Source organism: Setaria viridis, chromosome 7 (assembly GCF_005286985.2).
Source record: "Setaria viridis chromosome 7, Setaria_viridis_v4.0, whole genome shotgun sequence".
NCBI classification, from domain to species: domain Eukaryota; kingdom Viridiplantae; phylum Streptophyta; class Magnoliopsida; order Poales; family Poaceae; genus Setaria; species Setaria viridis.
In genome coordinates, this window is record NC_048269.2 from 33021648 (window position 1) to 33143034 (window position 121387).

The 121387-nt window shown below is 47.3% G+C and overlaps 24 protein-coding genes and 1 non-coding gene across 34 annotated transcripts; 14 read left to right on the forward strand and 11 right to left on the reverse strand.

Moving 5' to 3' along the window:
• Positions 1-764: 764 nt before the first annotated feature.
• Positions 765-1557, reverse strand: LOC117864906 (citrate-binding protein). Its single transcript, XM_034748973.2, has 2 exons — positions 1242-1557; positions 765-1157 (listed from the first exon to the last, which is right to left on the reverse strand). The coding sequence occupies exons 1-2, from the start codon at positions 1521-1523 to the stop codon at positions 765-767; spliced, it is 675 nt and encodes a 224-aa protein (XP_034604864.1). The 5' UTR covers positions 1524-1557.
• A 588-nt stretch (positions 1558-2145) lies between these two features.
• Positions 2146-9924, forward strand: LOC117864458 (uncharacterized). 2 transcript variants are annotated; one of them, XM_034748572.2, is made up of 25 exons: positions 2146-2530; positions 3140-3305; positions 3421-3540; positions 3694-3827; positions 3918-4077; positions 4160-4227; positions 4596-4694; positions 4942-5057; positions 5438-5612; positions 5688-5798; positions 5889-5967; positions 6062-6205; positions 6285-6398; positions 6490-6608; positions 6761-6843; positions 6921-7045; positions 7155-7275; positions 7374-7511; positions 7856-7952; positions 8031-8156; positions 8423-8515; positions 8606-8711; positions 8930-9075; positions 9151-9231; positions 9453-9924. In XM_034748572.2, the coding sequence occupies exons 1-25, from the start codon at positions 2222-2224 to the stop codon at positions 9576-9578; spliced, it is 3156 nt and encodes a 1051-aa protein (XP_034604463.1). In that variant the 5' UTR covers positions 2146-2221; the 3' UTR covers positions 9579-9924. The 2 variants fall into 2 exon arrangements, with proteins under 2 accessions (XP_034604463.1, XP_072151131.1); XM_072295030.1 differs by having other exon boundaries at positions 2147-2530; positions 6927-7045.
• A 354-nt stretch (positions 9925-10278) lies between these two features.
• TRNAT-AGU (transfer RNA threonine (anticodon AGU)) lies at positions 10279-10352 on the reverse strand. Its single transcript has one exon. It is a non-coding gene; the product is annotated as a tRNA-Thr (tRNA).
• A 541-nt stretch (positions 10353-10893) lies between these two features.
• Positions 10894-11852, reverse strand: LOC117862452 (abscisic stress-ripening protein 5). The gene is made up of 2 exons (XM_034745930.2): positions 11525-11852; positions 10894-11389 (listed from the first exon to the last, which is right to left on the reverse strand). Exons 1-2 carry the CDS (start codon positions 11750-11752, stop codon positions 11201-11203), a joined length of 417 nt encoding a protein of 138 aa, XP_034601821.1. The 5' UTR covers positions 11753-11852; the 3' UTR covers positions 10894-11200.
• Positions 11853-15580: 3728 nt separating this feature from the next.
• LOC117864907 (egg cell-secreted protein 1.4) lies at positions 15581-16119 on the reverse strand. Its single transcript, XM_034748974.1, has 2 exons — positions 15969-16119; positions 15581-15885 (listed from the first exon to the last, which is right to left on the reverse strand). The coding sequence occupies exons 1-2, from the start codon at positions 16117-16119 to the stop codon at positions 15581-15583; spliced, it is 456 nt and encodes a 151-aa protein (XP_034604865.1).
• A 519-nt stretch (positions 16120-16638) lies between these two features.
• On the reverse strand, positions 16639-26242 carry LOC117863458 (uncharacterized). 6 transcript variants are annotated; one of them, XR_004642226.2, is made up of 16 exons: positions 25980-26242; positions 23054-25826; positions 22123-22566; positions 21847-22044; positions 21383-21757; positions 21181-21253; positions 20987-21093; positions 20286-20795; positions 19439-20179; positions 19003-19356; positions 18806-18887; positions 18608-18714; positions 17904-18350; positions 17564-17808; positions 17369-17480; positions 17129-17270 (listed from the first exon to the last, which is right to left on the reverse strand). XR_004642226.2 is itself a non-coding variant. In XM_034747162.2 (15 exons), exons 1-15 carry the CDS (start codon positions 26091-26093, stop codon positions 16984-16986), a joined length of 7026 nt encoding a protein of 2341 aa, XP_034603053.1. In that variant the 5' UTR covers positions 26094-26242; the 3' UTR covers positions 16639-16983. The 6 variants fall into 6 exon arrangements, 4 of the variants coding, with proteins under 4 accessions (XP_034603053.1, XP_034603052.1, XP_034603051.1 ...); XR_004642225.2 differs by having other exon boundaries at positions 17132-17270; positions 17365-17480; XM_034747162.2 differs by having other exon boundaries at positions 16639-17270; positions 17365-17808; positions 21383-21727.
• Positions 26243-26247: 5 nt separating this feature from the next.
• Positions 26248-28922, forward strand: LOC117864908 (uncharacterized). Its single transcript, XM_034748976.2, has 2 exons — positions 26248-26532; positions 28350-28922. Exons 1-2 carry the CDS (start codon positions 26248-26250, stop codon positions 28788-28790), a joined length of 726 nt encoding a protein of 241 aa, XP_034604867.1. The 3' UTR covers positions 28791-28922.
• Positions 28796-30710, forward strand: LOC117865319 (pre-mRNA-splicing factor CWC22-like). The gene has a single exon (XM_034749483.2). It carries the CDS (start codon positions 28922-28924, stop codon positions 30179-30181), a length of 1260 nt encoding a protein of 419 aa, XP_034605374.2. The 5' UTR covers positions 28796-28921; the 3' UTR covers positions 30182-30710.
• LOC140223335 (uncharacterized) lies at positions 30233-30710 on the forward strand. Its single transcript, XM_072295004.1, has one exon. The coding sequence runs from the start codon at positions 30233-30235 to the stop codon at positions 30563-30565; it is 333 nt and encodes a 110-aa protein (XP_072151105.1). The 3' UTR covers positions 30566-30710.
• Positions 30711-33463: 2753 nt separating this feature from the next.
• On the reverse strand, positions 33464-37687 carry LOC117865972 (uncharacterized). Its single transcript, XM_034750256.2, has 2 exons — positions 37328-37687; positions 33464-35943 (listed from the first exon to the last, which is right to left on the reverse strand). Exons 1-2 carry the CDS (start codon positions 37463-37465, stop codon positions 33877-33879), a joined length of 2205 nt encoding a protein of 734 aa, XP_034606147.1. The 5' UTR covers positions 37466-37687; the 3' UTR covers positions 33464-33876.
• A 2223-nt stretch (positions 37688-39910) lies between these two features.
• LOC117864909 (uncharacterized) lies at positions 39911-40990 on the reverse strand. Its single transcript, XM_034748977.2, has 3 exons — positions 40986-40990; positions 40589-40883; positions 39911-40507 (listed from the first exon to the last, which is right to left on the reverse strand). Exons 1-3 carry the CDS (start codon positions 40988-40990, stop codon positions 39911-39913), a joined length of 897 nt encoding a protein of 298 aa, XP_034604868.1.
• A 2560-nt stretch (positions 40991-43550) lies between these two features.
• Positions 43551-45142, forward strand: LOC117864910 (uncharacterized). Its single transcript, XM_034748978.2, has 2 exons — positions 43551-44340; positions 44856-45142. Exons 1-2 carry the CDS (start codon positions 44070-44072, stop codon positions 45140-45142), a joined length of 558 nt encoding a protein of 185 aa, XP_034604869.2. The 5' UTR covers positions 43551-44069.
• Positions 45143-46600: 1458 nt separating this feature from the next.
• Positions 46601-49014, forward strand: LOC117864911 (uncharacterized). Its single transcript, XM_034748979.2, has 5 exons — positions 46601-47166; positions 47682-47905; positions 48500-48697; positions 48844-48894; positions 49003-49014. The coding sequence occupies exons 1-5, from the start codon at positions 46896-46898 to the stop codon at positions 49012-49014; spliced, it is 756 nt and encodes a 251-aa protein (XP_034604870.2). The 5' UTR covers positions 46601-46895.
• A 468-nt stretch (positions 49015-49482) lies between these two features.
• Positions 49483-50827, forward strand: LOC117864912 (uncharacterized). Its single transcript, XM_034748980.2, has 2 exons — positions 49483-49992; positions 50508-50827. Exons 1-2 carry the CDS (start codon positions 49722-49724, stop codon positions 50792-50794), a joined length of 558 nt encoding a protein of 185 aa, XP_034604871.2. The 5' UTR covers positions 49483-49721; the 3' UTR covers positions 50795-50827.
• Positions 50828-53036: 2209 nt separating this feature from the next.
• On the reverse strand, positions 53037-54729 carry LOC117865851 (citrate-binding protein). Its single transcript, XM_072295094.1, has one exon. The coding sequence runs from the start codon at positions 53770-53772 to the stop codon at positions 53455-53457; it is 318 nt and encodes a 105-aa protein (XP_072151195.1). The 5' UTR covers positions 53773-54729; the 3' UTR covers positions 53037-53454.
• Positions 54730-54968: 239 nt separating this feature from the next.
• Positions 54969-56535, forward strand: LOC117864913 (citrate-binding protein). Its single transcript, XM_034748981.2, has 2 exons — positions 54969-55701; positions 56134-56535. The coding sequence occupies exons 1-2, from the start codon at positions 55216-55218 to the stop codon at positions 56533-56535; spliced, it is 888 nt and encodes a 295-aa protein (XP_034604872.2). The 5' UTR covers positions 54969-55215.
• A 1486-nt stretch (positions 56536-58021) lies between these two features.
• On the forward strand, positions 58022-62236 carry LOC117864290 (V-type proton ATPase subunit C). Its single transcript, XM_034748336.2, has 11 exons — positions 58022-58248; positions 58332-58400; positions 58512-58639; positions 58737-58836; positions 59456-59523; positions 59717-59858; positions 60116-60232; positions 60330-60455; positions 61490-61573; positions 61656-61735; positions 61822-62236. Exons 1-11 carry the CDS (start codon positions 58126-58128, stop codon positions 61916-61918), a joined length of 1134 nt encoding a protein of 377 aa, XP_034604227.1. The 5' UTR covers positions 58022-58125; the 3' UTR covers positions 61919-62236.
• An 8004-nt stretch (positions 62237-70240) lies between these two features.
• Positions 70241-73362, forward strand: LOC117865833 (probable mediator of RNA polymerase II transcription subunit 26c). The gene is made up of 9 exons (XM_034750073.2): positions 70241-70930; positions 71047-71115; positions 71235-71317; positions 71433-71506; positions 71604-71656; positions 72031-72070; positions 72166-72311; positions 72679-72775; positions 73032-73362. The coding sequence occupies exons 1-9, from the start codon at positions 70553-70555 to the stop codon at positions 73148-73150; spliced, it is 1059 nt and encodes a 352-aa protein (XP_034605964.1). The 5' UTR covers positions 70241-70552; the 3' UTR covers positions 73151-73362.
• Positions 73363-75068: 1706 nt separating this feature from the next.
• LOC117863322 (exocyst complex component EXO70C1) lies at positions 75069-77593 on the forward strand. The gene has a single exon (XM_034746978.2). It carries the CDS (start codon positions 75285-75287, stop codon positions 77304-77306), a length of 2022 nt encoding a protein of 673 aa, XP_034602869.1. The 5' UTR covers positions 75069-75284; the 3' UTR covers positions 77307-77593.
• An 11-nt stretch (positions 77594-77604) lies between these two features.
• Positions 77605-78485, reverse strand: LOC117864914 (citrate-binding protein). The gene is made up of 2 exons (XM_072295367.1): positions 78207-78485; positions 77605-78078 (listed from the first exon to the last, which is right to left on the reverse strand). Exons 1-2 carry the CDS (start codon positions 78483-78485, stop codon positions 77692-77694), a joined length of 666 nt encoding a protein of 221 aa, XP_072151468.1. The 3' UTR covers positions 77605-77691.
• A 10696-nt stretch (positions 78486-89181) lies between these two features.
• LOC117863232 (uncharacterized) lies at positions 89182-91323 on the forward strand. The gene is made up of 2 exons (XM_034746851.2): positions 89182-89584; positions 89674-91323. Exons 1-2 carry the CDS (start codon positions 89467-89469, stop codon positions 91152-91154), a joined length of 1599 nt encoding a protein of 532 aa, XP_034602742.1. The 5' UTR covers positions 89182-89466; the 3' UTR covers positions 91155-91323.
• Positions 91324-93007: 1684 nt separating this feature from the next.
• Positions 93008-94274, reverse strand: LOC117864916 (uncharacterized). The gene has a single exon (XM_072295368.1). It carries the CDS (start codon positions 94272-94274, stop codon positions 93363-93365), a length of 912 nt encoding a protein of 303 aa, XP_072151469.1. The 3' UTR covers positions 93008-93362.
• Positions 94275-95563: 1289 nt separating this feature from the next.
• Positions 95564-104117, forward strand: LOC117863959 (uncharacterized). Of its 3 annotated transcripts, none has more exons than XM_034747895.2 (18): positions 95564-95831; positions 96494-96633; positions 96760-96918; positions 97613-97675; positions 97750-97839; positions 97928-98221; positions 98355-98452; positions 99473-99508; positions 99611-99731; positions 99811-100047; positions 100590-100685; positions 100776-100841; positions 101020-101058; positions 101141-101275; positions 101568-101920; positions 102382-102475; positions 102878-103063; positions 103708-104117. In XM_034747895.2, exons 2-18 carry the CDS (start codon positions 96535-96537, stop codon positions 103804-103806), a joined length of 2265 nt encoding a protein of 754 aa, XP_034603786.1. In that variant the 5' UTR covers positions 95564-95831; positions 96494-96534; the 3' UTR covers positions 103807-104117. The 3 variants fall into 3 exon arrangements, with proteins under 3 accessions (XP_034603786.1, XP_034603788.1, XP_034603787.1); XM_034747897.2 differs by having other exon boundaries at positions 96501-96633; XM_034747896.2 differs by lacking the exon at positions 95564-95831 and adding an exon at positions 96064-96081.
• A 5458-nt stretch (positions 104118-109575) lies between these two features.
• On the forward strand, positions 109576-115740 carry LOC117863631 (uncharacterized). 2 transcript variants are annotated; one of them, XM_034747429.2, is made up of 14 exons: positions 109576-110287; positions 110715-110800; positions 111636-111790; positions 111873-111937; positions 112059-112245; positions 112869-113132; positions 113225-113358; positions 113448-113637; positions 113748-113807; positions 113894-114145; positions 114228-114486; positions 114568-114773; positions 114904-114954; positions 115093-115740. In XM_034747429.2, the coding sequence occupies exons 1-14, from the start codon at positions 110052-110054 to the stop codon at positions 115381-115383; spliced, it is 2436 nt and encodes an 811-aa protein (XP_034603320.1). In that variant the 5' UTR covers positions 109576-110051; the 3' UTR covers positions 115384-115740. The 2 variants fall into 2 exon arrangements, with proteins under 2 accessions (XP_034603320.1, XP_034603321.1); XM_034747430.2 differs by having other exon boundaries at positions 110239-110287; positions 111623-111790.
• Positions 115741-117440: 1700 nt separating this feature from the next.
• Positions 117441-119171, reverse strand: LOC117863633 (protein BYPASS1-LIKE). The gene has a single exon (XM_034747431.2). The coding sequence runs from the start codon at positions 118898-118900 to the stop codon at positions 117662-117664; it is 1239 nt and encodes a 412-aa protein (XP_034603322.1). The 5' UTR covers positions 118901-119171; the 3' UTR covers positions 117441-117661.
• Between the last annotated feature and the right edge of the window lie 2216 nt (positions 119172-121387).

The following is a 121387-nucleotide window of genomic DNA, read 5'->3' on the forward strand; positions in this document are numbered from 1 at the left end:
CCGGCCATCTTCATCACAGTCGTTAATCCCCTTGCCCTTCTTCCCCTGCGCCGCCAGGCTTCAGGCCGAGGAGGCCCAGGCAGAAGCCCCCGCCGTCGAGGAAGCGCGAAGCGCCTCGACCTGAGGCTGAGCCGCTCCAGCGCCCCGCAGTAGGAGCTGTGGATTATGTGCAGCAGGCGCGATCGATCTGTGCTCGGACTGCTCCCGCGGCGACGGGTACTCGGACTTGAAGCTCGGGTTGTAGATTCGGAGATCCGGGCGGCAGTTGGGCTTGGGCACCAGCGCCATCGCCGGCGTCAAGCCAGAGAGGACTGCGGTCGCAATTAGATTGGCGTGAATTGAACGGAGCGGCGCCTGTGGGCCTGTGGCGGGGGCGCGAGCTCGACGAAGGGGATCCAAACTAGGTTGCAAGCGTGAGGCCGGAGACCGAGCGGAAGACAATCTAATTGCGACGAAGGGGGGCGAACCTGGTTTGGATCTAGCCCATCTTCAAGAGAACCCAGCCCAACTAATCAATGTCTTCCAAAATTTCAACTCCGGCCCATAAGACAACAGTGATCAAATCTCTCATCCTTCCCCAATCCACAGACACAAGCAACCATATCTTTATTCAACTCTCGTGGCAATATAGAACCTCAAAAAAAAAACCCTCGTGGCATTATATACATATACGGAGACGTAGGCATGTACACGGTATACACAATACAATACCAATTAAATACGCACACGAGTATGTAGCTATTACCCACATCAATCAAATCAATTTAGTGCTTGGTGTAGAGCGTAACGTTTGTCCATCGCGACTCCATGCAGGCGGACTGGTCGTGGTGCTGCATGTACACCCCGAACTTGAAGTAGTAGGAGTCGCTGGGGATGACGCGGGTGCGGAACCTCTCCTGGCCGTCGACGTACACGGCCACCGTCGACGCGGCGACGTCGTGCACGACGTTGAGGCGGAACCACCGGTCGTAGATGCCCGGCTCCACCGCCGCCCCGCTGTAGAAGCGCAGCACGCCGTCGTAGACGTGGAGCATGAGCACGGTGGAGTGCGGCGCGCCCTCCTGGTTGTGGATCTGCATCACCGACACCCCCGACGTCCCCGACGGCACGTACCCGTAGCCCTCGAACTGCCACACCCCCGACGAGTAGTCGTGGCCCTGCAGCAAATAATTGGGCCGGGGGATATGCATCATCACCGAGACACAGGAATTTTAACAGACTGTGCTTAGTTTAATTGTTACCCTGATCTTGACTTCGGACCGGGGGTTGGTGTGGGTGGCGGTGTTGAAGGGCTTGTCGTCCTTGTACACCCAGAACGTCCGCACGCCGTCGCGGTACCGGAACCGCTGCCTCTCCGGCACGTTGTACGGGCTCTGCACCACGAAGTCGCCGTCGGCGAGCTCCACCTTCTCGAACCCGGCGGTGGGGTCCCCACCGGCGCCGGCGGCTAGGGCATGTAGGAGCGTGGCCACGGACACGGCAAGCACCAGGGGAAGAAGCCACGGGCTTGGGAGAGAAGCCATTGCAATAATCTGCGAGCGAGCTGAGGAGGATGTAGCTGTCTTGGTTCACTTCGATTTGCTTGGAAAGACGATCGACTGGCCGGGGTTAAATAGCATGCGGTCAGTGAGTTCGAGCCAAATGATTGGCCATCGACGCGCGTGTGGATGCTTCTCGAGCTCGTGGTTTCATATATTCACACTCAGAGAACAAGAGTGGAAGAGGGACAGGCACCCTTGAACGTCACGACTGACGAGCAGTTCATGCCTCGGACAGGATACTGCGTACGTCGCCGCACGCCGTGCTGGAACGTTCCCGCATCGTGGTCTCCTACGTCCGTATGCTGTGCCTTTTCGTTGGGAATACGACGTGATTTCTTTTCTACTAAAAAAGGGCTCATGGCAAACCTTTGCGTACGAGTACCTGCTAGCTTATCTCAGATGGAGAGTTTATTTTGCACAACCCGGTTTGGCAAACACTCGATCGTCATAGGTAGAGTCACTCCCCCCCCCCCCCCCCCCCCCCCAAAAAAAAATGTTTAAACGTAATTCGTATTGTTGGGCCGTTATCTTCGTATTGCCCAGGTCCGACACATTCATGGGCCTTTTCTCTTTTCAGCCTACTAACGCAAGGAGGATGCTCTTCCTCATTCGAAGCGTGGCTAAACCCTAAACCCGCAACCGCACTCGCCTTCCCGCCGCCGGCGAGCACCGTAGCCACCATGGTCGCCGCCGAATACTCCATAGACCGCAAGCTCTCCAAGCTCGTGGAGGAGGCTCGGCCGAGTGCCGCGGCCCTCCGCGCCGCCGCTCAGGCCGCTGACGCCGTAGCGGAGCTCATCAAGAGGGTGCCGCAGCAGCAGGCGACGCCGGAGGCAGCGCGGGGTTTCATCAGGGACCTGGGGCTAGAAGCGGAGAAGCTCGCGTTCACCTTCCGGCCGCCGGAGGAGGTGCGGCTCGCCGGGAGCCACGCGGCCGGCGCGGTCGCGAGGCCCGATGTCGCTGCGGACCTTCTCGTACGCTTGCCCAAGGTAAGTGCGATTTTTCGAATTCAGCCATTTGATCACTTCAAGGACTGGTTTAGGATCGCGTTCAATAGGGGAACTGTTTAATTTTCACGAGAATCGTTGTGGTTGTTCTACCGATGTAGCTGTTGTGCGACGACGATGCACATTACCTTCAAATTGCTAGTGTTATGTTGGTACCTTGTTCAGGATATCATCTTGTAGAGATTGTAGGTTTGGTAAACATTTCACTTTATTCGATTGACAAATTCGCTGTAAAGGCTGTGCTGAGCTATGCTAATTTGTTCAATCTGTCCTGTCAACGATATTTTTTGTTGGTTGGGAAGATTATAATCACGATAAGTGCTCCTTTGATCAGAATAAACTCCTTTTATCAATCTGGTGGATAGGATCTATAAGGTTCTTGTTATTTCAAATACAATTAACATGGTTGAGTCGTGAAGAGCCTGCAATGGAATATTACATTACAAATTCATAAATCTCTTGCTATTTCAATGGAAAACTAGCTTGCCACGATAGCAGAGTTGACTCTTCTTCTGGATGTTTTTATTTTGCAAGCCGATGTGAATTAAGACCTAGATGCTACTGTGATTTATTTGTATGCGTTTGCTACAGGAATGCTTCCACGAGAAGGATTTCCTAAATCACCGGTACCATGCAAAGAGGTGTCTTTACCTCTGTGTCATTGAGAAGAACTTGAGGTCCTCTCGATTAATCCGCAAAGTTTTATGGTCTACCTTTCAAGATGAGGCTCGAAAGCCTGTGCTTCATGTATATCCAGGTTTTTCTTCTACCAAGCTTCCTTTTTTTCACATCAACGTGCACTCGAGTCTGATACTTCTGTAAGTGGCATTTTCGACGTTACGCTCCTCATTTCAAAACTTCCGTTGGTGCAGCAACTGAAATTGCAGACCTTCCTGGGTTCTATGTCAGAATAATCCCAACTGCGAATTCTTTGTTCAATGTTTCAAAGTTGAATGTATCAACAAGAAACAATGTTCGCGCATATACCAAAGGTGATATACCTTCTTTAAATATGACCAGTTCCATTGTGATGTTGATAGCATTGCTTGTTCTTTGAAACTAGCGTTGTTTTACCACAGTTTTGGCATTTAACATAGTTATATAGTTTTTCCTTTGAAAGTTTGCTGACTGGATTTGTATTTCAGATGGCATAAACCTACCCACAGCAAAGTACAATTGTAGCATATTGGAGGATATGTTTTTGGAGGAAAATGCAGAATTTATAAGCAGCACCGTTGCTGACTGGAAAGCCTTGCAAGAGGCCTTGGTGTTAGTGAAAGTACGCATTTCTTCCTAAACTCTAGTTTGTTTATGCTTATGCATGTGTTCTCTTCCCTTTGAGGCAACCTAATGTTTAGTTCAAATGCAGGTTTGGGCACGTCAAAGAACTTCAATATACACACATGATTGCCTCAACGGGTACTTAATATCTGCCATCCTTGTGTTTCTTACTGTGGACTCCGGAGGAAGCATAATTACTAGATCAATGACTACAAGACAAATTTTCCGTGTCGTGATGAATTTTTTGGGTACATCCAAGCAACAGAAATTTGATTTTCTAGGAATATTTGACCATGTTTACTCTATTGAAGCATATCTGTATTCTTGCAGCAACTTCCAAGGTGTGGGCAAAGGGTTTGGTGATTCAGTCAATGAAGAAGCGTACAATCACCAAAGAGGTTTGCCAACCTTATGCACAAAGTCCATTGCTAAATATATTAGGCATCCTACCTGTATATAACATATATAGAGTAAATAGAATAAGATTTTGCATACAAAATCATAATATCTCCATTTATGTCCTTTTGCCTTAGTTTTTGAACATGGCAATATAGTATGACAATTTGGCATTCCATTCTTAAATGCTTATCTGGTCGTACTTCACCATTGGTTCCTGGTGTTGAGTAATAAAAATACCTGAAGTCACATTGTACCTAATTCTGTTTGCAACCATTGCCCACCGTGCTATCGATTAGTGCAGTAATACTGAGTAATTCTACGTCCTTTTGATCTTCATGATATTCTGATCAAAAGTGAAATGTTTCAGGACATTGCCAATTGCCTGAAAACATTTGATGTTGCCATATGTGATATATCGGGCCACGTAAATCTGTCGTTTCGGATGACAAAGTCTGCTTTTCTAGAGGTATGTACCACGTAAACCCCTTTTCCTTTTCCTTCATTTTCCTTTTCCCTTTTATTTGTATCTCATGTATATCTACCCAAATGCACAACCTTGTGATATAATCCAACAATCCCTGGTAGATGTCTAGTTTAGTATTTTTTAAATTATTCTCATAGTAATGCTGTCTACATCTGTACTCAAGCATTCAAGTTTCTTTGAGTTGTAATCTTGTAATCTCTTCCTTACTCCAATGTCTTTTCTTGTTCAGCTTCAAGATGAGGCAGCTTGTGCGCTTAATTGCCTTGATAAATGCAGAGATGGTGGATTTGAAGAGCTATTTATGACCAAAGTTGACTTTGGTGCTAAGTTTGACTCATGCTTGAGGTATGCTGAAGTATGATGGATCACATTGGTGTATTATGACTTTTACTTGAACCACTATCTGAGTGAGCAGTGCAGCATGTTCAGTCTGAGACTATCTAATTGTTACATTGTGCGTATGTACTTGTGTGGTACACTGATAGTGTTAACTACTTTCGTATGCCCGTATCAAAACTCCATGCTACCACAAAGTTTGGAATAAACATTTCTTTCTTACTTAACATTGGCCCCAGACCCCACTTGTCAGACACACTTTGTATGCTATGTCCACTCTGCACATCTTCACAGTGCCATTGAGCCAATTTTCTGTTTCTATTATAATTTCCAGATTGGAGGCTTTCCCCTCACCTGATCAAGTTCTCACTTGCATTGCTTTCTGTCAGGATAAACTTGAAAGGGAACTCTAAGGTTACTGCATTAAGCTGTTGCGTGGATGATGAATCTTGGAGAATTCTTGAAAAAGATGTTCAGTCTTTGCTGCAACAAGGACTTACAGATAGAACAAAGATGATCCGAGTCCTATGGAGAAGCACGCCTTTCGAATGGAAAATAATGGATGTATGTAATGTCAGCACTAGTATTATTAACCACTTTTCCCTGCAATTCAGTCCACTGACAAGCACAACTTTATAGGGTTTCTCAGAATTTGGTAGCAGTCCCCTGCTCGTTGGCATAATGCTTAGCTCATTGGAAAAGAGTTTTCGTCTTGTGGATATTGGTCCAAACCCTGAGAACCGCAGTGAGGTATTTTTCCTTTTGTAGATTAAAGGACAATGATGTGCTGCCATTATTGCGATCTAACACACTGATATGCATTGTTATTATAATCTCAAGGCTATTAAATTTAGGAAATTTTGGGGAGAGAAAGCTGAACTTAGGAGATTCAAGGATGGAAATATTGCTGAAAGCACAGGTAACTGTTGCATTTTTTTATTTACTCAGTTATCTGAAAAGCATTTATATAAATTTAAGAAATACACTTCTTAATGAATCTTGCTTAACTGCAGTGTGGGAATCTGAATCTTGGGAGAGGCACACAATTATCAAAAGGATCGCTGATTATGTGCTTATGAAACATTTGTCGCTGCAGAAGGATGATTTGACTCATGTTGTTGATCAGCTGGACTTTTGCCTCTTAGTTGATGGCCAAGGTATGTTCCAGATCTTTTTATGATGTTGCTTTATACAGTTTGCATGCCCTTGGTTTTAGGCTTAATTGGAATTATGCAGATCCGGTCTCATCTTCTGGAGCTTTGCTCGAAGCTTTTGATACTTTATCTAAGCAGTTACGTCTGTTGGATGATGTCCCTCTTAAAATATCTACCGTGCAACCCCTAGACTCAGGTTTGACACAGCATCTTTTGTACAGTTTATGCATGATTTAATTTCCACAGGTATGTGACATGTCCTTTCATTTCACTTTTTCTTATGCCAGCTTTTAGGCACACCTCTGTGTTTCCTCCTGAACCTCATCCACTGGCATATGGAAAGAATTCTCAGAGGCTGCCAAATTTCGCAACAACTTGCATTAGATCTATGGAAGTTATGATTCAGGTATAAATTGACTAATATACTCTTTCTTAAATAGTTTGATATATGGTGCTCATTTGCTCAGAAGCTTGCATGTCATGATGTGTATCTGATAGAGCCAGGCTTCATTTTGGGATTTTCTTTTTCACAAATTTCTTCCCTTTTCCACTTTTTAGCTAGAGGGATCTGGTAACTGGCCATTGGATCCTGTGGCCATGGAGAAGACAAAGACTGCATTTCTTTTGAAAATTGGTGAAAGGTAAATATGGTAACATTGAAGGAAAAGAATTGATTGATTGAATTTTCTTTCTGTTCCTTTTGCTCATTCTTGTTTAGTTTCAGCTTGGAGGATCGAGGAATGTATGTTTCAGCCAGTGAAGATGAGGTGAATGTCCTTACATCTGGATACTCATTCTTACTCAAAATATTTCACGAAAGAGGCTTAGTGTTGCAAAAGCAAGGTCAGCTTTTAATTACTATGTATTCAAATAATTCCTTATATTTGCTTATTAGCTACTAGCTACTGCAGAAAGATCATGAGTTCCATAATTTCATTTCGTTACCTCACAGCTGGAGATGATAACACACAAAGTGCTCTATCACAAGATAAGGTGCTTTTTCAGCGGAGCCAGCACTCAAGTATGATTAATGGTCTGCATGGCCGTTACCAGATGTATGGACCAGTAGTCAGGTAACTGTCAAGGTTCTGAATGTTGTTAGTTGAACACCCCATACCGTAAATATGAAGCATACTTAGTAAGCTTGCATTATGTTCTTTCTGTTTCAAAGGCTAGCAAAAAGATGGATATCTGCACATCTGTTTTCTTCAATTATCTCAGAGGAGGCAGTTGAGTTGGTGGTTGCATATCTATTTTTGAAGCCATTCCCATTCCATGCCCCTTCTTCTCGGGTTGCTGGGTTTCTCAGGTAAATTTCTGCAACCTTTCATTAGCCTTCTGATTTACTATCAGTGTTGCTGCTCATTTTATCAGCTTCATTCTTTTTGTTACATCAGAATGGACAGATTCCTGCAATCCTACCAGCTATCTAGTCTGTTAGTTATTTCTTGATTGCTGGAAAAGGTTTGGTTAGTAGTTCTGGTATAGGGAGTAAGGTTTTGTTATAAATCTCATAATCATCCTTTGAAATACAAAATTTTCCCCTCTAAATCCATGTCTCTGGGTTGCATATAGTTAATTGAACATGCAGAGACACAGCAGCTAGAGCCCGAGATGTATAAGTCCTCTGACCAATTACTACAAAAATGACAGGTTTTTGCGGTTGTTATCCAGTTTTGATTGGACCTTTTCACCCATGGTTATTGACATAAATAATGACTTCAATCTGAAGGATGAGAAGGAGATCAATGTCAGTTCTCCGTCTCTTTTCTTTTCATCTTGTTAATTAACCCCCTAGTTCTTAACATATCCATTTATACAACTACAGGAAAACTTCATGATGAGCAGAAAATCTTATGAGCAAAATCCTCATGATATAGAGCCTGCAATGTTTCTCGCTACGTCATATGATAAAGCATCTGAAGCATGGACAAAACAGTCACCAAGCAAGTCGGTATGTGTTTTTTTACTGTTGATAAGATATTTACTGTTGAACGGTATCCATAACAGCTAAGCTATCGAAATATAAATGTTGAAAATGCAATCTATTTCCATTTCTTATGCATAAATGACATTTGTCCCTGTTTGTAGTATTAAATTCTTTCTTGTAATATGATATTGAGAATTTAGCCATAAACAGCATACATTAGCCTATTGTATATGTTTCAGATGGAGTTCTTATTTTTTATTTGTTCACCTTCTGTTTGTTTGTAAGCGTAGGTTCTTAAACGGATGGCTGTTTATGCTAAAAGCAGTGCAGAACTTTTAACAAATCTTATACTAAATGGCCAATCAGGGCAATATACTTGGGAGGTAATTTTATTCTTCTGCTGCTTCATTGGCTCTATCTGGTTTAGTGTCCTTTTTTTTTTTGTACTCAGTATGAATCTTTCCATGCTATAGTGCCTGTTCCAAACACCTATGGGCAATTATGATGCTGTTGTTCTCCTCCATCAAGAGAAGCTTTGCCGTCCCCATCATGTACTTTTCCCTGCCGAGATTCCTAATGGTCAGTTTCACTTATATCAATTACAGTTGCTTCCCAGTTCCATAAGTTACTTGTTGCAGATGTTTTTTTTGCACAAATGCACCACGAAATAATAAAGTATAATTAATTGGATTAGCTGAGCATTTCTTGCTGATTAGGACTCGATTATTTGTTTGATACAATACGCAACCTTCATCCTATTTGATCAAATGTAATCAATTTTTGTAACAACCTTGCAGGTAAGTTGGTGATCTGGGGCAAACCGAGTAAAGATTTCCACCCCTATATGCCACTTAATAAAGGGGTTGTGAAAAGTTTGCATGATGCAAGAGATAAACTTTTGGTAAACTTCGACCCAACTACATACTTCCTGCGAGACTTGAAGGTAAAATTGAAGCTCTTTCTTGAAAAACATGTTCATCCATTTGGTAATAAAATTCTAACATCTTCCTACTTACAGTGTGCATTTCCCAAAACCTTCAAGCTGTGGTATGGTTCAGAAGGAGGAGATGCTGTTGGTCTTACATGGGAGAACCCAAAGGTATTAGCTGTGCTAGGGTCATAGAACATAAGTATTTTTTTCCCTCTTTATCTTCTCAGAAAGAGAAGATCCCTTTTACACTCAGGCAATCACGCTAAACAGACTTGTGCTACTCTGTCTGTTTTGTCAATAAGCACCATCATTCAGAGCTTTCTTTTTTCTTTTGTGTGTCCATGACAATGCAGAAGAATTTAAGTTGTATCGATTTTTACGTGTTGCAGAAGCGTGGCAGAGAGGAGGCCGATGAAACCATGCCAGAGCTGACATCTATCCTTAAGGAGGTTGGAGATGTTGGTAAAGGTTTGGTGAGGGGTGTGTATCTCCTGAAAGCACCAAAGCTTCAGTAAACTACTTTGTGAAGAACTGAAGATCTCAACGAACTAGCTGATGCGCAAGAACGATGCCTTCTATTATTTGCGGGATAGCACAACTTCTAACTGGTTTTTTTCCCACTGGCAAGATAGAAGCATAGGTTCCAGGACAGTGTTTGTGCATGCTGGCAATAGATTAAATGTGGCAATGTTCTCATGAAATCATAATGATCTGTTGTGTTTAAAATTTATACTCGACAACTGAAAAGATAAAAGATCAAAGGTTTTGGGGTCTGTATCCAAATTTTGATTTAGTATATATCGAAATGTATTTTTTGCCACATCTATTGCAATGAGAATGCCAATCCTCAAGCTTCAAGTACCAAGTTGCTTCTATTTTGTTTCATATGAAATGAGTACGAGCAGGTTCTTTGAACGCTGCTAGTCTGCTAATGCCTGTCATGATCTGATTTCGCGATGTGGGAGCTCGAGATTCGGAAACATGATGATGCCGATGTCTCGTCATTTGCAGCTTTTATGCATTTTTGCCTTTCCAAGAGCCGGGAAGACCGTGTCCTTGTACGGTCGACAGCAACTTTGGCTTTTCGAAATTTTTATACAGGTAGTCATCAAATCATTTCTAAAAAAACTTACTAAGAAAATTCTAACAGTGTCGGCCTTATACGGTTGACAAGCACTATGAAGAAAATGAAGCGTTAACAGAACCAAAAAACGATGCTCTCGTTGAGAGTCGAACTCAAGACCTCCCGCTTACTAAACGGGTGCTCTAACCAACTGAGCTACGAGAGCTTTTATGGTCGTATTTTAAAAAAGTAAAATAAACCATCACTAACAAACACTGCGGAGTAATGCTGAGAGCGTGGTAGCAAGTTTTTCCCCATCTATGTTTGATCGGTGTATAATTTTTTCGTCAAAACCAAGAAATGATTAACTCGTCTTTTTCATTTAATCCTCGTGATTATCTGCTGTCACTGGACACGTAATTGCTGCTCCTATTTCCTGATTCCCACGCATCGTTGGTCTCTCTCTTCGCGCCACCTTATTGCAGCCGACGCGAAACAGGCGGCCATGAAGGGACGTTCAATACTGGAATTCCTTCTTTTTTTTTTGGTCATGCAACGATCAAAAGTGGATGGAGGTATACTTATAGTTGGCAAGTATGCATACCCATTTTCGTTGTTTGCGGGTGTGACCGCTCACTGGCTGGTTGCAAGTAGTTTTTATCTTTGTATTTTTTTTCTCTTTAATAAAACTTTGCGGCAACTCTCTTGCCACCCTTTAAAAAAAACAATATGTATATCCATCCCACGACGACACGACAAGCAATGTATAGCCACGCAAATTAGAGTTGCATACATTTTTTCATTCGTACGTACTGTACGACATACACACACATAGATACATGACGACGGATCACGTACGAAGCCACGTATACGGAACCCGTGGCCCCCTTATTCAACACACGCATACATGTATGTACGTACGCAGGAAAGCCAAAATACACACACCGGGCGCGCGGGCCCGCCTCTCAGTCTCACACTCTCACACACGCGCAGCATATATATACGCGGAGAAATTAAGAAGCGCATACTATGTAGACAAGAGATACACGTCGGTGCTGGTGCAGATGAGCTAGATCAGCCGAAGAGGTGGTGGTGCTTCTTCTCGCCGCCGGCCTCCTCGGCGTCCTTGTGGTCCTTCTTCTTCTCGTGGTGCTCGTGGAAGGCGAAGCCGCCGGAGCCCACGGCCGCCGCCGCCGCGACCTCCTCCTCGATCTTGTGCCGGTGCGCGTGCTCGGGGTCCTTCTTCGCCTCGTGCTTCTCGTACTGCATGCACACAAGGAATTATTTAACTCAGAGCCAAAGTTCATTCGCGTCGCGGCCGATAGATCACACAGTGAAATTAAAGATTGATCAGCACAACGAAGGAAGCACGAAAGATCGAGGAGGAGGAGGACGTACAAGAGCGAAGGCGCCGGCGGCGACGGCGCCTGCCTCGCCGAGGTGCTGCTTGTGCTTGTGCTCCTTCTCCTCCTTCTTGTACGTGTCGTACTCGTCCTCGCCGGTGGACACCACCTCCGTCACGGTCGCCTCCGTGTACTCGCCGTACCCGCCGGCGGGCTGCTCCGCCGCCTCATCGTCCTTCTTGTGGTTGAAGAGGTGGTGGTGGTGGTGCTTCTCCTCCGCCATGGATGAAACGGGACGGCCTTGTTGAAGCGCGAGAGTGACAATAGGATGGTGGTGCTTGCTTGGTAGCTGATGTGTTTGGCTTACTTGTGTTGCTGCTTGGCACCTCGGCACTTGCTCGCGTTATATAGGCGGAGAGCCGGCCGGCCAGCGGAATGGGACGGTCGTTAACTGCTGACGTGGGTTATTGCGATGTGGAAATACGTACACGTATAATAAGCTAAACACCCGACACGTGTACATACTTTGTTGCGTAGCGCATTATGAAACCGTGGACGCTGGATTCATGATCAACTTGACGGTCCTTGGCAAATGGTTCCATCTATCTCCACAAGTGCAAGGAAAAACTTCACCAGCAATTTCAACCTCTGTCATGGAGCAATTTCAACGATCCTTCCATTTTAAAATATAGATTATTTTAGTTTTTTAATATATAATTTTTGTTATGTATCTCGATATAATATTATATTTAAATACATAGCAAAATATATATATTTAGAAAAGCTTAGTGCTCCCTCCGTTCCAAATTGTAGATCGTTTTAGCTTTTTTAGTTTATAGATATTATTACGCACCTAGACATACACTGTGTCTAGATGCATAATAATATATATGAATCTAGAAAAAAACCAAAACGACCTACAATTTCGAATGGAGGGAATAATCAATAATATGAAAGTATGGTACTTTGGCCATTATGAAAAAGGTTATCTTGTACTATCAAAACTGCTGTAGGTTTATGCACAACAATAAGTTGTTCTATGCAACATGTGTCATAATTCATAAAATATATATGTTCCGATATTTCGTGGCTGCAAAATCAACAGCAAAATGAGAAATGCCGTACTCACATATGAATCTACGTGCACTGCCCACCGGCCGGCACCGGACCGGGTACCGTAGGGCAGCGGGCAGTGGGTCCCGCGATAGTAGTGGCCGGCACGGCCCCGCCGACCTCTTGAATTGGCGATTGGCTGACTCCGCTCGAAGTCGACGTACAGTGTCGGCAGATGGATAATCCGTCTTACTAGAATATTCCGAGATCGATCAGCACTCTAATCATAGATATAAATATAATGGTATGACAGATTTATTTGAAGCGGCCAATATTTTGCATATCAAATCAAATCTGTGAATAATTCGCTAAGAAAAGTCGCTCGTGTAAAAATATTCTATTTGAGCTAGTTGTATTATTGGATATCCATGAACTTCACTGCTAGTGCACTATTTGTGCAATTGTGCATGGTATCTGTGCAATCAAGGGAGCTGAAAATTAGTTCTCCACAAACTTTTAACGCAAATCAAGGAAGCTGGTTCTCAAGATCAAAATGTGATCTACAGGTATTTGTATCTCGCATGAATATGACGATATTGTTTGTGGCTTAAGCAATCTCTGGCAATCCTTTTCTCCTTTAGCATTAACTTTGAGCAAAGGCATGATCAACGATGTGATGCAATTGCATCACAAGAGGGAGAAGGTGTCGGCCGGTTAAACAAAAGGCTAGATATGGCTTCCCTCGCATATCACACGGAATGATGGCGACCCAAACCAAGATATTTATTCCTCTTTGATTTGGGGGTCCTGATTCGAATAGACTTTGTCTAGGTCTAGTAGACTGATCGAGATAGAAATTAACATTTTAACGCCCAACTTTGTCTACTCATGTCAAAGATGAATAAATTCGCCGTGAATTATAGGCATTTTCCGGATATTTTTGGCGACAGAATTCATATTTTTCTGTAGGATACACACTTCTTTTTTTTTTGCGAATCTGTAGGATACACACTTGATCAGCTACTTGTGGGTTCTTTAGGATATGAAATTATATGATTAGTGTGTTTTGTATCCTAAGTGTTGTTGCGGTTGTGCACTGTGCTGTCATTATTATGCCGCAGATGGACCGTTCCCTCCTGAAAACGAAATCCACAAGCATGTGAGCACCTAGTTGCGACAAGGAATATATGATAAATACATCTATTGTACATTTTTAAGAAACGTAATATGTTCATTGCAACTAACTAAAGGTGAGTTTGGCAAATTGGGCTAATACATCCATCCGTTGTAACCACACATTCAGAAAAAAGAAATCTCCATTCCTTTTTAGAATAAAGAAACACCAACTTGGCAATCTGTGGGGCAGAATTCCCCAACTAATTGTAATTAAATGATGACATTTCCTAATAACTCTATCTTGACAACGAGAGCGTGTTCACTATTTTCTTGTTTTCACCAAGGGGCGTTGTTCTTCGAAGCTTCTATGCATCAATCAATCAGTGCCGATTATAAAGTGACAAAAAAACAGGAAATACACATGGGACCTAGGTCCTCCACGAGAAGGAAAACCAAGATAGTGTACTATATGTGCGGTCATTTGTGCTTCTTTTAAGCCGCTGCGAGCTGCGACTATTTTGCAGCTGCAGCCAGCAAGCAGCAGCTTAGCTACTTGGATTTGCAGCTGCAGCTAAAGCCACTGCAAAGTAGCATAAACGAACAGGCTCTATCTAATTTGAAAAAAAATAAAAAATAAATTTAAAGACTATTTTCGGTACTTTGTCCTATCAATTTGGTAATCTTTAGTACTTCTCTTCAAATACTTCCTTTGTTTCCACCGTTAGATTTTTCAGGATGGACGACTCTTATTTTTTCCAACCATTCTAAAATTTCTAAAAAAACAAATTAAGGTTTCCTCGTTGGAGTGAAAAGAGGCACGTAATTTTCAGTTATGGAATACTACTCATGAGTCATGACTGGTCAGTAGGGAAGCACACACCAACTAATTAAGCTAAGCACCAGTTCAACAAGAAGAATCATCAACTTAACTTTGTAAAAGCTCGGGGAAAAGATGATTCAAGTAAAACAAGATTTGTGCTTGGTGACTGAGTGCCTTTAGCACCGATCCAAAGCAGTGATGGTACGTAGGTTGGGAACTTTGGATCCAATCGAAGGCATCAATAATGCAGGCAGCTGCTGCCGGCCTGCATCTCCATCTCCATCTCCATCTCCATTATTGCTGGCCGGTCGATGTGGCGTTGCATCGAATCGCGCCAGGGAGAGCCCTTATCAGTAGCGGTACAGATGGACAGGCACCATGCTGATGCAGAGATCGATCAGCGAACTGGAAAGATACACATGGATGATCGATGGCTGAATAGAGAATGGGTGGCTGTCCGTGGTGCGGTGGAGCCTCTTTCGGATGATGGGCAGCATCTCTCTGCACGTTGCCACTTGGTAGTGTACTCGATCGGCTCCGTGCAACCAATTCGTGTCATAAAACGAGCCAGATTTTTTTTGGTTTTTTTTGCGTTTCTTTTCTTAAAAGAAATGTGGCAAGGATTTCTCTTGTCTTAGTCTTGAGTGTAGCTATGCCGCTAGCGCTAGGGACGATGAACAAAAAGCGCAATAGTGCCCTGTCTACCTAAGAAGAAAGAGAGGCTGGACAACAAATTCACAGGGCTCAGCCCAAATCGTCCTGCGTGGTGGGCCGCTGCAAACCTCAGAACACATCGAACGATCGAGCCCACGTGCGGCTCCGGCCTCAAAACGCTGGCTTGGTTGTGCACCCTTTGACCACGCCCCCCCCCCCCCCCCCCCCCCCCCCCCCCCCCCCCCCCCAAAAAAAAAGGAAAAAGAAAGAAAGAAATGAACCATCAATCATGAGCATGCTGGTACACTCAATCCGTTTTATTAGCCTTGCACCATCATCGTTGGCACATTCTTACAAAACCAGAAACACAATGTGTATATTCAGCAGCAAACGTGCGCGTGTAGAAGCCCAAGGCCCAAGCAAATTGACACTGGCACGGAGCTTTTTTATTGGAGGATCCCGACACGATCACACGAGAGGCTTCCCGGGCGCGGGGACGGGCCCCGCGGGGGGCGGGCTGCCCTTGTGTGCGGCCTCGGCGTCACAAAACCCGCGCAGGACGTCGGCCTCCTCGGCGGTGAAGCCGGCGGCGGCGAGCATGGAGGGCCAGCAGTGCCGCGTGGCGCCGCGGATGGCGACGCAGCACTCGGGCCCGATGTACGACTCGCCGTTGACGAAGAAGAGCACGATCTCGCTCGTGCACGACCCCAGCCTCGTCAGCGCGTCCCAGCACTCCGCGAAACCGCCGGCGCCGCCGCCGTCCTCGCCGGCCTCTGCACGTGAACAGATCAGGTTTGTTAGATACAACAAGAAAAGTTAGCAGGAGAACGAGCTAGCTAGTTAATCTTAAGTTCACCGTCGAGGGAGACGGAGAAGGCGCGCAGGCGAGCCGCCAGAGGCGGGGCGGCGGAGGTGGGGGCGCCCCGGCCAGCGTCGGCCGCAGGAGCCGTCGCGGCGAGGAAGACGAGCAGCGCGACGGCGGCGGCGAGACGTAGGAGCTGCGCCATTGCTTTGCTTCGACTACTATGTGTGTTACGGCAGTGGAGTGGCTGCAGGCTGCGCGTCGTGAGCTCGTGACTATGGTGTCCAGCAGCGAGATCTCTTTATATAGCAGCGCTAGGTGGCCGGAATTAAAGTGACAGACGACGATTCAGTGGAGTTTCTATAACGTACGTGGTTGAATTGTGGGTGGGCGGCGTACGTGACTACGTGAGTGCATGCGTGCGTTCATGGAAGGGAATGTCAAAGGATCGTGGATCACTATTGATTGCTATCCATTGCAGAGCATGCATGATCACGGAACGCCAAACGACCTGCGGAACTTCTACTCCGAATAGCCTGCTACTTCATTCTCTCCTGCCTCCTCGACCGCGCAAACCAAGCTTCAGCTTCGACACAGAGGACGGTGACAATGCGGCTAGTGGGCACATACACTTTCCAAACTAGCAGCACCGTACTAATAAAACAGATCGATTAGGCAAAAACGACAGATGCTCAAGTCAGCAGAACAGATGAAACTGAGGAGATCAGCAACACGCATCTCGTAAGCCATCGCAAGAGATTAGTTCAAGCAAGCATACAGGTATCAATAACACCATGGACCATAACAAATCTGTCCACGATAACTGGAATGGTACAAACCAAAGCAACACTTGCATAACCATCTGCACGACTACCAGCTTCTTAAACACTGCTACCATGGCCACACTACGTTAATTAAATACTAACAAATGCACAGAGCAGCTTCTTCACTACATGCTGCACGAACACACCCAATAATCTTCAACCAAAGGTTGAACACCACCACCACCAAATGTTGAACACAAACGCGAAATGTCAACAACAAACTACGGTGTACGACCAACTACCTATCAGTGATCCCTTGGTCTTCCACTGATCGGCTGCAGCGCTAGTCTTGACGACTCCTTCGCGACCGAGCGATCAGGGTTCGGCATAGCATGATGGCCTGCTTTAGCAGGAGGTGCGTTCTCCCTGTTCCGGAGCAAGGCGATCGCAGATTGGCCCAGGTTGTCACCTGGCTTCGGGCGAGGGGCGCTCATAGCAATGTAGCTTCCTTTTACGGTGCTGGAAACTTTGAAACTCTGCAGCTTAGCACGGAGTTCATCTATACCTCTTCGCCTGCTGCTTTGACAGATTCCTAATTGAAAAACGGAAGGAAGGGTAGAGTCAGAGGTGCTGCAAATACTACAGTAAGAAATTGAACAGGACATTCTGATCGAGCAACATGATACCTACTGATCCTGGAACAGACTGGTTCTGAAAAACTGTAGATACTTCGGGGGACCTCAGAGTAGATAGATCACTTGGAGGATCCTTGTGAGTGTCTTTGTCCAAACTGGATGCTTTGCTGCACAGCGATTCAGTGTCAAATAAGCTCGAAGTGTCCTCATCATAGCAACAGCTGTATTCATCAACTTCGTGGCTCTCAACCTTCATGTTAAGCTGCTCATCTGGCAATGCTGATGTTCCTCCAGGAGGAGCCAGACCTATTTCCGTTTCCGATCTTTCAATATCTACAGCTTCAGACACACCGCTGGCAGGGATACCAGGAGTAATTTTGCCGTCATTATTTTCATAGCTTTCCTCATGACCTTGATGGAACACTTCAATATTAGAAGTCACCTGCATACCGCTGACTTCATTTATACATTGTTGCCCACTAGTCTGACAAGGTCCTGATGTAAAAGAGTCATGAGATAATCTTTTACAGATGACTTGTTAGAGTTTAGGTGAGTCAAGAAGATATAAGCAAGTCATCATAAGTACTGACCTGATCCTGTAACACTCTCTTCAAGACAATTTGCAGATTCTTCAGGAGATTGAAGTAAAGAAAGGACATCGGGGACATCCTGTTTCTGGAAAGAGTCCACATGGTAGTCCTTGGGCAACGGGAACAGATCCTTCTTCGCTGACCCAGTACAGAAGATTTCAATCATATCTTGACCACAGCTAAAGCTGTGTTCCTCACCTTCATCACCCAGGTTGGTCTTAAGCTGCTCAACAGGCATTTTCAACGTTCCAGCAACTGAGGGCAGCATAATTGCACTTTCTATTCCTTTAACTGGGGCATCTTCATACATACCGTTTTCAAGGATTTTGTCTTCATTAGGTTCATAGTTTTCTTCTTTATGATCTTGATGGATCATCTCAGAATCACAACTCGATTGCTTGGAGTTAATTTCAACAATATGCTTCTGGCCATGAGATCGACAAATTCCTAACATAAGAGAGATGAATGATGAGGTAATATGCAAATAATCTATTGCCAAATAAGTGCTGCAAATTTGAGTTTCACTAGTACAACAAGCCTGTTCAGATGCAATGTTAGATGTATGAAATAGTCTAAGGACAGATCAAAACAGAAACATGCTACAGCAGTATAAAAAGTTAAAAGACAGAAATTACATCTGAACCAAACAATGCAGACATCAACAAAACATATTTCCCTGAGTGAGCAAACAAGTTCAGGCTTACCATGTTCATTGGAGCGTGATTTTTCATGGAGAACATCACTATCTGAAGTAGGCATAGACTTTCTTTTCTCTTTTTCCTCACAAAGCACTTCCTCAACACCAGTATTCCTGTGGTATGGTGATTGCATGATCAGATGACTGAAGGAGTGTCCACATGGTTCATTACGTATGCAATTCTAGTAATCCAAAACAAAATTACCTTTCAATAAGACGAGCATCATCTGACAAATCAATCTGGGCTGACATTGCCCAATCTTTCATGTGGCTCGACCTCAAGAACCCTAAGTAAAACAGTATCGTCAGTTTTTTCTATGTGAGGATTAGACAACATGACATTGCACAGCAGAATACTTTCAAACAAAATGAGAAGTTGATTGTATATAAATAAAACTATACCTCCACTTTCATAGTGTTGCACGGAAATAGACATGCAACTCTCTTTTTCTTCAGCTCTGCTGAGATCTTTGCAAATGCCTTGGTTTGTATCAGGCTCTGAACAAACAAGTGTGTCAACAGGTTCATTTCTTCCTCTTTCAGCACTTGGAAATGCAAGATCATCATGCGGATCAATTTTTTCAATGCTTCCCTCCGAGAAAAGGGACTGCAGCTCCATGAGTAAATGTCTGGGATCTGCCGAGCATGTTCCAGTATAATTTTTCATTTTGCACACTGCTTCCTCAGACAAAGCACCTTCATGTTTATAATTAGGAGTTGCTAGACTAAATGAAGGATTCCCAATAGTACCTGGCACTTCATTTGAACAAACACCATTAATTAATAAGCAATAATTTTAAGAAGACAACTTTAGGGTTTATAAATCACACCAAGTTACCTGCTACACCAGAAACAATTTTCTTCGAAGATATGGTGGACCCTTGAAGTGATGATTCCACTGAGCAGCCATCTAAAAACTCTTGTTGCAGGTTATGATCCGTACGATAATCTTCTGGTAAACCCGAACCAGATGGAGTCCTTTGACCAACGATGTCCACAACAGACCCATTGTCTGAAGTATTAGTAACATCTTTACTACAGTTAAGGCCAGATTCCATAACTATTGTGCTTTCCTTCTTGGGGTTAAGCTGCCCATCTTTCAAATTTGATCTTTCTTCGGATGGAAGCAGCACCACTCCACTTTCTATGTATCTGGCAGCGGCAGCCTCCACAATATCATTTGCGCAGGGTCCAGAAGCAACTTGCTCTTCCCTATCCTCACTGCATCCATCTTTATGACCCTGATGCAGCACTTCAGTCTTGGAACACCCAATCAGTCCATCCAAGAGATGAGTTGATTCAAACTGAGACAGATTAGAACCAAGATGTACCTCAACCCGTTGTTTAACATCAATCGATTCATCTCCGGGACTTTCAGCGAATGCAAGGCCATCCTGCGAATCAGATTCTTCAATGTTTTCCTTTGAGAACAGGGCCTGCAGGTCCATGAGTAATTCTCTGGGATTTGATGAGCATGTTCCAGCATATTTCTTCATTGTGCGTACTGCTTCCTCAGACAAAGCACCTTCATGCTTATAACCAGGAGTTGCTAAATTAAATGAAGGATTTTCAATAGTATCTGGCACATCATTTGAACAAATACACATTAGGGAGTTTTTTTTAGCGATTGAAAAGCAATAGTACTAGTAGGAAATTTAAGTGTTTATAAAAAGTGATTTACTGACCTACTCTAGAAACATTTTTTCCCCCACAAATATTGGACCCATCAAGAAATGTTTCCGCTGAGGAGCCATCTAAAACCTCCTGTCGTAGATTATATTCTATGGACGAATCTTTTGGTAAACCGGAACTAGATAGAGTTCTTTCACCAATACTGCCCACAACAGATCCATTATCCAAAATGCTACTAATATCCTTACTGAAATTAAGGCCAGAGTCTAAAACTTTTGTGCCTTCCAACTTGGAGTTAAGTTGGCCATCTTGTACATGTGATCTTTCTTCAGCCGGGAGCAGTACAACTCCAGTTCCACTGTATTTGCCAATTGCATCCTCAATAATATCATTTGTCCAGGGTTTGGAAGCAAATCGTTCTTCCGTGTCCTCACTGCATCGGTCTTTATGACCCTGCTGCACTAGTTCAGTATTGGAATCTAAACATGCATCATAGTTGTCATTGGCAGGAGCATGCAGGGCGCTGTTGAATACAGTGTCAGTAACACTATATGGATTATCACCTGCAGTAGGTTATGGGGAAAAAATACTGTCAAAACTTAAAATATATGTGATCATGCTTTTAGTATGATGAGATGCCACTAAATTTGTGTTGAATGAACAAAGACCTTAGATATATGTTTTCTAAATTAAGAGTAATTGAATTGTAGAATCAATAAAGGAAGTACCCAATCAAAAAAAATATAGGATGTACCTGGCCCCTTGACATCTGTTTTTCCAGATGAAGCTTTAAGGTCATCAGAATGGGCAGGCTTCTTACTTCCTTCGCCCTTGCAGGCCGCTTCCTCAGAATTAGTTACACTACAAAATTGAATTTCCCATCTTAAAATGATCAAACACGTACCATTTCCATAACATATGAACTTTTAGTGAAAAGACTATACTTACTCCTTTATGTGATTTGCATCCAACAAAAAGCCTGATGAAACCCATTCTTCATCAAGACTAGCCTTCGATAAACCTAAGAAAATGAACAGCTTATGGGTATCATTTAAATGACAGAACATACCTCATAGCTATAGGTTGCAGGAACTGAAGGAAATTATGAAGAAAAAAACAATAAAAGAAGAAAAGGAATGTGGTATTATACCTTCTATTCCATTATCTTGCTGGGATGTGCACATACAAACATCACTTTTGGAAACCGAACGACTACCTTCATCAGTATCATGGTGTGAAAAAGGTTCTGACGCATGAGTTTTTTGGAGTATACACTTCACATGGCAATCTTTTAATTCATCAAATCCATTTTCCATATGAACTGTTGCAGAAGCAAGGGCACCATACTCCACAGATTTTTCTATGCTTTCCTTCGAGAACAGGAATTGTAGGCCAAATGGTGATTGTTCTGCAATTGATAACCGTCCCTTGTTCTCCTTTGAGTGCAATACTGTTTCCTCAGGCAAACCACATTCATGTTTACACTCTGGTGTTGCTGAAAATTGCGAAGGCTTCTCAGAATCACCTGACACACATGTATGCATTACTCTCAAACAACACCTAATGGTACAACTCAAAGACTAACTATCCACATATCACACAGTGGGTGCTTACCTTCTTGTACATAACCCTGCAGGACCTGAATTGTAGCTTCTTCTTCATCAGGATTATCTGCAACAAGCCTCACGTTCTTTTCAGCAATGCCACAATCCGATTCCATATCAAGACCAGTAAGTTCACCATTTAACTTTGTGTTTAGGTCAGTTTTGGAAGCAACATGTTCATCATAACTTTTCTCCTCAGCAACAACTTCTGGGAAGGGGGGAAAGGATACATTAAAAAAATATAGGTGACCAATTAATATCAGAAAGTCTAATGAAAGATTCATACCTTCTTCTGCAACATCCTGATCCACATCAAGTTTCTTATCAGCATCAAATCCAGTAGGTTGCACATCCTCATCTTCCAGACCACAATCTGAGCCCACACAGAAACCAGGAGATACACTAGTGCTAGATTTGTTTCCACCATCAACTTCTACAGCAGTATTTTCGACATTTCTGGAACAGCTTTCTTTGCACACTTCTGTAAACAGAAACTCGAGACCTAATGACGAATGTCTTCCATCTGATGAACATCCCTTACCATCATTCAGTACTGGAAGAATCCTATCGTCAGCAGCACTATCTGAGTGCAGATTTGTCAAAACAGGGTTCCCTTTTCCACCATTGCTGGGACATCTCCCCAGATCAGCAGTTTGAACGCTTTGTTCAGAAACCACATCACAGCAAATTTCTGGATTACTGTCTGACGTTGGTAGGGCAGATTCAGAAGCTGTTCAACAGTACGATAGTATTAGAAAAAGACAAAGGTTAATGAGCAAATTTCGTCATGGTCAGCAGGGCAAATGTATTGGTGATGATTTACATAAGAACCAGAGACTGTTTGGAATGGAAAAATAAATATGTCAGCACAATTATCAGAGAACAAACAGTAATGGACTATAGGCAGCCAAATCACAAAAAGCTGGCATATAGATAACAACGTCTGGAGAACAAATGATAGTAGACTATAGGCGTAGCAGTTGCAAATCTCCAGATGTTTTTCAAAGACCAAGGCTGCCTATAGTCCATTACAACTTCACAAAATCAATGCAAGTTACTTATATGCCAGCTTTTGGGCATCCAAAGAAGATAAATAAATTATATTTTGATGATGCTTGGCTACAACAGATAAAATTAACATAGTAAAAGCCTATAAATTTGGCAATGCAGGTAATAAACTAACAACTAGATGCCCTTAGCACCCATGTTCACCTCACCTTCACCCATCAATGGTTTGTCCTCTGAGACAAAACAATTGTGTGGGAGTAGTTCACCAATGCTTGATGATTGATCCACTTCCCCATTTCTTGTTTCAGATAAATGGCTATCATCAGCTTGAATGTCAGAGTGTTCCTGAGGCTGTTTACTCTTATCTGAACTTTCCTTTGCAGCGTCACCAGATCCTGACCCAGGTATCACCCTATGTATACTCTGCGCTGAGCAAATCTCATCAGGGAGTGTTACTGTTCCAAGCAATGGACTTGAAGAGATCTCTTCTCTTGTGGCATTAACCTGACAGATTTCTTGAATTCTGCTACTAGACTCCTTACTATATTCATTAGACACTTTATGTGTGTCCTTTGTTGCTTCCCTTATAACCATGTCATCTTTTGCCTCCTCGGCAAACATAACTTCTTCCGGAGCAGTTGTCCGTCTCCTCTTTGAAGACCTTCCCTTTGAAGATGTGGAATTTGATGCCTGCTGTGTTCTCAGTGGCTTATCATAGTTAGCCCCTGTATAATCTTTTTCACTTGGGGTTTGTGCGCTCTGTTGCTTCCTGAATTTCGGTCCACTAAAATCCTCTGCATTCCAGGAATCATTGGCTGAAGATGATATTTCCATTGAAGACCTCTGTTTTCTCGATTTCAAGCCCTCTTCACCAACTCTCTCACATGACGCATACTTGTCTGAACCAGGATGTCTCTCGTTACCATCAGATAAATTATGATCTGAAGATTTGCCTGTTGACTGCTGCAGGCCTTGATTGTTCTGCACAGCTACTTCTACCTGCAATTCGTTTCCAGAAGCAACAACAGCCACAGCACCATCTGTAAGTTGATCTGTTACCTTCAGCTTCGTTGCTCCAACTCCTAGTTGTTCGCTTCCAACCTCTTCAGTGTGATCCGTTCTCTCCTTTTCAACTACATTAAGAGCAACGGATTTACGTGTTGATCTCCTCATAGGAATTGTTGTCATTTTTCCCTCATGAAGACTCTTATTTTGTTCCTCAAGCATCACTGTGGCAACAGATCGCCTTGATCGTCTAACAGGCTCCTTTACTTTTTGTTGCTTCTCATCTTCACACTTACCAATTTCAAAATTCTCATTTCTGGCCATTTTGCTGTGATCTGGGTTCTCCTTATTAAGCATATTAGGAAGAACAGACTTCCGTGTTGATCCCCTAACATGTGCCTCAGCATTCGTTTCTGCAACCAGAAATCCACTCTCATTCTCAAGCATATCCGGCAGAACAGATTTACGTGATGAACGCCTAACAGGTTGCTTCACAACTAATTGCTTCTGCACATCTGCACCCTTAGAATTTTGAATGTCTTCACCAACACCTTCAATATCTTTAGCTGGCACAACAGATTTCCTCTTTGATCTCCTAACATGTGCTTCCAGGTTCTTTTCTGCAATGAGATCCTTCTCCTCTTTCTCATGCATGACTGAGACAACAGATTTACGTGTTGATCGCCTAACAGGTTCTTTAACTGCTGGCTGCTTCGCGGCATCTTCACCCTTAGCATTCTGACTCTCTTCACCAGCACCTTTGATATCTTTAACCGGCACAATAGATTTCCGCATTGATCTCCTAACATGTGCTTCAGGGTTCTTTTCTTCAAATAGGTCCTTCTCATTATCAAGCATAGCTGAGACAACAGATCTACGTGTTGATCGCCTAACAGGTTCTTTGACTATTGGTTGCTTCTCCACATCTTCATCCTTAGCATTATGGCGTGTCAACAGTTGAGCAGTTTTTGAGTCTTTGGCCTCCACTAGAGTACTACTCAATTTGTTGCTTTCTGAATTTGCATTACTGACCTCAGAATTGTTTTTCCCTGGTCGCCTCAATGGGGGTGCCTTACTAGTAGCAGCAAGTTGTTCTTGTTTTTCTTCCTCCACAGAAGATGCAACCTGTTGATGCCTGCGAGTAGCTGGTCTACTAGGCTGCATCTTGTTTTCCAGCAGCTGGCTAGTGTGAGTTTCCTCCACCACACTGTTGTTAACCTGGACAACTCTGTTCCTCAAAGACCTGGTGACAGGAGCATCATTTCTAGGCACCTCTGGAACTGTAGGAAGCTCTGCATCAGGTTGTGCATCGCCTGTCTTCCTCCTCCTCTTGTTCTCAACCACAGTGGGGGACATCACAACAGCTTCTACTGAGCGAGATCTTGTGGTCCTAGTGGATACTTCCACCTTAGCAGACTTATTCACATCAGGCTCACAGTTTTCTCCCTTCCTCCTGCTTCTCTTACTCTCCACAACTGCAGGTGACGCTGCCACAGACGAATCTTGAGCATCAGCGACAAGTTTATCCTTACTATCTGCTGCCTTCCCCCTCCCTCTCTTCTTCTCAACAGCAGGAGGCAACAGAACGGTGGTCCCGGACAAGCTCGACCTTCTTGTGACTCTGCTAGAAACTACAACCTGAGCACAGACAGCAACGTCCTCAGCAATCTCCTGGCTCCTCAGCTTCCGCTTCCTACCAACAGTGACCGCTGCTTCTACTTCCTCAGCCTCGGCAGCAGTCAAAGAATTCCTCCTGGACCGCCTTACCGTGACATTTGCACCTGCCTCTGCAGAAAAACCGTCATCTGCAGCAGAATCAGTACTACCAGCATCGTGACACTTTCCCCTTCCCCTGGATTCCTCCACCGCAAAAGTGACCTTCTTCGCCTCGCCAGCATCTCCGACCGAGCGCTTCAGACACCCCTTCTTCGCTGCTACTCCGACCACATCCTCCTCCTCTTCCGCACCAGCGGCCCCCTGCAGAGCAAACCCAACAGCATTAGAAGGAGCAGTACCCCCAACCACTTACCAAGAAGCCAAAACAAATCGAACTCGCGGAGCATTCCTGCGAGCACTTGGCGGCTACCGAGCAGCGAGGGTTACTGTGTGAGGCGAGCGTTGCGTCCTTACCGAGAGGGCGGCGTCGAGGCGGGCGACGAGGGCGGCGTTGGTGCCGCCGGCGGGGAGGCCGTGACGCTTGCAGAGCGCCTGCAGCTCCCGCCGCTTCATCCCCGCGAAATCCATCCCCGCACGCCGCACCGCTACCCCCCAACCGCCGGAGATCACCACGGCCCAGCCATGTCGTCGGCGGCGTGGCTCGGGTTTCGGCTTCCGTTCCAGCCTCGTCCGTTCGAAATTTGGAGGGGCCTTTCGGGAGCGATGGGGAATTGAAGTGGGAATGCGGTTCGGGGGACTGGTCGGCGGGCGCTTGGCGCCGCCTCGGTTTGGGCGTGGTCCCAGAGCGGTGATTCTGAGGCTGAGCGGTGGGGCCTGGGAGCGTGCGCGGGGTGCGGCCGCCGTGGCAGTGGGAGCGGACGGGAAGCTTGCAGCGGAAGGAGGCGGACAGTTTTTTGAAATTTTGCCGTTTTGGGGCTTCCCGCCCAGTGTGGCGCTGGCGGGCAGGGAGAGCGGGCCGCGCGTGGGACGGTGGGAGGGTACTGGAAGGCTGCGGAGTGTTCCACTGGTATGTGGGGCCTTAAATCGGGGAGGGGAAGTCGGGCCCACGTGTCATTCGCTCAATTTGGTGTGGAGCTTCCCGTACCGGCGTATGCTCTCCAGTGTGATACGTGCAGATTGCTTACTGACAGGCGGGCCCGCTCCAGGCTTACTCGAAATTGCTGGTCTACAGAACATTGCTTATCAGGATTAGATTATACTATTTCTGACCGAAGAAAAAATTCAATTACCAAAATTGCTGGTCAACGCCTCAACGGTACATCTGCCTGCATCGACTCGATGTGATGATCACCGACGCCCTGTTTAGTTGCTCAATTTTGAAGTGTCAAAATTACTGTGCCAGTACTGTAGCACACTGTAGCGTTCCGTTCGTATTTGTGAATTATTGTTCAAACATTGACTAATTAGGCTCAAAAGATTCGTCTCGCAAAGTACAACAAAACTGTGCAATTAGTTTTTAATTTCATCTACATTTAGTACTCCATGCATGTACCGCAAGTTTGATGTGTTGGGGAATCTTTTTTTTGCATAGTGCCAAAGTTGGGAATTTGGGGTGAACTAAACAAGGCCCGAGCTGGCCTCTCTAGTGATGATCACTGAGCTGGCTGGTCTTCCTTGTGATGTCACCACCATGCTCGGTCGGTGGAGCATGTACAAATGAATAATGCTTGAATAACCGAAATCAGACTTTATTTGAGACATTTCAATGCCATGCTGAGGGGACTAAATACTCTGTAAGAATCTTGAACTTTAGTTCTTCAGCAACGTAGGAGGCACTGAGCTTTCAACACCACATTAAAAGTAATGGACTGCAACTAGCTTGACTTTGCCATCTAAACCTGAAAAGGTTTGCTTCACTCCACGTTTTTCAACTCCACTCTCAAATCTTCAAGCTAAACACCTCTATCTTCAACTCCATAAAAAAAAATCTAAGAGCCAACTTCAAAAATTTTGTGTAGCTCCTCAAGGGATCTCCAGAAAATGGCTCTGTTCGGCTGTGCTTCTTCCAGCTGTGCAGCCAGCAAGCAAAGCAGCCAGCAAGCAAGCCTGCTTTGCTGCAGCTACTACAGTAGATAAAACACGAGCGGCAGCAGCTGCACCCTCAGCGTTGTACAACCGAACAGTATTTTATAGGCCTGTTCGCTTGCTCATATCTGGCTTATCAGCCAATGAACAATATTTTTCTTTCATACCAAACCAGCCAACAATACTTTCAGCCATGGCTTAATCCAAATCAACCCAAACAAACAGGGCGCCATTAGTCACGGGTGAGGATCAATAAATACAAACCACAATGGTTTGTGGCCACACCCGTTATCTCTCACCCCTCGCCTTCTCTGTTCTTTCAATCTCGTCGCCACACGTGTACCTACTTCATTGACATTTAGACATATGGTACAATGCTCTTCGTTTTAATTTTGCGTGTATATCATGATTCAAATGTATTTTGTCATGAGAAAATACTACCTCTTTTTCCAAAAAAAATGTTTTTCTATGTTGTGTAGTAGTCACGCTATTTTCATGCATTCATAGGTTTTGTTTACTCATTAGACATCTCCAGAACAGACAATACGAGGTACTAAAGTAGGGTCACATCGGATGTTCGGACGCTAAATAGGAGGGCTAAACATGAGCTAATTATAAAACTAACTGCAGAACCCCTATACTAATTCGCGAGACAAATCTATTAAGTCTAATTAGTCCATGATTTAACAATATGTTAGACTATATTTAATACTCCTAATTAGTATCAAACATCCGATATGACAGGTACCCTAATCAAAACGTTAGGCATATGTTCTGTCCGTCTAAGCACCACCGCAGCAGTCCCCCACCGATTCCAACCTCACGGCTGCAGCCCCCCGCTCGTCGTTTGTCTCCTCCTCCCTCCCGGCCACTACCACCAGCACCGCTTACGACGAGCTCCGCCTCCGGGGCTTCCCGCGGGGCCTGCTCCCGGCCAACGTGCGGGGGTACACGCTCGACACCGGGTCCGGGGACTTCGCCGTCGACCTCCACTCCAGCTGCCGCATCGTGCTGCCCGCCGGGAGCTACCTCGCCGCCTTTAACAACCGCCTCACGGGGCGGCTCGACGACCGCCGCATCTCGGGCCTCAGCGGCATCCGCGTCAGGGCCTTCTTCCGCTGGTGGTCCATCACGGGGATCCGTGCCGACGGGGACCAGCTCGTCTTCGAGGTTGGGTCGGTCTCCGCCAAGTTCCCCGCGCGGGACTTCAACGCCAGCCTCGAGTGTCCTACTCGGTGACCGTGACCGAGTAGGACACCCCTCTCACAAACACGGCAGATTTCCCTTCCTATTCCTATCTATATCGGATGGAGGCTTGGAGCAAGTCGTAGCAATCTCATCTTGGTAAACACCAACAGGAGGAGGGGTACATGGAGCGCAGAGGCGACGTGAGCCGCAAGCGTCCGAGCACGGGCGATGAGGAACAGATCGCGCGCCCGTCAAGCAAGCGCCGCGGCGGCATCTACGTCCCTCCGTACCGGGCCATCGCTGAAGACGACGACGCCGGCGAGTTTGCCAGCGCCGAATACCAGCGCCGCAGCTGGAATGCGCTGAGGAAGAGCATCACCGGCCTCGTCAACAAGGCCACCGCTGCCAACGTCCGGCACGTGGCGCCGGAGCTGCTTGCCGAGAACCTGGTGCGCGGGCGCGGCCTCCTCTGCCGCGCCCTCCTCAGGTCCCAGGCGGCCTGCCCGGACTTCACGGACGTCTTCGCCGCGCTCGCGGCGGTCGTGAACGCCAGGCTCCCCTGCGTCGGCCGGCTGCTCCTCGTCCGCCTCGTGCTCCGCGTCAGGCGGGCCCACGCCAGCGGCAACAGGCACCAGCTGGCGGCCGCGGCCGCGTTCGTGGCGCACCTGGTGAACCAGGGCGTGGCGCACGACCTGCTGGCGCTCGAGGTCCTTGCGCTGCTTCTCGACCGGCCGACGGACGGCACCGTGGAGGTCGCCGTGGGCTTCGCCAGGGAGTGCGGCGCCGCGCTCGGCGAGTCGTGCCCGCGAGGGCTCGACGCCGTGTTCGACAACCTGCGCGGCATCCTACACGACGGCGACATCGACAAACGCGTCCAGTTCATGATCGAGGATCTCTTTGCCATCCGGAAAGCGCGGTTCCGGGGTCACCCTCCCGTCCGGGCAGAGCTGGATCTCATCGAGGCAGACGACCAGGTGACTCATCAGGTGGAGCTCTCCTCGTCGCTCGAGCATGGTGATGAGCTCGATCCGGAGGTCCATCTTGACGTGTTTGAGCCCAGCCCTTCCTTCGCGCAAGACGAGGCAGCGTACGAGGACCTCAAGAGAACCATAATCGGATCAGCCGGAGACGAAAATCTGGATCAGGATCAGGATCAGTGCAGCGACGACGACGACGAAGCATCAGGTGACGAGTCCGCCGAAACCGAGCTGACCATCCGCGATGACACCGACACCGATCTAATCAACCTCCGGCGGACCATATACCTCACACTCATGTCGAGCGTCGGGTCCGAGGAAGCCGGGCACAAGCTCCTGTCCGTCGTGCGACCCGGCCAGGAGCTGGAGCTCTGCACCGTGCTCGTCGAGTGCTGCAAGAAGGAGAAGTCGTACACGAGCTACTACGGCCTCGCCCAGCGGCTGTGCGCCATCGACCGCGCGTAGCAGGCCGGCTTCGAGGCCTGCTTCGCCGGGCAATACTCGGCAGCGCACCGCATGGCGACCGACGAGCTGCGCGCCTCCGCCAGGCTCTACGCGCACCTGCTGGCGGCCGACGCGCTCCCGTGGCACGCCATCCTTGGGCGCGTCAGGGTCACGGAGGACGACACCACGTCGTCGTCACGCATCTTCATCAAGATGCTGTTCCAGGACCTCGTGGAGCAGCTCGGGATACGGGCGCTTAGCAACAAGATGAACGGCGAGGACACCGCGGTGCGAGACGCCCTCTTCCCCAGAGACTGCACCAAGAACACGCGCTTTGCCATTAATTTCTTCACCGCAATCGGCCTGGGAGGGGTCACCGAAGCCGCCAGGAAGCTCATTGTGTAGTGGTCTAGTGGAGCACCTTTTTACTACTTGTGGTCACTGTCTAATTCCAAAATCGTTGTGTAGAATATTCTGGTGGATCAAAGATTACGCCAAGAATTGACACGCTTTTCCAAATTGATGAATAAGATTAAGCCTTTGCATGCACTATCGAATTGCATCCAGTAGTGAGTCTCTTGAGTAATTTTCATATCTCGATCATTTGCAAGTGATATCATTTGTTTTGTCATGCTGTAGTAAGATTTCTTTTAGGTCCCGTTTGCATCATTCATTTGGAGCAGAAACCATAGAACTGGAATTGATTCCACAATCATGTTTGGCTTGCCACCCTCTAGAACTGAAATAGGAGATTCCATCCTGAATCTAGGTGTGAGCTAGTCTCTCTCAGCCTATATTCATCTTTGTATTATGTCATTTTTCTGGAAGTGGAGCCCACTCCAACGCTATCGACCCTTGTCAAGTCTTGGTAGGGATATAGATTTTCATAAAAAACATTTTGGATCTAGATTCTGGCAGGAAACGTTTATAACGGTGAACCAAAATCATTTCATAGAATCGTTTGGCTAGTAGGTTGGAATTTGATTAACGAAAAACTGTTTTTTCAAAAAAAATTAAGAACTTTTTGTGGGCAAAGACCAACTTAAATACAATCCCTTTAAGCTTCTTGCACTAAAAATGAATTGCCTAAAAAATATACAATTGCTAGTATACAGGAGAAGTAAGAAACAGAATCATGCAAAACCACTCCCTGGCCATTTCCCATGTGTAGGTAATTTCAATTGTTTATGGACAGAAACCGTTTTGCTCTTTTTACCGTTTGGAAGTGATTCTAGTATTTCTAGATAGAATTTGAGACGTTTCGACCTTCCAAACGGCCCATGTTGCTCTCCTTGAGCTATGAGGTCTTCCATCTTTCCTCTTCTGTCCCTTACCGACCGTTGCGCTGTAGTCGGCAACCATCCTGTAATTGTGAATCCATATAGAAAATGAGAATCCAATTTCTCCTATTTTTATTACTCCGTGATATAGAAATGGAAAAAAAATCTAGTCCTCCAAATTCTTAGCATCCAAATAGGGCGTAAGAGCATCTCCAAAAGTACTCAATATTTTCTTCCTAAAAACATAAAGTTTTACAACTCTTAAAAAAGTATCGGAAGGCATAAAGAAGGCCATCTCCAAGAGTTTGTAATAATCCACTCCTAAAATATAGAAGATAATTTTACATAAAGATCATATACTATTTCTAAATTATCCTAACCACTTTTATATATTTTTTCTCTCTTGTACATTTGTATCAGGAACCCTTTCCTACTCTTTATTCTTTCCATGACCTTCCACCTCTAGATTGGCCGACAAACACGCGCTTGACCTTCCACCGGAAGCGCGTAACTTTACACGGAACATGTTGACTTTTCCTAAGTTCTAGAGATTAGGAGGATAGACTATGAGTTATTGGAGAGGGGGTTTTCTCATCTTGCTAAAAACCAAGGATTATGAGATCCAAGAGTTTCCTAAATCCTTTCCTAATCCTTGATTTTAAGAAAGATAAGAAAAAAAATCCCTCTCCAACAACTCCTAATACTTCCTCCTAAAATTTACGCACTTGAAAAATCCACCCCCGTTCCGCATAACTTTGCGCGGCTCCTCTGTCATGCAGATACTGCTTTCCGTGCGTATCGATAGGTCAATCTAAAGGTGGAAGGATGTGAGAAAGAATAAGGAGTAGAAAAGAGTTCCTGATGTAAATGTACGAGAGACAAAGAATATATAAAAGTGGTTACAATAATTTAGAAATATTATAGGATTCCCGATGTAAAATTGTCTTTTATATTTTAGAAGTGGATTATTAGAAACTCTTGAGACGACCTTCTCTTTTTATTCCAATATCATTTTAGAAGTTGCAAAACTACTTGTTTTTAGGAGTAAAAAATAGGATACTCTTGGAGATGCTCTCAGGGTCTCCCGAAGCAATAATGTACAGTAGGAGTACGGTTGTAATTCGTTCGCTCACACTCCAAAATTTTTAGATTTTGTTGGGATGTGATTGGGAAACACACATAAAAGAAATGTTTTTCTAAGTTTTAAAAGTTTCTATCAACAATTAGCTAAATATTGTAACCTTTTGTTGAAGAGAATAATTATTTTATACTTCCTCCATTCTAAATTATTCGTTGGTTTGGCTTTCTAGATACGTAACTTTTATTATGTATCTAGACATATTGTATATCTAGGTGTGTAACAAAAGTTAAGTATTAAAAAAGCTAAAATGATCTATAATTCAGGACAAAGTGTGGTAGATTAAGGGCCTATTTGATCCCCTCCTCTAAACTTCATAGCTAAAATCTCCAAATAGGTTCCTATTCTCCAAATAAATTTCAGGGATAAGTTCAGTATGTCCTCCTAAAAATAAAACAATATACATATAACAACGATGGGCAAGAAAGACTATTCTCACCGATTCCTACAATTTCTAGAGTTGGAGTCACGTTGTTAGCCAAACAGGTGCAGCAGCTTCATGTCTTTCTGGAGTTGGTAGAGTGGAGCTACGGAAAGGTCGAATTGGTGGAGTGGAGCTGTTTTTTTTTTCTGAAGTGGAGCAGTTCCAAACATGCCCTAGCAAAGAGAACTTAACTGAGCTTCTAATGAAAGATTGATTGACAATATCACAATACCTGGGCAGTCTGATATCTTGGTTGGCCGAGCTTGGTGAAAACTAAAAAAAAAAATACCAACCAATAGCTTGGAAGGCACAAATTCAGGTAGAAGCTCTAGTTCACAAGAATGCACCATCAGTTAATGGAATTGAGCATAGTATGAGACAAAGGCTGACAAGAAATCAGAGCATTTGAGTCAGAGACATGCAGAATCTAGCATTGCGCAGCCAAGTGCCCACGCCAGTCATGGATGCAATGCAAGTTGAGATACATATGACGATTTAATGGAGTTCGTACAAGTGAGGCTCAAATCAAATAGGTAACTACATGGTCAATATAATTTGTGAGCACATAAAATACACTTGATTACATGATAGCACTATGTTATAATTCCACCACTAAGCAAAATAATTTTCTTTCTCCAGCGGCTAAGGAGAAATTGCAATATACTATTTCAACCTCACTCTCAGATACTCTTTCCGAGAGCAGGCACCAAAAGAATTGACGAGGAAGCCGGCGCATCGATGGTGTTCAAGATTAGATTGACCTTATAATCTTGCTCCCACAAGACCCTGGGCATGCTAACAAAAAGCCACCTGGCTCCATGAGCTCCAGGTGGTGGAGCATATGGACACAATCCAAGAGAGGGCTGCCTCAGATTCAACCCGCCACCACACATCTACGTGTTGATCGCCTAACAGGCCCCCTTACTGCTGGCTGCTTACCCACATCTCCACCCTTGGCACTTTGAAACTCCTCACCGCTAACACTTTCATGCATACCTGTGGTTGTTTTAACAAGCACTCCTAACTCCGTTTTTGCCGCTGAAGCCTTAGTACCATCGTCAACAGAGACTGAAACTCCACCAGTAATTTTTATCTTATCCTCCCTGCTGCTTTTTGTGAAACCCATCTCTTTTCCTGCCTTCGTCACAACATCTTCCACACTAGTATTAGCAGCCTTAAGTGTCAATGGGTGAACTATCTTCAAGTCATTGGCCACTGGTAATCTACAAAACTTGTTGGTTTCTAAATTTGCATTACTTATCAATTCATCAGCCTCAGGATGGTTTCTCATTGATTGCTTTAGTCGAGGGAGCTCACATGAAGCAGCAACTTGCTCTTCTTCCTTTACAGATGATGCAAGCTGTTGACGCCTGCAACTGTGAGTAGATGGTCTATCGGGCTTCCTCTTGTCTTCAATCTTCTCGCCGACATGTGTTTCTTCCACCACACTGTTGTAAACTTGAACATTTCTGCTCCTTGATGACCTGGTAATGGGAGCACCAATTCGAGGAACCTCCAAATCTGCAGGTAGCTCTCCATCTGGGTGTACATCTTCTGCCTTCCTCGCCTTGTTTTCAGTGACAATGGCCAACATCGCAGCAGCTGCTACTGAGTCTGTTCTTCTGGTCCTGCCAGATTTCTGCACAGCAGGAACACAATCTTCAACAGGCTGCTCCTCAACTTGAACTTGAGTAGGCTGCTCCTCAACACCAAGTTCATCATTATGATCTCCTACCTTCTTCATCCCTCTCCTATTGTCAACAACAGCAGACAAGTTTGATTTCCTCGTGCTTCCATGAGAAACTCCAGCCAGAGCATTGGCAGCAGTACCCTCAGCATTCCCCTGGGCCTTCCGCTTCCGCTTCTGCTTCCTACTATCAAAAGCTGCTCCTACCACCTGCCCTTCTTCTTCAGCTTCAACAGGATTATTTTGACCTTCAACTCCATTTTCAGCACACAAATTCACAGCTTTTTTCCTGGACTGTGTCAGTGGAGCATCTGCACCCACCTCTCCAAAAGTACCATGATCAACAGAATCGTCACCAACATCACACTTCTGCCGACTACCCCTTCCGCTCACTACTGTTGCACCCTCCTTGGACTTGGGCCTACCCCTTGTCTTCCTCCACTTGCATCCACTGTCAGTGGGCAATGTCACAGCAGCTGCTAGTGAGCTTGATGTGGTCCGGCAAGATACCAGCATCTTAGGAGACTTTTGAGCAGATAGAGGGTAATACTCTCCATTCCTGCTACTTCTACTCTTGATAATAACCGGTACTGCTGCAGTAGTCAAATCTTGAACTTCAGCAGCCTGCTCCACAGCACTTAGTTCATCCTTACCATCTCTTGCCTTCCTCCTCCCTCTCTTCTTTTCAACAAAAGGATACACCAGGGCTGCTGCCGATGATGAGCTTGAACTCAGTGTGATCCTACAAGAAATTCCTTCATGAGAATTGGCAGCAATAACCACGGCATTCTCCCGGGTCTTCCACCTCTGCTTCCTATCAGTAGCTGCTTCTACCATCCCTTCTTTCTCAGCCACAGCAGGATTATTCCAACTTTCAGCCCCACTATGAGCACATAAACACATCGCTTTCATTGTGGACCGCGTCACTGGGGCATCTGTACCCACCTTTCCTGTGACATCTTTATCAGCAGAATCACAACCAACATCATTGCACTTCTGCTGCTGACCCCTTCCACTCACTGCTGCAGCAGCAAGTGCCTTCTTGGCTTTGCGCCTCCCCCTTGTCTTGGTAACAACCGGCTGCAAGACCACAAGGGACCTCCGTCTTCTTGCCCTCTCTTCCGACTCTTCATCCAATGCAAATCGCACCTTCTTGGCAGCACCGGAAGTGCCACAGCTAGCACTACCTCCTAGCCGCTTCAGACACCCCTTCCCCACCACCACCTCAACCGCATTCTCTGCAGCAGCAGCCCCCTGAAAAAAAGAAGCAATCAAACCCAAAATCAACAGAGATCAGAATAGAAAGCACTCCACTATTTGTTAGAAACGTTGTAGTTTGTCATAAGGGTGACATGTCATATGTGAATGGATAAGCAAACTTGGCAACTTGATCGCATCATGCATGGACTATTGTTCATGTTGCCATGGTTTGGTGATTCTCTGATGGTTCTTCATAAGGTATCCAGAATCGCAGACCACACGTCGATGAAATGGGAAACAAAAGGAAAATGCACACTTCAGGTTACTAAGCTACTACCTGCAATATATTTTAGTTGTTTTCTAGTAGGATTGTGCATATAAACAGAGACTATAATACGCACACCATTGCTCCTTACTTCATGTAAAAAGAAGTGGAAATGGCTTGGGTTCTCTGCTATTTCTTTTCTGAAAGAGTAAAACGCACGAGGGGTACCAAACTTATGCCGTTAGTGCAATCTCGTCCTAGAACTTAGAGGTGCAGTCAGGTCATAATTCTGTCAAACAAAGCAATCAAACCCATACCCATGTGGACACCACTAAGCACTAAACCTCCAATGTGGCATGCAAAGGAGCAATCTGACTTAGCAGTCTGATAATTTTTATTTGTTCATTTTTCTTGTTGCATGGGAGCAATCTGACTTCAGCAGTCCCTGCATCGAAGGATTATTAGCATGTTTTTCAGTACATATGTGAACTGAAAAGCTACCGATTGAGTCACTCTAAACACAGAATTTAAGAAATCATGTCTGACTAATGATATTACAGAGGTACAAGTGTGCAGCAACAGGATAGAAGTGCAGAACCTATCAGCAGAACCTATCATTCTTCTTGCTGCCTTCTAATTAGGTAATTCCTCTTCCAAAATCATTGGAGCAAACAAAACCAGCGAGCGTGATCTGTTCTGTGACAAGTCTTCTCCTCGTTAAACCATGCGTGCCATAGAGTGGTTCTTCCATTAAGTGATGCAAATGAAGGAACTGATGCAAATGAGAAGAAACAAAAGTTCAGCTGCTCCCTCCCAACGCACAGGGAAGTTTTTTTTTGGCAGCCTGCAAACCTACCACTGCCATGGTGGCAGTCCAGTCATTGCCATGATGACATGCTAATGACCGAATATAGTACCCATAAAACAAGATCATACCAGGTTCGCTCACTTTTCAATTTCAAGTTATGCGATGAGATTGCATCCACTCCTCTCCACAAGTTTTGATACACACGTTGCATTTTACTCTTTCTAAAATATTCTTTTTGACAGGATTTTTTTTTTCGGAAGGGCCTCTTTCTGACAATATAGTTTTTCCCCAAATAGACAGGCAATCTGAAGTTTTCTGCAATGGGCAGGACCAAGAGGCAAGAGCGAGGGTTTTGGAGGCCGTACCGAGATTGCACCCGCGAGGCTAGCAGCAAGGTCGGCTTTGGAGCCGCGGGTGGCGAGGCCGTGCTGCCGGCAGAGCTCCAACAGTTCCCTCCGCTTCATCGCCGCGAACTCCATCCCCCCGCTCCGTGCCGCAACCATCCACCCGCCGGAGAGGCTCGGGTCCAGCTCTCTCTTGAATCGCCGCCCTTAGATCGACGGATTTTGGTAGGGGAGTGACGAGCGAGCGTTGGTGGAATACGGAATAGACGCCGCCGGGGAGGGACGCAGTGGTTCGATGGACATGGCGCGGCGAGGCGCCTCGGGTCGCGTGCGGTGCGGCACTGGCTGACTGATGGGACCAGATACCCGTGGTCGTGGTGGGACCCAAGCGGAGGCTTGCTTTAGAAGGAGGATTAAATTGAAGAAAAAATGGGAGAGTTTGAAATTCGAATTTTATAACTTTGATTTGAAATTGAGGATCTCCGTCAGTCGCGTTTGACGCAACGGGATGGGGCCGGAGCCTTTTCCACTGGCTGGTGGGATCGCCCAAGGGAACGGTTCATACTGTCCTATAGTTGGAACGTTATTTGGAAAAAAGTGGCATGTACTAACCTATTTTCTATAAGGGCCTGTTTGGTAGGGCTGTGGCTGTGGCTGAAATGGCTGCGGCTGTGGCTGCTCTGGTGAAACAGCTTTTCTGGTGAAGCTGAAGCCATTCTGAAAAGTGTTTGGCAAAACGGCTTCTCATGTATTTTTAGGAATGGCTTTGATAAATCAAATGTCATAGATGCCCTTAACTATATGGATTTTTTTAATAGATGAAAATAGATACTCACGGTTCATAAATAGATTACTAGCGAATGCTAAGCTGATGTCGCATCCAGGTTAGAAATATTTGAATTCAGCTAATATTTGCATATTTGACCGTGAATTGCTACTCCTGTATTTTAATTGCTACTCCTGTATTTCTCTCAAAAAAAATTCAGCTGATTTTTTTTAATATTTGAATTCATCACGGTTCATAAATAATAGCTACGATCCTTACATAGCATGCAACCATATAAGCTAACTGACATACTCAAGATGATCTAGAAAGGAAGATTGCTCTAGCAAGATCATCTCGGAATTTATCCATGGTCCGATCATCTGTTTCCATGTTGGATGTATCTCCAGCATCTTGAGAGACATAGTGCTTCCTATATCTTGAAGGTATAGTGGGCATATAATCGGGATTCCGATCGCATTTGCGGAAATCCTTATCTTGTGTGTGGTTTTCACGAATGAAGTTATGGAGACACATGGTTGCGGCAACTATCATCATTTGCTTCTCCATTGGGTAACTCGGCATCTTGAGAAGGATTCTCCACTTCATTTTCCACACACCAAAAGAGCGCTCTACCACATTGCGAATACTTGAATGCAAATGGTTAAAATGTTCTTGCTCACCATTTGGAGCAGGACCTCTCCTCCAATCTGGCACATGATACCTTTCACCCTTGTATGGTGCCAAGTATCCAGGTCTATTTGGGTACCCGGCATCAACCATATAATACTTTCCTAAATACACATGTAAAAAAATGAAGGTTGTGAGCCACGTGCATTCATGTATAGACATGAGAAAAGATAAGGTACGTGATCCGACATACCTAGAGGGGGGTGTGGAAAGGTAGAGTGATCATGTCGAAGTGCATGGAAGAGAACATTAGTATCATGCATAGACCCGGGCTGACCAATAGACGCATAAGTGAACCTCATGTCGAAATCAACAATACCAAGAACATTTTGTGTCGCTTTGCCACTCCGACCAATGTACCTAATCTGGTCCTCAGGACGTGGTGTCGCTGAAATGTGAGTGCCATCCAAAGCTCCAATGCAATCTTTAAAGTGTGGCATCATCCTACGATCATTACTAATCCTAGGATGTGTAGTAGAGAAATTAGGGTCAATTGGCTTTATGTAGTCTGCACTCATAGCCACCATACATATCAATACCTCCTCAAATTTTCTACTAATTGTTTCTGCAGAGTGCTTGAATATACCATGTACACCACTGGTAGAAGTACCATGCCCACACACAAGTAGGAAAATAGCCAATGATTCCATAGAACTCATATGAAGAGATGATTTTAGTCCATAGTTACCCACTAACAGATCATGCAACTTGTAAAATAGAGATGCATTCATTCGGAATTGCTTATGACTTTCACCTGGAGTGTTCAGCTTCTCCATTGTCCAACCGAATCCACTTTGAGCCGGAATTCTAACATCATTCTTGTCATGGTAAGTCATGAAGTACTTGCAAGAAATAAGAGCAGTGGCAAATTGACAATTTTGAGCAGACCGCAACAATCCTAGAGTGTTTTTAACCCATTCATCATGATCAGATATCTCATCATCAGAAGATTCAAATCTGTTCATGATATAAATAACACTCATGAATTGCAAAGTAGAATATAGATTCAAAGTAGCATACATAAGATTCAAAGTAACAACACTCAAACTACTTAGGCATATATAGAATATAGATTCAAAGTAGCATACATAAGCATACATATTTCTGAGTAGCATAGAAATAGAAATAGAATCCAATCCAAAGGATACAAACTACTTAGGCACATCATTTCTAGTCATCCATTCATACTTCCTCTTCAGCCAATCAAACCTCTCCTCAGGTGTATCCAAAGTCATAAACATCTCTCGTTCAGCCCTCTTGGTAAAAACTAGAGATGCAATAAAATGTTCATTCGTCGAGGGAAGAGCCCCACAATTCTTGACCAAAGCCATGACATCCTGGATGGAACAACCAGATGTATCCTCCCTCCTTGCAATAGATTCACAAGATGCAGTTGTCCTCTCATTCATCTCCACAATCTTGCCCATTTGTTCCTGAAACCAATGCCCTGTACTTGTCTTGGGTTTCTTTCCCTTGATGTTACTAGCCCCTCGACCTCTCTTTGAACCATGCACACTCCTAGGTGTCACCTCCTCCGGCTCACTGTCCGAATCCACTTTGTCTGCTTCATCTTCATCATCAATAGGAATTGGAGAGCTTTCACGAGACAAGTTTGCTGAAGAAGGTGCTATACCACTAGAAGCGGACCAATGTTCATCACCAGTATTTCTGAGGTCTTCAAACATAATGCTTAGTTGTTCTTCATTTTGTAGTCCTTTCAGCTTGAATCTGGTAGAGCCCTTTATATCCTGAAATGCAATAGTTAGATATTAATATTTTTACATATTGTAAAATGAAAAATTTGAAACAACTGCAACTTGTCTACTTACTTTTGCTGTTTTCTTCCACCATGCCTCTGACATTACAATATTCTTCCCAGTTTCATCCCATCCAATCCCAGTCTCCTTATTTTTCAACTGCTTCCAAATACCATAATCTTGCTTCGACTTATCCCATTTATTCTTGAATTGCTTTCTAGTGTACTCAATCCCAGTCCTCTCTTTAAACCTTGCTATCACATTCTTGTACCCGGTCTTACTCAAATGAGTACTTGATCTATTTCCTTTTAAAACTTCATCAGCAAAAATCTCACAAACTATCCTATTGTTCTCATCACAAACGATCCTTGTTTTTTTATGTATTTTTTAAAGTGATATATAGTTGAATTGGTGGTTAAAGCAACGAAGAGATATGAAAAGGCCAGGTAAATTTTAAACGATGGCATACTGCATTGAGCGCCTACAGTCACAGTTGGTGCCATTGCAGGTATCTATAGTGGCTGACCGTACATTCTTTATCTCCTTCTATAGAGAGGTTTTGTAAAAGAAAAATCCTCGGCATTTGGTGTTACAAAATTCTTTGTGTCTAGCATGGCTATTTTCTTACTGGTGAGCATGTTATTGTACAGTCACATAAAAGATCAATGGCTTACAACATCTCAACATTGCAAGTAGCTAATATTAATTGGGGGGAAAATACAGCCCTTCACGGAAAAATATAAATGTCAACTAACAACGACAACAAGAAAATACCTCATCAACACAGACCATATCTAAGCAATCTAACTGTTGAAAAGGGCATGCACTTAGATGATTGTGAAGGATGCTGACGAAATGTTACCTCAAGATATATGGAACCCTATCTGATCTGTTTGTAATTCCAATCGTACCTGAAAGGCAATCAAAGTCCAATGACCAAGTAATAACAGCAAAAGGTGGTGGAACCGTGGAACGTGAAGGCAACCATTTCTACACTCGTAAGGTTTTTCTAACTCTTTTTTATACAAAAACCTGTTTGGTACATAGGAATTTTTTTTTGACCAAATTGGTTTTTGTGCTGTCTACCCAACACTATATGATTTTCCTCTCGTAGCACCTTTCTCTGACCAAGAAATTCTTGCAGCAGTCAAAGATGTTCCAAAAGACAAAAGACCAGATGGTTTTGGTTTGGGCTGCTACCATTTTTCTTTGCAACTTACTAAGCACCACATACATCAAACTTTCCGGGATTTTCATAACTGCACTCTAGATCGTGTGAGAATCAGCAGATCTTTCATGGTCCTGCTTAAGAAAAATAAAGATTATTGCACTCCAGATTCATATCAACCAATCTCTTTGTTAAATTGCCCAGTAAAATTGGTAACAACAGTTCTCTCTGCAAGATTCCAAATGGAAATTTAGCGAATCAAGAGCAAACTGGTTTTGTTAAGAGAAGATGTATAGCAGGCAACTTCATGGTTGCTGCAGACTTAGTTAAATACTTCAATGTTGCGAAAAAAGGAAAAAGAGAGCTGACATCCTTAAACTTGATGAAAGCTTTTGACACAGTTTTCTTGGGAATGCCTGTTCGGGCTTTTGCAAGTGAGAGGCATCCCAAAAGAATTGTATCAACTGGATGTCAGCTTTAAAAACAGCAGCAAAGACGGCGGTTTTATCAAATGGCACACCGGGACCCTGGATTCAAATGAGAAAAGGGCTTCGTCAAGGGGATCATCTTTCACCTGTGCGTTTCATAATAGTTGCAGAAATCCTTCAACAAAGAATCAACCGTTTTGCACCGGAAGGGGTTCTAAGACACCCATTCTACCCAACAGCCCTTGCCTAGTTCTACAATATGCAGATGAAACTTTGATCCTTATCGAAGGAGATACTGTACAAGTGAAATGGTTACATGAGATCCTCACTGATTTGGCAAAGAAACACTGGTCTTAATGTCAATTTTTTTTAAAGTCCACCTTTATCTCTATATGTTGGAATGATTAGGAAATTCAAAGCATCTCAAACATCTTAAGCTGTCCAATTTCATCCTTCCCTCAAATCTATCTTGGCCTGCCACTATCCCACGTGAAATCCAGTCCAAGATCCTGTGATCCTGTCTAAAATCGATACTAGTATTGACACTTTCTCCAGGAGAGGTATAACCAGTGGTGGGAGGCTCATTTTAACTAACTCAGTCGTGACGACTAGATTAGCCTACTTGATGTCGTGTTTAAGGGTCCCTGAATGGCTGATATAAGAGATTGACAAAAGAAGAGATTTATTCTGGAAAGGGGAAAACATGTGACTGGATCCGGTTTCCCTCATAAACTGGATCTAACTCTCTTCTTCTTATTAATATACGTCGGACATCTTCCGGATCTTTTGAAAAAAATTCTGGAAAGGGGAAAACATGTGACTGGTGCTAACTGCATCTGCATGGTAGCATGGGAAACTGCTTGGCCTATTCGCTTCAGCTTATAAGCCGGCTGAAAAGCTGAAACGGCTGATTTGTTGTGAGAGGAAAATACTGTTTGGTGGCTGATAAGCCGGCTGAATAAGCTGAAGCGAACAGGAGGCTTGTCGCCCTCAATATGAAGTGGTTTAGGGACAAAAAAAAAGGAAAGAACAACAAAGCATCAGTTTACTTTTTAAGTTTTTGCACAAAATTCACACAGAGCCAAACTCCCCTTGGGAAAGATGGATTAATACAACAGTGTTTGCCAATGGTAAAACGACTTGGGGATAAAGTGAATAAATCGACAACAGCTTGGTGGTGACAATTATTATCTCTAATTCACCTTTACAGTGACAATTGTGATAATTGGCATTGACAGTTGGATATCTAGAAAGCCTGTCGCCACTCAATATCCTCACCTATACTCATATGTGACAAGCACCAAGACCTGCTACAATGGCTAGCTCGACCAAGTAAACCTAAGCCCGATTGAAGATTGAAGAGCAATGAGATTTGGTCCGACAAAAGAATTCACGGTCAAGACAAAGCTCTTACATACTAGCTTTTGGTCTTTGGAGGCACAGCTTGTCCGGTGGCCCCATCTATTTGGACGTCTTTGGCACCAGATAAATGCAAAATATTTGCATGCCTAAGAACCAGACAGGTGCAGTACTAGCCAATAGAAACATTGTCACAAGCACATGTTGCACACCCCCTACGCTGGCATCCTTTTTTGTCACCGCTTGCCTTATCCGCTCCAGCACGCGCCGCCGGCCACCTCCGCCCCGCGCCCGCCGTCGCCGGCCGTCCTCCGGCCTCCCTGCGCCCGCGCCCGTGCCATCCTCCGACCCCGTGCGCCCATGGCCAAGATGGGGATTTTGGCCCCACGAAGGGACGAAGCCGCGGGGAGCCCCTTTTTGGGCTTCTCCTCCCTCTCCTGGCTCCTCTCAGCGAGATTTCCGGAGCTTCAGGTATGAAGCCGGTTGAGAAGCCCTACCAAAGGGGGCCTAAGTTTAGTCCGGGGTACCCCCTAGAGGCATCTCGTTAACCTTCTCTTCGGTGGCGGGGCAAAAACCCTAACCTTCTCGGCGGCGGAATATGGAGGCGATGGATCTGGAGGCGAAGCTGGGTGAGAACGGCCACGGCCACAAGGGGTCTGATCTGGATCCGGAGAAGGCCGCGGGTCAAGTGCTTCAGGGCGGCGATGCTAAAAGGCCCCGCGAGGCCGACAACGGCGACCACCGCAGCGCCATGGAGACGGATGAGGAGGAGGACGAGGAGCTGGGGCCGGAAAGTTGCTTTGAATTGCACCGCAAGAGTTGGCTCTCGATGTTCGGCAGAAACGGCGCCATCCCCTTCGAGGCCGAGAGTACGTATTCACATGCACATCTCTCATGCTTTTCCTCGTCTTGATCAAGCATTCGTTTCTTCTCTTATATCAAGGAGGCATATATAATTAGACGCGTGAACTTGCTGGGGACTGGTGCTTGAGATCAATGGTAGGAGGTCGATCTGTCTAGCCAGACGGGGTGTAGGTCTACATTCTTTAATTTAGAAGAACGCCATGATGTGGGTCATCCGTTTTAGATCCTGTTGTTTACAAAACCTACTGATTTTATTTTAGAAAGAATAAAAGATAATATTAAATGTTAATATGAACCCCGTTTCAATCCGATATTGGCTTGAGATCTATGTGAGTTACCCATATGTTTGCTCCTAATTACATTGTTTGTCAAATAAATCCCCTTTCCAAGCCATTTTATCATATACAGCTACGAGTAACAGTTTTTCCTTATGCACGGCATTTGTTTGCTTCATCATCAATCAATTGTGATGTCTAGGTATAGATGACTGGACTAACAAATAACCCCCTTCCTTTTTCAGCTCAGTACCCTCCCATGTGCTACACGGACATACCGATGCTGCCAGCAACTGCTGGACCTGGTGATACCATGGAGGTCTTCTTCGTCAAGGTGAATCAGATCACCAGCGACCTCCAATGGCCACTAGATGTCTATGGCATCGTCGCTGTGCGCGATTCCCTAGACTGGAAGCGCAACTACCTCTTCAGTCGAGGCAGAGATAATTGCCAGACCCTCACCTCTCAGGCATGTTCAAACATCTGTGTTTCAACTTCTGTCCTATTCCATCGCCCATTTAATCTACTATAAGCATCGCAATGCATGTATATGGTGTAATCTGCTTGGTAGTACTGGTAATATCAGCTGATTTTTATGGCGTTTAACTCAAAGCTAGCATTCGGAAGAAATATTTATACAGGTTGATACTGTGAATTAGGATCAGAACCTTTCCATCAGAGATACTTTATGCATGTTGCTGCTGGCTCTTAAAACGTAAATAGTAAAACTTGGTTGTATTTTTAAAAGTATATCAAATGTAGTTTTTATAGTTGGTATCCACTTCACTTCTTGGTTGGCTGGCCCTGACATGCAAGATTTCAGTAGGTGGGCACATTCCTGATCCTTAAATCTTCATTTTAGAGAATGCTATTAAGTGGTTTTGTATGTGCATCACTGGTGAAATAAATTGCTGGCTGCTGATTCACCTTTAGTGATGGTGTTCCCAAAGGCAATTGAAATTTGCTGGCCTTTAATTTGTCTGGCTGCTGATGCACCTTTAGTGATGGTGTTCCTAAAGGCAATTGAAATTTGCTGGCCTTGAATTTGTGTCACTGTATGCAGGATTCTCTTTTGGAACTTACAGGTCCTAGCCGAGCTATCCTGCTGTGGGATGAGCCTATTTTTGAGATTGACCTGAAAGTGAAGGACAAAGGGAGTTCATCGTCTGAAGATGACAAGATTTTATGCTTGGATTTCTTTGGATACAACAACATCTCTTACAAAGGCAGTCTCAGTTACACCACTACAGAGGAAAATACTGTTTGGTGGCTGATAAGCCGGCTGAATAAGCTGAAGCGAACAGGAGGCTTGTCGCCCTCAAAATGAAGTGGTTTAGGGACAAAAAAAAAGTATAGACCAACAAAGCATCAGTTTACTTTTTAAATTTTTGCACAAAATTCACACAGAGCCAAACTCCCCTTGGGAAAGATGGATTGATACAACAGTGTTTGCCAATGGTAAAACGACTTGGGGATAAAGTGAATAAATCGACAGCAGCTTGGTGGTGACAATTATTATCTCTAATTCACCTTTACAGTGACAATTGTGATAATTGGCATTGACAGTTGGATATCTAGAAAGCCTGTCGCCACTCAATATCCTCACCTATACTCATATGTGACAAGCACCAAGACCTGCTACAATGGCTAGCTCGACCAAGTAAACCTAAGCCCGATTGAAGATTGAAGAGCAATGAGATTTGGTCCGACAAAAGAATTCACGGTCAAGACAAAGCTATTACATACTAGCTTTTGGTCTTTGGAGGCACAGCTTGTCCGGTGGCCCCATCTATTTGGACGTCTTTGGCACCAGATAAATGCAAAATATTTGCATGCCTAAGAACCAGACAGGTGCAGTACTAGCCAATAGAAACATTGTCACAAGCACATGTTGCACACCCCCTACGCTGGCATCCTTTTTTGTCACCGCTTGCCTTATCCGCTCCAGCACGCGCCGCCGGCCACCTCCGCCCCGCGCCCGCCGTCGCCGGCCGTCCTCCGGCCTCCCTGCGCCCGCGCCCGTGCCATCCTCCGACCCCGTGCGCCCATGGCCAAGATGGGGATTTTGGCCCCACGAAGGGACGAAGCCGCGGGGAGCCCCTTTTTGGGCTTCTCCTCCCTCTCCTGGCTCCTCTCAGCGAGATTTCCGGAGCTTCAGGTATGAAGCCGGTTGAGAAGCCCTACCAAAGGGGGCCTAAGTTTAGTCCGGGGTACCCCCTAGAGGCATCTCGTTAACCTTCTCTTCGGTGGCGGGGCAAAAACCCTAACCTTCTCGGCGGCGGAATATGGAGGCGATGGATCTGGAGGCGAAGCTGGGTGAGAACGGCCACGGCCACAAGGGGTCTGATCTGGATCCGGAGAAGGCCGCGGGTCAAGTGCTTCAGGGCGGCGATGCTAAAAGGCCCCGCGAGGCCGACAACGGCGACCACCGCAGCGCCATGGAGACGGATGAGGAGGAGGACGAGGAGCTGGGGCCGGAAAGTTGCTTTGAATTGCACCGCAAGAGTTGGCTCTCGATGTTCGGCAGAAACGGCGCCATCCCCTTCGAGGCCGAGAGTACGTATTCACCTGCACATCTCTCATGCTTTTCCTCGTCTTGATCAAGCATTCGTTTCTTCTCTTATATCAAGGAGGCATATATAATTAGACGCGTGAACTTGCTGGGGACTGGTGCTTGAGATCAATGGTAGGAGGTCGATCTGTCTAGCCAGACGGGGTGTAGGTCTACATTCTTTAATTTAGAAGAACGCCATGATGTGGGTCATCCGTTTTAGATCCTGTTGTTTACAAAACCTACTGATTTTATTTTAGAAAGAATAAAAGATAATATTAAATGTTAATATGAACCCCGTTTCAATCCGATATTGGCTTGAGATCTATGTGAGTTACCCATATGTTTGCTCCTAATTACATTGTTTGTCAAATAAATCCCCTTTCCAAGCCATTTTATCATATACAGCTACGAGTAACAGTTTTTCCTTATGCACGGCATTTGTTTGCTTCATCATCAATCAATTGTGATGTCTAGGTATAGATGACTGGACTAACAAATAACCCCCTTCCTTTTTCAGCTCAGTACCCTCCCATGTGCTACACGGACATACCGATGCTGCCAGCAACTGCTGGACCTGGTGATACCATGGAGGTCTTCTTCGTCAAGGTGAATCAGATCACCAGCGACCTCCAATGGCCACTAGATGTCTATGGCATCGTCGCTGTGCGCGATTCCCTAGACTGGAAGCTCAACTACCTCTTCAGTCGAGGCAGAGATAATTGCCAGACCCTCACCTCTCAGGCATGTTCAAACATCTGTGTTTCAACTTCTGTCCTATTCCATCGCCCATTTAATCTACTATAAGCATCGCAATGCATGTATATGGTGTAATCTGCTTGGTAGTACTGGTAATATCAGCTGATTTTTATGGCGTTTAACTCAAAGCTAGCATTCGGAAGAAATATTTATACAGGTTGATACTGTGAATTAGGATCAGAACCTTTCCATCAGAGATACTTTATGCATGTTGCTGCTGGCTCTTAAAACGTAAATAGTAAAACTTGGTTGTATTTTTAAAAGTATATCAAATGTAGTTTTTATAGTTGGTATCCACTTCACTTCTTGGTTGGCTGGCCCTGACATGCAAGATTTCAGTAGGTGGGCACATTCCTGATCCTTAAATCTTCATTTTAGAGAATGCTATTAAGTGGTTTTGTATGTGCATCACTGGTGAAATAAATTGCTGGCTGCTGATTCACCTTTAGTGATGGTGTTCCCAAAGGCAATTGAAATTTGCTGGCCTTTAATTTGTCTGGCTGCTGATGCACCTTTAGTGATGGTGTTCCTAAAGGCAATTGAAATTTGCTGGCCTTGAATTTGTGTCACTGTATGCAGGATTCTCTTTTGGAACTTACAGGTCCTAGCCGAGCTATCCTGCTGTGGGATGAGCCTATTTTTGAGATTGACCTGAAAGTGAAGGACAAAGGGAGTTCATCGTCTGAAGATGACAAGATTTTATGCTTGGATTTCTTTGGATACAACAACATCTCTTACAAAGGCAGTCTCAGTTACACCACTACAGAGGAAAATACTGTTTGGTGGCTGATAAGCCGGCTGAATAAGCTGAAGCGAACAGGAGGCTTGTCGCCCTCAAAATGAAGTGGTTTAGGGACAAAAAAAAAGTATAGACCAACAAAGCATCAGTTTACTTTTTAAATTTTTGCACAAAATTCACACAGAGCCAAACTCCCCTTGGGAAAGATGGATTGATACAACAGTGTTTGCCAATGGTAAAACGACTTGGGGATAAAGTGAATAAATCGACAGCAGCTTGGTGGTGACAATTATTATCTCTAATTCACCTTTACAGTGACAATTGTGATAATTGGCATTGACAGTTGGATATCTAGAAAGCCTGTCGCCACTCAATATCCTCACCTATACTCATATGTGACAAGCACCAAGACCTGCTACAATGGCTAGCTCGACCAAGTAAACCTAAGCCCGATTGAAGATTGAAGAGCAATGAGATTTGGTCCGACAAAAGAATTCACGGTCAAGACAAAGCTATTACATACTAGCTTTTGGTCTTTGGAGGCACAGCTTGTCCGGTGGCCCCATCTATTTGGACGTCTTTGGCACCAGATAAATGCAAAATATTTGCATGCCTAAGAACCAGACAGGTGCAGTACTAGCCAATAGAAACATTGTCACAAGCACATGTTGCACACCCCCTACGCTGGCATCCTTTTTTGTCACCGCTTGCCTTATCCGCTCCAGCACGCGCCGCCGGCCACCTCCGCCCCGCGCCCGCTGTCGCCGGCCGTCCTCCGGCCTCCCTGCGCCCGCGCCCGTGCCATCCTCCGACCCCGTGCGCCCATGGCCAAGATGGGGATTTTGGCCCCACGAAGGGACGAAGCCGCGGGGAGCCCCTTTTTGGGCTTCTCCTCCCTCTCCTGGCTCCTCTCAGCGAGATTTCCGGAGCTTCAGGTATGAAGCCGGTTGAGAAGCCCTACCAAAGGGGGCCTAAGTTTAGTCCGGGGTACCCCCTAGAGGCATCTCGTTAACCTTCTCTTCGGTGGCGGGGCAAAAACCCTAACCTTCTCGGCGGCGGAATATGGAGGCGATGGATCTGGAGGCGAAGCTGGGTGAGAACGGCCACGGCCACAAGGGGTCTGATCTGGATCCGGAGAAGGCCGCGGGTCAAGTGCTTCAGGGCGGCGATGCTAAAAGGCCCCGCGAGGCCGACAACGGCGACCACCGCAGCGCCATGGAGACGGATGAGGAGGAGGACGAGGAGCTGGGGCCGGAAAGTTGCTTTGAATTGCACCGCAAGAGTTGGCTCTCGATGTTCGGCAGAAACGGCGCCATCCCCTTCGAGGCCGAGAGTACGTATTCACATGCACATCTCTCATGCTTTTCCTCGTCTTGATCAAGCATTCGTTTCTTCTCTTATATCAAGGAGGCATATATAATTAGACGCGTGAACTTGCTGGGGACTGGTGCTTGAGATCAATGGTAGGAGGTCGATCTGTCTAGCCAGACGGGGTGTAGGTCTACATTCTTTAATTTAGAAGAACGCCATGATGTGGGTCATCCGTTTTAGATCCTGTTGTTTACAAAACCTACTGATTTTATTTTAGAAAGAATAAAAGATAATATTAAATGTTAATATGAACCCCGTTTCAATCCGATATTGGCTTGAGATCTATGTGAGTTACCCATATGTTTGCTCCTAATTACATTGTTTGTCAAATAAATCCCCTTTCCAAGCCATTTTATCATATACAGCTACGAGTAACAGTTTTTCCTTATGCACGGCATTTGTTTGCTTCATCATCAATCAATTGTGATGTCTAGGTATAGATGACTGGACTAACAAATAACCCCCTTCCTTTTTCAGCTCAGTACCCTCCCATGTGCTACACGGACATACCGATGCTGCCAGCAACTGCTGGACCTGGTGATACCATGGAGGTCTTCTTCGTCAAGGTGAATCAGATCACCAGCGACCTCCAATGGCCACTAGATGTCTATGGCATCGTCGCTGTGCGCGATTCCCTAGACTGGAAGCGCAACTACCTCTTCAGTCGAGGCAGAGATAATTGCCAGACCCTCACCTCTCAGGCATGTTCAAACATCTGTGTTTCAACTTCTGTCCTATTCCATCGCCCATTTAATCTACTATAAGCATCTCAATGCATGTATATGGTGTAATCTGCTTGGTAGTACTGGTAATATCAGCTGATTTTTATGGCGTTTAACTCAAAGCTAGCATTCGGAAGAAATATTTATACAGGTTGATACTGTGAATTAGGATCAGAACCTTTCCATCAGAGATACTTTATGCATGTTGCTGCTGGCTCTTAAAACGTAAATAGTAAAACTTGGTTGTATTTTTAAAAGTATATCAAATGTAGTTTTTATAGTTGGTATCCACTTCACTTCTTGGTTGGCTGGCCCTGACATGCAAGATTTCAGTAGGTGGGCACATTCCTGATCCTTAAATCTTCATTTTAGAGAATGCTATTAAGTGGTTTTGTATGTGCATCACTGGTGAAATAAATTGCTGGCTGCTGATTCACCTTTAGTGATGGTGTTCCCAAAGGCAATTGAAATTTGCTGGCCTTTAATTTGTCTGGCTGCTGATGCACCTTTAGTGATGGTGTTCCTAAAGGCAATTGAAATTTGCTGGCCTTGAATTTGTGTCACTGTATGCAGGATTCTCTTTTGGAACTTACAGGTCCTAGCCGAGCTATCCTGCTGTGGGATGAGCCTATTTTTGAGATTGACCTGAAAGTGAAGGACAAAGGGAGTTCATCGTCTGAAGATGACAAGATTTTATGCTTGGATTTCTTTGGATACAACAACATCTCTTACAAAGGCAGTCTCAGTTACACCACTACAGAGGAAAATACTATTTGGTGGCTGATAAGCCGGCTGAATAAGCTGAAGCGAACAGGAGGCTTGTCGCCCTCAAAATGAAGTGGTTTAGGGACAAAAAAAAAGTATAGAACAACAAAGCATCAGTTTACTTTTTAAATTTTTGCACAAAATTCACACAGAGCCAAACTCCCCTTGGGAAAGATGGATTGATACAACAGTGTTTGCCAATGGTAAAACGACTTGGGGATAAAGTGAATAAATCGACAGCAGCTTGGTGGTGACAATTATTATCTCTAATTCACCTTTACAGTGACAATTGTGATAATTGGCATTGACAGTTGGATATCTAGAAAGCCTGTCGCCACTCAATATCCTCACCTATACTCATATGTGACAAGCACCAAGACCTGCTACAATGGCTAGCTCGACCAAGTAAACCTAAGCCCGATTGAAGATTGAAGAGCAATGAGATTTGGTCCGACAAAAGAATTCACGGTCAAGACAAAGCTATTACATACTAGCTTTTGGTCTTTGGAGGCACAGCTTGTCCGGTGGCCCCATCTATTTGGACGTCTTTGGCACCAGATAAATGCAAAATATTTGCATGCCTAAGAACCAGACAGGTGCAGTACTAGCCAATAGAAACATTGTCACAAGCACATGTTGCACACCCCCTACGCTGGCATCCTTTTTTGTCACCGCTTGCCTTATCCGCTCCAGCACGCGCCGCCGGCCACCTCCGCCCCGCGCCCGCCGCCGCCGGCCGTCCTCCGGCCTCCCTGCGCCCGCGCCCGTGCCATCCTCCGACCCCGTGCGCCCATGGCCAAGATGGGGATTTTGGCCCCACGAAGGGACGAAGCCGCGGGGAGCCCCTTTTTGGGCTTCTCCTCCCTCTCCTGGCTCCTCTCAGCGAGATTTCCGGAGCTTCAGGTATGAAGCCGGTTGAGAAGCCCTACCAAAGGGGGCCTAAGTTTAGTCCGGGGTACCCCCTAGAGGCATCTCGTTAACCTTCTCTTCGGTGGCGGGGCAAAAACCCTAACCTTCTCGGCGGCGGAATATGGAGGCGATGGATCTGGAGGCGAAGCTGGGTGAGAACGGCCACGGCCACAAGGGGTCTGATCTGGATCCGGAGAAGGCCGCGGGTCAAGTGCTTCAGGGCGGCGATGCTAAAAGGCCCCGCGAGGCCGACAACGGCGACGCATTGCCCGACACCCTGTGCCTTGGCGCTCTCCACCTTGTCGAAGCGGAGCGGGGTGCCATTCTGCTCCACCGCCCAAACTTGCCGAGGTTCTGAATGAACGGGTCGTCGACGTGAGCTACCGTTCTCCATGTACAGAGGTAGGGCCCCGCTGCCGCCGGCGAGACGACAACGCAAACGACGACAGCGGCGACGAGGAGGCTGCAGGTCGTCATGGCTTCACGATAGGTTTGTGCGGTAGTTGCGTTTTTGGATTCGACCGGTAGTTATGTACAGTATTAATGACGCAAAAGATTAGGATATGGAAACTTAAATGTCAGCATATTGAGTACCTTCCAGATAATTTATGAGAAAACAATTAAGGCAGTGCTTGCATCTGCTAGCAGGTGGCAAGATGTTTATATCCTGCTAATTGTATGGTGTAGGAGTACAATCGTGTAGCTTTCCCGGAGTAAAATCTTTTCAGCACGATTGATCGCTTAGTGAGAATTGACTTAATTTTTTTCCACTATTCAATTTGCGATGAAACAGCGGATACGATTTGCACAGATCAGTAAAAACTTCATCTCCGGCGTGTGGTAGAAGCCAAGTAAATTTCACGGAACTATACTGAGATTACAAAAACTTCATCAGTGCTCAGAAGCTCATTCCGGATTAAAAATAGAAACATGTCTCCTCAAATACGATGACAAAAACATACTTGATTTTTAATCTTTTAGAGGTTTTTTAGGGACTATAAAGAGCAGTGCTTGGTACGTGTAGCAAACTAGTAGGGCTTGGTATAGACGGTCACGTTCCTCCAGCGCGACTCCACGCGCGGCGACACGTCGTGGTGCTGCACGTACACGCCGAACTTGAAGTAGTACAACGCGCTCGGCGTCACGTCGACGGCGAGCCTCGGCGCGCCGTCGACGTACACGGCCACCGTCGACGCGCCGACGTCGTGCACGACGTTGAGCCGGAACCACCGGTCGTAGATGCAGTCCTCCACGGCCTCCCCGCTGTAGTACTGCAGCGTGCCGTTGTACACGTGGAGCATCAGCGTGGTGGCGTGCGCCGCGCCGTCCTCGTTGTGGATCTGCATCACCGACGCGCCCGACGTCCCCGACGGCACGTACCCGTAGCCCTCGAACTGCCACACCCCCGACGAGTAGTCATGGCCCTGGGATTAAATTCAGACGTACAGCACTGAAGAATTCAAGCATGTGATGAATTTGAATAGAGTTTTAGAGAGGTTTGCATGTGTGACGGCAGGTGCTTACGGCGAGGCGGACTTCGGTGCGAGGATTGGTGGCGGTGACGGTGTTGAAGGGCTCGTCGTCGGCGTACACCCAGAACGTGCGCACGCCGGTGGCGAGGTCGTAGCTGTAGCGCTGGTTCTCCGCCACGTCGTAGGGGCTCTGCACCACGAAGTTGCCCTCCGGGAGCTCCACCTGGACGAACCCGGCGGTCAGGTTGCAGCTGCCGTCGACGGCCACTACGACAGCAGGCGCAGGAAGGGCGACGCATAGGATTACTAGTCCTAGCGCTGCCGTGGGCACAGCACCGCCGCCGGCGGCGAGGCTGCGGAGGGAGGAAGAGGCCATGGTCGATGAGATCGAGGATTGACAATGAGATTCGACCGGTCCTAGCCGCCACAGTAGTCGAGTTTGTGCATGGTTATATGTGTGATTAACAGGGACTTGGGTGGTGATGTCCAAGAATGGATTGTCACCTTGTGTTGGCACTTGCACGCCTTTGGGCGTGATGTTGGCATCCAGCCAACCGAGTGTCATGCCTGGCTCAATATTGAATGGCTTGATGGCGCGTATTGTCACTTGTCAGTTTGTAGTGCGACGGCCGGGGACAGGGACGGACGGCAAGCGATTCAACCATTTGCAGTTACGTCCTTCGAAAATGCTGTACAACGAGCATTCTTTCTGACTGCTCTTTTCAAATACTTTGGCGTCTGTGTGTCTGTTTGGTTCCCTACGAACATGAACAACACAAAATATATGCCGGTAATGCCAACATAGAAAACTACTATTGTTGGTGACACCTGCAAAAGTTTGGCAATGCCATCGAAATCGAGTGTCACATATCTTGGCAATCACCAAGTTACAAAACTGCTCACCTTTCGACGCCACAAGGTCCAGCCGGCCGGGTGAATCCTGTATGAAGAAATTGTTGATGCCGGCGTTGCTTCCTTGCTCGCTGAACCTTTTTCTACCTCCAAGTGTTACCGTGTCACTAATGGATGTGATGTGAGAAGACAGAGGAGCCATGCAGCTGCAAATAAGACGCTAGTTTTTTTTGGGGGGCACTCTAAGTAAAAGATGGTGCACCACTTTTTTGCTCCGGAGAAACAAGGGACAGTGTAGCATAGTACTGTATTATAGCAACAAAGAAGATTCAAGTTTATTCGACCATCAGTTCCAAAAAAATATATTTGACCATCAGTGAAACAGTTGGTGTCCCTTCCTTTTGCCGGCCGGCGCCGCTTTTACTACACACAGCCTGCTGAGTGCTGACAACACATGCATCATCAATGCATTCGTTATTCAACCGAACAGCCGGCTTGCCTTGGCAGGGCAGCAGGTCCAAAAGGCAAGTGCAAAACGACATGACCACACGCACTGATCTGACCGGGACCGATCCATCGATCAAACCAACCTTCCTCTCATCCTCCAGGGCATCGTCGCTCTGCTCCACCAGCCCCAGCGGCCGTTACTCCCCACTTGCCGGCGCCACCATGGGGACATTACTAGCTATAGTGCTGGTACTGGTAGTTCTGTGCCTGGCCGTCCCCGCGTCCACCGTGGCCACCGGCAGCTGCAACGATCTCACCGCCGGGTTCGTGAAGGTGCAGCTCCCGGAGAGCGACTTCGTCGTGCAGAGCCCCTACGACTTGCCAGTGGAGCAGCGCTACCGCTACGACGCCTGCACCGGCGTGCGCACCTTCTGGGTTTACGCCGGCGACAAGCCCTTCAACAACGCCACCACCACCAACCCCCGAACCGAAGTCAGGCTCCGAGTAAGCACAACACGAGCAAATGCCATGGCTTCTTTAGTTGTCTCTCTCCTTTGGCTTTTGGGTTAATTAAAGGGTGTTTGGGAACATCCTATTAAAGTTTAACACCTATCACATCGGATGTTCGGATGCTAATTAGGAGTACTAAATATAAGTTAATTACAAAACTAATTGCACAGATGGAGTATAATTCGCGAGACGAATCTATTAAGCCTAATTAGTTCATGATTTGACAATGTGATGCTAAGTAACCATTTGCTAATGATGGATTAATTAGGCTTAATAGATTCATCTCGCAAATTAGCACAAGGTTCTACAATTATTTTTATAATTAGCTCATGTTGAGTCCTCCTAATTAGCATCCGAACATTCGATGTGACACTGTTAAAGTTTAGCACCTCGTATCCAAACAGCCCCTTAGTCGTTTCATCGCAGGGCCATGACTACTCTTCCGGGGTGTGGCAGTTCGAGGGCTACTGCTACGTGCCGTCGGGTACCTCGGGCGCGTCGGTGATGCAGATCCACAACGAGAACGCCGGCGCGGCGCACGCCACGACGCTGATGCTGCACGTGTACAACGGCACGCTGCGGCACTACAGCGGGGCGGCGGTGGAGCCGGGCATCTACGACCGGTGGTTCCGGCTCAACGTCGTGCACGACGTCGGCGCGTCGACGGTGGCCGTGTACGTCGACGGCGGCGCGCCGAGGCTGGCCGTGGCCGTGGCGCCGAGCGCGTCGCACTACTTCAAGTTCGGGGTGTACGTGCAGCACCACGACGTGTCGCCGCGCGTGGAGTCGCGCTGGAGGAACGTCACCGTCTACACCAAGCCCTACTGATAACACGCCAGAGTACCTCTTCTGAAGGGAAAATATGGTTACTCGTGGATCTTCTTCCACACTCGATGGCTTTCATGTTTGCCGGCTTCGTCTTTTGGCAAACTTGGAAGGATGCTGAAGCTGTAAAATGCATGCTTCCCTTCCCTCGACCTCAAGCACCTACTTGGGGTCAACGAAAGCCCACCGGATCAAAACACAGAGAGAGGAAAGTGCCCGTGCATGCCCAAGAGAAAGTAGATGATGCAGGCGTATGTGTTTGTGTTAAATTGTGTGTGATGCTAAAAAAAAGTTAAACTGTGTGTGCATGCCGTAGTGGATGGCACGAATGAACTTATATATTTGGAATATTCAGAAAACTAATATAGCTTCCTCTGCTGCCCTTATCTTCTTTGCTGCACCCACAAATTCCTTTGTTTTTTCTTGTTTTCTTTGTTTTTTTTTTACACAATTGTCGGCGCTTCCGTCCTTATCTCCTAGCTACAGTGCATCAGGGCGAAAAGGAGGCGATACGCGTTTCCGGCGGCGATTCCGCCGGTCCCTTTCTTCTCCGGTGATGGCCTGTCCGGTGCCGGAGAGGGAGGAGAGCCGGGGAATCGACACGCGGCTGTATATAGACTAGATGGGTTAGTATCTAGGTCTCTGGTTTCCTCGCCGTTGATGCTGAGGGCGGAGGTACGGTCTCCGGGGGGTGGCGGTGCTGCCACTACGCCGGCAAATAAGTCTCCTTGCTGCTACTGATGGTGCGGCGAGGCTTTTGCTCTTTCGAGACGGTTCCGGTGAGGCTCTGCTTCCCGACCACCTTGGAAGGTATGTTTTTCTCCTTCGATGCGAAAGAGGGGGAGAAGGGATTCCTCTACAGGGGGGCTTTCTTCCGGGTTGTCGATGAACTCGACAGCTGCGGATTTGCTCCGGGTCGTCGATTTCGTCGACGTCGCCGGTTTCTGCTTGACCAAGCAGGCGACGGTGACAGCCGATGTGCGCCAGAGGGGAGATGTCTTGCGGCTTCAAAAAGCTGGAGGTCACGTCGGTTGGCTTGGCCGGGTTTTTGTCCTGGGCGGCAAGCTTCTTCTCCATCTCCGGCGGATCAGGAAGAGGTGCAACGACTGGGACTGCCTTTGTAGGATCTGAGGAGCTTCAGTTCAAATTCGTTTTTCTTTAGGGTCCTTTGTGTATTTGTGCATCTCTGGAGCTTGTGGCTGTGGTGTGCGTTGTATTTTTTTCTTCGCCAGGGTGTTTTATGTAAAGGCCACGTTTCAATGAATATGGGATCCAGCCCCTTCGCAATTTTTTTTTTTTTTGAGAGAGCAACAAGTTCCTTTGCTGATGGTTGCTGTTATGAAAGCCGCAAGGCCCAGCAAGCGTTGGGGGTCCAGGGAGTTCAAATCGTTCGTTTTCGTACAAACACGTTGCTAAAGACCCGGCCCGGCCCGGCCCGGCCCGTCATCGTTTCCTTCCTTTTCCTGTTTCCTTCCTTGCCCGGCGCGGGTCCTCATCATCTTCTCCGATCCCCTTCCCTGACCGAGACGAGATCCCGACAGATCAGATCAAGGCGCCCACACACTCGCGACCTGCTCGACGGCGGTGTCGGCGATGGCAACCCGTTACTGGATCGTCTCCCTCCCCGTGCAGTCCCCCGGCGCCACCGCGAGCTCGATCTGGTCGCGCCTGCAGGACAATATCTCCCGCCACTCCTTCGACACCCCGCTATACCGGGTAAGCCACCTCTCCTGTCCGTCCCCCTCGCCGGAATCATCTAGAGAGCTCGCCTCGCCTGACCTCCTCCCGCCCCCGCGCAGTTCAACGTCCCGGATCTCCGCGTCGGCACCCTCGACTCCCTTCTCGCCCTCAGCGACGACCTTGTCAAGGTGTGCTGCCCTGCCCCTTCGATTCCGTCCCCATCTCGTTCGCTTCTGCTCCGAGCATTGGTCTAGGGTTCGATTCGATGTGACTCTGTCTTGCCTCTCACCCCTCCGCAGTCCAACATCTTCGTCGAGGGCGTGTCGCACAAGATCCGGAGGCAGATCGAGGACCTCGAGCGCGCCGGAGGTGTCGAGAGTGGGGCCCTCACCGTCGATGGCGTCCCCGTCGACACCTACCTCACCAGGTCTGCCGCTAACTATGCTGTTCGCCCCGCCGATCGGGATCGGATGGATGTTTTGTGCGACATGTAGCTCAGAAGCTTGTCTGGGTTGCGCGTGCAGGTTCGTGTGGGATGAGGGCAGGTACCCCACAATGTCGCCGCTCAAGGAGATCGTCGGCAGCATCCAGTCGCAGGTCGCCAAGATTGAGGACGACATGAAGGTTTGTTTCTCATACACAACTGCGCTCATCTGTTTTGAATGGTCCAATCTGATGCCGGGTCAGAATGTTCAATAAAGATTCACCAACTTCAACATCACATATATCGGTGAGACTTGTGGGTATTGCATTTATCTAGCACACAATTGGATACAGTCTGAGGTTGCTTTTTATAATTCGCAACTGACTTGCTCGGTGCTGTTACCGGAACATTATCAGGGTTTTCATGCGTTTCTTGTTCCCCATATAGGTGCCTAGTTACTTGACAATTAGCTCTACTTCTCCTTTTACTAGCATTAAGTTTCCACATTCCTTTTATACAAGTTTACAGATCACAGCTAGGGTGTAAAGTTATGAGAAATTGATGCCATATTTTCTCAGGATAAAGCAAACCCATATATTTCACAGCTAACATGCCATTGAACTCTGCCTGTGATTATTCCTTCCAACTCTTTCTACAAGCTCTTAGCTACACTTCTTTTTCTTCTGCGGTGTATCCCCATATGGGGTTTGGTCTCAAATTTATGAGCTTCAGTTCATTGTAGTATTACGCAATAATGGTCTCTGTAATGTTGTTGGCTGGAAGCTGAGTTTTCAGTGACTGAAATGTTTTATTTTCCAGGTTCGAGCAGCGGAATATAACAATGTAAGGAGCCAGCTTAGTGCAATCAACAGGAAGCAAAGTGGGAGGTAAACTGTGTTGCCATACTTTTGTGACTAGAGTTTTATAGGAAATGCTTGATGCTTACTCCTATGTTATGTCGCTGTGATCCCAACCATCATTCAATTCCTTTGTTGTTTAAAGTAAAGTAAATAGGAAAGAAGAATGATGTCGTCTGTTGCTTGTTATGCACTGATTAATTTGGCTTTTCTTGTGCGACAGCTTGGCAGTTCGTGATCTTTCCAATCTGGTAAAACCGGAGGATATGATCACCTCAGAACATCTAGTAACACTTCTTGCTATTGTTCCCAAGTACTCCCAAAAAGACTGGATGTCAAGCTACGAGTCACTCGACACATTTGTGGTAATGTTAATTTTTCGTTGCACACTTCATTTATATTCCTTTTTAGCCTGTTTTAGAACATCCTAAATGGCTACATTTTTCTTCTAACTTTCATCTAAAAGAGAAATTGAATGCTGTTTTAATCTGCCCATAGAAAGATCTTACTTTTTTTTAAAAAGCTGTCAAGTTGCTCTAAATTGTATCCCTTATTTCATTCATTATATTCATATTTAGCATTTAGCAGCCCTTTCGTTTTGAGCTAACTGATGGTTTTATAGGTACCAAGGTCATCTAAAAAGCTCTATGAAGATAATGAGTATGCACTCTACTCTGTAACACTTTTTGCTAAGGTTGTTGACAACTTTAAGGTCCGTGCTCGTGAGAAGGGTTTCCAGGTAAGATTTCCTTGGATGTCTTATGTTTTACATTAACCTGGCAACCCATCTTTTCAATCTTCTTTCATTCACCAAGTTTTGTTCCATTTAATTCCAGGTTCGTGATTTTGAGTATAGCCCTGAAGCACAAGAAAGTCGGAAGCAGGAGATGGAGAAGCTACTGCAAGACCAGGAAGCTATGAGGTCCTCTCTTCTGCAATGGTGCTATGCCAGCTACAGTGAGGTACTTGTTTTTCCAACATAGTCCAGTACTCCAGTGGTCCTATCTATAACAATATTTCTTTCTTTAAAAATGCAACTGGTTATGTTTCACTGTGAGTGTCAGAAACGTTGAATGAAAATTTTAGTCCATGTTTATATGGAAAGCCATTATGTTGTTAATGATTGGTGTCATTATTTTCTTGATTTGCATTAGAATCAATAAGTTGCTCTTATTCAAGCTTTAAATAAGGACATTAGTTGTGAGTTCTGACTTCGATGCTGGAATTGCTTTTGATTGATGTTATTACTATCTCAGTGGCACAGCTTTGTTCTTTAGGGAGGAAATTCCTATGGTGGCAACTGGTAACTCATTGAGCATAAGTTATTGTCAGATTCGGATTAATTAAAGCTATAAATGATGGGAGTTTTTTTTTTCATTCTTATGGTGCACAGAATATGGAACTCTAATTCTCAGAAAGTTGTAATAAAGTAGAAAAAATCGGTGTTCTCTATCCATGAAAAACTGCTGTCCTGGTTTCAATTGGTTTAGGGCTATGAAACTCCTAAATTTTCATAAGAAAAGATTTATTTGCTGAGGGCTAGATTTAGATATTGCTTGTGCACTTGATTGTTTATGGTTGGCTTCCAGGGCCAGCCTTGATTTTTCGAGGGCTGGGGCAAGACAAAATCAGAGGCTGTTTATATTTAGGAAACAACATTTAATAATGCTGATTATTTCAATTGTAATACTGACCATGTATCTTGTTTCAAAAACACCAGCTTCTAGTAAGGCGTTGGGGCGTAGCATAACATCTAAGTGCCAATTAGTTGGGTGCATAGGTCACAATACTCAAAATCACGAACCTGGAATGAGCATCTTCTATATTATTCCTTTACAGTTCTTTTAGTTGCATGTGTTGGTTGTAAAAAAAAAAGATCACTGGCTCGCTTAGAATTCTATCAACTGATTTACTCTTTTTTCCAATTTTTTTCATCTTCTCTATTCCAAAAAAAAATCATCGTCTTGCTTGCTCAATTGAATCTATTTTTGTGCAGGTATTCAGTTCCTGGATGCACTTCTGTGCTGTGCGTATCTTTGTAGAGAGCATTCTTAGATATGGTCTGCCACCATCATTCCTGGTAATTTGCTCTGCTGTCTTTGACTCTTTGTGATGGTCAACTCTATCTTTCATGTCGTATCTGATCTTATCTCTTGCATTAGTCTGCTGTTCTTGCACCATCTACAAAGAGCGAGAAGAAAGTAAGAAGCATCTTAGAAGAGCTTTGTGGCAATGCCCATAGGTAATTCATTGTTTTGAGTTGCAGTCATTGTGTTGTTAAGTCACATCTTGGTCTTGTTTTTCACTAATGCAACATTTGAATTGCAGTACTTATTGGAAATCTGAAGACGATGTGAGTGTTGCTGGTCTGGGAGGTGAATCAGAGCTCCATCCTTACGTCTCCTTCACCATAAACATTGTCTGAGCCCAGTGTATCGCCTATTTTCTGTGGCCTGCCAATATTTTGAAGCAGCTATTACCTTGAGTAATCGAAAGTTCGAAACAAACGAATGGTTCATGTATATTACTTGTGACACGCCAATTCTTTCTTGATTTGTCACTTTTCTCTGGTACTGTAATTTATATTGGAGAGAGCAGCCGATCAATAATGTAGCTTTTGAGGAAACTGAAATATGTTGTAGCTGAAGAAGAGATCCATCACCTTGTAAAGCTTTTGTGGATACTTGTTTTGTAACATTGGGCTACTGGATTTACTGTAATAAAGCCATGTCAAATAAATTCAGATCGGCGTCATCAAGATTTGGAGTTTAGCCATTGAGGCCCTCTCCTGGCAGATTGATTCCCTAAGTTCCCGCTCGTGCTTATCATTCATTTCTATATCAGGAATTTCAAAATTGAAATTGAATGCAAAGGGAATCCCGAGAATTCTCCAAGTAGTTTAGTCAAACCCAAGAACGTCAACATAACCAAAAGCACCTATGAGGTATATACCAATCAAAAAGTTTGAAGAAGCAGAGTGTAAAAGCACAAAATGGGCACAAAGGAATTTCAAATAATCTTTGAAATTTAGTAAGATTTAAGAATTTCAGATCCTCTAAAATAAGTAATTTAACATATTTTTTTAACTGAGATTAAAATTTGCTGAACAAATTTATGGACCTGGTTGAGCCTAAGTCATACTTCAGGGATAGAATTGGCTATTCTCTCTTAGAAAAGAAACTAAAGAGAAGCAGCTGAGCTGACACCAAAACCAGCAAAGTTGCGTAGAATTTTTCAGATTAAAAAATGTGTACAGTTTGTGGCCAGCCTACGTGTAAAAGTCTGAGAGGCGTAGTCAGCTAGCTCGTGAGCTCGTCAAATATTGTTCCTCCAGCTGATGCATGGATGGATGCTGGAAAATGTTGCTGTGCGCCGGTGCCTAACGCTAGATGCCTGGTCTGCACTCCACCTTCAAGGCACGGTGATTCTGCCATGGATTCAACATGCTTTCCTTCGCCGCACAGCAAGCAACGTCCGGTACGTCTTATAAGTGAAGCAGGCTGCAGTCTCGTCGTCGAGATGCTGGCCGCGGGCCGCCGCCGGTGTCACGTCGTGGCTGGGCTTGACATTTCTCCTCGCCGTTTCATTGTCCTCCAGGACGGATGCGGATGGGTCTTGGAACTGGGAACGGCGGCGCCTCTACGAGCTGGGGCGACCATGTCCGTGGAGCACCGCGCCGCGCCGGCGGCGGCGTCGGGCGGCAGGCACTATACTGCGTCAACATCTACGTGAACAACAACGTGCAGGGGGTCACCAACTCCGTGCTGCTCGGGAGCAAGTTGCTGATGAGAGACCCCAGGGCACGCGTCACGAGCCACTGCCGGCCGCGGCGAGGTGGCCGCCGCCGCGTGGTGAAGACGAACGAAATAGGGATCGGCTCCGTCGTGCTTCTTTGCGTAGCAGCTGCTGCCGCTGCTACGTGCTGTTGTACATCGGAGCAGAGCAGACTACTGAGCAGCGGCATGCTTCTGATGATGATGATGATGATGATGATACCGTCGCCGTCTCCTCTGATCTTGAGCAATAGCGCGTGACCAGCGTAGCTCGACGAGCCGCCGCCGAAACAACACACAGTGACACAGCAACAAGGGCGCCGTGCCTCCCTCGCCGCTCGCCGCACCTGCGCACCAACTGAACGAATGCGTTTGGCTTTTTAGCTGCGACGATTGCTGGCCAGGAAGACGAGTCGCTTTGGCCGCAGGCGGCAACAGCACCATCGATGTCGGCCGCCGGGAGCAAGGATATATGGAGGCGAGTAGCGTCGGAAACGCGGCGGCGGCGTGGCGAGTGGAGGCACGAAGCTTAAGGCGGCGGTCGTGGTCCCGTGGAGGTTGGGGGTGGACGGTATTTCATTTACCGTCCACCCCATGGGTCCTGGAGGCCCTTCGATCAGACATGTTTGCGGCCCGGATTCGACACGGGTGCAGTCTGACTTGGTCGTTTCCGGTCTCGGGAGCCGTGCGTCGGGCGAGGACGGCGAGCGGCGGATCTCGACGGCAGCCACACTGCTCGATGACGCCCGCCGGCAGTTCCGCCGCCGCGTTCTTCGACAGACGCCTGGGCGGGGCATCGACGCCGACCCTGACGCAATCTGCAAGGACCTCGCAGTCCATAGTGCGGCCTCTGGCCTGTACCAGTGTACCATCACTGTGGCATAGTCAGGAATTAGGATATCTTCAGACTTCAGGACAGCAGCTAATTTGGCACTGATGAGTTCTCAGTTGCAACCATTTTTTCCCCCAGCAGGCAGCAGACTACTGAGCAAATAAAGGCATACGCTTCTGAATTCCGATGATGAAGCCATCGTCGTCTTCTCTGATGTCGACTCATCAAGAGTGAACAGCGCCGACATATACTCCCGGCCGGGTCCCCGGGCCCGATCGAGCTGTAGCCACCGGAGCAATACACCTTGCGTCAGCTCATCGGCGCCGTCGCATCGTCGGGATCGGAGTCGTGCACAAGCGCGTGGTACAGGACGGCGTCGTCGAGCCCGCATCGTCGTAGGTGGTGTCGGAGAGGCCGGTGCCTGCGCCTCTACCTACTCGATGCAACCGGGCACGCCATGGACGTCGCCAGCCACGGGGAGCAAGTATGCGGTGGGAACGCGGCGGCGCTCTGGCGAGCCAAGGCACTAACCCGGGTCAGGGGTGGACGGTATTCCATTTACCGTCCACCCCTTGGGTACCTGTAGGCCGTTCGATCGGATACGTGCGGTCCAGATTCGGCATGGTCGCAGTCTGACTTGGTCGTTTCCGGTCTCCGGAGTCGGATGGCGGAGCTCGGCGGCGACCGCGCTGCTCGAGGACGCCGGCAATCGATAGCCGCGGGGAAAGGAGACGGCGTCGATCGGCCGTCAGCGACGCCCGTCGGCGCAATCTGGATTGACGTACGCAGAGGGCGATTGGACATGTTGATCCTCTGTGCGTCATCTTGCCCTGTGCCATGGATTCCGCCGCGTCCGGGGCCGCCGGCCGTGACCGCTTGTGGCCGTAGGCCGTAGCTACCACCCCAAAGTTGCTGTTGCTCCGGCGTCAGGGAAACCCCACCTCTTCTTCATGCGGCACGGGCGGCGTCTCGCTCGCGTCCCATTACTTCCTCACGGCGGCGTCGCGGCTTTCATGTCCCGCCGGTGTCCACGTGCGTAGAGTTTACCGATGCAAAGGGAATCCCAACAATTCTCCAAGTAGTTTACCAATCAAAAGTTTGAAGAAGCAGAGTGTAAAAGCACAAAATGGGAACAAAGGAATTTCAAATAATCTTTGTAATTTAATAATATTTAAGATATTCAGATCCTGTAAAATAAGGAATTTAACATATTTTAAACTGAGATTAAAATTTGCAGACCAATTTTATGGACCTGGTTCAGCCTAAGTCAAACTTTAAGGATAGAATTGGCTACTTTCTCTTAAAAAAACTAAAGAGAAGCAGCTGAGCTGACACCAAAAGTCCAAAACCAGCAAAGTTGTGTAGATTTTTTCAAAAAGCGTACAGTTTGTGGCCAGCCTACATGTTCAAGTCCGAGAGGCTTCGTATAAAAAAAAAAAACTTCTGAGAGGCTTAGTCAGATAGCTCGTCCTTACATTGACAGCCCAAATATTGTTCTGTTCCTGTTGATGCATGGATGGAAGCTGGAAAATGTTGCCCTGCGCCGGTGCCTAACGCCTGATGCCTTGCCTGCACTCCAGCTTCAAGGCACGGTGATTCTGGCCACGGAGCACGGATTCTATATGCTTTCCTTCGCCTCACAGCAAGCAACGTTCACGTACAACGCAACGCTCTCCGGCCGGCCGGCAGGTCTTATAAGTGAAACAGGCTGCAGCGTCGTCGTCGAGATGCTGGCCACGGCCGGTGTCACGTTGTGGTTGGGCTTGCCATTTCTCTTCGCCGTTCCATTCTCCTCCAGGCCGGATGGGTCTTGGAGCTGTGGACGGCGGCGCCTCTCCGAGCTGGGGAGGACGCCTCGCTGCCGAGGGCTGCACCAGCACGGGGGCGACCATGTCCGTGGCGCACCGCGCCGCGCCGGCGGCGGCGGCGGGCGGCGGGCACCGTTGCTGCGGCTGCGGCGGCGGGCACTGCGTCAACATCTACGTGAACAACAACGTGCAAGGGGTCACCAACTCCGTGCTGCTCGGGAGCAAGGTGGTGATGAGAGACCCCGGGGCGCGCGTCACGAGCCGCCGCCGGCCGCGGCGAGGTCGCCGCTGCAAGGTGAAGACGAACGGAATAGGGATCGTCTCCGTCGTGCTTCTTTGCGTAGCAGCTGCCGCCGCTGCTACGTTGTTCCTCAATCTTTTTGTACGCCAAGAACAGGGGATGTAATATGAAAGGATTTGTTCGCCTGGATGTCATACAATTCAAAGTTTCAAACTAATGCGAACGCGTGTCCTTGTGAGGAAACGACCTTCTTTCTCTGCACCAGAAAGCCTCCCTTGCAGCCAACGCGTCGAGCATTTGGCGTGCAGTCGCCGGCGTCACCAACCAGCGTGCAACGCAGCCAAGCACTTGCGTGGGCCGTGGCTGAGCGCGTGTTCGTCTTCGTCTCCGACCCAACTGCGGTAGCTAATGAGGCAACGGCCGCGATCGTGGTTGAGCGGTGGTCGGTGGACACCATGAAGCAGAGAATGGTAGTGAAGCCAACTCCAATCTGTAACCGTTCCCGTGCCGCTACGCTGAGCTACAGGCTGTATCTGCGGCGAACACGCTCCCCACATCATCTCTGGGCACCAAGCTCTCTTGACAGCGCCGCCGGCGGAACTCTGCCGCGGCAGCTAGGGTCGTAGAGCGGTGGCGCGCGGGAGGGGGCCGCCGGCTCCAGATGTTCATGTGGGTGGACGGAGGCTCTCCTGGGATGCCTGGCTAGCGGAGGGCGACGGCACGCCGGGGGCTAAGCGAAGGTCAGCGGCGGCGAGGGCGGCATCGCCGGCTGCCGTGTGGCCGGACCAGTAATTTGCAAAATGCCCCCTAGATTGGATCGCGATTATTAATCGCGGTCCAAACTTTTACAAATACCCCCTAAATTGGATCTCAATTACTGATCGCGATCCAAACTTTTACATACAGACCCCTAAATTGGATCGCAACTATTGATCGCGGTCCAATTATTTGAAAAAAAAACCTTAAGTTTGTCAGAAAGCACCCTGAATTTGATTGGCTCCTGTCCTCGCCCGTCCGCCGCCGGCGTCCTCCCCGCCGTCCGCACCTGCTGGAAGCGCAAAGCCCCAGCCGCCCCCCCGAAACCCCCCTATGAAGCCCTAGCACCAGCAACCTCTCGCTCATCTGCTCCCGAAGCTACGAGCGTTGCGCCGGAACCGCGCGACCGCTGTGCGGATGGTACTGGCCCGTTGAGGCGCTGCTGGCCATGCTTCTTCCTCCTGCATGCGCTTCAGTTTCAGATTCCGTCGTCAGTTCCCATCCATCGAAATCCCCCGGCTTTCATCACCTCAGGCCTCACCCCTAAAGAATCAGCTACCAAATGGCATGCTAATTTAATTTCATCTGTCAAAGTGCCATCAACGCGATTCAGTTTCACCCAAGCAAGAAGAGATGGTCCAAATCATTCAGGTATCATAGAGGAATGCTGCAGAGCATTCAGGTGCCATACATAAACTCACAAGCTACTGATACATAAAGTTGTCGTTGCAGGATTCATGAAAGCTGAAAGACCATGATTCCAAGTGCAGAGCTATACAACGACAACCCCTCGGCTGCTAATTGCTAATCTGTCAATCAGATGTAGTACAGGTTTCCTTGGCCATCGACATGGCATTGCCTTAGCTTTGAGGCTTTGACTGCGACTTGCGTGACGTTCTCTACACTCTACAGTTACTGAGTGACTCGGTCAGTGATGCGTGGGCCCACGTGTCGGTAGGTGCGAGTCGCACACTGTGCAGAGAAGACTACTCAAGTATAACCATTAGCCAGGCAAGGGAACCATACGAGTTGGCTGTGGACGGTCATGCTAGCAATATGGGTGCTTGACTCGTGATGATTCTCTACTTGCTCGGCGGAGCCACCCTGTAGGCGACGTGGGGCGGCTGTCCCAGCTATTGGCGAGATCGTCCAAGACCCCACCTCCCTCCGTCGATCCTGCGCTTCAGTCTGCGAGGCGTGTGGAGCGTCCTCGCCTGGAGACGAACCGATGAAGACAACGACTTTAACAACCGAAGAAGGGAGATTGTAGATTGGCGAAGGGTTATGGCCATTGGGCCTCTCGATTGGACTAAAGGAGCAAAACAATAGCCCAAAATGATGACTTTTCTATTATATATAGATGGCAGTGGGATCGATTCGATTTCAATCTAATTCAGCCTTACAGAGCCCAGTTAGCTTCCAAAATTTGCCCGGTCAAAATTGGGGCAAGCCTATAAATTTTAGCACTTGTTTGGTTGGAAGCCAAAAAAATTATCATGCTTAAGATTTGGCATGGTAAATTTTGAAGCCAGGCTCACGGTCTACAGGTTGCTCACTCCGCACCCCGAGCAGCGAGCGGCTCTGAACCCTCCTAGCTGCTGGTGGTGTAGGTGCACGACGCGGCCCAACACACCCCAACCAGAGCCAGAAGCCGACGCTAGCGGTGCCGGGAATTATAGTGCGTGGAGGCAGAGCAGCTAAGGCCGCAATAGGTTAGAGTGAGGTTGCTCCAGGCGCTAGCAGCCAGCACTGCAGCAACACGTCGGATATGCTGCATTAAAAACAGAAACTTATTTGTTTGCTTGTAAACTTTAGCAGTTTAATCATTAATAGAGCACGACTATAGGTGAATATAGTGTGAATTCGTACGATTATGGTGTGTTTGTACTTTTAATTTGGTTTAGTTTCTTGTTGGAATTCGTCCCACCTAAAAAAATCTGGCTCTGCCACTGATTGCTCCAACGCATCAGATGCGCATCGGCAGATGATATGATATGGTGCGTGTTGTCACCTTGCGTTGGCCCTTGCATTGGTCTCGCCGTTTCCGTTCGTTGTTCCGTTGGCTCAGGATGGGACTTGAGGCTACGGAAATCGGCGCCGCTCCGAGCTGGGGTCGCCTCGCCGCCGAGGGCTGCATTTTCACCTAAAATGTAACATACGAATCTGGCATTTCTTTTTTTATTAGGTGCAGTTTTTTAGCAGCTTTAAGAGACGTGTGGACCTGATCCAACTCTCTTGGATTGTTGCACCTGCATCGTGAGGATCTGATTGAAGGTATTACAGGCTTTCAAACACGTTCTAAATGTTAGGTCTTCCATATTTCCACCAAACTTCTCAAATTTTAAGGAGAAATACCGGTACAAATTTAAACGAAGCCGAACCCCGACTGTCACAGCAAAACGAGCCAAATCTATCCGCGGGAACGAGGAATGTACCCTCGGGAATTTTTTATCCCTATCTCAGCACCGTGCATCCTGTTCTTCTTCTTCCTCTCGACAGTTCTTTCCAAAGCTATAGTAGATCGTGAGCGACTCCTAGGCGATTTCCAATTTCTGACATCGATTCCGTCGATTCCTTCTCGTCTCTGGAGGCCACTTTGTCGCCGGAGGTGGGGAGGGGTCGCGGAATTGATGCATTGTATATACCCTTGCCTTTTAGCTTATGTTTGTGTAGGTTAGGGTTAGGGTTGGAAACTTTCCTGAGATTCTCCGGTGGCGGCTTTGTCAATGGTGAGCGGGTTCTGGTGGTGGTCCGTTGGTGGGAGGAGCACAACGACAGTATCATCTGCGAGAGGTTTGGCATTGGCGATTTTTTCTTCGTTTTCTTCTTTTGCGTCGATGTTCGAATCTTCTGTGTGTTTCTTTGGGTTGTCTATGACCTTCATGTCAATAGCAACACCGAATCCCGTAACCTACAACATGGCCGTTGTTCGAAGGAGACTCGGTGCTCTTACCGGTGGCGTGTTCATCGGGATTTTGCCCCTCCAAGGAGGTTTTCTTTGGAGGTTAAGGCTTCACTTGCTTGCGCGCTTGTGTTCTCGGGTCGTCTTTGTGGGATTGTTGCTTGTTGGTCGAAACTTGCCGGTGATACGACTGGCGTCGGTTTCCAGTGAAAATGGGGTTTGCCCAGGGTGTTCAACGGTTGAATAGTACTGTTGATGGGCTCAAAATTTGAAGACTCTTCATCAAATCGGGAATCAGCCGGAAGCTTTATTCTGGATCATCTTCTTCATCGCGGGAGATAGAGGAGAACCAGGCTGCGGCAGCGACGGTTAGCAACGGCGACGGGCACTGGATGCTCAGCAATGAACTTATGTGTAATTTTATCTTCTCCCGGTCAGGGGTCTGGTTGTCTAAAAAAATCTCAGCACCGCGCTAACTAACATGGACCCACCACCACCACCGCGCCATTAACGGATCCGGAAGCTCGCTTATCGGATCCACCCGGCCCTTCCGTCCGATTCCCCATCCGCGGCCTCGCCCTCCTCCTGCAGTCCGGATCGCCGCCTACCCCACCGATCCGTTCCGGCATGGCTGCGCCCCCGCCGAAGGCGATGGCGCCGAGGGGTTTGGCAGTCTAGCGTTTGGTTCTGAGGATTCCGCCGGTCGCGTTACCGGATCTTGTGGGGGCCGTCGAGGATCCGATCCCCATGACCGCCGCCGGTATGGGCTCCGACGGGCGCCTCCGCCGTGCACTGGCCGCGTTCGGGGGCGGCGGCGACGTGTGGGACCTCGTAGACGCAGCGCTTACCGCGGCGGCGCGGGACAACCCCGACGAGCTGCGCGCGCGCCGCGACGGCATCGTCGAGCGGCTCTATGCCGGGGCTCGCTGCCACAACTGCGACGCCGGCGCCCCGTCACCGCCTCAGCCGAGGAAGGCACCTGAGGCTGCTGCTGCTGCAGAGGCGGTGTCTCCAGTCTCGCCGGACGAGGAGGTTGACGCGGACGGCCTCGGCGAGGACGACGACGACGCCGGCGTGGAGAGCAAGATCCTGGCGATCAGGGACTTCCTGGAGGACCCCGACCAGGTCCTCAAAGATCCCATTTTTACGGCTTTGACAGTACAATTTTGCTGACAAAAGGAGGGGGGAAAGTCTCACTGCTTCTTTGCAATCTGTACCTCTGTTTTGTGGTCTCGTCACAGTCGGAGGACGAGATGGTGAGCCTGCTGCAGAACCTGGCAGACATGGACATCACCTACAAGGCTCTCCAGGTCAAACTTACTTTTAGCTTCCCTTTTGTTCGACTTGCGAAAGAAAGGAATAGTTTGGATGGATGCTTTTTGAGGCAGCAGTTCAAGGACTGAAGGTTGGTTAATTCTGTTTTCTGCAGGAGACGGACATCGGCCGGCATGTGAATGGGCTACGCAAGCACCCATCTGGTGAAGTGCGGCAGCTGGTGAAGCTGCTCGTCAGGTGAAGAACAAGCTGACTGCTGATAAGTTTGTGCCCTACTGGATCGAGAAGTGCCTTCTGATAGTCTGATTGTTGTTTGGTTGCTGTGGATTTGTCTATTGTCTTGGTCTTGAAGGAAATGGAAGGAGATAGTGGATGACTGGGTGAGGCTGCACAACTCAGCCGGTGATGGCGGTAGCTCGATCATAAGTACCGTGCCATTCATACAATTGCATTGTGTATAGCTCCAAAGTTTTTGGATTCATTTGCATTTGGTGGTAATTTTGTCTTTGATTCATGGTGGCAGGTGATGGTGACTCACCTGATAAAGTCCAACCCAAGAACCATCAAAGTACTAAGGTAACTATTATTTCAGCGTCCAATGTATCTGATCTTTGTTTCTTGTGTATAATAATTGCAAATTAACTGTGTCACATAAGCTTTTAGTGAATTCACTTTTCCAGGAGGTTTCATGTAGACAGAATCGTGCTAAAGTGTTTGTAGCTCAGTTCCCATTGCTAGTAAATTGGTATACCTTTGTGAAAAAAAAAGTATACCAAACAAACAGCAAATCTACTGCCTAGGTATACTTTGCACATGTCTTAGTAGCAACTAAAATGGCGAACAGAAATAAGAAATGGTCCATATGAATAGGCCTCTTATACTTTTTATTCTTTGCTCGTCTATGCAGTTTGTAACACGAATTTTACTTTGTTGCTATTGTGCAATTGCAGGCTTCAGACTTCAAGTATTCCCCTAGCCCACAGAGTCATAGTGAGTTCCCATATCCAGCCCATAAGAGGTTTAAGTAGAGCTCGTGTTTTTCGATGACCAAGGCATGTACTGATGGACCTTATTTTGGACCATAGATGGTTTCAGCTCAGAGAGGTCTATCTATCAAAATTCGGTGGAGTCAACAATGGAGAAGCGAAGAACAAGCCCTGCACCTGCTTACCATAACACCAAGCCGAACAACAATAGCAACTATTCTACTACTTCATCATCAGTTCTAGCTGTATGTCTTTGACTATAAGTTCCTCTATGTTTCTTAAATTGAGAATTGGTGCCCCTAAGGCCAACCACCGAACCTTCTTAGTTTACCAAAATATGCCACATTTTGAAAAAACTAGTTTAATTAATTGAGCTAAAGAGGGTCGGTCTAGTGCCTTGAAAATAAGGTCAATCCTACTCAAAAACTAAAAAGGAAAAGGAAATAAGGCCATACTCTATCAGCATGGAGTTATCATCTTTAGACTTCTCACTGTCACTATCACGCAAAATAGTGAAAAAGATGTTAATCATGAAGAAACTTTAGCTTCTCTGTTACACTTGGCAAAGCAGTGCCTACACTTTCATGTGATGTTCATAAATACTCTCTGCAGAGGACAATGAGGGAGCAAAAGTATACTCTTATGGATCCTGGGAAGCTAGATTCAGCCCGGAAGAGGCTTCAGGAAAATTACCAGGAAGCGCAAAATGGTAATATTTCAATGCCATACTTAGCATTCTTACCGTTGATTTAGAGGCTTAGAACTTAAATTATATTTAATTATGTTTAATCCTTAGTCTGATTTGTCATTTGATACTTCGAAATATCATATTGTACTGTCAGAGTAACACTAGAATTCTTTTATTGGCATAACACTTTGATATTGAGTAACAAAAGAAGTGCTATTTATTTCCATTCTCTTGACATCTTTTCTTCTGCGCTCTTTGTTTTTCTTCACATTTTCAGCGAAAAAGCAGAGGACCATTCAAGTGATGGATATCCACGACATACCGAAACCAAAGAACAGGAACACCTTCATCCGCAAGAGCAGTGGTGGAGGCGGACTCCCGGCAAGGCACCGGTGATCTGCCCACGGAAAGGTCTTCCTACATATAGGATAGGGGACTCGCAAATTTGTATTCTGTACTAGTCAAAAATGAAATTTTAAAGGATTCTTTTTCCTATTTGATTTGTAACCTTGCAGTCCAGTCCAGTCCAGTGTGATATTTTCTGGTACGTGAGGCTACGCTTGTGCTTCTCTTAAAACTGGTGAAGGAAATCAAAATGTTATTATTCATTTTCTTCTGCTGCCCCAAAGTGTTGTTTTTTTTTCCATGGGACAGCCGGCTAAGCACAAGTTCGTGCAATGCAGAATAGGTGCGTGGACCTGTAGGCGAAATCAATCGTGCACGTTTATTGAATTTCTTTTATCAAAGGAAAATGAATATACAGATAAATAAACAAACGTGGATCAAGGCGTCGTGCCTTCTATCATGTACACGAAATGATTGGCAAGAGGATGGCTCCAGTGGCAAGAGCTCGAGCTCTATTAGTCAAATCAGCTTTGGAGCATCACCCGTGGCCGTGGGTTGGGGAGACGAGAGGCATTTCGTGTGTGTTGTCTTTCCCCGTCGTGGGCAAGTGGGAGCCATGTCCTGGGCACTTTCAGTCGGAGTATTCGTTCTGCGGCACAACCTTTGTTGTCAGTAGATTCATCTGTCAGAAACTACGACCTTCGTTTTTTTTTAAAGAACGAAAACCTTTGTTGTTTCCATGCGCCATCTTCTTCGACTAAACCATTTTGCAGTTTTCGGTCAAGGGTTCTACGGTCCATGCTAGCATTGTCATTGAGGAAGCGAAAACAAACGCTACTGCAGTAGCACTTACGGGCAAGGGCAAGACATGCAAAGAAAAGGGAAAAGAAACAAAATCTTACACAAGGGCCACGTGATAATGGACAGCAACAGCTACACCTCCATACCATCAATAGATGGTGCATTGCTATAGGAACATTCATGACTCATTAGTTTAGCGCGCCTTCTGGATTTCACATGATTAAAAGCGTGGTGACGATAGCTATGGTTCTGGACAGTGTTAGTTTAGGGAAAGGATGAATTTGCCCGAGTTAGAGAAAGCTATGATTTTTTATGGCAGTATTGGCCACTTGGGGTGATGGGGGAAGATACCGAGGGCCGTTGGATGGGCAGTGCGCTGATGAAGTAAGAAAATGGAAGAAACATGCATATTGGGCGATCAAAAATCATAAACTAAATTGTTGTATACTACGAACCTTAGAGGATGACATCCAGCCCAATGGTGATAAGTGGCGTAGCCAGGGGGCATAGGGGGCCACCCCCCATCCACACACATAAAAAAAAAAGAAGCAAAGTCGCACTAAAAAAATTAACACCGTTGGTCTCCTAATAAGGTAAAATTTGAGTTTCCAGCTCCGCCACCAGGTACGATGATAGCCACGAGGGAGGAGCACGATCCATGCAAACTGCACGCATACGGTGGACGGACCGTCATATGGGACGTATTACAGTGATCCTAATAAATATTAGATTTTGTTAGCATTTGGAGGTAGAAGATGAATGCATGGCATCAAATTTTATCCACATTTTCTATTTGGTTGAATGAAATCATTATCGGTTTCGAGCGATTGACTATTAGGCTAATTCCATGGAAAGTTCCATTTCGATTATTCCAAGCATGCAACGGCAACAAAATAGAAATGTGAGCAGCTACCTCAAATTTCACCTAAATCTATCTAATTGACTTTATAAATTCTACTTTCTCCGTTCTAAATTATAGGTCGTTTTGACTTTTTTAGATTAAGTTCATAGATGTTATTATGAACTTGGACATACACAAGGTATATGCATAATAATATCTATGAAACAAAAAAGCTAAAACGATCTGGAATTTAGAATTTGGAATGGATGGAGGAAGTATTTAGATTTATATCTACTCGAGGAAACTCCCCACATTCTGATGGAGCACGGATACCTCGGCACCTCTCGTTGCCGCCCACCTAAAACGGGGTAGCATAGAGGCCCTTCCAAGCGTGGCGCGCCTCAACTCCCGCGCCGCTCGGCTTTCTCTCTCCTGCCACCACCTCACCGCCTCCTCTCCTCAGCCATCCGTGCGAACAAACCACCACTGACCTCGCCATTGCCCATTCCCCTCCCCTTCCACCTGGCCGGCCACCCACCGGAGATGGACAGCCGGAGCCAGGCGCCCTACAAGTGCAGCAGCTTCTCGCAGGCCACCACCCGCGACGACGGCGGCCGGACCCGGGAGGTCGACCGCAACTTCTCCCTCGGCGCCCTCCGCGACAAGAGGGACGTGCACCACGGCGGCACCAGGGAGCAGGCCATCAAGGAGGAGGACGAGCAAGAGGACGGCGAAGGCACCGCCGGCCATGGGGAAAACGGCGGCGACGGTGCGGGTTCCGCGGGTGGGGAACCGGATCTTGCCGCGCTGTCGGCGGAGATTGACGCGTTCATCTCGGGGCAGGACGGGGACGCGCCGGTGACCGTCTCGGAGGCGACGCTGGAGAAGTTCGCGTCCGCCGTCGAGCTGGTTATCGCGCGGTCGGAGGGCGCCGAGGACAAGTGGGCGGCGGAGGCCAGCGGCGAGCCGTCGCCGCTGCTCGCCCCGATCACGCGCATCGCGGCGCTCGCGTCCGCGCTCGGCAAGAGCCCGGAGGGCGGCGGCAGCAAGCACACCGCCGCCGTGCACCGGGTCACCGGCGTGCTCCACCGGGCCATGGCGTTCCTCGAGGACGAGTTCCACGCGCTGCTCGAAGACCCGCGCGTCCCCAAGGCAGCGAACGAGCAGGGCGCCCACGAGCCCGACCGGTGCGTCCTCCGGCCGCCGCCGTCGGACGCCAGCGCCGGCCCCGGGAAGGAGGCCGCGCCCCCTTACCCACCGGAGACCGTTGAGCGACTCCGGGCCATGGCCGACGCCATGATCACCGCCGGGTACTCGACGGAGTGCATGCAGATGTTCCTGGTGGCGCGGCGGAACGCGTTCGACGCGGCGCTGCAGGGGCTCGGGTACGAGAAGTCCAACATCGACGACGTTGTAAAGATGACGTGGGAGGCGCTGGAGGCGGAGATCGTGACGTGGACCAAGGCGTTCCGGCACGCCATCAACGTCGGCCTCTCGACGGAGCACGACCTGTGCACCCGCGTGTTCGCCGGCCGGCACGCCGCCGCAGGGCGCGGCATCTTCGCCGACCTGGCGCGCTGCGTGATGCTGCACATGCTGAGCTTCACGGAGGCCGTGGCCATGACCAAGCGCGCCGCCGAGAAGCTATCCAAGGTGCTGGACATGTACGAGGCCGTCCGCGACGCGTCCCCGGTCGTCGAGGCCTTCCTCGCCGCCGACGAGCCCACCAACAACTCCGCCCTGACGGAGCTCAAGTCCGAGATCGCCTCCGTGCGGTCCCGCCTGAGCGAGTCGGCCGCCGCCATCTTCCGCGAGCTGCAGGGCTCGATCCGCGCCGACGCCGGCAAGCAGCCGGTCCCGGGCGGCGCCGTGCACCCGCTGACCCGGTACGTGATGAACTACCTCAAGTACGCGTGCGACTACAACAGCACGCTGGAGCAGGTGTTCCGGGACGGCGGCGGCGGCGGCGGCGACAACCCGTTCGCGTCGCAGCTGATGGAGGTGATGGAGCTGCTGCACGGCAACCTGGAGGCCAAGTCGCGGCTGTACAAGGACCCGTCGCTGAGCAACATCTTCCTGATGAACAACGGGCGGTACATGCTGCAGAAGATCCGAGGCTCGTCGGAGATCAACGCCATGCTTGGCGAGGCGTGGGCGCGGAAGCAGTCGACGAACCTGCGGCAGTACCACAAGAACTACCAGCGGGAGACGTGGAGCCGCGTACTGGGCCTGCTCCGCGACGACGGCGTGCTCACCGTCAAGGGCCACGTGCAGAAGCCGGTGCTCAAGGAGAGGTTCAAGCAGTTCAACGCCGCCATGGACGAGATCCAGCGGACGCAGGGGGCGTGGGTGGTCAGCGACGAGCAGCTGCAGTCGGAGCTGCGCGTCTCCATCGCCGCCGTCGTCGTGCCGGCGTACCGCTCATTCCTCGGACGCTTCTCGCAGCACTTCAGCGCCGGCAGGCAGACGGAGAAGTACGTCAAACTCAGCGCCGAGGACGTGGAGACCATCATCGACGAGCTCTTCGACGGCAACGCCACGTCCATGGTCAGGAGGAGGACATGACAATAATAATCCTATAGCTTTGATTGACAGCATCTATCCATGGCGCTCGCTCGTTCCAGCTAATCAATTCTCTCTCTATTTTGAGCAATGTATTGTTTTTTTTGTTTGGTCTTCTTTTCTTTTCTTGGTTAAAAATGTTAATTTGATCCAACAGGCGGTGATGTACTACTAAGTAATGTACTTATTGCATTTCAAAGGAGTCAGGGCAGCTAGATTACTTCTGTAATGTGTATCCATGTATTATTGCCTCATGACATTCAAAACTTGCTCTTCCTCCATTGGTTTAATCACTTGACAACCAAATGTAGTATTGCAGTTTCAATCAGATAAATCCATGCAAAACTACACACAAAACCCCAAAATTCCTTCAGCTTCACTGATCTCTTCAAAATTTGGCGTATACCTTGACATCCCTCCACCGCGACTCCATGTAGTGCGAGGGGTCCGTCTGCGTGTACACCCCGAACTTGAAGTAGTGCCGGTACCCACCGTGTCCCTCGACGGCGAGCCTCTCCTCGCCATCGACGAACACGGTGAGCATCCCGGCGTCCACGTCATGGACGACGTTTAGCCGGAACCACCGGTCGTAGATGTCGCCGTCGACGACCCGCGTCTCGTCGTTGTAATACATGAGCCGGCCGCCGTAGACGTGCAGCATCAGCGTCGTGTTGCGCCCCGACGCGCCGAACACCTGCATCACCGACACCCCCGACGTGCCCGCTGGCACGTAGCCGTAGCCCTCGAACTGCCACACCCCGGTTGTGTACGTCGCCTGCACGTACGAGGAAAAAAAGATGATTAACAGCTCACGCGATTGGTTATCAAACAGGTTTAGAAGCAAATCACAATGTAATTAGCGTTGATTGATGGGCAAGATTAGTTGATAATCTTGGTGGCTACGTTTAGGAGAATCTCGGAGCGCGGCTTGGTGGGGCTGCCGGGGCTGAAGGGCTTGTCGGTGCAGTACACCCACATCCGCCGCACGCCGTTGCCGAACTCGTACCGCTGCTCCGGCGGCAGGTCGTACGGCTTGTGCAGCTTGAACTTGTCCTCCGTGAGCTCGACGGCGGTGAAACCAAGGGTCGGGTCAGCGGCGGCACCGGCGGAGCTAAGGCCGCAGCACGACGAGGTGAAGACGATGAACGCCAGCAAAAGCCATGGCAAGAAGCAACTGGCCATTTGCTCCTGTCAATTGCTTCTTTGGGTGTGCAGCATGTGCTGCATATATAAGATGCTCTGTTGGTTAGCCTGAATAGGTGTCTTCTGATATTTCCTATATGTAGCCGGCTTGGGAGCTTAGTATTAAGTTAACATGATGCATATATAACTGCATATGCATGACGTCTCTTCTGATTAAACTAACAGTTAACAAACTAATGATAATATCCTTTTTTATGAATCCTTTACCTAATACTCCTCCGTTCTTAAATATATAACATTTAGGACAAACAAATTAGTTTATTTTTGAACTAACAAGCTCATACTAGCTTGAGCTTGTCCTTCTACATGCTCCCACCCCCTCCCCCCACCACGAGAGGAGACTCCCATGGCGACCACCCACCAGAAACCCAATCCCTGCCCAGATCCGTCACCCCAGCGAACAGCCTCACCAAATCTATCACAGATCCGGACGCGCCTGACGACGATCTACAAATCCATCCAACCCATGAAGCGGAAGAACCGAGGAGGGATGAGATCGAGCCACGCCAAGAGAAGCAAGGTAACAGGGATCAGTCAATGGTAACGTCGTACAAGAGCTGGCACCAGCGGCGGACCACCATCAAGACGACGATGCTCCTTCCCAAGATCATCAAGCACGGCCAGAGGACAGCATCCTTCCGGATCTTGCCCAAGATCTGCGTCTACAGGCTGACTTCATTTTGATGTGGCTAGGGGCGGGACTCGATGGCCTGGATGCAGACCCCCTGGTGGCGGATCTTTTCCAACGGCTCAATAGCATCCCCTGAAACAAAGTGAGCCTACGGGAGGGTGTCAAAGAATCCACCGGTGGATGTCACCACGGCGCATGCCCCCCGAGGTACACGAGTTATGGGGAGAGAGATGAGGCAGCCCATCAGCTCAGAGAAGGGAAAAGAGCAGGTAGCTGAATCAAGGCCGCGACAGCATCTAACAGCGAGAGAGAGGAGTACTCCCACAAGAAATTGGAAGTTCCAGCGTGGTGAATGCTCAAGAGTGTCAGATTAACATTGCAGGCAATCTCTCGCTTACCAAGAACGATCCAAGCAACCTTGGCATCAGGAGCCGCCTAGGAGGACAGAGCAGCGCTGGCAGTCGATACACAGATGGATGAGCATGGCTTCCAGATAGTCAAACCACCTTACTGTTGGCAAAAGATTGGAATGCATTCAAGAGAAGATTCAACGCTCCACCAACCGGACCACGAAGAACAAAGGAAGAAGAAGTACAGGGAGCACGTCAGGGGCAAGTGCCTTAATTGCTATTCCACACAACACAGAGTAGCAAGATGCAACCACCAAACTAAATGCTAGAGATGTTTGAAGCCAGGGCACAAGGCCCTCTCCAGTCCATCCCGGCGAGATCAATATAAGCAATCTCCACCTGAGCAACAGCAGCACAGCCACACACCTCCTCGCTCAACCTAAGCCGGCCAGGCCACTCGCACGGCTGACCGCTCCTACCTCCAAGAAGCAAAGGGGGAGGCCACTCCCATGGCGACGTACCCGGGAGACCCATGTGCCCACCCAAACCACGCCTTCTGCGCGGTCACGGCGATCGGACCAATCAAGCGCAAGAGGGAGTTGCTGGTGGGCAGGTTGGCGGTCTGTTGGCTCAACGGCAACAACCACGACACAGGACCACACCACGTCATCGAGGCCCTTGAAGAGCAACTCCACATCAACTGCCATGAGGTGCGCGTCGTCAAGCACTTCCCCGAACAGTACCTGGTGTTCTTCTCCGACTGCAGAGCCTACAACCGCGTCCTTCATCACTACAACATCCGCAACAGAGGAAGGGTGTTCAACTTCGAGCCATGGTCCGAGAGCCAGAACGTCGGTCCATGCCTGGTCTGAGGCAGTGGCGGCCCAAGTCATCGACCAACACTGCGCCATCCACTTCGTTGAGGAACAATCGTGCCGCCAAGAACGCACATGGACTTATGACCTGTGGGCATGGTCATCCAACCCAAGTAAGATACCCAAGAAGGTTTTGCTGACCGTTACTGATCCTAACAAGGAGCAGTAACCCATTGACAGCCCCTGCAACCTCGTCGAGATGCACCTTGATCCACCAAGAAGCTTCAAGGAGGCCTACGACTACAAGCTGCACATCCATCTGGATGTGGTGGAGGACCTCTCCTTCCTTCACGGGATGGGTGGAGGCGGCGGACACTATAGGAAGCCACACCAAGAGTTCCTCTGGAACTACGAGGCACCTGACTCCCTCAGCGAGCGGCGCAATGGCCAGGGCCATGACGACTGCACCGGCCGAGACTACCGGCCACGCCGCGACAAAGACGACTACGACGACAACTTCCAGCGTGGTGTGTGTCGCCAATGATGCCTTCATCTCCCGGGACAGATTAGAGGAAAGGATGGAAAGGATTGACCCAATGAGAGAAGAAATGCTCATCACCCACTACTATGCAGGGTTCCCATCCAAGGAGCGGCGCATCCCGGACATGCTGGAGGCGCCAGGTTGGACGCCGGTCTCCTCCCCATTGGGCTGCGACAACACTGACAGCAGCACACGTCTCCGCCCCAACAAGCTGTTTGAGGTGAACAACAATCCCAGACTTAAGCCAGCACAAACACTAGAGCCTCCTACACAACTGCCTCCTACAATCCAAGAACCTACCGAAGCATCAAATCTAAACACGATGAACTCAGTTTTAAACACAAATCAAACACCCAACACTGCCATTGCACGTGATCCACCTGAAGCTACTACTGTTGAAACTCTTGAAACGGCTGCTGCTAACACATTAGAAGTGGATGTTGCTGAAATGGTGCAAACCCAGGAACCTAGCAGAGAAGATGCCTCCACCTCCACAAATAGACTAATTAACTCTGAAACTGTGCTAGCTGATGGGGATAGAGGTCATGTTGATGACATGACTAGCTTTCTCAACTTCATTTCACATGTACCGGTTGCTCTCATTTTAAACACACCACCGAGAGTTAACCTCATCCAGCAAGAAAGCCAAGGAAATAACCCGACTCCTAGCCACAAAAAAAGCTCACATCTAGCTGATAAAGCTAAGTTACACCCCGGAAAAGATAGCATTCAGCTCGCACAAAGCATCCTTATTAGCAAACTGGGGGAATTATCACCAAAAACGTCTGATCATGATAAACCTGACTTTGATAAACTTGTGCAGCATCTCCAGAAGCCTTTGACAAGCATGAAGATGGTTGCGATTCAAACTCTGGTGGAGCAAGGAAACAAGCCCAGGAGCAAGAGGAAAGGCAAGGTTACGCCGGCGCCTGTGGAGGCAATGGAGGCATGAATACTTGACGGCCTCTCAGATGGACGGTCAGGTACATCCTTAGTCGTCATCTTTTGTCAAAATGTTTAAGTTGAAACTTCAGAACTTTCCTTGGTCTGTAATATTAATCGGGCCAGCAATTAGGCCCCACGGCTTCAGCGGTGGTTGGGCCACGATCGACCCAGCATCAACGTCCACGAAGCTCGCCAAGTTCCCCGCGTCGGCGATTTGTTGGTGCTTGGCTTTGTATCTAGCCTTTGCGCCCAGCCCCATCGGCCCAAACCCTTCAGCGGGTCAAGTTGTGCTAGTTGGTAACCATTGTTCCTATGTCACAAAAAGATTGTAATGTGTTATGCTGGAATATCAGAGGGTTAAACGCGGCCGCACGGAGAGCGAGCGTGTGAAATATGATCATCTCATCAGGGGCAACAATCGTTTGTATTCAAGAAACTAAAATAGCACACTGGACAACACGCCTTATCACTGAGTCGTTGGGATAGGATTTTGCCAAAAATTTGTTCGCTCTACCAACCAACGACACAAGGGGCGGTATCATCCTAGCAGCAGCCGATAGGCACTTCTGTCTCCATGACACCCTCACTACGACATACACGCTATCCGCGACCATTACCATGAGAGCAGACAATACGTCCTGGAAGGTCACGGGGGTCTACGGACTATAGAGTGACCAGGAAAAATTGAGCTTCCTAGATGAATTAAAGAATCTAAAAGATCAAGTCCTTGAACGTTGGCTAATAGTAGAAGATTTCAACCTGATATACAAGGTCGAAGAAAAAAACAATGGTAATACTAAATAGAGGACTAATGAGTAGATTCAAGCAAGTGCTCGATATAAATCAGCTCATGGAATTAGACCTACGGGGCAGAAGATTCACGTGGAGCAACAAACAAGATTCTCCGACATTTACAAGAATCGACCGATTCTTCGAAACACCAGAATGGCATACCCTCTTCCCAAACTTCGACTTGCAAGCTCTACTGACCATGGGCTCGGATCATTGCCCATTATTCCTAACAGGGGATGTGGCACGGCAACACTACACTGGTTTCGGATTTGAATCATATTGGGTGTCTATGCCAGGATTCATGGAAATAATTCAGGAGGTTTGGAATCAACTGGTCAACATGCAGGATGCCATTCTGTGAATGCATGTTAAGCTCATCAGGACATCAAAAGCACTCAAACTATGGAAAAGGCAAAACCTGGGAAGTCTCGCATTATGACTAGCTATAGCAAAGGAAGCCCTCCTTCTCCTCAACGCCGCGCAGGAAAAAAGACAATTGACACCAGCGGAGCTTGAATTCCGTAGATATCTAAAGGCCAAATTAGATGGACTGGCGGCCATCCAAAGAGCCAGGGCACGGCAACACTCTAAACTGACATGGATAAGAAAAGGAGATGCATGCACTAGATTGTTCATGTTACACGCAAATAACAGGAAGAGAAAATTACACATCCCCATCCTAAATACCAATATGGGCCTAACTACTAATCATCAGCAAAAGGAAGAAGCAGTGTATGAACACTTCACGAGTCTACTTGGGGAAGTACAAGAACGAACGTTGAGTCTAAACTGGACCAATTTGGAGTACCAACCACATAATCTAAGCGAACTTGAAGATCCTTTTGAAGAGGACGAGATCAAAAATGTGATCAAGCACTTGCTGACAGAGAAATCGCTAGGGCCAAATAGATTTATCAGCCTTTTCTATAAGAAATGCTAGCCCATCATAGGCGCGGACCTAGTTGTAGCACTCCAGGCCTTCCACTCCCTGAGAACAAGATGCTTAGACCTCATCAATGAAGCCAACATTGTGCTATTGCCTAAAAAAGAGGATGCCACCAACCTATCTGATTTTTGGCCAATTAGCCTTATCAACAGCCTCGCCAAAATCATAACTAAACTGCTAGCGGACTAACTGGCTCCGAGGCTCAATGAGCTTGTCTCCGATTCTAGAATGCCTTCACCAAAAAAAGATGCATACACAATAATTTCACCTACATATAAAGTGTGATCAAAGCCTTGCACAAGGCTAAAAGGCCGGCATTTTTTCATAAAATTGGATATCTTAAAAGCTTTTGATTCATTGAGTTGGGTCTTTCTCCTTCAAGTAATGGAGGCACTGGGTTTTGGACAAACATGGTGAGATTAGGTCTCGATACTACTTGCCACCTCAACCTCTAGAGTGCTCCTCAATGGTATTCCAGGGAAAAAATTCCGACATGCACGGGGAGTGCGACAAGGAGACCCACTTTCCCCGATGATGTTCATCCTGGCCATAGATCCACTCCATAGGATAATAGAACTCGCAGAAAATACAAACATCATACATCCAGTCCTTCCAAGGGTAGCCAAGCTTAGATGCTCCCTCTACGCAGACGACGCGGCACTTTTTGCCAACCCGGACCAAGAAGAAGTGTATCACATCCACCACCTGTTATAAAAACCTTTGGAAATTGTTCGTGCCTAAAAGTTAACTTGAGCAAAACTGAAATCTTCCCCATTCATTGCACTGACGAATTAATCTCAGAGGCTTTGGTGGATTTCTTGGGCAAAGTAGCGGCTTTCCCTGGGAAATATTTAGGTCTCCCGTTGCACACATGTAAACTCAGGAAAATGGATATCCAGCCCCTCATTGTCAAGGTCGAAGCTAGACTGTCAGGATGGAAAGGAAAGCTGCTACATCAGCAAGCTGTGAAACATTAGTTAAAAGTATCTTCACATCTCAACCAATTTACCACCTGACAGTTTTTCCTACCCACAAGTGGCTCATCAAGCAAATAGATCGACTAAGAAGAAGCTTCCGATGGAAAGGAGAGGAACCAAAGAAAGTGAACGGAGGACATTGTCTAATCAATTGGCCGACAGTATGTACACCTAAAGACCTTGGAGGGCTCGGGATACTAGACCTAGAAAGACTGGCGAGGGCACTCAGAATGAGATGGTATTGGTTCCAGTGGAGAAACAACGATAAACTATGGGCGGGACTAGAGACCCTGCGACAAGATGGATAAAGATCTATTCCATGCGTCAACGATACTCAAGGTGGGCAAAGGAGCTAGGATGAATTTCTGGCATTCTAGCTGGCTCGATGGGAGAGCACCAAAAAATTTGGCTCCATCGTTTTTCATTAAATCAAGAAGAAAAAATTTCACCGTAGAACAAGCATTACGAAACAATTTCTGGATCGTGTAGGTTTGCCCGCTAGCAATCGAAGAATTCGTGAATATGTTAATTTATGGGAGGAAATCTAGTTACTGGAACGTGACCCGGAGGCTGATGACCAAATCACATGGAGATGGACACAAACAGGAGAATACACAACAAAGAGTGATTTCAAGGCAGGACAAAGACACGAAACATATGCCCAATATGGAAGGTAAAGACCGAACCCAGGCGTCAATTCTTCGCATGGATCCTGCTACGCAAGAAGATTCTCACAGCTAACAATCCGGCAAAAAGAGGCTGGCCGCATAACCCCCAATGCAAGTTATGTAACTCCGAAGCCAAAACACCAATACACCTTTGCAAAAATTGCCCGTACACTAAGACAGTTTGGTCCCAGCTCACAACGTGGTACAGCCTGCAAGGCCTACCAGCGAGTGAGTCAACCCCCTCGGAAAATGGATGGTGGAAGAAATGCAGAGCAAAAGTGGATAAGCAATCGTGACCGGCCTTTGATGGTCTCATCATTTATTTTTGGTGCAACATATGGAAGGAAAGAAATAGGAGAACTTTTAATCATGAATTCAAATCAACTGAAGAGGTAGCATACTTAATTAGAGAAGATGCCCAGCAATTCGGCATTGCTACACAAGGATCAACAAATTGGTAGTCGAGCATCTCGCTGGTTCGATCTCCGGAGGCTGCTGTCCAATACCTCGTCAAACTCAATATACAGCTGATGGAAGAAGGCCGGTGTCAAGTTGAGAAGGGCAAAAAATCATTCTTTGATGGTCTCATTCTATACTTTTGGTGGAACATTTGGAAAGAGCACAACCGACGAACATTCCAATAAGTTGCCAAACAACCTCTAGAAGTGGCATTTCTAATCAAGGAAGATGTCCAACTTTTCCAAGTTGTAGAGAGATCGGTGGCACCGCCAAAGTTGTAGCGTAGTTTTTTGCTTTCTTTCCAAGGTTTTCAGTTGTATAGTTTGCTTGTTTGTTTTTCTCCGTAGCCAGTTGTTCGGAGGGTAGTAGATGGAGTAGTGGCTGTTGTACAGGCCTAATAAAAATTACAGCAAAACTTTTGCCGTCCCATTAAAAAAGCTAACTAATTTGTACTAAACGTCATATATTTAACGACGGAGGTAGCAGTATATAGTGCGGTTACGCCTGCATGATGTCTCTTCTGATCTGCCTATTGAGATGTCTCGGTACTCTGTTTGCTATGGCAGTTTCTGAATATTCAGAGTAGCCTGCAAAGATGTTTGCTAGTTCCTTTTGTCCGTTCAACTGCCGCCTGCAAAAGATTTGTTGTTTTGCTGCCAAGCCGTGACAAATGAGAAAGTCCCCAAGTCGCGGCATAAAACTTCATATGATATATTCTATTCCTCAAACATATTTGACTATTTTCTCGTGACCTGTCATGTTCATCTATTTGGTTAATTATGTCCGTCAGATATATCACAATCATACCGGATAAATGTAACAGGTTGAGTAGAAGAAGTTTGAGGATTTTTTACATATTTGTTTTCAAGAACACACATTGCATGTTTACATAGGTTGATGTCTCACTAAAACACTATGTGACCTAGAAACCGATCTATTTTCCTAGCAGGCAAGCAAAACCTGCCTTCTGTTACGGTCTTTGTAAATGTTCAAAAATTATAAGTTGAGTTTACTTTAGGCACCAAAATTAGATACACGAGGCATCAATTATAAATAGCTTTCATGCTAACCTCTTGGTACCTTTCCATTCATTTTTGTTTCTTAAGTTTTCTATTGTTTTCCTCTTGGTAATTGTGTGTCTTTAGAGTTTCATGTTATGTTTTCCATTGCAATTTGAAATGACACACGTGCCAGTGTTTACAAATTTTACTGATATACATCTTTACATGTTATGGACTTATGGTTTTATCGGTTGCCCACATTAAAGATGCATATCAGTAAAAATAATTGTTCAGTCAAAATTCCCCTTTTTTGGAAAACTTGATTTGGTTTTTTTGTCTGATTTTCAGCATGCCGGTTCTACTGTCCCCCTCCGATTTTTTAAATTAAAAAGCGTTAGGCTAAACCTTGTATACTAGTTGGTTCGGATAAACTTAGTAGCGAAATTTGAACTAGAAGGATACATGTAGTTGAACTGCAAAACTTTGAGCAGTATACACGAATCCGAACTTATATTATCTAAAGGAAGCATTACACAATTTTTCTTGGGTGCCATGTAATGTATATGTAACGAGCCCCACTGTCTATGATACTTATTCATAGAATCATAGGAGCATCTCTTGCAAACCCACCGCGGAGACAAATGCACATCCGTGCAGACAAAGGCAAGCAGCTAGCTACCTATATAGTGAACACAAGACATGATGTCGACAGCGATTCTCTGTGTGTGCGACATGGAGTTGGTGCCCCAGCGCCATGACCCGCCGGTCGAGGCGGCTCCGGCGGCCATCACGCAAGAACACGAAGAGCCGAACCCGCCGGTGATTGATCACGTGCAAGAGCCGCCACAGGTTGATCCACCAGCTGACGAACCTGTGCAAGAACTACCCGCCGAAGAACGAGTGCAAGAGACGCCACCGGTTGAGCCGCCAGCTGAAGAACCACCCAGCCAAGAACCGGTGCAAGAGACGCCACCGGTTGAGCCATCAGTTCCAGAACCAGCGCCCCCGCAGGTCGCTCCGCCGGCACCGCCGCCGCCGCCTGCTCCGACACCGACAGTCGCACTCGCACTCGCACAAGAGGATCCTCCACACTACGAATCTGACGGTGGGTCATCGGGTGGCACCGGAGACGACTGGAACACGGGCGACGGTGCCAGGAGGAGGCGTGACCGGAGAGCGCGGCGGCGGCCACCTCGGCGAGGGAGGCGCCACGGCTTCCCGCTGGGCATGGTGGCTGTCCCTGTGGTGATCCTGCTCGTGGCCGCCGCCAGGAGCCGGCGGCAGGCGCAGTGAGGCAGGCGGCTCGTCCAGCATGCGCTGTGTGCGTTACGTGCTCTGTCAGTCGTTGCTGGCGTCTTGGCGTGCTGTGTGTTCATGTAAATATACTCAACCTGATTCCTTGTGACATGTCACAAAACGTAGCATTTGCATTAGGACCAGAAAGTTAAGGCGGATTACTCCCACCCACCGAAAATCATCTCCACTCTCCATCGAGTGCTGCCGCGCAAACTCGACCTCGCACAACTGCCGGCTGGAGCCCCTGACCTGTGGCATATTCCTGTCGACTGGCAACGCGTCCTCTGCCGAGGCTCTGCTCTGCATCGGCTATGATTTGTTGAACATTGCTTGATCGGTGCGTCGCTGCTATGCGAAAGCACGCAGAGGGGAGTGCGCATTTGCTTTTTTAAGTATGTAACTTTCAACCTTTTTTGTTCATGCAAAGGATGCTACAAAATTTCCTTCCATGACCAATTATGGTGTGCGTTTTCAGATTTTTTTTTGGATTTTTAGAAAATGAGATGCATAAATTAAAAGCCAAGTCGTAATAATGAAAGAAAGAAAGAAAGAAAGAAATGCATGAATAGAGAAAAGTTGTGGCCCGTGGGCCGACTAGCACTACCAACGCAACAAAAGATAAAAAAGGCCCTTTGTGTGGCCGTGGAGCGAGCTGAAATCAGACCGGCGACGATCAGGAGAAACGAGAAAGTCCAGCTAGCTTACTGAAGATAAGCAAATTGGAATCCTTGGACGTCTCAGCTTAGCCATCCAGCTTGCTCCTCTGATCTCCAGATTCTCCATGAACCACAGCACCAGTCAGAGATATTCTCTCCGGTCTTGCTCTGTCATTCTTGAAGCTTCTGCGCTTATGCATCTTCGCAGAGAAGAAACGCGTCTACCAAACCCCAAGATTCTATATCAGCTCTTGATTAACTGAGACGTAAAACAATTTGCACGAGCTGGATTACACACACTTGCATAGTAGAGCTCGTCATTTTGCAGCAGGAGGGGCCATTTGTCAACCTCTCTTCTGGAGGAAGACTATATGATTGCGAACATAGTACTATAGTAGTACTTACCATTACACAACATCATAGGTAACATTATTTGAGCATCCAATACCATAATCGAATGGAATTTAATTTTGAACCCTCATATTTTGTATAAGTTGTTATGTTGATTTTTGCCTCCATGCATGTTCGCTATGACCAATTTGAAGCATGGAACTGAACCTGATCAAAATCAAGAAATGAGCAGATGTATTTTGTTATGACTCAATTCAAATATGAACCCTTTCCATGTGCGTGCGGATGAAGTCTGCCTTCTCCTGATCTCCTCAATCTCCTTTCCGCCGCCGGCCGAAGCATCTCTTCCAAACCCACCCCGGAGAGGAATGCATCCGTGCTACCAAAGGCAACCCCGCCCGCCGCCCACATCCACGCTCAAGACGCGGCGCTCACATCTTGGTCCCCGGACACGACACGAGAGGTTTAACCCACAAGAATCCACCCACACGCATGGCAGATCGTTCGTGCCGCTGCAGGCCAGGCGGGCGCCATGGACATGGACCTCGACCTCGGTGTGCAAGTCACCTGCCCGCCCGCACCCGGCGAGGACTTCGCCTTCGCCACCTCCGAGACCGACGCCGCCTTCCTCGTCCTCGCCCACCTCCCTGGTACGCACGGATCGATCTCTCCACCCGTTTCCATCGGCGTGCGCTAGCAGTGAAGAGAGTGAACGGGCGGTTGTTGCGTGCGAGTGCAGGCTACGCCAAGGATGAGGTCGAGGTCCGCGTCGGAACGGGCGGCACGGAGGTCGCCGTCGCGTGCGCGAGGAAGGATGCGTTCTCGGTGGAGGCGGCGGCGGCGAGGGTGCGGGTGGCGCACCGGCAGGTGGTCGACGGGTTCCGCCGCGCGTTCGACGTGCCGCCGGGCGTGGACGTGGGCCGGATCACCGTCGGCTTCGAGGAGGACGACGGGCTGCTCGTCATCATCATGCCCAAGCTGTGGCCGGATCCGACGGATGGCGGCGGGGACGAGGACGAGGAGGCGCGGCTCCACGTGGAGAGCGACGGCTGCGAGTGCGAGTCGTCGTCGCCCAGCGCGGAAAGCGACAGTGATGTCGACGTCGAGATGGAGCTGGAGCTCGGCGATGAGGCGTCCAGCCTCGATTTGGAGCATGAGGATTGGGTCGACGTCGAGTCGGAGGAGGAAGAGCCGGAGCCGCCGCGCGACGTGCCGGTGGTTACGGAGGTGCCGGTGGTGACTGATGTGGCGGTGGAGACTCCGGTGCCGGTGGTCACGGACGTGGCGGTGGAGACGTCCGTGGAGGTAGAGGAGGACCGCAACGTTCCGGTGGAGACTCCTGTTGAGGTGGAGGAGGATCGCGACGTTCCAGTGGAGACGCCGGTGGAGGTGGAGGAGGATCGCGACGTGCCCGTGGAGACGCCGGTCGAGGTCGAGGCCGAGCCGCGCGTGGTGGACATCGAGTGCGACGTCGTGTTCGAGCAGGCGGAGCCGGAGCCGCTGGTGGAGACGCCGATCGAAGTGCTCGGGCCGCCGCACCGCGAGCCGGAGCCGCCGGCCGACGTGCCGAACCCGCCGGTGGACATCCAGTGCGACGTGGAGACCAAGCCCGAGCCGCCCGCTGAGCTGGAACCCGAGGAGCCAAAGCCACCCGCCGAGGAACCTGTGCAAGAGCCGCCGGCCGAAGAGCCGGCGCAGGTTGAGCCGCCTGCCGAAGAACCGGTGCCGAAGCCGCCTGCCGAAGAACCCGCAGTGGAAGAGACGCCGGTCCAAGAGCCAGTGGAAGAACCCGCAGAGGACGAGACGCCGGTCCAAGAGCCAGTGGAAGAACCCGCAGACGAGACGCCGGTCCAAGAGCCAGTGGAAGAACCCGCAGTGGAAGAGACGCCGGTCCAAGAGCCAGTGGAAGAACCCGCAGTGGAAGAGACGCCGGTCCAAGAGCCAGTGGAAGAACCGGCGCCAGAGCCGCCGGTCGAGCCACCAAAACCAGCGACCCCACCAGAATCTCCTTCAGGCAGCGAGGATGGCAATTCTGACAAGGACGACCCTGGAGGTGCTGAGGACGGCAGGAGGAGGCGTGGCAGGAGAGGAGGGCGGCGACCGCGGCGAGGGAGGCGCCGAGGCCTCGGGCTGGGAATGGTGGTCGCCCCCGCGCTGATCCTGCTCGCGCTCGCGGTGGCCGCGGCGAGGAGGCGGCGGCAGCAGCAGCAACGCGGGTGAGCCGCCGGCCGGCTCCTCGACGTGGTGTTGTGTGGAGTAGTGTAGCCGTGTGGTGTGTGCCCCTTCAGTCAGTAACTGACGCCTGGTGTCTAGTATGAAACGGAATTTTCGTGTGATTGCTACTAGTTTGCTGCATATATAGCACGTACAGCTGATTTTCAGACTGCAAGCATCTGTTCAGATCTCCACGCTCCAGCTCAACTCGTGTGTTCCTGGTGAGCACCATCCACGCTGTTTTCCATGGTTCCCTTCGCTTCATCGCTGCCATTTCTTTGCCGGGCCTTGAACCTTCGCCTCTCTAATCTTCCGAAACAAGTCAAGAAATTCAGCAGCTTGTGTTCCGTTTTCTGAACATGAAAGAAAGCCTCCTCTGGCACTTGCAGGTTTTGCGGATTCGCCTGCACGAACACCATACAAATCATCCGTGAAGTTGTCACCGGCCTAATTGCCAATTCATTTACAATGCGGCATGCCACTTCCTTTCGTGGTTGCAGTGCTGCCACAGACAACGCGCTGGTCTGATTTGCTCTTAGCAGTTACTGCCAAGTAGCTATTGCATACATGAACAAGGAGGTACGATCGTCACCATGCTCATCTAGTCTGTAACTCTGTAGCACATTGGGCATCGATTGCCAGTGTCAAATTCAGTTCCCCTTTTTTTCCTAAAGATTCGGAACATTCCAGCATACTCACTGGGAGGTTGCTGCCTGGTAGGCACCAAGCAAAGGTTAAAACTTATGTTCGGACAACTCGATTCTGTACTTTGGTCTTGTTTTTCTTTTGAAACTTGAAAATAATAAAAAAAAAGACGCGCCAAAGCTCAGTTTCAAAGTCAATACCAGACACCACCCACGGCAATCCACATCCTGCATGATGTACTCATCTCGCACATCGTTAACGTAATAACAAACCCCAGTAATAAAACACAATGAAGCCGAGAATAATAATCTTTCTGTGACGATAGTTATGTTCTTTCTCAGGTGAAAGAAGCACCATAGGCGAGTAAGAACCGATGACAGAAAGTCAGGAAACAGAAGTTAATTTTTTGGAAGAACAAAAGTTTATTCAAGAAACCGAGACACAAACATAGGTATATCACAGTAGCATAATACTGCACAAGATGACAGCAAGATAAAGTTCAGTACATAAATGAAGACATCGTAGTTGAATTCTGTTCATTCTGGTGAAAGATGCAGAGGAAATCCACATCCACAGTCCTTCAGCGTTCAGCCCTAGTGAAGGAATAAGTAGAACGATAGTTCAGAAGAAAGCTGTAGAACAATAATTTAGAAGAAAGCTGGCTATACAAGCAGCAATGCAATGGCAGGCAACATACTAAGGAAGAATGTGATAGCAATTAGCGAGTAGTAGCGTCTAAATAGAAAGGGCCAATTATCTTTTCAATCTGCAATAATTTTCACTCAAGATAACAAGAAAAATCGCATAAGCGAGTATCTTTTTTTTAAAAAAAAATAAGGAGAGAAAACAAAGAGCCTCTCTCTACTGTTTAAAATCAATTGCTACAAAGCTATGATCATCGATTTGGAAATCAAGAACATGAGAGAGTAATATGTTAGGCTGAGCCCAAGGCATACAAGAAGATAAACGAGATATTGTAAGACTCACACCGAAACGCCACCTGGACTTGCCCCCCCACTTGGGATTCGATCCTGGGCAGTACATTTGGCCTTTGTTCCTATGATGAAGCCATAAACCAAGTCATTTACCACTAAGTTACCAAAATGTTACCAGGGAACATATAATTAAACCACACTACATACAGTAGGAAAACACAGTGTTAGGACACTCACCAGTAGTAACGATCGCGACAGGTGTAGATATGGTGGATGAGGGTGAATGGAGACGGTACGGGCCCACGCAAGAAAGGGCCATCGGTAGCTACCGACCATGTCCCACTTCTGAGATGGTACTGACCAAGATACTTGAACGAGCGATGCAGGCAAACAACAGAGTCGGGGGCAATGGTTGGATGCGCCTCCTATGGATTTCACCGGGACGAACCTCCCCTGGATAATGTCAGCGAGCCGGTACATCAGAATATGCTTCCTTGTTTTACCAGTGCGGCCAACCAACAGGATCTCCGAGTCACATTCTGCCAGAAACACTGGGGGTCGGATCTTGTCCAGTGGGCAGGCGGCAATCAACTTCGGCGGCGGCGGAGACGACGACGGCGTCGGAGAAGATGGCTCAGATGAGGGCTTCCCTTTCTTCCCCACATGCTGGGGTGGTTCGACCACCAGAAAATGCAACCGAGTTGTGAGGAAGTATAGCTTGCCTTGCAGTGACAAGATTCCCACTCTCCGTTGCCGTGCTGCCCAGCTTGCGAGAGTCCACTGCTGGTCCTCGGAGGTAGCGAAAGGCCACGCGCGGCGCCATGGGGTTAGTAAGAGCGAGCATGACGGTGACCACTCCGTCGTCGTCGGGGCTCAAACTGATGGCGGCGCAGACTTTCCTGAGGATGCATAACAAGCATTCTTTCTCTTTCATGAGGGCCACCTCGACGGGGTGGAAGAGCGCTCTCAGCTGCGCCAGGAGCGTGGCGAGCGACGGGAGCTCGACGACGTCGCCGGTGAAGGGGTGGAGGAGGCGGACGGCCATGTCGTGGTCCCGCTGCAGCAGGAGGAGCCCGTCGACCGAGTCCATGGCGTAGTGGTCCTTGAAGATCGGGACGGCGACGCTGGCGAAGGCGCCCGTGCGGAGGTTGAAGAAGCGGACCCGCCCGCGCAGCCTCGTGTGGCCCGGGTACAGGCGGAAGCCCTCCGGCAGCAGCATCCAGTGCCCCGGGTGGAAGCGCCGGTCGAGCACGCCGCGGCCGCGAGGGCACGCCGTGCTGGACCGCCAGTGCTGGCACGCCGCGCGGAGGCGGACGTAGTCCACGAAGTCGCCGGCCAGCACGCGCCACTCCACGAGGCGGACGAGGTCCTCGTGCAACGAAGCCCAGGGGGACGACGACGACGCGGCGGCATCGACCTCGGAGGCGGATGCGGCGGCGGCGGCAGAAGGCGCGATCACGGGGCTGTCGTGCTTGCTCCTCTTGCTCGGGACATTCAAGACCCGCCGCGCCAGCGTGCGTTTCCCGCCGATGTTTGCCGGCGACATCACGGGTGTCGAGATTGATAGACGATCCAAACCTCGCGAAAACAACGGGGAAGGAAATTAAAAAAAAAGGGAAAGGCCTCGGTTCCGTTCCCCTGATGATCCACCATCGTGTTGCCCTCGGTGTCGGACTAACATGAACTGTTCCAAACTGTTCAAGCACTGCTGCAGCCTGTAGCTACCATATACAGCGGACCATTGACGTCACTGATCAAACTAGGAGTTTGGGGACCTGGATAATCAGGTGAACCAATTAGCAAGTATAGGAATTTCAATGTGCATTTTAGGAGTTTGGGGACCTGTATAATACTAGCTGTCCAGTTCATGTACCGCCGGTACATTTTACTCGTGACAACATCATCTTCTTAGCATTCTCTACCACACGAGCAAGTATAATAATAGGGTGGGGTGGGGGGACGTGCATGTAAACTGTGCACGGACCTTTATGACGTTGAGCAAGTTTGTCGACATTAAAGTTTAGCACTCTGAGCTGTTTGGATACTGTGCTAAAGTTTAACACTTTTAGTGGGAACTGATAACATTGTCCCTCCTTTACTCCTCTTAAATTGCAGCTTGCAGCGGAGGAGAGAGAGAGGGGAGCAATGGTAGGAAAAAGTAGAGAGGGGAATCACACGATACAATACCGGACGCAAATGCTTACATACACGCACCACACTCACACCTACAAATACACGCACACAATCATACCCTTCCATGAGCACTATTCGTTTTGATTTTTCTAGTTATATGACTTTTACTACGTATCTAGATATAATATATATCTAGGTGCATAGCAAAAACTATGAATATAGAAAAGTCAAAACGAATAGTATTTTGAAATAGAGGGAGTAACTGGAAACAGATCGGCTTGAGGCAATTGCTGCTGACGTGTTAATTCAGTCAACAGATACGATCATATCACTGGAAAATAATTTTTCATGTGATTGCTTTCAGTTGATACGTCTATTTGTATTTTTTTGTTTTGACCCCCCAGTACATGTGTATTTGTTAACTTGAGTGTTCATAGTGGGATCAGTGGAGTGGAGATGAGCGAAAAAAGCAAATCGCCACTCGATTCTGCGATTTCCTGCGCGAATTGCAGGCTGCAATTTGCAGCCCATGCCGTAAGCGCAAGCGTCCAATCCATTCAGCTCAGCCCAGCCCAGATAAGCTCAATTTCAGCCAGGACCGTGAAGTGACGTCACTCAACGTCCTGAGACCCGGTTCGGCCCGGCCCACCCCGTCATAGCCAACTACACGACACCCACCTGCCTTCCTCGGCTCCTCCTCCTCCCCGGTCATCCTCTGCCCCGTCGCGTCCGCCCCTCGCCGCGGCAACTCCCACCGCGTCTGCCGCCGCTGCAGCCGCCTCACTTCACCAACCTCACGCGCCCGCCGGCTTTGCTGCCGTCCACTACGCCTCTCCCGCTGCTTTCCTCCGGGCGCCACGGCCGCGCCGCGGCGCCTTAAACCCTAGATCTGCGCCCCCCGCTCCACACTGGCCGCGGACGCATCCCGACGCCGGCGCGCCGCCGATCGCCGCCCGTCGCCCGATCCCAGGTGACGATCGATTGCTTGCTGCGTAGTGCATGCCGTGGTCACGCTACTTAGTCCAACCTTGCCCCCGTCTCGCAGTAGCCTCAGCGGACCTAACAGCTGATCGGGTCTATCTCCACTGTTTTGAACCGCTGCAGTACTGATTAATGAGTTGATTGGTGCCGAGGTTGATTCGATAGTGTTGGGCTCGCTAATTGGGCGGAAGTGGGAGCTAGCGGTGCAGCCATCGTTCTATTTTGCCCTGATTCTTGTTGTAAGTGGCAGTATTTGGGCGCAGACTTAGATTTTGACCTTTTGCATTGAACCGTTTATTGAACAGATTGTGCCCTTTCCATAGGTTTTTCTGGTTTGTTTGGCTACATGCGTCATATTTTAAGTTTTCAGTTGATCGACTTTAGGAAACATTCCATTTCTGCATCAAGTGTCTTTATTGATATTGGAGGTCTGGAGTGGTTCGCATCCGTTATTTTGATTTCCGAATTGCCCTTGTTCCACGGGAGGGGCGGTTTAACAGGTGTGATCCTACTAGATGTCGGACCTTTTCCAGGCACAATTTTGCCAAACAGATACTTGAAAAAAGTTATTTCTGCTTGTGCTGGTTTGAACGTTACTAGCATACTGTCTATTTTGTGATCTCAGTGCCCTTATGAAATGTTTATCTCTAGTTTGTAGGTTTAGTTGCCCCTAGTTTGGATAGCTTCCTTCAATGCATCGTGTTGGGAGTGCTGGTAACACGGCCGGCTCGACTCGACCGAGAAAGGAGAAGCGCTTCACGTATGTGCTAAATGATGCTGATGCTAAAAAGGTATGCTGTACATAAAAATAGCCATTGATGGCAGATATTTTGATTTTGTTTCTTCAGATCCATAGACTTGGAACAATCCATGTTCCACTACTAGGTCCTGCTGATACATTTCATTCTGCTTTTCAGCATTGTGCAGGGATTAACTGCTTGGCTTATCTAAATGGTTCTGCAAATAGTACAAGTGATTATCTTTTTAGTGGGAGTCGAGATGGTACCTTGAAACGATGGGAATTAAATAATGGGGATGCAAGTTTCTCAGCAACTTTTGAGTCACATGTCGATTGGGTATGCCTTTTTACTTTTTTTATTCAAGCTGTTTTTCCTTTTAGAAATTACCATTATGTTTATAGTTCTTAGTTATGTTGCTTAAAAAAAATTCAAATGATCCCTGTGAATTAGATGTATTACATCAATTCTTATGCCTATACATTTTAAGGCTAGTACATTCGTTCTAGTATCCATAAATTTTAACATGAATCGATTCTTACTATTTGGACCATTATGATTTGCATTTCAAGTACGTTTTATTAAGAAACAGTTAAATTGATACATTCAAGTTGGTTTCCGTCATTTTCTGTCACTTCTTCTGCCTTTTTTCTTTTTTGTGAACTGTAGTGTTTAAATTGGAACATTCTTGTGCGGTTTGTAAACATTGGGCGGTTATATTGGAGAAAAGCTGACACAGAGTCTAATGTCAAAGGATGACCTAAATTCTGTTATATTTGGCATATTTGCTAGGTCCTTTGTTGCTTTTTTTGGGGAAAAAAACAACATTAGCTGGAAAGAAGAGTGGTTATATGTTTTAGAATTATTAATTCTCTATGTCGACATATGCCTAGAAGTTTGGGAATGGTGGCAGTGGATGTAGATATATGTGCTTGAGAAGTTTAAAACTATAACACTTAATTTCTGTTTGTAAAGCGGAATGGTAGTACTGTTCAGTGTTTTATGTTGTTTTAAGCCATTCATTATTGTGCAGGTTAATGATGCTATCATAGTTGGTGAGAAGCTTGTTTCCTGTTCCTCAGACACCACCCTGAAGGTTTGTTGTGTAATACTTTTCTTCTTAAATTCTGTATGCTGGGTGTGCATGTCTTCTAATTTCCATCTTCACAGGTGTGGAATTGCTTCTCTGATGGTGCCTGTACCAGGACTCTCCGCCAGCATTCTGATTATGTGATTTGTCTTGCTGCTGCTGAGAAGAATGTAATCCATGCTTATTCTTTTCTATGGGACTTTTAGCTTCTTGTTGTTTTTGTTTTTACAGTTTTTTTTGTGCGCCTCTGTATTGTAGAGTAACATTGTTGCCTCTGGTGGTCTTGGTGGTGAGGTCTTCATTTGGGACCTTGATGCTGCTCTTGCTCCTGTAGCCAAATCTGCGGATGCAAAAGAGGATGAAGTTCCTAATGGAAACTCCGGACCTGCTTTGACAACTCTGTGCAATGTAAATTCTAGTAGTAACATTGCTTCCTCTAATGGACAATCACATGGGTACAGTCCAATTGCCGCCAAAGGTCACAAAGATTCAGTTTATGCACTGGCTATGAATGATACAGGAACCCTTCTTGTCTCTGGTGGCACTGAAAAGGTATTGCACTCCTCATCTTTGGGAACAAGTATGTAATTTTTCTTTGTGATTAGGAGACCAGTCAACTTTCAGTATCTGTAGACTATTTTCTAAAAGACCTCATCTAAAATCCTTATATTTTTAATTTATGCAGGTTGTTCGAGTGTGGGATCCCAGGACAGGTTCAAAAAAGATGAAATTGAGGGGGCACACAGACAATATCAGGACCTTGCTTCTTGATTCTACAGGAAGGTTTGTGCCTAGCATTATCAAATGAGCTCTTCTAAATTCATCTAGGCTATGCTGTTGACATCATCACTTAAAAATTGAACTTCACATTTCTTTACGCACCCTCTTTCATCTTAATTCCATCTCCATCCTAAATGTTATGCATGATAATGCATCAGTGACGTTTGAGTTCCCGCGATAAGTGCGTATGAGTTTGCATCTGTTGTAATGCCAAGACATTTGTGTTTCCTGGTTGTTTGCTATGCTAATACTTGGATTGCTTTGTTAACTGTTCACTGGTTCTATTACATTATGTGCATGAAAGAGCAGATTATTGATGATGGCATGGCATGGTGCTATTATTCTTTTTTTTTAAAAAATGTGTGCCTGGTCAGCAATTTTATTGTGGAATGCATATAGTGCAAATGAGCTTCTATTGTGGTGTTAGATATGCTGAAACTGAATTATACATACCTTTCCCTACAATGGTTTAGATTTATACGTCAATGTATCATTTACCCCTTTCACATTTGACATTGATTTCATATAGTTACTATGAGCAATGGTGTTGTCTGAATCAGATAATGTTTACTCCAGAAACATTCTTTTGTGTCAGTCAGCACTCAAGCACCAACTATATAATTTCATTAATCAGTTCAAATGAGGAACTTAAATGTTTAGATCAACAAACTAATGCCAATAGTGACATTAGTTTGCAGAGTCAATGCATCAGTTAACCATCCAAGTGGAGTAATGTGCCATGTAATCTATTTTCATGTTATCGTAAATGGCTTGATGTGGGAATGACTTATGTGACACATTATGGCCGTGATGGCGATGGTTGACCGGGAGACAGCTGCCTAAACATTTAACCTGAATGTGTTTTTTTTTCGATGGTCAAATTGCTGATTTCGGCTATGACTACCAAAAAAGGTCGTAATATGGATTTGTCTCTCATTTTGGCCTGGGGATTTTGAGAGCTGTTACGTCATGTCTGCTTTCATTAAATGACCAATTAATCTTTTTTTCTAACAATTTTTTCAGGTATTGTCTATCAGGATCATCTGATTCGATGATAAGGTAAATACACAGCTCCAACACCCCATCCATCCCCCCTGTCATGTGCTTGACATAAATTCTGTGTTTAGTTTTGACATCTTAGGTATTCTATATGCTTTGCAGACTATGGGATCTAGGACAGCAGCGTTGTGTCCATTCTTATGCTGTGCATACTGATTCAGTTTGGGCACTTGCAAGCACTCCTTCATTTGGTCATGTCTACAGTGGTGGAAGAGACCAATCTGTGAGTTAATTATCTTGCATGTATTGAATAGCCACTTTGCTTCTTTGATCTGAACTTTCATGTATTCATTGTATTGCAGGTATACCTGACAGATTTGTCAACAAGAGAGAGTGTCTTACTCTGCACAAATGAATACCCTATTCTACAGCTGTCTCTGCAAGATGACACGATATGGGTTGCAACAACCGATTCTTCTGTTTATGGATGGCCAGCTGAAGGACACACACCCCAAAAGGTCTTCGAAAAGGGTGGCTCATTCTTAGCTGGGAATTTGTCATTCTCAAGGGCAAGAGCTTCTTTAGAGGGATCAGCACCTGTAAGCATGAGAGTTGTCTTCTTTTGTCAAATTATATTTCTTATTTGAAGACACCGCATCACAAGCATTTTGTGTTTCTGCTGGGACATTGTAAAGTAGCTTTGTTTAATAGTTAGGGAATATTCAGAATTTTGGTTTCTTTTGCGCATAGTTGACACCATAATTACAAACATAGAAGTTAACTTGTTTTTTAAGCTAAATTTTGGAAGTCTTAATTGAGTATGATCTAATAAGTTCTGTAGGAGAAACGTAATAAGCTTAAGCTTAAGATCTTTCCCAAGTGGCCCACTAAGTCTCCTTTTTTTTGGGTGTAGTATTCTGGTGATTTAACAGTTTTATTTTTAGTCTTCTTTCCCTACATGGATACTGTCCATACATTCTGCCAGATGCTGCCAAAACTATTTCAATCCCTTCATTCTGCTATCCCTTTATTTAATATTTTACTGCCTGATGAACAGCTGTTTTACCCATTCAATTCTTTCCTGCCAGCAAATTGTTAACTGATGGTAATTACTAAATACTCGTGGTCTGTTCTACTTCAGGTGCCTGTATACAAAGAACCATCTTTGGTTATCCCAGGAGTTCCAGCAATAATTCAGCATGAGATAATGAATAATAGGAGGCATGTACTGACAAAGGTGATTTCAAAATTTCTTTTACGTGTCCTGTTGTTAATTCAACTGCAAGGAGTGGCATCATGGTGTATGCACCCATTTCCTTTTCTGCAGGATACTGCTGGTTCTGTCAAGCTGTGGGAGATTACCCGGGGAGCTGTTATTGAAGACTTTGGCAAGGTTTTTGTTTCTTCTTAATTTCTTGGATGATTGTTCCCTCAAAGATCTATACATGCATGTTAGTTATTAGCATTGCCTATTTGTATCCCGTTTTGTAAGCGCACCATTTCTTACTTGATGCCTTCTGAACTGATGGGATTTTATTAGAATATTTAACTCCTTCATTTTGATTATGCAGGTTTCTTTTGAAGATAAGAAAAAAGAGTTGTTTGAGATGGTATTACTGGAATGCCATGATTTCTATATTATGCTAAAATTAGCCACCTATTACTGTGTAATTTTTGCTAAATGATTATTAGGTAAGCATACCTGCCTGGTTCACCATGGATGCTCGATTGGGATGCTTGTCTGTACACCTGGATACTCCACAATGCTTTTCTGCAGAAATATATGCGGTTGACCTAAATGTTTCTGGAGCGCAAGAAGACCTTAAGGTTTGTACAGCAACATATATTATGTGTACTGGTTACATTTGTTTTCACACTTCAATCTTTAGAATATTGCTGAGCTAATAGTGCAGTTTCTGTTGTTAAATGTGTTGGAAAGATCCTTACCTATAGTGATGAATTTTTCATTCTTGTTGCTGAAAAGTATCCTGGACACATCCATAGAGTGCATTTTTTTGCAAAATCTGATTGCTGCTACCTGCTGTCGAGTGAAGTGAGATACTGACTAGACCAAAGTCACCAAACTCATCTTCTGAATTCTTCCCCCTAAATTGTGCAGATTAATTTGGCTCAGGAGACCCTTCGTGGTTTGCTAGTTCATTGGAGTAAAAGAAAACAGAAGTCTGGTTCACATAGCTTGTCGAATGGTGATAGTTCATCAGGGAAGGATCTTCCTTCAAAAGACTCACCGCGGTCAAGATCCGAGGTGGATGATGGGACCGAAAACCATGCAACTCATGTGCTTCCGTCATTTGAGTTTTCCACGGTTTCGCCTCCGTCAATTATCACGGAAGGTTCTAGTGGAGGGCCCTGGAGAAAGAGAATTACTGATTTGGATGGAACTGAGGGTGATCTCCCATGGTGGTGTGTTGACTGTGTCACGCACAATCGTTATCCAAAGGAGAATACAAAGTAAGTGCTCATTTCAATTCCCTCTTATCCTCAGATGATACACCCCCTGATATATCTGAAACCTTGTTTTCCGCTGGAGATAGATTAACTTGGAATATAATAGCACCTTCCCTTTCTAAATTTAAGTTGCCGTGATTCTAAAGTCCTTTATGGTACGATGTCTTTGGAACAATTCCACTTGTGGGGTGCTTTCATAGTATTTCCATGCTGTGACTATGTGTTATTTACGGGGAGCTACTGAGATGTTTGCACACACACATGCATTAGCATCCATGGGTCTTATTTATTTCTTACTGGAAAGGAGGAAGATATGCTTTAAAAAAAGGAGGAAGATATGAGCAAATGAAGATTTTTGGATGATGCTCTCTGCTATGTTAATGTGATAGAGGGTGCACCCTAGGTTACTATGGCTTTCATGGTGTTATTTTGTTCCTGATGTTTCTTTCCTTTGTTCAATGCAGATGCGGCTTTTATTTGCATCCTGCTGAGGGATCACCAGCACCGAACATAACTCAAGGCAAGCTGAGTGCTCCACGGATATTGCGGATTCACAAAGTAAGATGTTCTCAACATCATTGATCCACAGCAAATGCAAGATGTTGTAAAATGGTGAATCCCCCAATACACGATGAACAATAGAGGCTGTTGTTGGCGGTGAATGGAAGAATCAGCTCTGTGTGTGGAGAGTCCATTGTGTGTCAATAGTCCAATATGTTTTGCATGCATGCATTTGCGATGTCAAAATAGCTTACTACCATGTTTGCATGTTTCTGTTAAAACAGCTAACTGTATACATTTGCATGCAACCTTGAAATAGCAATATTTGAATCATTCAAATACTTCAGGACCCTGTATTTATGGAGTAATTTATTATTATCATTATGAAATATTTTTCACCATTTTATAAGCTACCTTGTTACTCTCAAAGTTTACAGTATATTCCCTTTCGTGGTACAGGTAGCTAATTATGTGGTCGAGAAACTCGTTCTTGAAAAACCATTGGACGGAGGCTCTGACAGCACATTTGCTATGGGATTGAGTTCTGGTCAATCGCAGCTCTCAGCGCTAGATAGTTCTTCGCGGATTGGACTAAAGGCATGGCAAAAACTAAAGCCATGTGTAGAGATATTGTGCAATAACCAGGCAAGTTTTTTCTAAATATAGTCATTGCATTCTATATTTAGATGTCCGTTTTACCTACATTAAGAACAAATGGGAGACCTGTTTCTGCAGAAAGATATTGCACAAAATATTTAACAAGATTGTTTTGTCACCTGTAGAGGATTTCCATGAATGTTTTGGACAATAGCCCAAGATATTTTCCAGTTTTCTTCACTCTCCCCATTAATAGATTCCTATGATTATGGTATTACTTTTAGGCTTTTAGCTTCCCATGTTTTTAACCCTGTATACAGATGCACCTTTGAGCAGAATCCACATCACGCACTTGTCAAAATCCTTAGTTTTTCAGTAAATTCTGCTACATACTCATAAAAAACATCTTTCCAGTTTGACCTCATAAATCATAGAGATCTTCCTGGAATTTTCTTCTTGCATATCATATATGATAGGCAATGTAAAAATTTATTTGCAGCCAATTTTACCTTATCTTCAAAAATTCATGTTCTCCCTTCCTGTTCTACCTACATAAAGGTGTTGTAATGATAGGTTCTCTGCAACTGATGGGGTAGAGTGATGTTTTGATTTATATTTGTGGCTTTGTTCCAAAGAAATTTGCTGCACAGTCTGTTTTGTGCTGTTGCGCTAAAGTGTACTGTATGAAGCAGGTTCTATCGCCAGAGATGAGTTTGGCTACAGTGAGAACATATATTTGGAAGAAGCCGGAAGACTTAATTCTTCATTATAGAGTGGTGCAGTCGAGATGATCGCAGCTCCAGATGTACATGCTCACTTTGTTCTCCAGAAGCGTTCAGCATGTTTGCACAGTGGGTGGTGTTATTTTGGTGGTGTTGAAGATGCCCATGGCTTAGAGAGGAAACTATCATCTTACGGAAATATTATGCCTTAGCTGTTCCTGAAAACGTGACTTCTTTGTAAAGTTCCTGATCTTGCCCTGCTAGTAAGATGTATCATAGCACAGGTATAAGGTTCTCTGCTGGCCACCGAGCTTGTAAATGTAGAGACTGGGTGCTTAATAAAGATTAAATGGATATGGTTTTTTAGGGTTTTTTTTTTACATATATGGTTTGTAAGAAATGCGGATGCTCATCTCAGATGGTGTGGCGTTTTGCCATCGATTATTGATTTCACCCTGTTCATTCCTCTTGGACCTATTTGGATCGAACCAGAGAAAGAGGTGAACAAAGTTCGGTAACAATAAAATTGTTTTTTTCCCCAATATTGATGTAGAGTGATACGCCTGTGCCCGTGGTGGTTTCATATGTGCTGTTCTTGTTATGCCAGCTTGAAGTGACTTATTTAAAATGCTGCTGTCTCGGAGATCTTGTGGCGATCTGCTGTTTAGATGTGCAACTTGAAACCGTTCAAGAATAGGAGGCATGCATATGGCACGATTGTGGGTTTTTCGTTTTTGCATTATCTGTAATTTTGAGTCTGCATTGTCCCTATCTAGATAGTTGCAAAATTTTTTTTGAAGGAATTGTAATATTGTACCCTAATTGTAAAGGAAAAAGTCCATTTTACTTCCTTCACCTATTCATTTTGTTTATCCCACCCCCTAACTCCACCTATTAATACTAGGTTAAATTAACCCCCAAGTGGTTTTGTACCCTGTTTTGCTGATGTGGACACAAGTTTGACTGGAGTAAAATTATTTTGACGGATGACGTGGAACCAGAGAGAGTCCATGCCGAGCCGCAGCGCCTCATGCCACCAGAGGTCCAGAGCGGACCCGCTCCACTCGAGCCGAGCGGCGTCCATAAGAAGCTGGCGCGAAACGTAAGTTTGGCATAATCGTTCGTCCCCACCCTGCAACTCTTTTTCGCGTCACAAATGCAAGTAATTTAGCCCTTATTTACTTCCCTCCAAACTTCCAACTTTGACACTATGCAAAAAGAAGATTCCTCATCACATCAAACTTGCGGTACATGCATGGAGTACTAAATGTAGACGAAATCAAAAACTAATTGCACAGTTTTGTTGTACTTTGCGAGACGAATCTTTTGAGCCTAATTAGTCAATATTTGGACAATAATTCACAAATACAAACGAAACGCTACAGTGTCGTATTTATGGCAAAATGCCAATTTAGCACCTCACAACTTGCGAAGTAAACAAGGGCTTAGTAAATTAAAGCTCTGGTGTACACCGCATGTCAGTAAGCGTCAGGAATTCTTTATACGCCAAGGGCCAAGGCATAATTAGTAGCTGATGATTTGGAAGATAGATCTCCTGTGACCATGAACCTGTCTAGAGATGCTTACGACAGTATTATTCTTGTGATAAGTGATGGATGTAAAATGGCTTGCAAAATTGACACTTCTAGAGTATTCCTCTTGGATCGGCTGGGCATCAAACTCTTGTGTTTGGTGATATTTTTCGATGGCCTATTCGATTTGAAGTTTCAATAATGTTCAAAAAACATTGGGATGTCGTTCATTTCATTAAGGCAGAGGGGCCTCACATGCCACCGAATGTTTGTTCGCCAAAGATAGGTCAAGGCGCCACAGCATGTTTTAACTTTGTATACAAATTGAAGCAGATCAAGGAGTACGTGCTGATCATAAAAATATATAGAACTGAGGTTGCTGCTGCTCATTCCGATGGTCCCTCCTTGCTATCTGTGCTACTAGCCTTTAGTCATCATCTTCCCTGTTGCAACATCCTGCTCGTCCTGTGGCTTGGTTCATTTGTCTTCTATCGTGGAAGACTGGAAGTCGAATAAACCAAAAACACATGCATGAGGAGCGGTCATAAGCGATCAGGCTCAGATCGTGGGTAGGTGACAAAATTCATGCCTTGAGCGTGCCCAACTGTGCGCAGCAGTGGATGGATGGGCGCCGACGCATGCGGCGTTTAGAGACAGGAGGCTCGGCTCACTTTGGTAGCTTGCCTCCTGCAGTCCACGCAAGCTCGATTAATTAAGGGCATGTTTGGAACTATTCCGCTTCAGAAAAAACAGCTTCATTTCATCAACTCCACCTTCCTTCAGCTCCACTCCACTAAATTTACCGAAACATGGAGCCGTGGCACTTGTTTGGCAAATGAGAGGACTCCAGCTCTAGGAACATGATATTTTTACGTGCATTGTCTATTATACCCCTGTATTATGGGACCCACGCGTCAGTGTACATTGGAGGAGTTCTTCGATCGGAGCCCACGAGAAGGGAGAGGGAGTGCCGGGTTTCTCCACCACTAGTGCGCCGCTCCCGTGGCCAGCATTGCGGCCCCACAGGCAACATCGCGGCGGCGCCTAGCCTGGCCTGCGGTGGCGTGGCCCCACAAGTGGCAATGGTGTGCGTGGCCTCCGCAGGACGCGTTGGCGGTGGTGCTCGAGGGGGTGGAGGAGCAGCCTCGACGCCGCGGCGGAGCGGCCTGGCGAGCGCCAGAGACCGCGGGTCCTCGACGGCCGGCGGAGGAGCGACTCCGCGGGCTCCGATGGAGCGCCCCGGCAAGCTTCGGCAGCGGTGCCCCGACAGCCAGCGGAGGAGGTGATGGCAGCGCGACCCGTTCGGTGACGACGACCCGACCGCGGATGGCAGGGTGGCGCGGCCGCGGTGAACAGGGGAGAAAGGAAGGGGGCGACGGGAGGAGCGGAAGTAATTGTTTTGTTTTGCGAACCGGTATCTTATGTAATCAGTGGTATGGTGGGTAAATACACTACAGCTCTATGAGGACATCTGAAACCACTATTTTTGGAGCACCCCTTGAGCACCACTTCCTGCCAAACCACGTTTTTTCTGGAGCTGGAGTTTGTGGAGCTGGACGTGTTTGGCGGGAAGTTTTGTGGAGTTGGTGGAGTGGAGCTATTTTTTCTGGAGCGGAACAGTCCCAAACACGCCCTAAGTTAGCGTCCACGTAAACCGGCCGCTTAAGTTAGCTTCCACGTCAGATTGACTCCGATCAAAACAGGATACAAACCTGCTTAGGGTTAATTTAACCCAGTATTGATAGGTAGAGGGATTAAATTGGACCAACATTTAGGTTAGAGGGTGAGATGGAAACAGTGAATAGGTGAGGTATCATAAATCATGTAGCTTTCTCCTGTTGTCATCCTGATTGCCGTTAGGCCAGCACCTCTCTCCACAGAGGAAGCACACCCAACTTTACATCCATCTCCTTGTCGTTTCTCGCCATTCTCGTCGTCCGAAGTTGTTCAGAACGTCGCGCAGGGTACTCGAGAGCAAATAAGGACCCTCGCGCGCTTCTCTTTAGAGCATCTCAAAAATTACTTCCAATAACTTGATTTTGGACTTGGCTACGAAAATCGGACTCCAACAGTTTCCAAAACCAACTCCTAATATTTACTCCTACCCAAAACGCGCGGCATCTGGAGCCAAATTTGCGCCCGTCCTCGGCACTCCCAATCGCCGATTTCACGGCGATCCAGTTCCTAAATCGAGTCCTCCACTGCGCCGAACCCGCGGCCGCATCGCTCCTGCCGCCGGCGCCGTGCTGGTGCACTGCTGCGCTCCCATCGGCTACACGGCCTATGCTCCCATCGGCACCCCTGCCTCTGGTCCTGTCTCCATCGTCGGTCATCGCCTGGTTTCTGTCGCGGTGTCGCCTGCCTACATGGGTCCTACAGTTGCCGGTGCTCGCCGCCCATCCTTTCAGTTTCTTTGTGCTCCTTTCTTTATTGCAGTAGACAAATGGATTTGATCGATGTAGCTCCTTTCGTTATTAACTTTGCAAATGGCAATAACAATAGGCTTTCAACGTATTTCTGTTCTTTTTCATGAACATGGCAGGATTTCTTGTTTAGCATTTGCCATGACAAAGAAGAAAAAGGTCGATGTGGGCTTCGTCTCAAGGGTAAGAGGCCCCACCTAGAATGACATGGCATATTTTGAAGATTTTGGGAGTTAAAAATAGAAACAATGTTGGAGAATGGGCTGTTTTCTGTGCCCAAATTCTTTTTGGAAGTGCCCGATCTAGAACTATTGGGAGTAAATATATTGGGTACTCTTGCAGATATGCTCTTATCAACTCGCCACGGTCGGAGACTTGACTTGCCGTGCCGGGCGCTGCAGCTACCGGCAGCGGATCACTCGCTATTCCCACCGGCTGGCATCTTCCCCGTCAGATCAATCAGGCACAGTACGGCGGCACGCCGGCATCCCGCACCCTCCGCTATCCGTCGCGAATTCCCATCGGATCCGCCCGTCCCGTCCCGTTCGCTCCCGCTCCCGCTCCCGCCCCGCGACACGGAGCATGTTCTCGTCATGTGCCGCACGCGGCGCCGGGCCCCGAGGCGGTGTCCGGTAAAGCGCCAGCCACCACTAACCGGCCGCGATCATCACCGCGCCCCACCTCCGGAATCTGGATCCCTCCCTCTCCCTCCGACGTCCGACCGGCCGCGTCCGGATCTCGCCGCGGCAGCCTGGGCTGGCTCGATCGGCGCGGCCCCCGACCAAGCGTGTCGCGCCCTTTCCATGCGTCTCGCTGGCACGTGGGGCCAGCGACGGCGCACGGCGGTCATGAGACACCGTACCTGCAGGGGTTTTTTCTAGACCACCGTACGTGTAGCTGGTGTACGTTTGCGTGCTATACTATGTGAATTAAAAATCGTGACACATGTTTGATACTATTTAGAAGTATTAAATATAGACTAATTATTGTACAGATGAAGGCTATTTCACGAGACGAATCTATTAAACTTAATTAATCTATGATTTGACAATGTGGTGTTACAGTAACTATTTATTAGATTCGTCTCGCGAATTAGCTCAGGATTTCTGCGATTAGTTTTATAATTAACTCATATTTAATTCTTCTGATTAGCATTCGATGTAACAAGTGCTAAACTTTAGACTAAGATCAAACACGCCCTCAAATTCCATGAGATAGCAAGACAGTGACATGTCGAGGGTTATCCTCCCAAATTCCAACAAAGAAAGAAATCCCTTTCTCTGCTTTGTTTTTATCTGCTCTTTTTCCTCTCTCTGACTTCTGTCCTCGCATCGTAGAGCTACTAGGGTGCCATCACCTCGGGACCAGCCACGTCAGGCCCGCTCGTCTCTCTGCGGCCGCGGGGGCGCCCACGGCGGAGACTCCGGCAACGCTGCCAGCCGGGGACCTTGGACCAGTGACCGCCGTGCCGGGGCCCACCCCCGGGCTCGGAAAGCGAAAGCGTTTTCCTACGAGAACCCGCTTTCAGGTGGAGGATACTGGATACCGTTCCGCCGCCGCGCACCCGCCCGTGAGGCCGTGAAGAGGAAGCTTTCCAGGAAGGAGGAGCTCGGCTGCCATTTTACGGTCGCTTACAGGTGGGCCCGCGTACCCGTCCTAATCCACCTACCTGAACCTGTACAGCTACGGCCATCATCGCGGCCCTATTAATTCCCGTCCACTCCCTCGGCTGCACGTGCTGCCCGATGAGCTCGACCCACTGACGAGTGGGCCCCGGCCATGCCTCGAGCTGCTGCTGCTGGGCCTCAGCGCCTGTGGGGAGCCACTTGTCAGTGGAAGGATCCGGCCATTAAAATCACCGCACCCACCTGTCTCCTTCCTCCTCTTCTCGCCTGCTCCACCACCACACCGCTTTCCCGCTCCGCCTCCGATCTCCGCACGCGCCGGCGAGCGGGGCCCACCGCCCAGCCAGCCAGCCAGTCAGGCTCCGCCGCCGCCTCCAAGGTTGCACGCCCCGCTGTCATTAGGTGCCCCCGTCCTTCCATCGCCGCCGGCTTCGCCTCCCGATCTGCAAACTAGCAATTCCCCGCTCAGGAGTGGGGCCTGTCCTGCCGCAGCAGAACCCCAGCGCTGCCGCCGCCGCCGCCGCCGCGCAGGCCCCACGTCTCATCGTCACGCCGTCGCAGTTCAAGTGGTTAACTCTGCCGTGCTCCTCCGCCGCCGCCGCCGCGCTCTGCTACTGCCAGTCTCCGGAAGCTCTGTACCCTAGGGTTGGGCAGTGAAAGGAGGGATCCTTGCGCTCGCCGTCCGCGGGGATCGAGGGAGGGATGCGCGGATCGGGGCGGCGGGCGCGGCGCGGATGTTCGGCCGCATGAGGTGCCTAGTCGGCGGCGGCGTCCAGGACAGCCCGCGCTCTGCGGCCAAGAGGGTCTCGCCGGCGTCGTGGCGGTCGGACACCGCCGCAGCCGAAGCAGCCGCGGTAGCTGGGGGCAAGGGGCCGGTGATCTGCTTCAGGCCGCCGGACGTGATGGAGACGGTGCACGAGGTGGCCATTTACATCCACCGCTTCCACAACCTCGATCTGTTCCAGCAAGGGTGAGAATTATGGCTTTTCGTCTTTATTTTTCTCGTCAAAGTTTTCTCGGGTTTAGGTTCTTTATTTCCTTTTAGGGAGAGCACGAAAAGTTCCTTGTGCTTTGAGGTAAAGGGTACGACCATTACGTATTTCTAGGCTACATGTTTGGATTTTCGCGAGCATTTCTGCATTTCTTTTGTTAGCTTTCTCATTTGGTCGGTTGTTTCGGACACTTCTTCTCGCAACTGACGAATTCTGATTTTGCCCACAATTTTGTTCCCCTCACTGCAAACTTTGTCCTTGAGTAATGTGCAGACAATTCTCACTTGATACCTCATGTGAAGCACTTGTCACTTGTCTGTATAGTGTAAACCTTTAGCATTGATTTTTCTTTCTCATGAGATTTTTTAGATAATGTTCTCATGAGATGAACTTTGGATTATGCAGATGGTATCAGATGAAAATTAGTGCAATGTGGGAGGAAGGTGGCAACAAAACACCAGCTTCACCTGCCAGGGTCGTACAATATGAAGGTGTGCATCTCTCTATGGGCACTGAATGGTGTGATTTGATTGTCTGGTCTGATATCTTTCACATTCAAGATGCTTGCAGTAGAATTGAATGCTTAAACTGGTACTATGCTAGCATGCAGTTGGTAACTGTTTGGTTGTTGTCGGTAGTAGTGCCTGATACTATCCCTAGTGTATGATGCTGAGAATAGAAACTTGCTATTTACAAGGGAGTATTAATTGTGATTTTTCAGAGCTACCCTATGTTAAGAAACTACCAAACCATCTTTATTTCCATCTAATTCTACTCTGATAACGTAAATTTTTTTGTCATGTAGCTGGATATGGAACATAACTGTACTATTGTGTCATAAATAATATCCGTTTGCTTCTATAGTTGCCACGTGCCACTCAGAGCATATCTAACAATTGACATGTAAATGCTTATGCTCATTTCTGTATTAACTTATAGTCAAATTGTGCTAGCTCAGGAATGCACTTCCTTGTGTTAAAATTTTCTCGTACACTTTTGGTGTTAAAATGATGATGAACTACTGAAAACACAGCCAAAGGATGACCATGATTGTGCTCCTGTCAAACCTTTTGCTAGAGTGCTTATCAAGAATGTGAACACATTTGTCCTGGATCATCTCTTCAACTTGTATGATCTTGTATGATAATTTTGTAGTGTTTATCTTTTTGCTATCTCCTGATGTGTTTCTATATCTTGCTTTGTTGTAAACTAAAGCAGTATCTCACGGGATTTTGGTTGCTGTTGATCGTAAGATTCTTTTGTAAGTTCTCTGCAGTTGTCAATCTTTTAGCTAATAGATAATGACATGGTAGGTGGATTGTGCAGCTTCTGATGTTGGTGCGGATGATGCATTAGGCATTTGGAAAATAGATGATGTCGATAATAGCTTCTACACACAGCCGTTTCGGATCAAGTATGCTAGACAGGATATCTATCTCTCGGTTATGGTGTCTTTCAACATATTCAACAGCGAAGAGGAGGTTGGCATTTTCACTAATCTCTATTGTACCTGAATCACATTCATGTACTGTAGCCTTATTAGGGTGTTTGCTTTATTTTTAGGGTCCAGCAGCTTCGGCTGTGATGTTGAAGTTTGAGCTGATATATGCCCCAACACTTGACAATGGGTGAGTAGACATTTTACCACCTGGGATGTCTCTTCCAAGATTTTGCGTATACTTAAAGTGCACTTGTATTTACAATTTTTTTTAGCAATACTGATTATGCTTTTGCCTTTCTGAGCACTAGGTCTGAGCTTCAAGCTTCTAGTGTCACATCTTCAGCAGCTGTGCATGAATTTCGGATCCCACGCAGAGCACTCCTGGGTCTACACTCCTACTGTCCAGTTCACTTTGATGCATTCCACTCTGTGCTTGTTGATCTGACATTACATATAGTGTACCTGAAAGCTGGTGCAACTAAACCATCATTGAAGGTACACAGGTTTGTGAAGCTTTAGCTTTAATGTTTTTTGAAAATGGCGGTCCAATGCCATACTTATTTGACGTTCTAACTACCTAACAACCTGGGTACTGTGAATTACTTCTGTAATGACTGTATAAAACTGCACATTATGATGCTTAGCTCAAATATAGTGGTATTCCGGATCTAAGCACTTGGAGTTTGAATCCACAAATAAAGAAATAATTATTGCACACTCCCATCATGACTCTTGTGGGATGGGGTTGAAACCTATACCGACTGCAGAGATGAAAATGGGGAACCTGCAGAAGTTCGGATGGGAAGAGGATTTCTTGAAAATTTTGCGATCCCCAGGTGTTGGGTTTGAAACAAATGTCTCAGATCAAACTCTGCAGGTCCAATTAACTTCCTAATTTAGGGGTCCAGGGAGGATCATCAGTCAGAACCTTTATTCTCTGCTAGAGTAGATATTTTATGATGCATCAATAATCATTTAAGTGCTATCATTTTTATATGCTGAAATGTTCCGCATTATTTCCCAATAATTGGATCCAGCAGCCTTAATTAATATGATTGATTATTATGTTTTTATTCTCTTTGGTTGAACGTTTAAGTAAAGTTGCATTTTATTTGCAGGTGCCAGACGAAGGTTTAGGTCCTGTGTCGTATCACATTGTAAAGGCATTATTAACATCTAGGAAAATGTTGCTTGAAGAACTGAAGAAAATCAGTGATGCTATTGGGAAGAGAATAGATGATTTAGATGGTGCTGACTTGAATCTTGGCAAATATGAGCCAGTTAATCCGTCAAATTCCGGGCTACCTAATTCTAGTAAAGTGTTCCCTGCAACTGGCAAGGGTGTTGGACAGTTGGCTGGAATTTTACATGACTTTTTGGAGGTATGCTTCATTTTCTGCTTATGATGATCTAGGATTATCTTAAACAATAAGAAAGTTGTGGATTTAAAATGTGTTACTCTCGGCTTCTGCAGAGACCCAATGATGTGGTTAATGGGACAGAAGATTCTATGCTGTATGCTCTTCCCAAGGAAGAGCTGTTAGAGCTGTTTCTAACTGTGAGCGGTCAACTTTCACTTCTATGGAATGCATTCTTGAAATTTCATAGGCAAGTGTTCAATTGAGTTTATCCTGTATTTGCAGTGTTTTAGTGGCTGTGTATTGCCATGTCCGACAACGCTTTCTTGATCTATTCAGGGCAAACAAAACAAAGATATTGGACTACTTGCATGATGTTTGGGCTATTGACAGGAAGGCAGAATGGTCAATATGGACTGTTCACTCAAAAATTGAGATCCCTCATCGCTATTTGCGGAGTATGAATGATGACTCATCTCACCGTCATTCGCTTCTTAGAGTTTCTGGTTCAAGGAAGTTCCATGATGATGTAATTTCTCTCTCTTGAATGTCTACAGTAGACTTTCAGACATTTTAGTTCTATCCATAACTAGTATTTATCACTCTTATCTCTACTGAACAGTCTATACATATGTGCAGCCTGTACAAAACTCTGCTTCACGGGCTGAACTACACAGGAAAAGCATAGCACAAATGAAGGTTTGGCACTGCCCTGTTCTTTAGAGAATAGTTACAAGCACAAAACTTGCCTTTGAACCATGTTACTGATTTGAAGCATTTTGCAGATCAATACACAGTCTGTTCAAGATATGCATATATATGCTGATCCATCACGTGTTCCTGTTGTTCTTATAGAACAACATGTCATGGTTGTTCCACAACATGGTTCCGGCAAGGATCTGGCTCTGAATGCTTCTGAACAAAAGGATACCATTGTGCTACCTAAACTACAAGGAGACTCTTTGGCAGCCAAAAGTAGTGCTGGTAAAAAAAGTGGACGCATCTTGCGAGCTGTCATTTTTGTGCATGGTTTTCAGGCAAGCTCCATTCATCTGTTTTAAGTTTGATCCGAGTTAAAAGTAGTAGTTATCTGAACCTTACTCTGATTTAAATAAACAGGGTCACCATTTGGATTTACGTCTCGTTAGAAATCAATGGCTTCTATTGGATCCTGGAGCTGATTGCCTAATGTCTGAGGCTAATGAAGATAAAACATCTGGGGATTTCAAAGAAATGGGTAGCAGGTTGGCTGGGGAAGTAGTTGCCTTCCTGAAAAAGAAAGTGGATAAGCTTTCAAGATATGGAGGCTGCAAAGAGCTGAAGTTAAGCTTTGTCGGTCATTCCATTGGGAACATAATCATTAGAAGTGCCCTGGCAGGTCTTTTCCAACTTTCCTAAGAAATCCTTTGAAACAACTGATATATATGTTGCTGATTATTTCTTTTGTCCATTTTAACAGAACCTGCATTACAACCATACTTGAAAAACCTCCACACTTACATGTCGATATCCGGACCTCACTTGGGTTACTGGTACAGTTCAAATTCTTTGTTCAATTCTGGACTCTGGCTGCTGAAAAAGCTCAAGGGAGCGCAATGCATCCATCAACTGACTTTTAGCGATGATCAAGACCCCCAGAATACGTACTTTTATAAGCTTTGCAAGGTATGGTGTCAGCCTACTTCGCTTTTGAGTAACTTTGGCCATTCAATCTGTTACAACGTATGTCAGATTTTATTTACATCAAGATGAATTTTACCTCTAACTATTATTGTTGCCATTGTCCTTGATACAGTTAAAAACTTTGGAGAACTTCAAAAATATCATATTGCTGTCCTCACCACAGGTGATTCCTTTTTCTTGTGTCCAATAGTGTTTCAATTAACTTGCGGGGTGGAGTGATAAATTGCTGCACTAATTCATTTAGCATCTGTTGTACTTATCGCATGTTGTGTGAGTAATGACTCATATATCTTTCTTCCAGGATGGTTATGTACCATATCATTCTGCGAGAATCGAGCTCTGCCCAGCTGCATCATCTGACACCTCAAGGAAGGGCCAAGTCTTCACAGAAATGCTCAACAACTGCTTAGATCAGATCCGTGCGCCGTCATCCGACACCCGGATATTCATGCGCTGTGATGTGAATTTCGACCAGTCCAACCAAGGTCGAAGCCTAAACACCATGATTGGCAGAGCAGCCCACATCGAGTTCCTGGAGACTGACCTCTACGCCAAGTTCATCATGTGGTCCTTCCCTGATCTGTTCCGATGATGACTGCTGCTCATCTCTGTGATACTGCCACATACCAAACCAATAGTGCACACTACTGAGTACTGACCAAGCAAGGAAAATTAAGCTTGCATAGCATAAATGCTCCACCAGAATCCAACACCGAGACGGGTACCGCTGTAAAGATCCTAGCAGCAATTGTTTTCCAGCTTGCTAGATTCGATTTGTATAAATAGCTTATTCTTTTTCAGTTCCATTCATAGTGCTGTAGATGGTCACCTTTGCTGTGAATTCATAATCCTTGTTGCCTGGTGTATTTAACACTGCAGTTTAGGATGTGCTAACAATCAGTGAGCTTATTATGCCCAAATAAGCGTTTTACGTTTTGATTTTTCGTCACTGAGACCTGTAACATGCCGACGAGTATCATGCAATCCTGATGGATCTGGATGGTCCAGCCGCCCAGGGTGCTGTTTCTCTCTGGAGAAGCTACTGTATTTGTTCTGGCATGTTGCCATGACTGGATCTGCTTCTACAAAACTGCTTGTCGTGCCGTCCTTTTCCCGTGCGGTGCTCGGGTCAGTGTTGCGTATGTCCGTGACATGCTGGCTTTCCCGGTGGCAGCGGAGACCACCATGATCTGGTCACTGGTTGTGATGTTGCCTGCACGTCTGAACCCTTGTCCAGAACAGGCAGAATATCAATTGCGGTAAGCCGGTAAGCAGTTTGACTGTTGAAAAGCAGAGGTGGTTGGTCCTTTCAGCACCGGGTCAAGGGGACGAACGCTGCGACTGCGAGGGTCCGCCGCAGCCGAGCCCGGTCGTCGTGCCGACCTCCGGTGATGTGAGAGGAGCGCGCGCCGGGCGGAAGGGGCCCATTTGTCGCCGCCGACGCGAACGTGACGCCAGGGACGGCGACCGACGGTAGGGGGGGACCACGGGGGGAGAGGGACGGCCTGTTGCTGTTGCTGCGGCACCAGCTGCGCGAGCCTACCACTGCTGAAACAGCTCTGACCAAGAACAATTCGGCAAGGGCCCCGACAGCTCACGGCACTGACGGGTATCACAGGTTTACATTACAGCGCTACCAACACATCTGGACGCTGAATTGGCTGGTGCCCAAACAAAACAGAACCTTCTCCCATGCCATTCTCTCCATGACTCCATCCTCGTCCTGATCATCCATTCTGCATGACCACACTGCCGGGTGAAGTATCCGAAATGTGGCAGACAAGTAATCAGTAGATGATGGTGGAATTCAGCTGCATTTCAAGAAGGAAGACTGCCTTTCCTCACAGTTTCGGTTACCTATTGATCAGATCCAATCTAGCAGAGACCAGCAGGACATAAACGATTACAATTAGCAATCGCAATTGAGCATTCCCACATTCCCAAAGAAAATGGTAATTGCTTTTAAGTAGCGAGAAACGGATTGTGCTGGTAGAACACACAGAACAAAACAAGATTGATTCATTGTGAATCCAAACAAAGATAGTTCGTTCGACCAGATGAAGCCTCCATGAACAATAGAATGAACCAACTGGATTATATCACCAAAGCAATTGAAAGACATGGTAAGTATGCTAGAGGGAAAACCGAAAACATGGCATATTTTCTAAATGTTCTTATCACAACTTTCCAATTTAATGGCATCAGACGTGTGTAAAATATCCGAATAATACCAAATTGTAACCGGCAAGTTAAGTTATAGAAGAAAGTTCCGTTTCCTCATTTCCTTAACCCTATCAAAGCTTCTATTTCTCCTAATGTGCAGACCATGGAAGATGGCGATGAACAAGACAATAACCGAATTTGTTTTGCAACAAAAGCAAAAGAAAAGCAATGTTCTCTCTTGTGTTTCAGCTACTTATCATAATCAAACGTAGCAGAAACAAGATTGTACAGAACTGATCATGATATAAGGTACGCACAGACAATTGCAAACTCAAGAAAATCTCATTTCCACATTTTCTTAAGAAAGATCATCTCTGAAATGAATCTTGGAGAACTCTGGAGCATAAGAAGATCACATTCCTTAAGTGATCGTGGAGAACTCTGGAAAAGTTAATGTGAATTTAGTCACCGCTGACAACACACGGATCAAACAAAATTTGACGAAATATATACCAAATGCAGCATCAAAAACATGGGAAATAAGCAGCCATCTGTACATCATGATGGCCGCATTCAAATCCCTTCTTTACAAGAAGATACACATTTATACTTAATACGACCAGAACATAAACAAGCAAACCAAGAGCAAGAAAAGCTACCTACGATCGCCACATTGCCCAATTGAAGGCAGAATTTTGATTGGCGAATCAATCGGCATTGTGCATGGACGAATCGAGACCATCGACACGGCTGCGGACAATGCGGTGGAACACCTCGCGCACCTGCCTTTCCAGTGGCTCCAGACCATCCCTCATGGCTTCACACACAGCGGCGAGCTCTGCGGCAGCCTCCCGCACATCTGTCTCCCTGTCACCGAAGAGCGGGATGGGGGCTGCGTCGATTGCTTCGGCGAGCTTCTGCGTGGACTTCTCGAGCGAATGGATCTCCTTGAGCAGACCGCAAGAATGGCGCCTGTCCTTGCGCTTCCCCTCCTCTGCTAGGCGTTCTTGCAGCGTGAGGAGAGGCGGCGCCCAGGGGAACGCGGCGCGCGGCGGCGCGGCGGGCAGGTGGTGCGCCTGGAGCGCTGTGGCACGGTCCGGGCACGGGACGGCGGCGACGAGCGCCCACGCGGCGAGGTGGAGCACGCAGCCCATGGAGTAGACCGGCGCCGCGAGGCCCGCCTCGTGCGCGCGCGGCGCGGCCAGGCCGGCGCCGATGGCCTGCAGCTGCCGCGCGGCGGACCAAGTGCGGGACACGCTCCACGAGAGGGAGCGGAAGTGGGAGGATGAGGCCGACGATGTGGCGCTGGAGACCGCGGAGCGGGACGGGGACGCGCGCGCGCGGCCGAAGGAGCGGTTGCGGTGGGAGGCCAGGAAGGACGCGACGCCGCCGCTGCCGGACGCCGCGGTGTCGTCGACGAGGAGCACGGAGAGGTCGGAGAGCGCCTTGCGCGCGCGGCGGAGCTGGCCCTCGTGGATCTCCCCTGGCGCCCGGAGGACGGAGGCGGCGATGTCGGCGAGGCGCTCCCAGCGGCGCACCTGGTCGACGCCGTCACGCGCCGCGTTGCAGACGTCGAGCGCCTTGACGGCGCGCTCGTGGAACTCGGCCACCATCTTCTCGGCCGCGGCGGGCAGCGCCCCGCGGCGGCGCGCCTGGGCCACCACGACCCGGAACTCCTCCTGGCAGATGACGAAGCCCTCGAGCAGGCGCCGGATCCACGCGACGGAGAGGAACTCCTCGCCCCCGGCGGTTGCTGCTGCGGCGTCCCCTCCCGCCTCTCCCCCGGGAACCAGCTCCGCGAGGGTGACAGCGACGTGGCGCTGGAACGCCTCGAGGTCGGCCTCCTCGCCCGACGGCATGGCGGTGGTGTCCCTGCGGAGTGAGAGCAGCGAGCGGCCGAAGGAGAAGGGCGAGGAGGATGAGCCCTGGTAGTCCGTCACCGGCATGGCCTGGCCTCCGGCGATCCCTCTCGCCGCCGGGCCCGAGCGGATCTCGTCTGGGCGGGCGGGCTTAGCGGGTTGGCGGGTGCGCGCCCGGTGGTGGTGGTGGTGGTGGTGGCGTGGCGAGGCTCGCGGGGAACGGGAGCTCCGCGATGGGGATGGGTGACCTCGAGGAGGAGCGGGGGGTGTGGGCCGGATTTATACGAGGCCGCGAGATTAGGGGGCGATTAGTTAAATTAAGGCAATTAAATCGTAGTTAATTATAGGAGAGATGGGCATGATGCAAATGGATGCAAATGGAAGGGGAGGAGACTTGGTTTATTTATAGCCTGCGAAATTCTTCCGTGCCTGGAATGTTTCCCTGGGGATGCATTTGGCTACTCTTCACGTTTTTGGGTGGTTGTTTTGCACTTCAGTCCTTATGAAAGGTCATTGTACAATGCGGTACTGTATTATTGCTAGTCACTTATTTTGCATTATCTTTGGTGTCAGCCATCAGACATGTTTCCCCCTAAAGGACTGTCATGTGGGTTGTGTTGTGTCCAACTATTAGTTGGTCCCATGTCGTTGACAACATGGGCGTTGTGCTTGATTCCAATCCCCCATTGGTCAAAAGAGATCCTATATCTCCACCCATAGTAATAATAACGAATTATTTGCTCCCAAGAACTCCAAGCCTCGTATCCCTTAAAATCAATGATAATTCACATAGCGTGCTTAAACTAAATTATACAAATACAGACAAGTACCACGAAGCATGCATTTTTTTTTCTTTGAGAAAAAAGTCATGAAAATGCCGCACATGTAAACACACGCATCCTTTCCGTTCAAATTTCTTGTGGCGTTTGAAAATCTCTCCATGCACATTTCACATTTCAGTTTCAGCTACCGCGAGTCCGACTCACTAAAAAAAGGATTAGTACTAGAAAGCGCAATTAACGAGACTAAAAGCGCGGTTATGATTAGTACTAGAAACCGAGTTCCTTTTGCGAGGGCAGGCTGCAGGCAGTACAAAACCGAGTTTAACGCGACGCGGGCACACCGCACGCACGCGCCCGCGACGCGCCGTGGACGCGCTGCCGCCTGACGCGTGGGCCCGCGGACCAGGTCCTCCGCAAGGGCGTGGTCCCACCGCTCACGGGAACGCTTCCACCTTTCCCTTCCAGAAGACCCGAAGAAGCAAGCCTACGCTTGGGACCGGAAGGTTTACGGATCTACCCCTGACCCGCGCGCCGGCAGGTGCGCCGCACGCCAGGGGCAGTTCCGGGAGAGGACGCGGTCGCGGCGCAGGTCCACGGCGATCGGCGGGCGGGCTTGACCGCTGCGGGACCCACGCGAGGGGAGGGGAAGGTGGGGCAGTTATGTCAGTTGAAACTGTCGCGGCCGGTGGGTGGGGGCACGTGGCGGTTGCGTGCGAGTACGGACGGTGGTTGGCTGGTAGGTCCCACATGCTAGTGGCTGTCAGGGCATGATATTTGTTTTTTATTACTATTATGCTGGGCTGGCAGACAAGTCGTATTCTAATCCATCGTTTTCGTATCTGTCAGCAGCAAGTGGCAGAGCAGCGGAAAGGAACAAGCAGTTGATCGTTTTCTCTGATAGTTACCTCTGGTCATCAGAAGGTTGATTACGCGACTGACACGATAATTTCTGACATCATCTGAACGGTATTGTGGTAAGCTGAGAATTCAGGTGTGCTTGCGTTTGCAAGTAAAACCTCTTTTGAATTCATGTGGCAGTTTCTTGGTAGCAGCTTGTGATCAATTTAATGCATCTTTTCGGATCACGAGGAAATGAAATACGCGAATGAGCTTATTGCCTTGCACCATCATGCACCTACCGTAAAGTAGATTCCACACAAGCAAAAGTCATGGTGAATAGGGCCTTGCATAGCCATATGATGATGATAGCTGAAAGCAAGAATTAACACGCTAACATCTCGTAATAGTTCATGCATGACAGCATCTAGGCAATTGTTTTTTATTAGGGAGCATGACACCAAACAAACGTTGGACCGTAGAACTTTTGACACATGCTTAGATGGCCGCTCGTCTTGTGGGCTTGGCAATCGTTATTACCCAACTCAAATTCATTGCGTGTGGATGTATCCGTTGATCGATGCCATAAGCAATCAGGTAGGTGTGCTGATGACGCTGATTCGCTGATCAACGGCCTCGCTTTCCTTTCGTTTTCCCGGTCAAATGGAGCAGCAGCACTGCCCTGCACAGCTGCACTAGCACTACAGCCACCACCACCACCGCAACAAATCCTGGAAGTGGACCCTGGTGACGTAGGCTGCCAGGTTAATCGAATTGAACCAGAGGAGCGCCGGCTAGGCTCCACGCGGAAGACGCCCATTGGCCACCCTGCCCGTGCTGACGCATCACCTATGACTTTGACGGGTTGAGCGACGCCGATGCATGCATGCATCCTTTGGATGATCCAAATCCAATTGCCAACGCTACTCGCATGCATGCATCCTGGATCCGACGA

Bases quoted from the DNA above. Each gene is read 5' to 3' on its own strand.
- LOC117864916 (XM_072295368.1), bottom strand. From the start codon at position 94,274: ATGTCGCCGGCAAACATCGGCGGGAAACGCACGCTGGCGCGGCGGGTC.
- LOC117863959 (XM_034747895.2), top strand. From the start codon at position 96,535: ATGCATCGTGTTGGGAGTGCTGGTAACACGGCCGGCTCGACTCGACCG. The intron at 97,676-97,749 runs GTTTGTTGTGTA...CCATCTTCACAG, and splicing joins CCTCAGACACCACCCTGAAG to GTGTGGAATTGCTTCTCTGA. The intron at 101,059-101,140 runs GTATTACTGGAA...AATGATTATTAG, and splicing joins AAAAAGAGTTGTTTGAGATG to GTAAGCATACCTGCCTGGTT.
- LOC117865972 (XM_034750256.2), bottom strand. From the start codon at position 37,465: ATGGTTGCGGCACGGAGCGGGGGGATGGAGTTCGCGGCGATGAAGCGG. The intron at 35,944-37,327 runs GTACGGCCTCCA...TCTTTTTTTCAG, and splicing joins GCCTCGCGGGTGCAATCTCG to GGGGCTGCTGCTGCAGAGAA.
- LOC117863458 (XM_034747160.2), bottom strand. From the start codon at position 26,093: ATGGATTTCGCGGGGATGAAGCGGCGGGAGCTGCAGGCGCTCTGCAAG. The intron at 19,357-19,438 runs GTAACTTGGTGT...GTTCAAATGAAG, and splicing joins AATTGTTTCTGGTGTAGCAG to TGCCAGGTACTATTGGGAAT. The intron at 17,271-17,364 runs GTATCATGTTGC...TTTTTCAATTAG, and splicing joins GTCTGTTCCAGGATCAGTAG to GAATCTGTCAAAGCAGCAGG.
- LOC117864911 (XM_034748979.2), top strand. From the start codon at position 46,896: ATGGAGGCGATGGATCTGGAGGCGAAGCTGGGTGAGAACGGCCACGGC. The intron at 47,167-47,681 runs GTACGTATTCAC...TTCCTTTTTCAG, and splicing joins CATCCCCTTCGAGGCCGAGA to CTCAGTACCCTCCCATGTGC. The intron at 48,698-48,843 runs GTTTGGTGGCTG...AAATTCACACAG, and splicing joins CCACTACAGAGGAAAATACT to AGCCAAACTCCCCTTGGGAA.
- LOC117863633 (XM_034747431.2), bottom strand. From the start codon at position 118,900: ATGCCGGTGACGGACTACCAGGGCTCATCCTCCTCGCCCTTCTCCTTC.
- LOC117864913 (XM_034748981.2), top strand. From the start codon at position 55,216: ATGCATTCGTTATTCAACCGAACAGCCGGCTTGCCTTGGCAGGGCAGC. The intron at 55,702-56,133 runs GTAAGCACAACA...GTTTCATCGCAG, and splicing joins GAACCGAAGTCAGGCTCCGA to GGCCATGACTACTCTTCCGG.
- LOC117864909 (XM_034748977.2), bottom strand. The intron at 40,508-40,588 runs GTAAGTAGACAA...ATTGCATTTCAG, and splicing joins GGTGGAAGAAAACAGCAAAA to GATATAAAGGGCTCTACCAG.
- LOC117864290 (XM_034748336.2), top strand. From the start codon at position 58,126: ATGGCAACCCGTTACTGGATCGTCTCCCTCCCCGTGCAGTCCCCCGGC. The intron at 58,249-58,331 runs GTAAGCCACCTC...GCCCCCGCGCAG, and splicing joins TCGACACCCCGCTATACCGG to TTCAACGTCCCGGATCTCCG. The intron at 60,456-61,489 runs GTACTTGTTTTT...ATTTTTGTGCAG, and splicing joins GCTATGCCAGCTACAGTGAG to GTATTCAGTTCCTGGATGCA.
- LOC117864908 (XM_034748976.2), top strand. From the start codon at position 26,248: ATGCGGTTCGGGGGACTGGTCGGCGGGCGCTTGGCGCCGCCTCGGTTT. The intron at 26,533-28,349 runs GTATGTGGGGCC...GCACCACCGCAG, and splicing joins GGCTGCGGAGTGTTCCACTG to CAGTCCCCCACCGATTCCAA.
- LOC117864912 (XM_034748980.2), top strand. From the start codon at position 49,722: ATGGAGGCGATGGATCTGGAGGCGAAGCTGGGTGAGAACGGCCACGGC. The intron at 49,993-50,507 runs GTACGTATTCAC...TTCCTTTTTCAG, and splicing joins CATCCCCTTCGAGGCCGAGA to CTCAGTACCCTCCCATGTGC.
- LOC117865319 (XM_034749483.2), top strand. From the start codon at position 28,922: ATGGAGCGCAGAGGCGACGTGAGCCGCAAGCGTCCGAGCACGGGCGAT.
- LOC117862452 (XM_034745930.2), bottom strand. From the start codon at position 11,752: ATGGCGGAGGAGAAGCACCACCACCACCACCTCTTCAACCACAAGAAG. The intron at 11,390-11,524 runs GTACGTCCTCCT...GTGTGCATGCAG, and splicing joins CCGCCGGCGCCTTCGCTCTT to TACGAGAAGCACGAGGCGAA.
- LOC117864914 (XM_072295367.1), bottom strand. From the start codon at position 78,485: ATGGCCAGTTGCTTCTTGCCATGGCTTTTGCTGGCGTTCATCGTCTTC. The intron at 78,079-78,206 runs GTAGCCACCAAG...TCGTACGTGCAG, and splicing joins GCTCCGAGATTCTCCTAAAC to GCGACGTACACAACCGGGGT.
- LOC117864906 (XM_034748973.2), bottom strand. From the start codon at position 1,523: ATGGCTTCTCTCCCAAGCCCGTGGCTTCTTCCCCTGGTGCTTGCCGTG. The intron at 1,158-1,241 runs GTAACAATTAAA...TATTTGCTGCAG, and splicing joins GGTCCGAAGTCAAGATCAGG to GGCCACGACTACTCGTCGGG.
- LOC117865851 (XM_072295094.1), bottom strand. From the start codon at position 53,772: ATGCAGATCCACAACGAGGACGGCGCGGCGCACGCCACCACGCTGATG.
- LOC117863631 (XM_034747429.2), top strand. From the start codon at position 110,052: ATGTTCGGCCGCATGAGGTGCCTAGTCGGCGGCGGCGTCCAGGACAGC. The intron at 112,246-112,868 runs GTACACAGGTTT...TTTTATTTGCAG, and splicing joins CAACTAAACCATCATTGAAG to GTGCCAGACGAAGGTTTAGG. The intron at 114,955-115,092 runs GTGATTCCTTTT...TCTTTCTTCCAG, and splicing joins TATTGCTGTCCTCACCACAG to GATGGTTATGTACCATATCA.
- LOC117864907 (XM_034748974.1), bottom strand. From the start codon at position 16,119: ATGGCGCAGCTCCTACGTCTCGCCGCCGCCGTCGCGCTGCTCGTCTTC. The intron at 15,886-15,968 runs GTGAACTTAAGA...GTTCACGTGCAG, and splicing joins CTTCTCCGTCTCCCTCGACG to AGGCCGGCGAGGACGGCGGC.
- LOC117865833 (XM_034750073.2), top strand. From the start codon at position 70,553: ATGACCGCCGCCGGTATGGGCTCCGACGGGCGCCTCCGCCGTGCACTG. The intron at 70,931-71,046 runs GTCCTCAAAGAT...GTCTCGTCACAG, and splicing joins TCCTGGAGGACCCCGACCAG to TCGGAGGACGAGATGGTGAG. The intron at 71,507-71,603 runs GTACCGTGCCAT...TCATGGTGGCAG, and splicing joins TGGCGGTAGCTCGATCATAA to GTGATGGTGACTCACCTGAT.
- LOC117863232 (XM_034746851.2), top strand. From the start codon at position 89,467: ATGGACATGGACCTCGACCTCGGTGTGCAAGTCACCTGCCCGCCCGCA. The intron at 89,585-89,673 runs GTACGCACGGAT...GTGCGAGTGCAG, and splicing joins CGTCCTCGCCCACCTCCCTG to GCTACGCCAAGGATGAGGTC.
- LOC117864910 (XM_034748978.2), top strand. From the start codon at position 44,070: ATGGAGGCGATGGATCTGGAGGCGAAGCTGGGTGAGAACGGCCACGGC. The intron at 44,341-44,855 runs GTACGTATTCAC...TTCCTTTTTCAG, and splicing joins CATCCCCTTCGAGGCCGAGA to CTCAGTACCCTCCCATGTGC.
- LOC140223335 (XM_072295004.1), top strand. From the start codon at position 30,233: ATGGCGACCGACGAGCTGCGCGCCTCCGCCAGGCTCTACGCGCACCTG.
- LOC117864458 (XM_034748572.2), top strand. From the start codon at position 2,222: ATGGTCGCCGCCGAATACTCCATAGACCGCAAGCTCTCCAAGCTCGTG. The intron at 4,228-4,595 runs GTTTGCCAACCT...GAAATGTTTCAG, and splicing joins AGCGTACAATCACCAAAGAG to GACATTGCCAATTGCCTGAA. The intron at 7,276-7,373 runs GTAACTGTCAAG...TCTGTTTCAAAG, and splicing joins ATGTATGGACCAGTAGTCAG to GCTAGCAAAAAGATGGATAT.
- LOC117863322 (XM_034746978.2), top strand. From the start codon at position 75,285: ATGGACAGCCGGAGCCAGGCGCCCTACAAGTGCAGCAGCTTCTCGCAG.